The 144,179-nt window shown below is 46.7% G+C and overlaps 2 pseudogenes across 1 annotated transcript; both read right to left on the reverse strand.

Moving 5' to 3' along the window:
- Positions 1–564: 564 nt before the first annotated feature.
- Positions 565–66,563, reverse strand: LOC149326476 (carbohydrate sulfotransferase 10-like; annotated as a pseudogene). The gene is made up of 6 exons (XR_016286532.1): positions 66,522–66,563; positions 65,053–65,153; positions 64,284–64,307; positions 50,117–50,397; positions 37,338–37,990; positions 565–1,006 (listed from the first exon to the last, which is right to left on the reverse strand). The product of XR_016286532.1 is annotated as a carbohydrate sulfotransferase 10-like (transcript).
- Positions 66,564–128,517: 61,954 nt separating this feature from the next.
- LOC149326477 (uncharacterized) lies at positions 128,518–129,495 on the reverse strand (annotated as a pseudogene).
- Between the last annotated feature and the right edge of the window lie 14,684 nt (positions 129,496–144,179).

The following is a 144,179-nucleotide window of genomic DNA, read 5'->3' on the forward strand; positions in this document are numbered from 1 at the left end:
TGCAAGCCCTCCACCACGGTGTCACCACCTGCCACTCGGTAACTCACCTCCTGCGGTGCGTGGTCCTTCGGCGCTCAGGTCTCCACGAGGCTCACGCGTGCCGAGTTGCCCACGCGCTGGCCCTCAACAAAGTCTTGTACTTTGCACCCCACGCTTCTTTCACTCAGACTCAGCGCTCTCGAGACTGCCCTTGTGGGCCTCTACAAGGCAGCTCTCAACCTCCCTATCACTGCCTTTACCGCTAAGCTCTTTGCCACAGGCCTCTTCCATCCTCTCTGTTCTCTTCTCGCTCTCCACCGTGACTCACAAAGGCTATACATTTTATAAAATTTCGCGTTAGTTTGTCCCCAGTCGTACCGCTCGAGCGCTATATTGAAAGCTGCTCCCGTCCTTTCACCTCGAAGAAGCACACAGGTTCAGCATTTAAATTGTATTTGCATAGTACTACTTAAAAGAGCGCGAAATACAGGGACGCAGACCGAAGGGACAGACACAGCGCTGAGTAGCACGTACGTTTATTCTTGCATATTACATGTGTATATACAAATGGCGTGATTCGTGAGAGGTGGCAAACTGACACAATGCGCAAAAGGAAGTAAAAATGCTATTTACGTGTAGCGCGTTGCCAAGTATGCCGGGTGCTTTCCAGATAACGCGAGAGAATGGGTTTTAAGAAGCACAGACCCCCAAGCAGCCCGCATAACTACCCTTGTAAGTTAGAAAGTGCTTTTATAAACATTCCCATTTCTCCAAATTTCACCCGACTAAACTCGCGAATTCGCCCAATGTATATCCAAACAGCTCGAAGTCGTACATGTATATGGCGTACAACATAAGCACCTGTTGTCGCGAGAGCTCCGCGAAATAACGCATGGATGTCCCTCTCGAGTCATGCGTGCTGCTTTTGGCATTCATCCTCGGAAACGACCAGCCGGCCAGTCCAATTTTGGGCAGTAGGTGCTGCAGGTCAGCGTCTAATGTCTCCAGTTTTCCGATGATATTGTACCTGCAACATGAGTATTTTCCTTTGAATATAGACCATCTATTTTGTTTCCAGATTGTTAAAATACGAGCAGAAAAAAACAAACATACGCACTTTTATCTATACGCTCTTTTTGTTTGCTAGCTGAACCATTACATATATGTCATCAAATATGATTCTCATAATCGGGATGATTTTTCCTTCAATTTAAAATCTTACACTGCTTCCATGGCCTTTGCAATGCTGACGTGCTTGGATTTCATTTACAATAGAATTTGAACAATTGACTGATAAAGTACAGTACTGCAATGTACATACTATAATGACTTCCTTCTACAGGAAGAAAAATTACTGAAGCATAAAGGAGAAAAGGGTCGCAATGCTTTCGATAAAGACATCGTTCACCGAGCAGCACGCCCTTTGGGGTAACGCAAGAAACATGTCCGCTTACACATTGGAGAAATGAATAGATGTCCGCGCGCTGTGCGACCTCTGTGCACGTAAAGAACTGGTATCTATTAACCCGCAGCTATCCACTTCGGGGTATTCCATAGCGCCCTACAGCTTGCGGGCGCTAAACACACTTTCCATACCACACCGCGCCATACCTTCCGGTCGAGCTATACGTACCATAATATAGCGGGTGCTGAGAAGCAGTAAGTTTACGCTGTACTTAAAATTCAGCTCTACGTGCACTATAATTGGCCGTGCTGCGGCAAAAAAATGACCATAAATTTACGTCATTTTCTAAATTCGACTAATATGAAACCCGTCTCAAGGTGTAAATATTCAGGAATGTACATAAATTGGGGCGAATGATTTTTACTTGCCAATGATAAAGCATTATATGGCTCAGTGAAGGAAAACCCGTCACCGGAAGTTGTCCGCTGACGTTCGCCAGAAAATGTGTCCACAGGAAGTAACACCTCTCACGTGACCACATATGAAATAGAAATTAGCCCGCACTGGGTTCGAGCCGAGGCCCTCTGCTTGCCAGGTGGGCACGCAACGCACATGCCACAAAGGGGTTTTTCTTTCCTTTATTTCATGAAAATCAACCCCGCCGAACTATCGCATATTTTTCTTACACACACACTATGCCGAAATGCAGTAGGACATTCTTATGTCCTCATACACTGCACTCCACCGAGGTTTCAAAATTGGGGGAGACACACACATACGTCAAAAACGCGCAACCATTCAGGCGGCCAGTAAAATTCGCCATAAACACCCGCACCAAGGCGAACTGTTCACTGAAGAGGGACTTAAATGAACGAGTTGGGTCTGTGCTCGTTCGAGTGTGTAACAGTGGCACGAGGTGAACGCCTTGTGATGTGTATGACGGTAAAGCGTACTGGGGATTCGTAGTCATGTTAGACAACGATCACTTGCAGAAAAAGTGCCCTACGTTCCAATGCAACACACCGCAGTAAACTGTAATTTTTCTTCTTTTGTAGACGTTCTCCCATGTGGGCTAATGCAGGCTTCATAGGAGAGCACGGTGACATAACTGAGGAATTTCTGGCCTTGGACGGCGACGGGTGCCGGTTTTTTTGCTAATGGGACGTATAATGCTTCCGCACTGAAAGTTAGAATGTTCATTGCCAGCTAAGGGCGTTGCAACTTTGTATATAACCACTTGACTGGTGTCGTATTGTATTTGCACGCATTTGAAGGCATACAAAAAAAAAAGATTCTTCAGTGGTCAAGCGCCCGGCTCACGACTCATGGGACAGCGGTTCAAGCTCCGGTTCGAGCTTTTTTCTTTTCAGAACAATTCCTTTTTCTTTCAGAGGCAATAAGAATAGGTGATGGAGGGACGCCTCTAACGTGTAGACGAATGAGAAATTCTGCTGTGAAGTCAAATTGTTTTACTGTGTGACTGTTTTGGGTTGTTTTAATATTTTGCGCGAGGAGGTTGTGACGTCACAGCCCTTGCGGGCAATACTGATTTTCTCGACAAACCAACAACAAGTACGCCGGTTTTTGTACTGAAAGGGACTCTTAATGCTGTAGCATTAAATGCCACCTTCATGAAATACAACAGGGCAAAGTGCGCGCGTTCTCTGTATAAAAATTCTTCCTTTCTTTGTTTCGTTTAAAAAGGCTCAAACCTCGTGGCTATTTCTGAACGATGATTTGAGAAGATGCTGCTGTTACCCGTTAGTTACAAAAGTCTAAACTACAGAGATTAGGTAGATGTGTTTTGTGTACTGAAAACTTTCAGTGCTTTCTTTCTCTCTTGCTGTTCTTGTAGCCTGTAACAAATAACGTTCAACTGAAAACGTCCGGTAAACACAGTGCAGGGAGAAAAACTGTTCCGCTTTCACAACAGCATGCAGCATGCACCTTTTAGCGCAGGGAGAAGACAGAGGAAACCTGTAGATATTGCTGTAACAAGCGAAGAGCATCAAAACACTTTCAAATTTATTCATATGTGGTGAAATGCTGCGGGACCGGTTCACATGCAGAACATTAGCATTGAAAAAGATTTTTCTAGGCTGCTTATGAAAGTCCTCCTATAAACGGCACCATGGCTGCATTTTAATGAAATTTTAACGACACCAGCTGCGCCGACACTGGAGCTTAAATAAACTGGAGATATCTGTGCGGCCGTATACGTTCAAGCTCTTTCAAGTACAGTGCGCTATACATCATACTAGGTGATTCATCTCACGCTTTACACGATTGCTACAAGATCACTTTTTGGCATACCTTTTCAGTGGTATAATGCATCAGAATACAGTTACGACGTTCTAACTAGCAAGATAGCTAAGCAATATTGAATAGTTAACTGATGAAGACATGAGAATGAGTGTATGCATTGCCACCAAGGTGGGTCAGTAGTTATGGCGCCCGGTTATGGGGCTGCATTAGATTCGCAACGTGTTTTATGAGGCCGCTACTGTTAGGCTCCTTATTCTTGAGAGCCGTGAGCCCCCCGTAAGTAATATGCGTATCGGCTGCTGGAATTTGGAAAACACGGACACTTTCGGCGATGTGGCCCAGATAATTCTGGCTACATCATGCATAAATACGCGCGCTTTCGAGAAGCTTCAAGGCATAGCAACCTCTGCAGTGCACGTACCGCACCGAAATAACCAAAATTTATTGTTCCACCGCGGCGAGAGTAAGCACGTTTTGAAAACTCAAAAAACGGATATGAGCATTAAGCACGCTGGGCTGCACGCCTCTGAATAATTAAGAAGCCTAGTCGGAATAGTTGTAAGATTAATTATCTAGTATTAGTCAATATTAGCCTCCTAATTAGCAATTGTTAGTTGTATTCAAACGTGCTACATCACTGACAGTGGTATTCCTAATTAGCGCTCTTATAGCTGAAAAAGCGTCTTTTTTATAATTGTGTAAAATTTTCTATGCCACAGCACGTACATTAAACTATGTATATGAAACCTAGCAAATTGCCGCCGCGGTGGCTCAGCGGCTATGGTGCTCGGCTGCTGACCCAAAAGACGCGGGTTCGATCCCGGCCGCGGCGGCTAGAATTTCTTTGGAGGAGAAATTCTAGAGGCCCGTGTACTGTGCGATGTCAGTGCACGTTAAAGAACCCCAGGTGGTCGAAATTTCCGGAGCCCTTCACTACGGCGTCTCTCATAGCCTCAGTTGCTTTGGGACATTAAACCCCATATACCAAACCAAACCAGTTTTAGTTGGGTATCTCGTATCAGTATCGGCCATACAATTGTTAGGTTATCGATATCGAAGATACTCTTTTCAAGTATCGCGCGCAATCTCGAAAGGTGCACTGGCTGTTAATAGAGTAATGTCGTGACAGCACGGCAGTGTGCGCTGTTCCCAAGCGGCACGTACCGGTCACCGGGAGATTGCTCCCGATTGAAAATTTCCTTCAACGCGCGAATTTTGCTTGCTTTCTTTTAACGAGGCATCCGTAGTGGCTGAGTGGTTATGCCGCTCGGCTGGTGACTCGAAAGACACGGGTTCGATCCCGGCCGTAGCTGTCGAATTATTATAGAGGCGAAATTTTACAGGGCCGCGTATTGTGCGATGTCAGTGCACCCTAAAAGAACCCAGGTGGTGGAAAATTCCGTAGCCCTTCACTGCGGCATCCCCCATACCCTGAATCTCTTTGGGACGTTAAACCCGGATAAACCAAACCAAATAACTATTTCTTTTACTGCGCTGCGCGTGCGCTGACTTGGGTCTAAGATGTAGTCACTGGTCATTAGGGTATTTGCGTTCGCCGAATTTATTCAGGGAAGAGCCGCTCGACTTGAACTACATTGTCAACTCGTATTAATTTGAAAGTAAAATAGTTAGTCGAACAGACAGTCAACACGCAGCATTTTTGACTTCCACTCAATGGTGCCGCTGTTCCATTCTTCCCGTGGTACTGTCTCCGCAATAGAAGGATTATATTCACCGCAGGAGAGGGTGCGTACGCAACTCCGGAATCACTGCGGCGATTCAGGAAAGTTCATGACAAGGGCGTAAAATATGACATAAGCATTAACTCCATCAGTTCGTCGTTCCTAGCACTGCTTCAATTCTAAGAGTGTAATATTTAAACGGCACCTTCAATTTTAACTTAGTAGAGCGGCCCGGCGGACGGGGCTATGAAGACGAAAGGATAGTTTTTATATACTGCATGCAAAACTTTACCTGTGCATCAAGATTCTTCGCTTCTCAGCTCCGTTCTAGTTATACAATACAGGAGAAGAATTAACTTTATGTCAACATGCACAATTTCCTTGGAAACTGTTTCAACAAAAAATGTTTTTTTAGAAAAGTTATCCGAGGCAAGTTTGAATTTAGAATGTAAGCCATTGACACAGAACGAAAGAAAAATGCACTTTTAACAGGTACTTCCAGAGCGTTAAGCATCAGATTCCTAGAGAGGACATCTGCCGAACTCGAAAGTGTATAGTTTGCTACTCTATCGTCTTGCAGTTTTCGTGCGATGTGCACTAGAAGCATTTGCCTGAGGCCGCTTGCGAGGACGTGGTGTTGCAGTGCCTAGCTCTATCCTCGCGTTGATGCCAGCACCTCGACTGCTCCATTTCGACCGCTCTAAGGTACCGCATTGTGCAGAAAGCTTGTTTACTCAAAATTATATCTCCTCTGATGCTCAAATGTGCTGAGATTCACTAATGCTGTACATCAATTTCTAAAAATCGTAAATTGTGAATGCATTGCTTAAAATTTTAACTGAAATAGAAATGTTTGCGTGAGTGTCATTACCGCGACAATAAATTTTTTTTCGGAAATCAGCCTTATGGGCGGTCCCTTGACTGGGCGTCATACATAAATCAACAAAGAAAATTTCGCATCTTTTTAATTAAGTAAGAAAAGAGAACGATAGTAATTTAAAAGTGGTTAGAGTCGCTGTTAGTTTACAGTTAGTTTACAGTTTTGTGAGGCTTTGACTGTAATGCTATAAGTTAAGGTGTTTTAAACTTTTAGAATTGAATGGTGCCACAAAATTCGGCGCATTTTGGAAACAAAGAAAAATGGCTGAGGCTTAGCCAGAGGCTTAGCCAGCCTTGTCAGATGCGAAGCATATTGATGGCTAGGCTTGGTAATAAATGGCTTTCCTTGGTTGAATACTTGGTCGTTTTAATAGAACCACTAGAAGCCTTCGTCGTGGGGGAAGACAACGGCATGGCTACAGCGGAACGCCGACTAACCCCGAGACGCGCGTTGGGTGAGCGCCTGGATTGCCACGGAAGCCGCGTCTGCCTGCCCGGTGGAGCGAGCGTTTCACCTACACCGAGTGTGAACGAGCGTTCGAAATGCGCAGGAATGCCGCTCGAGGACATTCCGGCGTCTGTGGGATGGCATCGTTCTCCCTCTCCCAGCGCGTGACGGAATCTGTCGTGACGTCATCGTGTCACGTGGTTGGTCGCGTACAGTTCCGAGCATGGAGGAAGAAAAACTAGGAGGGACCATGACGTCACAATCCTGAAGCCTAGTCATAAAAAATATAATGGAAAGCATCATGGCAAATAGGCCCTCACGTGACAAGGCAGTGGTAGCTCTTAGCCGGATTTCGGTTTCGGTTTCGCTCTCTCGCTGTACGAGCAACTGCGCGACCATCTGCTGGGCTCCGTGGTGAGCGCTAACTGCTCGCTCGCCGCAGCGGCCACCGTCCCCGAGCGACTCGTGCGCGGACTGCGGCGCAGTGGAGACATCGGAGCACATGCTCCTTCGCTGTGCCGCTTCTGCATTGCCGCGTCGCGAGATTCTCGCGGCCTGCAGGGCGCTGGGAATCATCCCGGACAGTCTCGAAGCGCTCCTGTGGCCGTGCGGCACTGCGCGCACCCGTGATATTCTAGCCTCTGTACCCGTGACAGAACAGTGGTGAGCCTCTGTGCGTTCATCGAGCAGGCGGGCTTGACTTCCCGCTCGCTCTTAGCCAGGTAGTGCACGCGTGACACGAACGCTCCGTGGGCGCTACCTCGGACGGTATACGCGGCCGGGCGCCCTACCCCGGCCGCTAGTGCAGTGTGCCGCGCGCGCGATTAGTCCGAGGCAGGACGCTACGAGCGCGCGGCTATGTATACCTACAATTTACTTCTTTTTGTAAGTGATTGTGCGCAGTGGCCGGGAGACCCCACGCAGGGGCAGACGTAAAGCCGCCGGCACTCTCTCTCGACAGCAAGAGAGAGATAAATACTTCACTGCTGCATTTCACGTCGGAACCGCCTATGTGCGCGAGCGTATTCGGCACGACTTGTGCCTCGAGAATAGCGGAGAACGGCGGGCCCATGGGCGGGCCGAAGTCCGCCTGCCCGAGAAATAGAATCTTGCGCAGCGCGCCGGAGCGTTCGTTAAACACCTCCGTCCGCCGTGAGCGCTCTGGAAGGCGCTGCGCCCTTTTTTAGAGGCTCGTTTCTTCGCCTACTCTCGAGTTCTCCGCTTATAGCATGCGCTGAAATAAACGCTCCGTATGTGTGTATAACGACGAAAGGAATTCCTCTCCGTTCTCTTTATGAACCACAGTTGAACAGTGACGAGGTCGCGGCCGCGCCCTTTGATGAAAAGTTTACCTGCAGTTTTCTACAGTGCACCCAAAAACTCAAGCGTGTAATCAACGGAAGTGTTAAGACGCGGAGCCTTCAGACAACCTCGAGCTCGGTACGCATTCCGCCAAAGCTGCAACACAGGCGCTGCGCTTCTGCGCTACTTCGGAGCACGGACGTTCACTAAAAAGCACCGCTGGCTGGCAGTCTGGTAACTGTGGAGGAGGGCCTATTTCCCATGAGTCAGTGCGCAAAAGGGCCCTCGGCAGCGGCGTCAGAGGAGGATGGCTTGCAGAGGCTGGGCGCACTCCCTCCTAGTTTTTTTACCTCCATGGCTCCGAGCGACGGCGCGAGGTGGGGGACCTGTTTCACATCTGTCATGGCGTCATCGTGTCACGTGGTGTGACGTCATCCTGTCACGTGGGTGGTCGCGTACAGCTCCGAGCGACGGGGCGAGGTGGGGGACCTGTTTCTCATCTGTCATGACGTCATCGTGGCACGTAATGTGACGTCATCGTGTCACGTGGTTGGACGCGTACAGCCACGGTGACGGCGTGGGGCATAGCTCTAGCAATATGCTTCGCATAAAAACCGCTCCGCGCCGGCGCATCTCGCCAGCGCGGGTCGTAAAACGGGCGGAGAAGGCAACCACGAAGAGCTAGCCTTGTGTGTGTGGGTGCCCCCTCCACCACTGCTCACCGACAGGGCGCGCGGGGGGATTGCGTCAGCCTTGCTGTCGATTGTTCCAGAATGTCCGGGATGCTTCTACTGAAAGCAGTTCAAAGGGTGTAGCTTGGCGCGTGCTAAGACATGCCCTCCTCCACTTCACTCGCGCGTCGGCGGCGGCGCCACGACAGAAAGGTCCAGATGCTCTTCGAAGCCACTCCCGGCGTTTGACCAGACAGGGACGCGCGCCCGGCGCGAGAATGAAAACGAGACGGGGCCGGTCGATGCTGCGTGTATGTGCATGCCTACTTTCGCGTGTACAACAAACAGACGCGGACCAAGCTTATATAAGAAGGGCGTTGCCCGCTGGCAGTTTAGTCTGAGCTGACGTTTAAGCTGCAGCGAAGCGCGCCCGCTGGACTCCCGGGACTGCACCACTTGCCCAGCCGCGCTTCAACGAGGAAGCGTGCACCAGCCTGCGGGACAGCATCGCCGTGAACCTCTGGTCGTCGGAATGTCGCAGTGCCCGGTGAACAAACTGTGTTTGGTTTGTTTGCCTCTCTCTTGTTTTACAGCACTTTAGGTGCAATATCCCTTTTCTATTGTAGTCTCTCTCGAGTTTAACTTTGCACGAATTGGATTGTTTTAATCCTTTTTTATGTGCTTGTACAAGTGGTTGTGAAATCCTCTGGAGTCTTTTGCTGTATGTTTTGTTTGTTTTGTTTGTGAACCTTTGGTTCCGACCCATTCTCTGGCTTGCGACCGATAAAATCTGGACACCAAACGACCAAAAACATCTTGTCACTTGGTGGCTGGTCTCCGCTGAGCTTGCCACGCTGAGTCAGGGGCACCCACTTTGAGTCCGAGACCGCTACCCCCACACGCTCAAGGGTGTCTGGGAACGCAGGCTAAAGTGCACGAAGTTGTGTGACATTTATTTTGGCATCCACGCCAGGACGTTTTGTGTTTGTAAAGAGTCAAGGGAATTTAAAAAGAGGTCGTAAACGAGTGATAGCTGCAGAGCGACATTGTGAGGTGCTGCGTTGATGCGGTTAGTGAGTTTCCTTCGAGAGTTCGATCTCCAAATATGAGCTTAAAGGAGCTAAACGAGCTAGTACAGGCCGAGGCGGCATCCAGATGGGGATGACCGGAGCCGAACTGCGAAAATGGGTGGACCAGGAAAGAGAAAGGGCTCGAGAAGCAGCATAAAGAGAAGGGAAGAGGAGAGAGGAAGAGGCCGAAAGGGCTTTTCAAAGAGAGATGGCAATCATTAAAGGAAGCTTGCTGAAATTCGGTTTTTGAACGATGCCAGGAAGACAATGGAGCTTATCCTCGGAGGGGCCGCGAAGAAGACTAACGAGTGTGATTTGCAGCAACCACGGAAGATGCTGTAACAGCCTGTTCGTGCAGCTGAAACCACTGAGTGACGAACCGACCGGAGTGCAGCTTCCTCAGGAAATTGAAAGTGTAACCACTGCTGAGGCAGTACGCACTGAGGAGAAGGCCAATCTGACACTTCAGTCAGAATGCACCTTAACGACGTCACCTGAAGGCGACGAAAGCTGGAGCTCCAGCGACAAATTACATTGCTGTACACCTACGAGTTGCGGTAGTGGCTGTGAGAAAGAGCGGTCAAATTTCGAAGAGAACGAGAGCTCCGACGTAGTAATAGCTGAGGAGAGCGCACTCAGGGAAAACCCGGAAACCATTCCGTGTGAACCCTCGGGCAGAGAGGAGGGCTTTTCCTAAGAGGAAGGGGAGGAAATTTGAACCTATGACGAAGGCGAGTAAATATTTGCCTCTGAGGGAGAAGACTGTACAGTGGAAGGAAAGGAGCAGTCTGGATAAAGGTCTGTTTATTACTGCACTAAAACTAACCAACTGACGAAAGGAACTGAGGAAATATTACTGATATTACTGACCACTACTGAGAATTATTTTTCAATGAGTCCTGAGCTATGCTCCTAGCACTGTGCTCGAACAAGAGTCAGAAGAAAAAGAAGAAAACATCGGACCGAGGACAAAAATCGGGCCATGAAGAACACAAAAACGACTGAAACAGTGGCTTCTCAGCGGGAACACATCTCGAATGAGGCAACTGGGAATGAACCGGGTGTGCCCCGTTGAAGAGCATGAAAGAAAGCAATAAGAAAGAGATGCAAATGGAGCACTGCCAATTAATGGGAAAGCGAACCAGACACCGGAGAGAGGTCACGAGAAGAATGGAAAGAAACAGACCCAAGCTAAAGATAGCTGCGACGAATGAAAGTAAGCTTCCCGAACGTCACAGCAAAGTCAGAAAGAAGTTCAGAGGAACGAGCCCCGCGTTCAGCAAGGACTTAGTCTGGAGGCGCAAGAGAAAACAGAACAGCGCACACCGAAAAGAAAGAAAACACCAGAAGCGCAACCGTCACAAGCGAACTGGCGTTAAATTTTTTCGCAACAGACGCGCTGGCCACAGGAAAGGAAGAGAGGCTTGAAGTCTTGGCGCAAAACCAGCGACGAGTACGAGTAGGAAGCGGAGCCAAAACCGCGTAAAGAAGAAAAACCTCCGTAGAGGGAGGAAAAGGAGCCGAACCCGCAACAGGAAGAAAAGCCCCAGTCACTTGCGACAAACAACGAAAAGCGCGACAGAAAGCTTGAAGGAAACAACAATTTTCCGAGCCCGCAGTGTGGGCCAAACTTGGAAGTGTAGGCGAAAGTACGCCTTCTCCTTGTGCGCTCCATGTTCGTAATGTTGTGTTAATGTACTGTCGAAATGCGGTGTTTTTAAGTGCATTGTGAACATCGCATTGAGTTGTGTTTATGCAAACATCATTGTATTGATGCATGTGTTTTGGCATTCGCAATTGAGTATGTGAGCGTATGCATGTGTGCGCGAATTTCGTGTTTTGTGAACATTGTTACACAATATTGTTATAGCAAGGGGCAGTGTCACAAAATTCTGCGCATTTCTGAAACAAAGTATCGAAAATAGCGCCGGGTGAACTTGTCTCGCTAGCGCAGGTCGCAAAACGGGGAAGAAGGAAACTCCAGAGAGCAAGCCTTGTGAGTGTGGCTGCGCCTTCCACCACCGCTCGCCGACCGGGCGCGCGGGGGATTGCGTCAGCCATGCCGTCGATTATTCCGAAATGTCGGGGAAGCTTCGACTCGAAACCGGCGGAGAGGCCATAGCCTTGCGTGTGCTAAGACATGCCCTCCTCTTCTTCACTCACGCGTCGGCGGCGACGCCACGACAAAAAGTTCCATATGCTCCTCGAAGCCAATCCCTGCGTTTGACCAATCAGGGACGTGCGCACGGCGCGAGAAGGAGAAGGAGACTGCACAGCCAATACTGTCTGTTTGTGCGCGTCTACCACAGATAGACGCGGACCCTGCCTATATAAAAAGGGCGTTGACCACTGTCAGTTTAGTCCGAGCCGCCGTTCAAGCTTCAGTGAAGCGCGCCCGCTTGACTCCCGGGACAACACCACTCGCCCAGCCGCGTTTCAACGAGGCAGCGCGCACCAAACTGCGGGACGGCATCGTCGTGAACCTCTGGTCGTGGGACTGTCGCAGTGCCCGGTGAACAAATTGTGTTTTGTTTGTTTCCCTCTTTCTTTTGCGAGTTCACTTTAAGTTCAATATCTCTTTTCTATTGTAGTCTCTCTCGAGGTTAACTTCGCACGAGTTGCATTGTTTTGTTAATCACTTTGTATGTGTTTGTACTAGTTATTTTAAAACCCTCCGTATCGGCTCTTGGCTGTATAAAGTTTTTTTGCAAATATTTCGCTCCGAACAATTATCTGGCTTGCGACCGGCGAAAGCAGGGCACCAAACGACCAAAAACGCCTTGTCACTCGGTAGCTGGTCTCCGCTGAGCTTGCCACCCTCAGTCCAGGGCATCTCCTTTCAGTCCGAGACCGCTACCTCCCCCCCCCCCCCCCGCTCTAATGGTGTCTGGGAGCTTGACGCTAAATGTTGTGGGTTGTTGGGTTTATTGGCGCATATGCAGCTAAGGCTATCATGCGCCAAGAACAAGGTATGGAAAAATTGGCTTGAGCATAGTTTGAAAACAAAGTGGATAAAAACGGTGGTGTAAAGGGCCTAAAAGTTATTTTTACTACCTAGCTGATGAAAGACAAGAATTTTAAAAATGTCTGATAGCAGAAACTTTTAAAGGTTGGGTTACCTCCGCAGACATCCTTGGCTCAGCAAGGATTTAGAGGCTCCCAACAAATAAGATAAAGACCTCAGCCTCCTTCTCATGATTGAGAAAGTGGCTGAGGCGTATAATTGTATGTAGTGAAGCACGGGGTGAGTAGATTAAAGGTGATGAAAAATACTGGTTTCCCTTAAAAAGCTAAAAACACAGGGTATACTGACAAGTGCATCTTTGGCATAAAATTAATGCTGGATGAAAAGGAATGTGTTCTTTGTAAAAGGTAGTAAAATGTTTTTTCCTTAGTGATTCAAGTTCCGTACATGAAAATAATATGTGGTTTACTGTTAGTTCAACTCCGCACTTTTCACAAACAGGTTTCTCTTCTTTTGTAAGTAGGAAGTTGTGTGTGAGATGTGTGTGTCCAATACGGAGGCGGCATAAAATAACTTCAAGGGAACGTTCTTGGGGGGAGCATGACTTCCATTCTTCTATAAATGTTTCGTTGCGTTTATGGGGTTTAACGTCCCAAAGAGACTAAGGCTATGAGAGACGCCGTAGTGGAGGGCTCCGGAAATTTCGACCACCTGGGGTTCTTTAACGTGCACTGACATCGCACAGTACACGGGCCTCGAATTTCTCCTCCAAAGAAATTCAACTGCCGCGGCCGGGATCGAACTCGCGTCTTTCGGGCCAGCAGCCGAGCACCATAGCCACTGAGCCACCGCGGCGGCGTTTCTTCTATAAATGATTTTACTAAGTGGAGCTTATTATTACCTTAAATATTCCATTCTGACTGCCATTTATCTCTGAGCTTAAACTGTACTAACTTCATGCCATCTTTGTAGGGAATGTTAACTTTCTCTATTTGTTTGTTCCGAGCTTTCGCAGCGCATTCATCCGCTTTCTCGTTGCCAGTGATTCCAATGTGGCTGGGAACCCAGCAAAATTTTATGTCTTGTCCCAGTATTGTGGCGCTTGTTATGTTGTGCATAATATTACCAATCAGTGGTGTCACTGCATTTGCATGGTGAAGTGAGGTTAGTATGCTCAGAGAATCAGTATAAATGATACTGTTCTGAATGTTCTCATTTATTATTTTTTCTACAGCCACTAATACTGCGTAACACTCAGCGGTGAAAATGGATGTACACTCAGGTAGCCGTACTATTTTTTCCCAATTATTCTGAACTACAGCACTTCCCACGTAGTGCGCCGATTTTGATCCATCGGTATAAAATGCTTCGTATTCTTCGTATTTTTCGTTGAGTGCTAAATATTCTTGTAATATCTGTTCATGTGGCGTATGTTTTTTCCGAAATTGTGTTAATGTGAAGTCGCACACAGATGGTAGGCAGTACCAAGGCGGAGTGGATCAGGTTTGCGGGCAATATTAGGCAATATGTTCATTATGTCTAGTTCTTGGCATTTCTCTTCAAAGCGGAGAAGTGGTCTGATTGCTAGAGGTTTGTTGGTAAATAGTGTTCGAGATGGACACTTTGTAACGAGTGGTTAACATATGTGTTTAGGCTGGGAACGGATCTTTAAAATGTATGAGCATGTGAGCATTGTTCGTTCGTCTGTCGGCAAGTGGTGGTTCATTGGTTTCGACGTAAAGGCTTTTTATGGGTGATGTCATGTAAGCACCAGTTGAAAGACGCAAACCCATATTGTGCACAGGGTCCAGTCGCTTCAAGTACGACGGCCTTGCTGATCCATACACTATGCAGCCACAATCTAAAACGGAACGTACTACAGAGCGATAAATCTGTAGAAGGCACACTCGATCAGAACCCCAGTGTTTGCGTGAAAGGACTTTCAGTATGTTGAGTGACAGCGACGCTTTCTTTTTCAGTGCATTTATGTGAGGCAGGAAAGTAAGCTTTTTATCGAAGGTGATGCCTAGAAATTTGTGTTCCTTTTTTAAAGGTAGTTCGGTTTGGTTTAGGTGTAATGTGGGATCTGTGTGCAAGCCTCGTTTGAGTGAAAAAAGTAAGGCCGCTGTTTTCGGTGGTGAGAACTGGAAACCATTGTTGTCTGCCCATGTTGCCAGTTTGTTGATTGTAAGCTGTACTTTTCTTTCGCGTGTAGATATATTAAAAGATGTGCATGCTATCTGAAGATCGTCAACATAGACTGAATACATAATGGACCTTGGGATTATTTTCTTAATAGAATTCATTTTCACAACGAACAGAGTTGTGCTTAAAATACACCCTTGCGGCACTCCATTTTCCTGAATAAAATTCCTCGAAAGGGTTGAGCCTAGGCGGACATTGAATGAACGGTTAGACAAAAAGTCTTTAATGGAGTTCAGGATTCTGCCACGGATGCCGAGCTCAGCTAAGTCTTGAAGAATCCCGAACCTCCAGGTAGTATCGTAATGCTTTCTCTAAATCAAAAAAGACGCTAAGACAGTGTTGTTTGTGTATAAAAGCTTCTGTGACAGTATTTTCAAGGCGGACTAGGTGATCTGAAGTGGAACATCCCTTTTTAAATCCACACTGATGAATATCAAGAAGTTCACAGGATTGAAGGACAAAAGTTAATCTCATATTAAGGACACTTTCAAAGGATTTGGCGAGACAACTGGTTAAGGCTATGGGTCTATAACTGCTAGGAGAGGTTGGGGGTTTACTAGGTTTAAGAAACGGTACAATAATAGCTTTCTTCCAGGCTTCCGGTATTTTCCCAGATATCCAAACTGTGTTAAAGAATCTTAAAAGTGCGTCCACGGCTGGTTCGGAAAGATGGGCAAGCATTTCATAATGTATTTCGTCGGGTCCTGGAGCAGTTTTTTTGCCGGTAGATAGTACTTTATTGATTTCTTGGAGGGTAATTAGGCTATTGAATCTTTCAATTGTACCTCCACTTGTTGGGAGCCTCTGTCTTTCAGCTGTGTTTTTGTAGTTAAAAAACGACTGCGTATAGTGTGATGAACTTGAAATTGCAGCGAAATGTTCCCCCAATATGTCTGCCTGTTCCTCTATGCTTGTTTGTGTGCAAGGTGTTAAAAAAGGAATTGTGAATGTGAAAAGTTGCCATTTAATTTTAGAACCTGCTCCCACATTTTTTTAGATCGGATCCGATTGTTGGTAGATGAAACATAATTTTGCCATGAAGCTTTCTCGGCACTGCGACGGACGTACCGAGCTTTAGCTTTTGCCTTTTTAAAATTTAAGAGATTTTCGTGTGTCGGATACTTGCGGAATTTACCCCAAGCTCTATTTTGCTGTTTTTTTTTTGCTTCTTTACAGTCGTTTGTCCACCATACTTTATGGTTTTCTCGCGCCACTCCTGACGACTGAGGAATAGCTGTGAGTGCGGCAGTTATGATACAATTAGTGAACTTTTCATTTATTTGGTCGGTGGTGAGATTTTCTAAAACTATATTTTCTAAGGTTGCCTTTGCTCTAAAATGTGACCAGTCGGCGAGGTGAAGCTTCCAGCGCCGTGGCCTTGTGGGGATTATTTCCGGTGGGGATGTTAAAGTGATTAGTATAGGGAGGTGATCGCTGCCATGTGGGTTGTCAATGACGTCCCAGTTAAAATCGTTACAAACAGAAGGTGAACTAAAAGACAAATCTAAACAGGTCATTTTCCCTGAGGCAGGGGAGCAGTCTGTGGCTTTTTCTATATTTAAGAGGCATACACTATTTGTGAGGATAAAATCTTCGATTATTTGACCCCTAGAGTCACAGCGCTCACTTCTCCAAAAAGGGGAGTAAGCGTTAAAATCACCGACTGCTAGATATGGTTCTGGAAGTTCATCAATGAGGCCTTGTAGATTGTGGACCGTTAGTGTGAGATGTGGAGGAATATATACAGAGCAGATTGCAATTGTTTTGTAGCTGACAATGCTGACTGCAACTGCCTCAAGTTTTGTTTTGAGTCTGATCTCTTGAGCAGGGACGCCGCTTTGTACGACAATCGCGACGCCTCCCGAGAGTCTGTATGCCTGCTCACGATCGCGTCTAAAAGTTTTATAATGCTTCAGGAGGTTCATATGTTGTGGACCGAGATTGGTTTCCTGGAAACATAAGGCTACGAATGGCATTGACCCTAAAATGTTTTTTATGTCGTCGTAATTTCTCAATATTCCTCTACAGTTACACTGAACTAGAAAAGCCATGTTTATGTTTTGGGGTAGGAGCAACGAGAGGTTTACTTATGTTCTGGGGCCGTTATGGTGGCCCTGCCTTTTTTTCGCTCAAGAGAGCTGTTCCGCCGCTGTAAAGCAGGCGGGCTGGGAGTTTGGTCCATCACCTCAGAAAAGGTGCTGGACGACCGCGAAGAAGCCGCGGGTGTGTGGGTGTCAGGCATCCCCCGACGGGGGGAAGTCCTGCGGGATGCTGGCCCATGGGCCGGCATTCCCTGCTTTCGGGTTGGCAGAACAGCCTTCGCTCCCTCTGCCTGGGGCGTGGATGGCCCTGCCACAGGCGCGATGGAAGTGGCCGCGGCAGGTGCCGGAGTGCTGCGTGATGCTACGCCCCTGCGCACCACATCACGGAAGTTTGGTTTCACTGTGAAAGAGAAAGTGTTCGTGACTGCGAATCGCTTTCCTGCTTCTCGAAATGATATATTTTCCTTTGTTTTTATGGTGATTATTTCTTTCTCCTTCTTCCAGGATGGACATGCCCTGGAGTACGCAGCATGTTCTCCTTCAATGTTCGCGCAGCGTAGAGCTGCGTCACATTCCTCAGAATGGTGGTCTTGTGATGCACATTTCGCGCAAGTTTTGCGGCCGCGGCAACTCTGTGAGCCGTGGCCAAACCTCTGACAGTTAAAGCATCTTCGGGGGTTAGGGATATAGTATCTAACATTTACTTTGAGGTATCCAACGTCGATGGTTTCTGGCAATGTGCATGTGTTGAAAGTAAGGACCAGGTGTTTGGTATCTATTTCTTTGTTGTCCTTGCGGATTTTGATTCGGTACACATCAATGACGTTTTGATCGGAAAGGCCTTCTAGCATTTCTTTCTCTGTGAGATGTAGAAAATCATTTTCTGAGATGACGCCACGGACAGTGTTGAGGGATCGGTGTGCTGTGATGGAGACAGGTGTCTCCCCCATACACACTATGTTTGCGAGTTTGGAAGTTTGAACATTATCTCAGAGTTCCAGCAATAGTTCGCCGCTGGCCATTTTTGATACTTTGTAGCCGGGGCCCAAAGCCTCTGTTAAGCATTTCGATACGATGAAGGGGGATATAATTCTGGCTTGTTTATCTTGCACTTCACTGTGGACAATATGGAATTTGGCAAATGTTGGTTTCTTTTTGGAAAAAATTACTCTGCTTCGTTCCGCCCTCTCTTGAGAGAGCGATCAGGTTTCGAAAGGGGGAAAGCCATAAAAATTTAAGGTTTTTCGGTCATGGTGCCAGCCACCCACCATGGAGCCCAACAAGGGGACGCGAAAGAAATTGAAATGAAATCCTCCCCACGCCATCTGTACACCTTAACTATAACCTAATATGACTCAACTCAGGGTACTTGGTCACACACGGTTAACCCTCGCCGCCAGGAAAAAGAGGAAAAAACGAATAAGAGAGGAGGATACAGGAAAGTTGTAAGAAAAGCAATAGGAAAGTGAAAGGTAGAGGGGCGGACAGGAAAAGGCGACTGCCGATTTCCTCCGGTTGGGTCAGGCCGGAGGTGCCGTCTACAGGAAGCTGGGGCCAAAGTGGTGTGTTGCCTCCGCCGAGGGGCCTTAAAGGGACCATGAAAAGAATTAAAAGACGCTTGTAAATGTTAGAAGTTATGCTCAGAAGCACTGACACCAAGTATGAGTCTTCGGAACTGAGCCGGCAATTTATTATGGCTTTTTAAAAATCGCGTTTTTTAAAATTCGCGGGCCGATTGGTGTCTTCGTAGGGAGCGATTTTGAAACCAAAACCGGGAAAACAGACGTCACTAGTCCCATGACGTCGGTAGGCCACCACACGCTGTCATTCGCTCGAGCCGCGGCAGCTACGACGTCACGGGCACACTTCCGGTAGCGGTGAAAATCGTCTGCTCGAGGCGCCGCGCGACCCCCTCGGGCAAGCGCGGGCCAGGGCATTGCCTTCACGCATATGTTTCCAATTTACGTCTGCCGCCTCTTTCTGCCGGGAGTTCGGGAGCAAAGAAAGCGCCGAGACCGGAGAGACGCTGCCGACGCACGCTGCTCCTCGGGAGTGCGACAACCGGAAGCCATAAACCGAACGTCAGCGAATGACGTATTCATGGGCGGAGCCCAGTCCCGGAGCTGTTTTCTTTATTTTTTCTTGGTGCTCCGCGCGTATGAGTTGAGGGGGGAGAGGAGGAGCGTGATTTTTAATCGTCTATAACTTCGTTGTTATTCATGCTAGCTCGAAAATTCTTTCGCTGGGGTGACGAGTGATGGATTGCCTATCTTTACGTAATCTCAATTAATTTGTTTCATAGTCCCTTTAAGGGTCCAAACGCTCAGCATTGGCTCAACCACCAGGATCCCCTTTTCCCCGGACACGGCGATGCCACGCACGGCTAGGCGCGGATGCTCGGGTCCGTGGTGACGCATTGTTCACCATCATCCCCCTGCGGGGATGTCCCTGCGGATGCTCGGGTTAACCCCGTGGTGTCGCCACTCACCAAAGTCTGCATGCTGGAGACGCCCCCCTGCGGGGACTTGACGCTAAATGTGCGAGAAGTTGGGTAACAAATGTTTGGTAGCATATATTGCCTGGAAATACCTGAATATTGCCTGAATGTGGTATTAAACCCTGTGAAATTTAAATAAAACAGCCGACTCCATATTCAAAGCAATTCAATTCAATTCACCTTTACTTTCAACATTTCACAATGTTGGCGGTCTCCCAGGCAAAAAGCTGTAGTGACAGCTTGACGAGGCCTAGAAGCCGGCGGCAGGCAGCAGTGACAGCAGTACAAAAAAATATATATACAAGATATCAATTCGCTATCACATTTTATCATAGATTTACAAAAATAAGAGGTGAAGTAAATGAATAAAAAAAATATTGAGATGTTATACAAATGCCAGGGTTAACATGCACATAAAACTGCAATAAAAGCGATAATTGCACATATGAGAGGTTAAACTACCGTGTGTATGTTTTTATTGAACACGTTACCATCTCACGCCAGAAACAGCGAACACGTGGAACACGAATCACTCCAGAAACATTGAGCGCAAAATTTTACGCCTTATTCAAGCGTTATTAAAGCTAGATAGACTTATCTTATTTGGTAAGACTTTCACTGTATAGCTTAATGACTGGAGAAGGTAAGTAGTTCGGTGGTGTGGAATCAACAATTTTTCAGGGCCACGTGTCTTCTTTTCTGAATAAAGCGTACTAACTTTCTGACAATAATTTATTGCATTCAGCTCGTTACTTTGGCTTCCAAGGGTCCCTACTTAGATTCGCGTCGTCTATGTTTCCTGCAGTATACGCGCTCTGCAGGTGTATGTATGTCTCCTCTACTCAGTAGCTCGCATATCCAGGTACCATTGAACATCAAGAAGCTCCACCCACACTGCTTCTGCAGGTTGCACCTGTGATAGTGACAAGAGCAATATCTCATGGTTAGTGCATGTGCACCTTCCAGGTTACGCATGTCCAGCTTTCTCAGGGAAAAAGTTTGAAAATTGTTAATTTGTAAGGCATCAGTATGGAAGTACTGAAGGTAGTGATTCATTGTTTTCACGTGCAGACATCTTTTAAAGTGTTTCCACCGATCGCATCGAACCGTTAAGGCTGCCATAGAAACTTGATGAGGAATGCTTTTGACGATGCCAAAAATGTGAATGAAAAAAATTACAACATTGCGTCGGGTCATCTGCAAATATATTTTCACGCGCTGCCTATGGACCCTGAAAGAACGATGAAGTGCGCTCTGCGGAAAATAAGTTCTGGTATCTTGCCGCTGCCGCGTCAAGCTCGGGCCGACCAACCTATTTAATTATGCTTTGTAAATAAAATCTGCAGCAATATTGATTGTTGCAGCCAAATATCAGATTATATGAAAGAACTGCGTTAATAAACGGTTTCCGTGGGCGTGTGAACAGCATCGTGGCACGGTTGCTTGACAGCATGCGTTTGTTCATGCAGATAGCGGGATATCTTCAGATCTACGTGGCATCGACCGCTCCAACAGACACCGCATGGATTGCACCTGCACCTTATTGCTGTTATGCTAACCTGGCTTCATATGACCCGTCCTGGCAATCCTCTTGGACCGTGGCTCCTTCGCAGAAGTTCAGCTCATCACCTACGACATCACCATTTCCTCTGGATATAAACGAACACCAGCGGCCCGCGCCTTCCAGAGGGCGTGTGAACAGCATCGTGGCACGGTTGCTTGACAGCATGCGTTTGTTCATGCAGATAGCGGGATATCTTCAGATCTACGTGGCATCGACCGCTCCAACAGACACCGCATGGATTGCACCTGCACCTTATTGCTGTTATGCTAACCTGGCTTCATATGACCCGTCCTGGCAATCCTCTTGGACCGTGGCTCCTTCGCAGAAGTTCAGCTCATCACCTACGACATCACCATTTCCTCTGGATATAAACGAACGCCAGCGGCCCGCGCCTTCCAGAGGGCGTGTGAACAGCATCGTGGCACGGTTGCTTGACAGCATGCGTTTGTTCATGCAGGTTAGTAATGACGTTCCTATGTTTGCAAACAAATCTAGCAATGTTTGTCTTGTGCTGTTCCCACGCCCACAAGTGCTATTAGGTTTGCTTGTGCAGTCATTTGATGTGGGTGCTCAGCTGGTTCTGTAGTCGGGTGATGTCGAACTTAACCGTGGCCGTGGTACGCGTTCTAAGAACAGTGAAACGGATGACTCTGTACAGGAAAAGCTTAATGACGTGTTAACTTTATTACAGAACGTTAACTCACGCACTGCTAGAATGGAAACCGAACAGTTACGCTTAATTGCTTCCATATCTGAAATAAAAGAAAATCAGGAATCTATAAAAAAGAATATCTCCGATATCGATGCGAGGCTGTCGGCAGTTGAACTTCAAGCTTCTGCTTCTGACAAAGCTCTACAAGAGCTGCTGACCCTGCGCGAGCTCGCTGATAACCTGATTAGCGAGAATGCCAAATTGCGGCTTAGTCAGTCACAGCTTGAAGACAGGCAGGCAGACAGGAAACATGGGAAGGAACGGAAGACAAGCTTTTGAGCGTTATCTCTAACTGCTTCAGTCCGCCGCTTACGAAGGATGCGTTTGAACGTACCCATAGGATTGGTACATTTACGGATGATAAATGTCGCCCGGTTATCGTGAAGTTCTGCTCCCTTAAAACAAAGCAACAAATTATATCCCAGTCAGCAAAACTTAAAGATGAAGGTATCACCGTAAGTGAAGATTACTCGTTAGAAACGCGTCAGGCCAGGAAAATGCTGCTTCAATTCGCTAAGGGTCAGGACTCATTTTACAAGCTTGGGTAAAACAAACTGTACATTAAGAACAAATGCTACAGTTATAACCCTGCTCGCGACTGCGTTTTCATGGAGGCTAATCTTCGGGCATCAGCAACTTCTCTTGATAGTAACTCAAGTCACGGTATCGCTGCTTCGTCACATGCTGAGCAGACTGATCGATTATCTCCTTCGCCAGTCCACATTCAGCAGTCAAATCACGGTACCTCTGGCTCGACCTACGCGCCGTAGGGCTGCGCGAGGGGCAGTGCGCCGGTGTCCGATACTGGCAACTCGCTTTCTTTTCTTTTTTCCAACATACGAAGCATACTACCCAAGCGCAATGAACTTAGTCCTATCATTGATTCGTGTGATGCTGATGTCGTCTTACTAACCGAAACATGGCTTTCTTCCAAGATAGCGGACAATGAACTATTTGACTGCAAAAAACGCTATAACGTGTTTAGATCTGACAGAAGTGAGAGATCTGGAGGAGGTGTTTTAATAGCTATCACGGACAACTTTGTAGCATCGCCTATTAATATTCCAACTAGCCTGGAACTGGTTTGGGTGGAACTTAGTGTACGTTTTAAGAGAATGATTATTGGTTATATGTTACCGTCCCCCGTCCTCGAGCCCAACATTCGTTGATGAATTTCATGATTCCCTTAACATGATCACTGTACGATTTCCGAGTACACCTATTGTCTTAGCTGGTGACTTTAACTACCCTAGTATCGTGTGGACTAGTACATCACCTTATCTCAGCTCTTTTTCTACTGAGTGTAAAACGTTTTTGTCAACTTGTATGGATTTCAATCTTTCGCAGTTAGTCTCTAAACCTACTCGAACTACTTTATCCTCATCGAATGTTTTAGATCTTGTTCTAACTAACGTGCCTGATCATATCCCTTCGATTTTTTACCTACCTGGTCTCAGTGATCATTCTTTGCTGCATTTTGATGTACAAATTCCTGTGTGTATCCGAGTTAGTCAGACTAAACACATTAGAGATTATAAACGGGCTGATTTTAATGCTATTAACTGCGAACTAGCTCATTTTTTGGATGATTACTTACCAGGCTTTTCACAGCGTTATCTTTACGCTAACTGGGATTTGTTCAAGGATATCGTTGAACATCTCATTAACACTTTTGTACCATTAAGATCTTTGAAGTGCGATCGGGAATAACCTTGGTTTAATAATGTTTTAAAAATACTCTCCAATAAAAAGAAGCGCTTGTTCCGCTCTGCGAAGCTGTTGAATTCTAAACAACGATGGGAGGCCTACTTTTCCGCAGCTGCAGAGAACAAAGGTGCGCTAAAAAACGCAAAGGACACATTTTTTAACCACACACTGCCTGCTATGCTGGTCAATAATCCAAAACAATTTTGGAATGTAGTTAACAAGAAAGACCCTTCCACAATACTACTTACTTCTTCTGATGGTGTTGCCTTTCCTCCATACGAATGTGCTTCTGTTCTAAACAATATATTTGCTGCGGCATTTTCTACCAATGTTTCTCTTGTTCATCGCGTGTGCCCTGTTTTTGACGCTCTTCCTATGGATCCAGTTATATTCGACGCGTCAGGCATCCAGTGCATCAAAAAAATCTTAAGGTTTCCTCTTCCTGCGGTGTTTACAACATTAATTCGAAGTTTTTAATTAATATACAGTAGTATTGTTCCATAATTCTTACTAAATTGTTTGAACAGTCTCTTGCAACAGGTTGTATTCCCAATGATTGGAAAATTGGGAAGGTGATTCCACTGTAGTAGAATGGAAAGTTGGGCGAGTTGGTATACGTTCATTTTGGGTGGAAAAAACAGCGCGAAAGGGACGGAAGACAAAGATGAAGGCCCGTTTGGTTTCCTTCATCTTTGTCTTCCGTCCCTTTCGCCCTGTTTTTTCCACCCAAAATGAGTGATTCCACTGCATAAGTCCGGAAGTAAACATTCTCCTGATAACTTTAGACCTATATCGCTCACTAGTATTCCGTGCAAGATCATGAAACACGTCATATATTCTCATCTCATCTCTTTTTTAGAATCTAACTCCTTTTTCAGCATTGCCCAGCATGGTTTTCGTAAGTCTTTTTCATGCGAAACTCATCTAATACGTTTCACACATGACCTTCATTGCATCCTTGACCACGGGTCTCAGGCAGATTGCATATTTTTGGACTTCTCGAAAGCGTTTTACACTGTTTCACATGAGCTTCTGTTTCTTAAATTAAGCAATCTTAACATAGACCCTAATGTCCTTGCATGGCTACAATGCTTTCTTTCTAACCGTTCACAATTCGTAACAGCGAACAGTATAAACTCTCATTCTATCGGTATAGACGGCGGACGGCAGAGAATACAGAGAGCTGTTAAGCTGGTAAAGCGGCGGGTTGCAGCCTGTCATGGTAGGGCTTCATGCGCACCACGTGGACAGTCTCGGTCGGATGGCGCCGACGTGGTAAGGAGGTCGTGTCTCGCGGAACAACTTCGTATGTGACATCACTTATACGACGAATCACCTCGTACGGACCGAAGTAGCGTCGGAGGAGCTTTTCGGAGAGTCCGGGGCGGCGCACAGGTGTCCATACCGATACAAAGTCGCCGGGCTCGTACCGAACGCATCGGTGTCGGAGGTTGTAGCGACGAGCGTCGAGTTGTTGTTGATGTCGAATCCGGCACCTTGCGAGTTGGCGGGCTTCTTCAGCCCGCTGGACGAATGTGTCAACGTCAGCGTAGGGGCCGATGTCTCCGTCGTTGTGAGCAGCGGGTAGCATAGCATCCAGCATGGTAGTGACACACCGTCCGTAGACCAGCTGGAAAGGTGTAAGACGGGTAGTCTCCTGTTCTGCCGTATTGTAGGCGAAGGTTGCATAAGGAAGAACTTCGTCCCATGTACGATGCTCAACGTTGACATACGTAGCAAGCATATCTGCAAGCGTCCGGTTGAGGCGTTCAGTCAAGCCGTTTGTTTGGGGATGATAGGCTGTTGTCTTCCGGTGACTGGTGTGGGTGAGTTCGAAGAGAGATTGCATTAATGCCGCCGTAAAGGCGGTTCCACGGTCCGTGATGACGACTGATGGCGCACCGTGACGCAAGACGATTGATGTCATAAAAAACTGAGCCACTTCTGCAGCACTAGCGTGGGGGAGCGCCTGTGTCTCGGCGTACCGCGTTAAGTAGTCCGTCACCACAACAATCCATTTGTTCCCAGAGGAAGACAATGGGAATGGGCCCAGCAAGTCCATGCCCACTTGTTGGAAAGGTTTTGTAGGCGGAGGGATGGGCTGGAGAAGCCCACTGGAGAAGCCCAGGGTTTAACTGGTGGTGTCTTTCGTCGCTGGCAGTCCTCACATATTGCTGGACTGATGAGAGCAACTTTGGCCAGTAATACTTCGCACGAATGCGGGCATACGTCCGCGTAACACCCAAATGGCCAGCCGGTGGCTCGTCGTGGCAGGCGTGCAAGATTTCTGGACGGAGTTCGGATGGCACAACCAGAAGAAAGGTTTCCGTGTTATGGGCGAAGTTCCTCTTGTAAAGGACGCCATCTCGGAGACTGCAGGAACCCAAACCTCGAACGAAAAGCCGCGGAACAGCGACGTTAAGGCCCTCCAGATGCTCGATGAGCGGACGCAACTCTGAGTCAGCCCGTTGACGCCGGGCCATATCGGACGACGTGACGAGCGCAAAAAACGGGAAGTCGTCCTCTGTTTCGGCCGGAGCAACGTCGACAGGTGCACGTGACAAACAATCGGCGTCATTGTGCTTACGGCCGCACTTGTACACTACCGTGATGTCGTATTCCTGGAGGCGAAGGCTCCATCTCGCAAGCCGTCCCGAAGGGTCTTTGAAATTGGCTAGCCAGCATAACGAATGATGGTCACTGACAGCTCGAAACGGGCGACCATAGAGATATGGTCGGAACTTGCTAATCGCCCACACTACCGCAAGGCATTCCTTCTCTGTGGTAGAGTAGTTTGCCTCTGCTTTCGAGAGGGAGCGCCTGGCGTACGCTATGACTTTCTCGTTGCCATCCTGCCACTGAACGAAAATAGCGCCGAGACCAACATTGCTGGCGTCAGTATGAATTTCAGTTGAAGCTCGTTCATCAAAATGGGCGAGTATTGGGACAGTTTGTAGGCGGATCGTAGCTCGTTGAAGGCAGATTCCTGATCATCATGCCACACAAAAGATACATTGTCTCTAGTAAGCATTGTAAGGGGCTCGGCAATTGTGGAAAAGTTTTCAACGAAACGTCTGTAATAGGCACAGAGGCCCAGAAACCTACGAACGGACTTTTTGTCGGTGGGCGCGGGAACTGTGCCACAGCGGCAGTCTTCTCTGGGTCAGGACGGACTCCGTCAGCGCTTATCACGCGACCAAGAAAACTGAGCTCTTCGAAACCAAAGTGACACTTTTGTGGCTTTATCGTCAACTGTGCCGAATGGAGCGCCTGTAACACCATTCGCAGCCGGTTGAGGTGTTCCTCGAAGCCAGGAGCAAAAATGACAACATCATCAAGGTACACTAGGCATGTCTGCCATTTCTGCCCAGAAAGAACGGTGTCCATCATGCTTTGGAAGGTTGCTGGCGCAGAACAGAGTCCAAAGGGTAGCACTTTGAATTCATAAAGGCCGTCAGGTGTCACGAACGCTGTCTTCTCTCTGTCCCTTTCGTCCACTTCGATCTGCCAGTAGCCATTCTTAAGGTCGAGAAAAATATTTAGCGTCACGCAGTCAATCCAAGGCGTCGTCGATACGTGGAAGGGGGTAAACGTCACGTTTCGTGACACGATTCAACTTCCGATAATCGACGCAGAATCGCAAGGTGTTATCTTTTTTCTTCACCAATACCACAGGCGAAGCCCAGGGGCTCGTGGACGGCTGGATTACGTCGTCTGCAAGCATTTCTTGCACTTCGGATCGTATAGCCTCCCGTTCCATCGGCGACGCTCTGTACGGGTGTTGGGATATGGGGCTAGTCTCCTCGTTGACGATGATGCGGTGTTTGGCTACCGGGGTGCGCCCTACCTTTGATGTCGTGGCGAAGCACTCTGCGAAATCGTGAAGGAGCTCTAACAAGCGCTGCTTCTGACCCACCGACAAGCCGGGATTAATGTCCACGGTAGACAGAACGGCTGCTGCTTCGCGTCCGTCCGGCGACGGTAGCTCCAGAGCACATATTTCTGCGGGCTCAACGAAGTCGGTAACGTATGAGACGGCCGTTCCTTTCGCAATAGGCTGGAACTCTGTTCCGAAGTTGGTGATCAAGAGTGTCGCGGAACGGTCCCGTAAGCGAACAAGCCCTCTTGCAGCGCAAATTCCTTTCTCGAGTAGAAGGCTGACATTTCTCTCTGCCATAACGTCTCGCTGACGTTTCTCTCTGCCATAACGTCTCGATCACCGGGCGAGTCACTGTGCACGGGGACCATCATGCTGCACCGCGGAGGCACCGTCACGTCATCAGCAGCAACACGCAGGGCTGGTATCCTGGAGTCGTCTGGGTTGGCTATTTCAATTGCTTGCGTCGGCGAAAACGTCACGCGCGGCTCTTGTAAATTGATAACGGCGCCGTTAGCTTGTAAAAAGTCCAGGCCGAGAATGACATCGCGCGAACAGTGAGGTAGGACAACAAAGTCACAAACGTAAACAAATCCGTCGATTGTAACTCTCCCCGTACACCGGCCAACAGGGGTAATTAGGTGCCCTCCAGCTGTGCGAATCTGAGGCCCAGTCCACGCGGTTAATACTTTCCTCAGTTCTTTTGCTAGCTCGTTGCTCATAACCGAATAGTCCGCTCCCGTATCAACCAATGCCGTAACTGCTAAATCGTCGATATCGACCGGTAAGACCGAAGCTGCACATCCTTTGTGATCATCACGTGTCCTCGTTTGATAGCCGTCGTCTGGTCGGGAACGCGATGGAGGATGTTCGGCTGCTCGCTCGCCAGCGGCCTTACCTCCGCAGGCCGCTGGGTCTAGTTTCCCCGGCGAGGACATGGTGAGTGGCTGAAACGGCTTGTCGAAGGACGGGGACTCGGCGAACGATAGCGGGTAGAGGTTGGTGGGCGGTAGTCAGGGCGAGGGAAATCAGTGTGAGGGTGATCCCGGCGCGTTGACAGGTGCTCCTCAATTTCGTGGGGCCGTTCGCCATTGGGCGGACAGGGGACTCGCGGATGAAATCCGCGAATTCCAGCTCGACGATAAGGGCACCATCGCAAGATATGGCCAGCCTCAAAGCAGTGGTAGCAAAGGGGCCGCTGGTCAGGTGCCCGCCATACGTCCGTCTTCCGCAGCCTGGCTTCGGGCAACACAGGGACAGGCGGGGGCCGCGGCTGGAAAGCAGATGCAGATGGGCTTGTGCTCCAAGGGGCGAGGTCGCAGTTCTGTCGGAGTACCGACGCGTACGTCTGGCGCGGGGTGTCGATGTGAGGGCAGCAGGGGCAACAGGTTCAGGGACCACCTGCTGCACTTCCTCTCGGATAATTTGTGCTAACGACGGACACTGGGGCTGCGACTGGGCAGAGAGGCTCATTTTGTGCAGCTCTTCTTTGACGATAGATCGAACCAGCTCCCGAAGGGTGTCAGCGGAGTCGCTGGAGGCTGGCGCAAAGTCGGCAGTTGATACGGTGTTCACGGCGCGATTGTAATAGCCGGCGCGTTGTTGGAGGGTCTTTTCGACGGTATTGGGATCCGATAGAAACTCCGAAGTGGTGTTAGGCGGGTTTCGCACAAGCCCAGCAAACAGTTCTTCTTTTATCCCGCGCATCAGGTGGCGCACTTTCTTGTCGTCGGCCATGTTTGGATCCGCCCTTCGGAACAGTCGTGTCATGTCCTCATAATACATTGCGACGCTCTCGTTGGGTCGCTGGTTCCTTGACTGCAGCGCCGACTTAGCTCGTTCCCGACGGTCGGTGTTGACGTAGGTCGCCAGCAACTGGCTACGGAACCGTTCCCAAGAAGGAAACGTTGTCTCGTGGTTCTCGTACCACGTCCGCGCCGAGTCGTCAAGAGCGAAGTAAACATTGTGCAGCTTCCGCTCCGCATCCCAGCCGTTGTACCTGGCAACGCGCTCGAACTGGTCAAGCCAGTCCTCCGCGTCCTCAAACACTTCGCCATGGAAGGTCGGCGGCGTTCGCGGCTGGAGGTCCAGGAAATGAGCAGCTGAGTTCCCGTTGTCAGCCATAGCTGCCGCGTCTCCGTTGCTAGCCATAGGTGCCACGTCAGTCCTGCGCGTCGCGGCTGGAGCCCTGGTCCTAGGGGATAACGGACCGTACTCTGGTGACTGACCTTGGATGCGGCGGCTCGTACTGCGATTAATCGGAGTCAAATCCGTGTTCATAGAGAGCCTTCGGGGCACGTAGATGTTGGAAAGTACCCAGCACCTCCACCAAAAATGTAACGAAGACAGGACCGGTACAGATCACAGTTTCAGCGAAGTTCAGCGCACAGCAGAGAACTCACAAGATGGCTGTCCGAACCACACACACACTTCGTCTTTCTCCACCGGAACACGCACACTTCGTCTCCATCGTCGGCGCGCTCCCATGAGCACGCGCCAATATAGATAAGTGAATTATGAAAGCAGTACTAGACCATAAATGTCGTACCCCTCTGAAATCCACTCCACTAAAAATCTTTACAAAACCTACTTCTTCAGTTCTCTTTCCTAATGACTTCAAAACTATGCACTTTTAGTGAGCACTCAAAATTATTCGAGCACACCAAAATAGAGTGTCATTTGTCATATGCAGCCTTTTTCAAAGCTATGAATGTTTATTGTAAGGGATCGGTAGTGTACGCGGGGTTATCGGAACGCGGCTGGGGGCGCTCAAAGCGAAGCGTCTGCTTTCTTGGAACGCGGCTGCTCGCGAACGCGCCGGGAACTACGGGGGTCCCCCCGCCCCGTGTTACCGATTCGCGCACGTGCTGGCACGAATGTGTATTTGTGTTTGTTTTTACTTTTATTTTGCAATGGAAAGGGCGTTTTGCCCTACGGAAGCTGGAGGGCTCGCCATGCTCTCAGTAAACAATCATGTGAGCAGTGTAACATCATTGGAAGCTACCAAATGTGGGCCGGGCCTTTAGGGCTTTAAAACCGGGCCCTGGAGTCGGAAGCGAGGTTCTGAGCTAAGGTGAGATGCTATGCATCTTCGGCTATGTCGAGTAGGGGCCTCCCCTAGTGTTAGCCAGTTCCACCTATTTGTTGTTGTGTATCTCTTTGCTGTTTAACTTGTCTCTAGTGCCTTAACTTGTATATGCTGTAAATATTTGTATATAAAACTTCAAGTATTCTTTTTTTTATCCCTGCGTCTCAACTCATAGCGAGACCGTCTCTGACGGGGCACCCCTGGTGCGAAGATCAAGCTTCAGTCTTCAGTTCTACAAACGGTCTCTGGCGGGGCACCTCTGGTGCGAGGCAGAAAGATAGCGAACCTGTGAACTTTACTGGCGCAGTCGACAGGATCCTGCGGCTATCGGAAGACGGCGCAGGAGGAAGACTGAAGGCAGGGAGAAAGGCGACGACAAGGCAACACGTCAGCGTTCGAGAACGGACCTGCGGAGAGACGGCGGCAAGGATGCAAGGACCACGGCAGTAGTCCAGCGACGCGGGACTGCATCCGGTCAAGAAAAGCAGCGGGTCGAGAACTTGACGGTCACTGACGGGTCACAGCAAGTGACAACAACGTGCACAGGACCAGCGGCGTGCGACAGCTCATCGCAGCGTCCGGTGAAAGTGGCGGTGGACTCCGACACCAAAGAGGTGGCAATGCGGATCGACGCATCAAAACTGTGAGTTTCCTTCGTCGCATTGTTCGCGTTCATGTGTTCGAGCCGGTAGGACAGTTGAGGGGTACGGAAGGCGGTATGGAGAGTTATCCAAGCCGGCCCTCACTTGATGTGAGGTACCGAGTAGAACTGGCGAAGGCGCGTTTAGCTTATTTTCAAGCTGGACTTGCAAAAGTGAATGGAGGAAAGGCGCCGCTATGCGAGGAAAAACCTCCGGATTTACAGGCGTTAGAAGCAAGGCGCCAGCAACTAGAGCTCGAGCTGGCTAAGCTCAAAGAGTCGAGGAGATCTAGTCAACTACCCAGGCAGAACTGCTCCGATTCCCGAGCAGACAAGCCGCCAGTGCTGGAAGGCAAAGGCATATGCCTGTCAAGCACAGGTCAAGAAAACAGCCAGGAAGAAGTAAAAAGAGAGCCAGCTTTCCACGCCGCTGGAATCTCAGGTGAAGAAAGTATCGTGACGGAACGCAGCGTCGGGGTATTAGAGGCGGTGAACGCGCACTCCGACGATCAAGCTGCACAGGTTAGATCTGCCCCAAATGACACCAGGGACGCGGACGCGAGTTCAGGATTGTTGGTAGTCACTCTGACAATTACAAAATCGAGGTCTCAAGGAAGCCGCGGAAAAGGGCCGTTCGTTCAGCATGAAGCGGCCAGTGACTACAGATGTAAGATCGGTGAGCTTGTGACAGGAGAAAGTGCAACGTTACTGGAACGGCACACTGTGTCGGGCATAGGGCGTGAAGTGCCCCGTAGCCTTAGTGATGGCAGGGACCTTCCATCCGAGGCAGAGAGCGGAGGTGGGCCTGCTGGGCCGACCGGGCAGAGCGCAGCGCAATTGTCTAACGCACCCGATGGGCGTCCGACCAGGACCTTCGAGAAGAAGGAAATGAGAGATGACTTGACTCAAGGCAAATTCGGATCAAGAGACTACGAGGCACCTCATACAGCCTCAGATGATGCCGTGAAGCTGGTAAGCGCCTATAAAGTAGGGAGCGGCAATTTCAGTGTTTGCCCGAGCAGGAACGGGGCAAATGGCTCTAAGCGAGGCGAAGTGCCAGTTGGCAGGTGCGCGGCTTTCATGTTGTAAGTCGGTTCGTGGAACGTTACGTTCCGTGCTGCAGGTCGCCAAATCAAGTGTAGCGAGACCGGCTGCATTGGTATGGTTAGACGGGGTAAGGGCTATGCTCCTTACGCAGCACGCGGTTAAGTACCGGCGCGCCAGAGAGAGCGGGCCCTCAGGTGCGTCGTGTAGTCAGGTGTTTGGACCCATCAAGGACCGGGACATTTTTGATCCTGGAGGGCACAAGCTTTTGAGCTCTCGCCCCGCTGTGGCGCCAGCCTAATGAGCATAGCGACCATTAGGTGTTAATCGTGTCGATTGAGACACGTGGGGGCACGAACGCATACAGGGACGCTCGGTGCGACCAAGGACGCTCACGTGACCGCTAACGGACCCCATATCAGTGCTACTGAACGCTCCAGTTGCGTGTGTCTGTGTGTGTGTGCGCTCTTTCGCGAGCAGGACGAGGGTGTGTACTTGGAGGTGGTGAACTGGGTGCAACCCACCAACTTTGACGCCGTGTTATGGCGCACGACAGGCATGGCACTGTGTGTGAGTGCATTTTACTTATGTTTTCTTGGTGCCCTTAAGCATTTTGCGTAATGTTGTGTTGGTTCCCGTGTGCATTTTCCTTTTGGTTTTGTTGATGCCAGTGCTGGTGTAGCGGTGGGATGTGACCCACAGGGTGGTTTTGTGACCCGTGCCGATCCCTTCTTTGTTGTAATTCTAAAAGTGGCATTTGAGCCCTTGGTAGAATCTTGGGAAGGGCGTGTAAGGGATCGGTAGTGTACGCGGGGTCATCGGAACGCGGCTGGGGGCGCTCAAAGCGAAGCGTCTCCTTTCTTTGAACGCGGCTGCTCGCGAACGCGCCGGGAACTACGGGTGTCCCCCCGCCCCGCGTTACCGATTCGCGCACGTGCTGGCACGAATGTGTATTTGTGTTTGTTTTTACTTTTATTTTGCGATAGAAAGGGCGTTTTGCCCTACGGAAGACGGAGGGCTGGCCATGCTCTCAGTAAACCAATCATTTGAGCAGTGTAACATGATTGGAAGCTACCAAGTGTGGGCCGGGCCTTTAGGGCTTTAAAACCGGGCCCTGGAGCCGGAAGCGAGGTTCTGAGCTAAGGTGAGATGCTATGCATCTTCGCCTATGCCGAGTAGGGGCCTCCCCTAGTGTTAGTCAGTTCCACCTTTTTGTTGTTGTGTATCTCTTTGCTGTTTAATTTGTCTCTAGTGCCTTAACTTGTATATGCTGTAAATATTTGTATATAAAACTTCAAGTATTCCTTTTTTTTATCCCTGCGTCTGAACTCATTGCGAGACCATCTTTTGCGGGGCACCCCTGGTGCAATGATCAATCTTCAGTCTTCAGTTCTACAAACCGTCTCTGGCGGGTCACCTCTGGTGCGAGGAAGGAAGATAGAGAACTTGAAATTTACTTTTATGTTAATGTTTAGGGCGGTAAAATCTGTCTCGTTACGCATACACGATTTTTTAAGCCTGTGCGTGTAGTGAAAAAATCAATTAGGTAGTTACCCGCTACTATTGAAGATAATCAGCGCTAGTTGGCCACTACTGCTCTGAACGGGCGCTCCGCCTCGGCGCCATGCGCGTACCTTGCACAAAGCGACTGATGAACAGCGTCGCCGCTGGCGACTTTTTAAAACTGCTGCGGCTGGAACTGCGCTGGTCCGAAAGGTGTTGCTGCGCTACGCAGTGAAATGTTCATATTTCCGTAACTTCGCAGTCAAACAACATGGCGAACTTTGCCTAGGGTGTGGCGCACTAGCTATGTGCGCGTGGCCACGACGTAGTAGTGATTTTTTAGCAGTGATCTCCTGTCTACGTAGCAGTACTTAAGGTTAGTAGTGATCTTTTATCAGTTATCTCCTGTCTACGTAGGAGTACTTATGGTTCTTAGCATCTCGCCGATTCCGAATGGTCAATACTACAGCTACTGCTACGTGTATGCCACTTCGCGATAGGTTTCACAGTTAGCACCCTGAAATGTTTTGTTTCCTTCCTTCGAGCACATAAAATACTCACACATGCGGTACGTGTTCCGCCCCCCTCTCCCCCACTAATTCTTCATTTCTTTGCATACTTTCTGTGCCACAAATATCATTCCTATCTGGGGTGTGGTGCATCACTGCGCATTCAATCATGCACGATGTGTAGGCGAAATAGGAAGTGCCATGAGCACGAGGACGCTAGATCACCCATATTTAACTGTGAAAGATAAAACTGTCCACCGTTGCATTTTTCGACAATCTATACGTAGTAAGCATGTACTGAATGCAAAGTGAGGGAGAGCGACATCTGCGGTTTTCAGCATAAAATACACGATGGGTTCTTGCATTTTGCCTGGGCGCTATGGGTTTAAGTGCTGATGTTTGTTCACGGAAAATTATTTATCCTTGCAAGTACTTCTGTACGAATGAACAATCATGGAGTTCATGCCTTGTTGACATGCAGTGGAAGAAGAATCAGTTGAGACAGCAAACGACCATAATAGAAATACTATGGTCGCCCCATTTATCGGTCATATAGGATACGTACCGACCTCCTTTTGACGCGTTGGGTCATTGTGCACTGTAGAGATGTCAGAGTTCCAGAGAGCGCTTTAGAATTCCAATTTCTGGAGAATCAGTGACTTGTAGAGAATGAGAAAACAGTCTTCGGATTTAAATTGCTTAGTTAAGCGTCCGACGGTCCCCTAAAGTACGAACACTCGAGCGGGTTAAATAATTAACGTGGGCCTCAACGTTGACTTGAAAATCAATATATACTCCTAGGGCACGAACAATATTACCACGCTGTATTGTATCAGTATGAGCGGTGTAAATAAAGAGAATTGGTTGTTTTGGCGTGTTAAAGAGATTGACATATTCTGTTAGAAATTAGTGTTACAGGATTTCGCCTGCATCATTCTTTTACGCAGGTGATATTTTTTGTGGTGAACTTTGCAGTGAAGCAGTGAATTGGCAGTCTGAAATGTTTTAAATCACCAGGAAATTGTATTATTTTAGAATGCTTGATACAATCTTTAACATCGTTCACAAACATATCGAATAATAACGGGGACAGCTTTGACTCCTGCAGTACACCACAGCTCAAAGGATAACGTGATGATATGTGCGATAGCTCGTAGAATCGCTATTTTTCTAGCAGCAACGAATGGCTAACTATGAAAATTGCTTTCCTAAATCAAACTATAAGGCGTGGACCTCTTTCTTCATTGAAACTACTCAGGCAAGGTAATTTAGAAAATAAACCAGATTAGTATCTACAGGCCGGCCAAGTAAAAAGCCGTGTTGCTCATTGTTCGGCTTATTCTTCAAAAAGAAGCGTCAACAGGTATGAGAAACACGTTCGACAGAGATAACAACAGAGAAATTGGCCTATAGTTTAACACCCGTCGGTCAAGCTTCCTTTTTATGTATTGGCACAACTAGCGATAGCTTCCGGCAGAATGGAAATTCTCGACGGAGCAAGGATAAATTATAAACGTGGGCTAAAACAGGAGTAAGAACTCCGACGAAGCCTACTATACAAACATCGTAATATCGTAAGCACATCAAGATATTGTGTTTGGTAGGGCGCGTACAGCTGCTTCTACCTCTCTAAAATCAACCCTCTCAATACGAGGGAAAGAATCGTTTCGTTCAGGAAGGAGTAACTTCTGGGCCGAGTGGAGCTTCGGCATAAAGTTTAGCTAAATAATCGGCAAATTTATTACAGACGGCCTCACGGTTGCCAACATTTTCGGAAACGCATGACTATTTCTTGTTTAGGGTCTTTTTCCCCTATTACGCATCGAGGTAAAGGCGTTTTTCGCCCGATCGATCAGCACTGTATCTTGTATACCACTCAAGAAGTGATATCAGACGATACCATCGATGACAACGCAGTTTTTTGCGCATCTTTTCCTCAAATAGGCAGAGAACCATTGCGGATACCTTGATCCTTTTAGCACATTTTAGGAATGCATGAGCGCATTGCAGTTGCAATTCTGTGGGTGATCTTTTGAGCAGCTCTAGGGGCCCACATTTCTGAAAAAAAAACTGCCTTTTCCCAATCAGCATTTTCCAAGTATCTACGCCGTCCTAAGTAGTCCCCACTGACGTAGTTCCCATTGCCGTACTCCCCTTTAATTCTCCATTAACGTAGTCAGGTTAAGTACATTTGAAGATTCAACAACATCCTCACATGGGCGGTGCCAACATAGATCGGCGCCAGCACTGGTAGAGGTTCCGAGATAGTGGAATTGATGAAGTTTGTCAAAAACCAATCCAGCAGGCTTCTTTTTGAATGGGGAAGGCAATTTTTTTAGTTGGAGCTGCGCAAAGCAGGTGGTTACATTTTACCCGAACCTCACAGCTTATTGGAACGCGGACACTAGTCAACCAGGCTAACGCTGGGAATTTAAAGTCACCCATGGTATGTACAGTATATTTGGTAAAATCAACATAATCATAACGAAGGTTTAGACAGTTTCTAAAAGTAAAAAGAGGCGAGCAATAAAACAAATTTAAAGAACTTAAATTAAAATAAGACCAGTGAAAGAAAGAACTGGATGTATAAAACAGACCGTGCCTACTGTATTTCTTTACGCATACATCTGTGACCATTTCAGTGGAAGGAAATAAACACTGAAGACACTAAACAGTCGTGGTAATTAAGTATAATATAATTAATGCCAACAATAACTAGTTTCTGAGGAAAATAAATGGCGCAGCATGTCTCACACCTCTGCGGACAGCTGGGCCGCGCCGTAAAGGAAGCGATAAAAATCCTATGAAAGAACAACAGAAGAAAGTAGTACCGTAACGGAGGGCTTGGGAATAATTTCGACCACCTGGTGATCTCTAACTTCTCTGGCATCGCTCAGCACACCGGCGCCTTTTGTGTTTCACCTGCATCGAAACGCGGCTGCCGCGGTCGGGATCGCAACCGGGAACTCCGGCGTAGTAGCGGAAAGCGATGATCACTGGGGCACCACGGAAAGTAAAATTTGAAACCCGAATATAAGACAGGTTGATTATCCATGAACCTTTCAATTTCTCTGTCATCCTAGAAACCAATCTCCCTCATGCAAATAGACTTTATGTATTGTGCTTAAAGTAACCATAGTTCTAAAACCCGCTCCAGAATTTTACTTGAAAAGTGAAGATAAAAAGAAATATCTTTTCATTAGACGCTGGTTTCTAACAGTGCTAATTGCCATGTAAACGCTACGCTAGCATATTGTTCCAACGCAAGCAAGGAAGGAGTTACCTCGTGGTGCAGGGCTGGCATCGGGACGTGTAGGGTGTCCAGTGAGGGTCCCAGGAAGTCACGGGCTTGTTCAATATCTTCTCTACAAACTCTGCGAACGTGAATGTTCCGTTTGGTCCGCTGCCTACGAATCCTGCTTTGTACATCTGCATGGCTCCCCGCACGGAAGGATTGGTAGTCCTGACTTTATTCAAATATGCCGAGACCAGTCTTTCGAACGGATGCCGTACGATGATCACCTTGGTGTAATTGGACCCAAGCTTGTCTCTCCAGTAGGCCCCGGGAAGGACGGCGCGATGTTTTCTCCGGAATTCCATGAAAATGCTGTCCGCTGTTTGATTCCAACTCAAGCCCTTGTCGGCTTTCAAAACGAGTGACTTGAGACTGGATGTTGCTGCCTTCGGCACCGAACAAAACGCGAAATGATGTGGCTTCACCACATAGAGAGAACACGTTCTCCACGTGCAATTAGGTTCCTTTGAGACCTCTTGGCGGCCTCGAGTATGACGTAAACGGAGCGTTTCGATGTATTTTTTGCACGCTGAGTCCATTCTGGCGAGCCTTGACGCCAGATTGTCCACGGTCTTTTCCGAGAGCGCCTCCACACTTGGGATGGAGCGGTCGCTCGAAGCGCTGCAGTTGCATGCTGAATGCTGTAGCATGAAAACGAAATTATTTCTGCGTGTGAACGAAAATGCCTTCAATACTTCAATCAGCGCAGACGTGTTGTTTCCAAGGCATACCTGCATATGATATTCTAACCCTTCTCTGTTCATAACATGGAGAGAGTTTTACATACGAAAGAAACAATTTGAGAATTATTTCGAATCCTTGAAGCTTTTTTCTGAAGAAATGCGTTTCCGGGACACCTTACCAGAAATTAAACCTTTAGGCAATGCACTGTGCATAGACTCAATGTGAAGTGAAAATCTATTTGCGTTTATCGCGTCTCAAGAGCGGAGACGTTAACGTTTCACATGCGCGAAAACTATTGTGTGTTCCACTTTAGCAGCAGCAAGCCGCAGGCAATAAACACTAGCAAATAAGTGCGCTTTTGGGTAACATTGGTTACTTATTTTGTCTCTTTATTTTTTCTTCTACACTCCTTGTGAAACGCCGTCACGGGTGAAAATAACCAACGCACAAAGATCACCTGTCGTGCGCCTGTCCCAGCGACTCTTGTCACCGCTCGCCTCTTAGGCCACATTTTTAACAGTGCGGACACATGGCGGTTGAGCCTTCAGCACATGCACGAGAAAATACACGACTATTCCTTCGATATACGACATAACACTAACCGTGACGACCTCAATAGCGGTCAGCATTATTCAGTAACGTTTAGCAGATTGACACAGCACTTCCCAGATAAAGATAAATTAGATGACATTCTTCGTTGAAACTTGTCGAGCTCCAGTCATGATGATTTGGTACCCTTCGTGTAAAAACTATGTAAGTGTAACCAGCCACAGCAGGGCCCCGACTGAAATCGAGACGCTTTACTATGAACCGAAAAACCGTGAACTGGTGGCCAAAAATACATTTCCGCTTTAAACTGTAGTGTGTGCTTGATTCCAGTACTTAGCTACAAAGGAATAGAGAGCAGTTCATGAATCGCAGGCCACAATTTTATCGAATAAATAAATTGCCTTAATCTCTCTCTTAAACAGGGAGCCACGATGGTCTCAGGCGGGACAGATACCCATCTCAAGGAAGAAATAGAAATCAGTAATAAGTGTGGAAGTAAACGCGTAGCTTCTCAGAGGAAAATCTTAAAATTCGCATTTACCAGTCGCGCTTACTGTTCTCACGTTTGTGCTCAACATTTCATAAAAGGTTTCCATTGCGTCGTCCAGTAACTTGCTCTTGTTCACTCACATGTCGCTTCTTTTCTGGGGCAGTTCACACAAATTTTGCACGGAAACAATTTCGTAAATGCCATGGCAGAGCTTTTCTAAGTGCCATTCAACCCTTCCACTCATGGCTCAGCAGCCTTTTCTGGAAGTAGCACCTTCACTGTACGAGTAACTTCCTTGCTATTCTCACCGAACAAATTCTATCGACGGCAGTTCAGTTATTCCGATTCATAACATAGCGGGAGCAGATATTGCTACAGTAAACGAATATTATTTCATGGCAGGCCGCTACTGAAAGTGAAGGGGTAACCACTGGGTATCTGAGTCACTGGCATGATGTGCATGGCGGCGTCGATGGCATTCTCTCCCAATCACAGCCGAGTTTCAAGAAGCGTTCAAATGTTGTCGCAGCTCCGAAATATATTTTTTGCGTCCGAGATGATCAGCGAGCATGAGGGACATGCGAACAGATAAAGTAGAAGTACTTGTATTTGGGCGTGTTGGTTCATAACTTTTCAGGAGGACACAGGGGCGCAGTAAAAGACACGGACATAGAAGTAGACAGGGACGAGCGCTTACTATCAACAGGCTACGTCAAATAAAGCCTGTTGATAGTAAGCGCTCGTCCCTGTCTACTTCTATGTCCGTGTCTTTTATTGCGCCCCTGTGTCCTCCTGAAAAGCTAAAGAAGACCTGCGGCTCCTTATGCATAAGTGAGAGGCTGAAGGCACAAAAGGACTATGTCGTCTAAATGCGCTCTGAGCATACATGGAAGCTGGCTCAGAAATACCCATACTCCCTTGATCAAATGGCTTGCGATCCCCCTCCGCCTACAGTTTCAGAAAAATCGCTGTTGTAATGAGAAGGTAATGTTTAATGCAGCCTAATTTGTGAGCGTTCTGCATTGCAAAGAAATTTGTCATAAGTGTCAATACGGCTCCTGTAGCATTACTGCAGAATAAATGGATGGTATGGAAGGAAAGAGTTTAATAGTTGAATAATATTTATCTCAAGAAGTGTAGCCTTGTCAATTCTCATTTATCTTATATTTTTTATTCGTTTCCCTTTATTGCTCGTTTGTCTCCTTTTGCATTTCTGGTGCCGCAGTAAGCGTTTTAGTAGCACTCAATGCGTGATTATGCGCCCTTTCGTCGGTGCTCTCTCCTAGCAGGGCTACGGCATGACGCAAGTGGCACGCCTTAGCCATTAGTTGCGCCACTCTACTTACGGTGGCAGCGCAACGCAGGCAGTAATAAAACACAGCTCAAGCTTGGCTTAGTACAGGGGTTCTCAAACTTTTTTGCTTGGAGGAACCCCAAAAGCCTTCAATAAGTTCCAGGGACCCCCCCCCCCCCCCGCTTTCACTTACCAGCAATGTTGTCGAGTGCATTTTCGCAAAGGGAAAGTTGCAGAGGTTAAATGTTTATTGCACAGATTAATACACATACTAATGTGATGTGTGATGGGTGCACTGCTTCCCTTTTAAGAGCAAGTCAAAGCGTGGCTCAGTAGCACTCAGAGCCAGTCTCATATCAGCCGCCGGGTCAGGGCCGGTGAGGGTTCTCGCGGAACACAAGAAGACAGCCCGCGGAACCCCTGTGTTCCTCGGAACCCAGTTTGAGAACCCCTGGTTTAGTAGAATTATAGCTTTCCAGGGATACTGAAGCACAGCGCACACTTACTACTTCCTCGCAAGTTAGTTTGAAAGGAGCCACAAGTGGCTGGAAGGAAAAAAGTGCAAACAAGTGCCCTGTGCGCGTGACCTATAGCTACTCCCGCCCTTTTGAAGAGCCAGCGGAGAGAGCTGTGAGACTAGCGACATGGTAAGCTGCACTAAATTTCCCGCTGAGCTTGAGCCGCTGGCAAACATTTCAGAAAGCCCCAGGTGAAGATGAGCACAATGTCGCACGAGTAATATGCTGGTATGTTGTGCCACAACTCTGGCTACAAAGGAATACAAGTGTTGTCTAAATTTCCCCGACTATTTACACGTATTTATCTCACTTTGCCGAATATCTTTAGGGACACCGTTTGAAAGGGTTGGCGAACGTGAGGCGAAAAATAGTTGTGATGTGAAGCAGATACTGCAAAGCGCACAAGAATTCTATCTCGTGCTATTTTCTATATTGTTCTTCTTTCTGGGATTCTTTTTCTCGGAGTTGTTAAAGTGACTAGAGTGCAGCTGCGCATAATCGGTGTACGGAGGTGCAATCGCTGCCCTCCTGATGCCCTCCTTCAATTTATCATCTCCACTCTCTCCAGTGTAAGGAGGCTTGTTCTATATCCCGTCAGCTGACCATGTCTTCTGCCAGCCACGCGCAACTTATCCCTTCAAGCTTCTTAATTTCAACTTCCCACCAGACTGTCTACAATCTATTGCTGCGCTGGCCTTCTCTGGAAATCATGTGCGTTGCTCCTGACGACCATCGGTTACCTTGCCTTCGCGTACCAGGCCCACCTAAAGGCCATTCAATCTCCTCGCTGGCTAGGATTTTGTTAGTCCACTTTTGTTCCCATACCCACCCTGCACTCTTCCTTTCTCTAAACGCTACAAACTGTAACGGAAACATGTCACCTTTGTATGTTGACTATCGAGATTGATGTCTGTCTTCTTAAAGTGTGTAATGTATGCAGAATCTTTTTTTTTCTGCTGCTTCCTCGCCACCGCACAGCTGTTAATGAGAAGCGGGATGTATTCTAATGTCCGAAACATTGCAGTTAGAGAGACAGGCGCACAGAGACAGGTAGCCACTAGCTGGAAAGCACTAGCCCATTACAACCAATATGCTCTGCTATTTCGTAGTCTTCGTCCCAGCTCCCGGAGTCGTCCCGTCTGTAACACTTTCTGCCTCCGCAGGCGAATCCCTCTGGGTGAGTCAGGCACAGTGACAAAAATGCAGGGCTTAAGCCGGGCAACGCGCGTGGCTTAAGTTGTTGTGGAACGGCGACCAACGCCTGTAAGATGCGCAGTGCAGTAATTCAGGTCACTGAGTTGTCCCACGATGAGATAAGGAGCAGTGTAGTGTGCCAGCACTCTCTGGTAAAATCAGCGTTTTCTTATCGCTCGCCAAGGCAGTCGAATTCACTAGGCAGGTAGGTAAAATGGCGATGGTGGCCGTCGTAGCGAGCTTTTGGGCGGTCTTGGGATGCTAGATTCCTCAGGCGAACCACCAACGAGCCTTTTTAGACAAACAGAGTCTGCGCTATGATAGGACGTCATCGGTGAAGAAAGAGAGGATGGTGTTGAAAGTCTGGCGAGGGGAACGCGCATAAAGGAGAAAGATTGGACTGCTGTCTGTTCTTTTATGTATGGCAGTGCTGAAAGCATATGTGAAGGAAGGTAACACAGAGTCCCTGTTCTTGCGATGTGAAGCAACGTACATTGAAAGCATATTGGTGAGTGTTCTGTTGGTGCGCTTCGGTAACTAGTTTGTTTGAGGATGTTAAGCGGCCCAATGGCAGAAGCAAGGTGCTCATAAACGGAGGAGTACCTCGACGACGTCGGGAGTGAACTGGCGGCCTCAGTAAGTTACACCACTCTTGGAGGTCCCGGTAGCAATATGATAGAATTCTTCACGAAAATTGTGGGGGTCTAAGAGTAAAGAGTGAGCTAATCCACGCAGACAATGAAGCAGTGGTTCCCATCGCGGAATTGGGAGAAGGTCCCAACAGGTCGATTCCGACTTTCTCACAAGGTGTTTTTGTCGGCGCGACAGGGTGAAGTATACCAGGAGCAGCTCCAGTGGGAGGTTTGTGACTCTGGCACTGGACATAATTGGCTGCATCTTCATCATTGCGCTCATCCACGTTCAATAGAGGCGCTCCTGTCTACTATGGAGTGTCCACGAATATCCCATATGTCCAGCAGTTGGGTCATCTTGCATAATGCGCAAAATGGAAGAGCGGAGAATCTCTGGGAGAACAAGAAGAAAGCACACACTGGTGGCCGAGTATAGGGCTTCTTGTATAGCAGACCATCACGTAGACAATAAGTCCTGGCACGCTAGAGTCCTGCGCAGCCTCAGTGTATTGCTCGTTGCAACGGTCCTTGTGCTACTCGGAAGATGCGAGAGTCGGAAACTCTGGGGATATGCAAAAGTTGTAATGATCGAAATCAACAGCATCACATTGGGTCATAGCAAGCGGCAACCGGAAGTGGCAGTCGACGTCGGCGTGTCGTCGAGCAGACTTATACGGGGTGGCGTAGTCGTATTCTCGTTTGCCGGGAGGCACAGCGAGCAAGGCGACTCGACGATCACGAAGACTGAGCAGCGAACGTATGTCATCGTGGTAAGACTAAAACAGCGCAAGGCCAGAGGCTAAAGAAAAGAGCGGAAGAAAAAAGGAAACTGACAACACAGCACTGAACTAACAACTGACATTGCACGCTGCGCGTATAAATACATTTAGACACCAAAATAGAAAACAACGCATAGAGCTCGTTCATGCACCCGGATCCCTGCAAGCCAACACAAGCTGAGATGTGCAATTCAGGGAGCGAAGTTCTTTCTGTGATAAAGGTATTAATGCAGCACTTACACATGTATCACCATACTTCTTGATATTCGAAGCATCGAATATTTCACGGCACAGCTGGTCTCTATTCCTAGCAACAACTCGGCAAAAATTAAACTGTGGGCAGCAATCGCACTCACGGCAGTGCATGCTAAGGTCACGAGACTCTTTACGCTTTATGCTAAGGTTACTAGGAATCCGGGTGCATGAACGAGCTCTATGCGTTGTTTTCTATTTTGGTGCCCAAATGCATTTATACGCGCAGCGTGCCAAATACACGTCAGTTGTTAGTACAGCGCTGTGTTGTCCGTTTCCTTCTTTCTTCCGTTCTCTTCTTTGGCCTTCGGCCTTGCGCTGTTTCAATCTCACCATGCAAAACCAACTTGCCCATCAGTTCGTGTTTCATAGTCATCGTGGTCCGTTATGCCTTTGAATGGCCGTCCGTATAGGTAACAGCGAAACTGTGCTGCAGGGCAAAAATTTACTGAATGGCATTCTTGCTCGGTATTGGTGTAGTTTTGTTCTGCCTTCCTTAAAGACCAACTAGCGTAAGCCACATGTTCTCCCTCTTAGGAGCGCTGGGCCAGCACCGCACTGATGGCAACACCAGTTGCGTCAGTATGCAGAAGAACTGAGGATTGGGCGAGTTGGTGGTGATCCATTGTAGAAAAAACCAGCGCTTACGAACACGGACAGCGGACAAGGGAAACAGACTGACGGCGCTGAACTTACAACTGAATTTTATTCATACGTGCGCAGTCAATTTATACATTTACACAGACATGCGCAAAGACACCTTGTCAAAACCCGGATACACTGTTGCCACTCACAAGCGTAAAAATATGGACCTCGTCAGTATGGACCTCGGTTGGAGCAGACGGGTTGAAGCGGCGGAGAATGCGGTGCAACGTTAGCAGGCAATTTAGTCGGCGTAATGGCGAGATCCGACACTGATCTCCAGTCATAGGCAGCGCCTTTCGGCGGTAGGCACGTGAGCGGGTGGACGACGACAGAAGAGCGAGGGACAAAGCGACGGAAATATGAGCACAGCCGCAAGAAACGGCGAACGTCCTTTTAAATTCCGGGGTTCTGGAAACAAGTGAAAAATTTTTGGAACAAGAACGTGGAACAAGGTAACGAGTTAAAATTCGTTGCAACAAGAAGATTTATGCACGTGAGGAGTAGAACCTGGAGATAAGATATAGAACGAAGGAAATCTGGGTAATAGGATATAAGTAACATTCACTAAATGCTGAAGGGACAAAAATACTGCTGGAACTGGTTAAGGTTAGGGCTGGTAAATTGCTCATTTTCATTGAGTATTAAGGGAGGGTTACGTTTCAGAGACTCCAGTTTGTAATCAATGCGAAATCACGTATTGAGCCACCGATCACTGCTGTGTATACAGGCAACATGGAGGTTATATTTTGCATTGTGGGTTTTTTTGCGCAAAAGACACGACACAAAGGACCCACAATGCTTAGGCACCAACTAGCCTGCAAAAACATACTCGCGAGGTTATATTGTGACGATGCGATCGGCAGAATAAACTGTTTGAAAGCGGGTGACAATAAATGAATTGAGCACAACATAAAAAGTCGTACGTGTTTTCTATCAGGACTATGTTGTACTGAGAAAATTGTTCTGTATAAGAAAAGTAGTCAATATTAGGTATAATGCGCACAATCTATTTTTTTTTTGCAAAAAGCGATTCTTCTTAATGTTGCCATAGGTTATTGTTAGCCACCCAAAATTGCAATAGCTAATATTTGAGAAGAACAGTACCTGGTATACTCGGGTATGCACTCGAAGGATTGAGCGGCAGCGCTATAAGGCCCAGGTTATTTTACATAGGCAGACGCTGGTGGTTTGTGCATACAGTGTTAATGTATCGGAAAACGTTTCCACTAGAATCATATGTTCTATTACAACTGAAGTTTCTTCGCCATCGCAGTGAAGAGCGGTCGTCATGTTTAAATGTTTATTTCTCGGCCGAAAAATAATTACTTTCCTTTTTTTTTTTCCTTTCGGTTTAATCTTCAATCTGTTGCTTCTTGAGCAGAATACCACTCAATTAAGCACGTCATTACACAGTGTTGCAAGACTATTTTCATCTGGCCCAGATAAGAGAATGCTGCTGAGATCGGAATAAAAAGCGAACTTAGCCCCAATCACGTATCACGATATCATTAAAAATGTATAATAAAAAAATGGCCGTAAATTACTGGTTTGTGGCACTCCGGTAAAAATGGGTAGAATAGAAGACTGTCATCATTGTGTACGAGCTGGCTTCTATCGCTTACATATGATCGTATGAGATTTGAAGGACTTCTTCGAATTGTATGGAGCAATAGCTTACGTGAAAGAATATCATGACTGAGTTAATCAAAAGCTTGAGAACGATCGATAAACATAGCCAGAGTAAGCAGCTCATTTTCAATTTTTCTAAGAGCTTTTCTTTAAGACTCAGCGAAGCATTCTCTGTCGAGCGTCCCTTTTTAAACCCAAATAGCGCATCGGAACAAGCCTCACCTCGTCAAAAAATGTAATTCATCTCATGACAGTATTTCTTTCCACACACTTTGAGAATATTGCTGTAACGGATATTGGCCTGTAATTATAAGCTTAATTTCTCACGCCACCTTTGTGTATAAAAGCTGCTTTTGATTTTTTCACAGGATTAGCAAATTTGCCATACTCGATGACCAAGTTAAAAAGCTGCTGAAAACAAGAACAACGGACTGTAAAACTACAGTCTTTACTTGCAAATTGTCGATATCAAGGGCTTTGTTATGTTTCAGTTGCATGAATGTTCTTGACATTTCTTCCTCGCTTACAGGGTGACAAAATAAACTGTTTATAGGCCTATCCCTTGCAGGTGGTGTAAAAGGCAGGCAGTGATCTGCGGTGATGCTGTCGACAAATACTTTATTGAAATGATCAGTTCGGCACATATTCGTAAAAACGACGCCGCGTAGAAGGAACCTCGTCAGCGCGCACCGTTAGAAGGGGGAGAAAGAAACCCCGCGGAGCGCCTAGCCTTGTGTGTGTTGCTTCCCCCTCCACCTCACTCGCCCGTGCGCCGTGAAGTGAATGACGTCAGCGCGCCGTTTGATCGAGAGCACAAATAATTTCTACTTAGTTATGACGAAAAGTGCATAGCATTGAGCGTGCAAAGTGATGCCCCCTTCCATTCTCGCGCAACTCAGGAATGATCAAGGCAGTCTCTGTACGTGAACAACGGGGACGCGCGGCCGGCGAAGAGGGAGAAGGAAATTGCACAGCTGATACCGTGTGTAGGTGTGCGCCTGCCTTGGCGCGAAGAACGAATAGACGAAGAGCGCTGCTATAAATGAAGGACGTTGACCGCTGTCTGTGTGCCCCATCTGCCGTTCAAGCTTCAGAGATGCGTCCCCGCTCTAATCCCGGGTAAGCACCACTCGCCCAGCCACGAACCAACTAGGCAATGCGCGTGAACCTGTAGGACAGCTCCATTCTGAACCTCTGGTCTTGGGACTGTGGCAGTCACCGCTGATAAAATTGCGCTTTGTTTGTTTATCTCTCCCTTGCGTTAGTGCACTCTAGGTGCTATAATTCATTTGTATTGTAATCTCTCTCGAATGTTACTTTGCACGCGTTCCATTGTACTGTCACTCAATTCGTATGTGCTCGCAAGAGTTATTGTGAAATCCCCTGTATGGTCTCTTTAATGTATAAACTTTTTTTTTGTTTGTGAGCCTCAGCCTCCGACCAGTTCGGTGGCTTGCGGCCCGAGAATGCTGGGAACAAAACAACCAACCCTTTTGTCACTGTGCAGCTGGTCTCTGGCTGAGCTTGCCACGCTGAGTCGAGGGCGGCTCCTTTGTGTCCGAGACCGCTACCCCCACACACTCTGAGGGTGTCTGGGAACGCACGCGTAAGTGCGCGAGGTGGTAACAATGGGCGAGAGCTTCACCGGTAAGCTCACGGTTCTTGAGCAATATCTTCTCAGAGGCAGCATTTTTAGCCCGAAGATCGGGACTGTATTTATGGATATTTTTGCCTTTTGAAGCCCGGTAGTAACGCATCCATCAATCTTTCAAACATTACGGGCACATTACACAGACCGAATGGCATAGTGTTGATTTGAAACAAACCATCCGCTGTCATGAAGGCTGTCTTTTCCTTGTCCACAGGGTGCATCGGTATCTGCCTGTAGCTCAACCCAAGACCGTGAGATGAAAAGAACGAGGCGGAGATAAAGCGGTCGATGGCGTCATCGATGCAGGGAAGGGGATGGACGTTTTTCTAAGGGGCTGCATTGAGGCGGCGGAAATACACGCCTAATCACATGTCCCATCTCTCTTTTTTGCTAGAATCACAGCAGCCACCCATGGACTGGAGGGGTCCTGAATAACTCTTTTCGTAATATTTAATGGGCTTGCTCATTTATGACCTTTGCAATCCGCTGATGACATTGCCTTGCTAAGTCACTGAGGACATGAACTTCAAAACATGATCAATGAGTAATACAGGCAGTGTAGAATTGTGGGGCGAAATTTAACATGCAGAAAACGAAATTCATGTTCTACAGTCTACCAAGGGAACAGCATTTCGCAGTTGGTAGAGAGGTGCTAGCAGTAGTAAGAGAATACAAGTACCCGGGCCTGGTAGTGAAGGCTGATCCGAATCATGAGAGGGAAATAACTAGAAGAATAAGAATGGGGTGGAGCGCATATGGCAGGTTCTCTCAGATCATGAATGGCAGTTCGGACGTAATCGTGCGAACAAGCTGATGATGACACGAATCCGCAGACATAGCCATACAATGTTTACGCATTAATGAACCAGCACCGCCAGCGTCGTAAAAAACCGTTTCGGCTGCATTGTGCCTACAGCTACCCGGCTGAAAAGAGTTCTATGATGTAGTAAACTTATACAGTTTGCCATACAAATATCATAGAATTGTCAAACGAATAGAAATTTATGATAAAAATGTTATACATTTCTGCAAAATCATACAGTCATTATTGAGATGTCATAGACTGTCATAGAAATTATGCGATATATCATACAAACTGTTTGATATTCTGTGATAAAGCCTCTATTAGGTAATTGCGTCATAGAACTGTTTTTGAGCAGGGTATGTATCCGCTGTGCCTTCACTCCTGCCAGCCAGCTAGTTTTATCGCAAATGCCTTTTTTATTGACCATTAATTAGCCGGTCGCTACCTGCCACATCAATCAGGATAAGAAATTTCCGCAGTCGCTTTTCACTACCAGACTTCGCCATATCCAGAGGAGTTTTTTTTTTCCTTTTCGATCATCCCATATCTAATATTCAAATCGCAAGCGTCCTCCGAAAGCACTTCTAAGTGGCACCAAGAATATCACGAAGCCCGAACTCAACTTCGCTCTTTAATTCATACAACTCTGTTGGGTTTCAAATGTTGAGGCGATAATCTTACTTTTCATTCGTACATTTCCATAGACACTTTATTTGAATTAGGTTTCATTGAAGCTCTGTGGACAACAGATTGTACGCTTCTCATGAAATTTGCTTTAAGCTAGCCTAAGCAGGCTACCTCCGAGGCTATGCCGGCACTGTGCGATATCCGTAGGTTCTGTGTAATTGCTGTTTACAGAGAGGCATGCAGCAGATCTAATCATCTGTGTTCAACAGCTTGTGGCCAAAAATCCTCTCTTTTAAGTTTACTAGTGAGAAACCTCACATATTTAGTGTTGAAGTCGAAAATTATTAAAGATTTACTAGTTTTCAACAGCGCCGGGCGTTTTCAACAGCGCCGGGCGTTTCTGGCGTAAACCTCTAGCATCTGCCTTTACAATAAACCACAGCGCTAACTATGCAGCCCTCCTTATACAGCTAAAAGGCAACTTCAAAAGCCCAAATCAAATGACTGTCTGAGCAGATCTGACGAATCGGAATTTGCTACATTAAGAACGTGCGATTTGACTTGTCATTCTTCACAGCATCGCGACTTAGTTGCGTGGCTTTCCGGATAATTCGGTTCCGAAAGAACTATCATAATGCCAGCAACACCCCATAGCAACCGAGAACCCTTGTGGTCTTGTCAAACCTATAACGTTCATTATTCAGAAACAAGTACAGCGTTTAAGGAAAACAGGCGGAAGCTTCTATCAAATAAAATAAGACATCGAATGGACTGCGGGGCATTGAGCCTAAATTTTATTGTGCCAGAGCGGCTCCGGTGCTTCCATTCTGCTCTAAAATGACACCAGCTGGCAATACTTCAAGCGATCTCTTTTCAGAGCTCAGACATTACGTAACCTTGCTGTTTCATATTACTTAGGATCGTAAAACCCACCGGTCTGTGCGTTGTGGCATATAAATCATGAATGCACTCAAATGAAATACTGTCAACTGTAGCTCTTGTATACACATTTACGCACCTGTGGGTAGAAGCGAGAGTGGCTAAGAATGCCGATGTGGGCGAAGGCAGCAGCAGCCACAACCAATCCGAGAACGAGGGCCTTTGTGGACGCTCTTCCCATTGCCGCAACACAGGTTCGCCGGGAAATGTCTGCGGCCCCAGCAAGCCCGGCGCAAGCCAGCGAAGACCGCGGCCGCCGTGTTTCTTGCGTCGTCCTGTGTGTTCGATGAAATAGGCACGCTTCGTGCTTCTTTTCTGAGCCGTCGTTCTTGTTCACGCTCCGCTCGCGCAAGCAGGCACCTGTATACGGCACGCCGCGTGTCAGATGAAAAGATGCTGTATTTTATTCACTTGGAGGCATTTTTTATCGAATGCAGAAGAGCGCACGGCAACAAAAGTATCCACGTAAAAAAATATGACCCGAATGAATTTGAGATGGAAAGGTGAAAATATCAATTAACCAGAGTGTGGCTTTGCAAGCACAGCATGTATGGATGTACCAACCAGAGTTGCTTTTTGTGCTAACAACTAACCACACCTGAAGGACGAAACAGATGAAATAAATGTACGCAGGGGAAGGTAAAGGCACTCCGAAAGTAAACAGAATGGTCTAATAGGTATCGACGCAAGGTCTTGCCTTTTTGCACTGGATATTGCCCTCGTATTATTCGTTCATCAAGCAGGGAGCTTTTGCTATGAGAGGACTTATTACCCGGTTTGGACGAATATAATGGCACCACATTTTTATAGTACCTCTTTTACTATTTTACTACTAGTTTATTTTTGTTCCCCGTAGTTTATGATAGCCACGCGTAATGATACAGAGTCTAGTAGTAATATATTCAAGAAAACTTTGCGCAGAATAACACCAGACGAAGGGAGAAACACGTACACACACAAGTTGCAACTGTATTTTCGGAAACGATACGTTGCCTTGAGAAGCAGAAAGAGCGCAAGCGTACGATAGCCAGTGCAACATGTGTGGGAGTAGTGCAACGTGTGTAAAACGTGGCATTGCATCTTCTTGTCTGATATCAGCCCTTTCCAAGTCGTGCAGGCACAGGGTCGAATCCAGTTTTGACCACCAGGTTGAACGTTTGGAGTGAGCTGGATTCCCGAGTTGAGTATTAGTTTCTGTAGCGTAGCCATTGCTTAGACAATTTAGAAGGCTTAAGAGGGCCGTCGATGTTCCTCACCTCACGCTGGCAAGAGAAAAAAGGCCGTTTCAAGTCCTCCCATATGTGCACAAACTATTGCACAATGTCAAAAGGATGGCCAACAAGTTCGGAGTTGATGTTGTTTTTACAGCTCCTTTTAAATTGTCCCGCCTCAGGGTAAGAGAGCAATGAAGAACAAATGTGTCACGAAACACCAAACCTAGTTTGTGCCCTGCACTGTTGGAGTGGTGTATAAGGTTCCACTCGGGTGTGGGTGTGTACATAGGCCAGCCCGGCGCTGTCAAAATAACAGGCTCAGAGAGCGTGCCAAATCCTTGGGCTCAAACGGAGGCTCGAACCTGCCATTGCATTGCCTTAAATGCAAACACTACATAGACAGGAATAAGAAGATAAAACAGCAGTGTTGCCCTCTCCTCCATTCTACGTTGGTTATCGAGCGAGCTTCCGAAAGGGTGCACCGGGAAATTGTCGAGGCCCTCGAGATATCTACTACGGAAGGCTGCGTGAGTAAGACATCGGTAGCCCTTCTCAAAAAAGAACTTGATTTTCTTCGCCGGCGATAACCCGCTTTCTTCTTCCTGCTTTCTGGGCATTTTCGTTGAGTTTTATTTGCCTTGTTCCTATCACTGCTGTATATATTTGCTGTATCAATGTGCCACCCGCGGTACTTTAGTGGAGCGGGCGAGGTTACTTTTAACCTCAATCTACTTTCTGTATCAATGTGCTACCACAGGTGTTGCACTGGCTATTGTACGCTTGCGCCCTTTCTGCTTCTTAAGGCGATGCATCGTTTCAGAAAATACAGTTGCAAGTTTGCGCTCGTGTGTGTGAACGCGTTTCTCCCTACGTCTTGTGTTATTCTGCGCAAAGTTTTCTTGAATGTGTCGCTACACCAACTGGCCCAACGTTCTGCTCTTGTAGTTGTAAGCTCGCCAAATCATGTCAGCTTTCATCACTCCATCAGGACATTGAGTTAGATGAGCTAGCGACGATTCATACAGCAAAAAGACGGCAAAAAGTTGCGGACCCAAAGAAAAAATTCAAAGGACAAGCGAAAATTTCTTTTCGTTGGTAAACCGTCTGGTAATCCGCGGCACTCTGTGAAGTAATGATCTTGCCGATCTAGGACACGGCCCAACCATTGGCTGTGCTTTTCAGAGGGATGAAAAACCCGAAGGCTACCAGGATTTTCGGACAAATTTGTATTCGCGTAGCTCATCGCCCTTTGTGTCTGCCAAGCCAGATATGTGACAATGAATTCTACACTACGGCAATCCTGGCGACATTGGGGTTTCTCGATCTATGTTTTAGTTAATTAAATTCTTTTTTTTTTGCTTTTTGGTACAAATGGCTTGCCTGCGACACCGCAAAACTGCCCACAGGCTTCCTGTTAAGAAGTATGTAGTGCCTCTGGAGCAACTGTGAGTTTTAGTGAACACTTAATGATAACAAAGTCAATGAGTACAAAACAGACCAATAACAGAATATTATACAATTTTAGGAAGCCACTCATATGTACAAAAAAACTAGTGTTCGAATAAGCGTTAGTAGCAAGTGCAGCGTGAAGCATTGTTCAACGGAATATTGTCATCCAGATCATTTATTTAATATGAGCAGTGTATTGAAAAATGACACTGAAGTAAACAGTATCATGTGATTATTTCAGTTAAAAGTCGAGAACAAATTTTGTATATTTGTCTTTTTGAGATAACGTAGAGCAAATATGCTCATGCCTATGGTTTTCTTGCGTGGTGAATAGGTAAGCAAACCTAATCTCCCTTTCATTACAGTTTATAACGACAATGTGTTAAGGCCACAAAGCAGGGTCACTGAAATTGATGAAAGCGAAGGATAATGTGACTTTATGAATGGGAAAACTGCTGTGTAAACTTTTATAACTTACAATTGATAAAGAAAGACGAAAAAAAATGAACTGCCGCCGATCAGATCCGAAGCCAGTATCTCCGCATGTCGCGTGCACGGCTCTGCCAGAAGCTAGAACGGAAGCTCTGCACCACTTTCTATGGAATTTCTGTTGAATGTAACCTAACCATGGGTTGTTGGATGTATGGAAGACAGGAGCGTCCCCTTTGAAACGAGGTGTAGCTAGTTTTCGCCAGGCTTTGCTTTCTTTCTTTATTTTTGTTTATGTCTTTTAGAGCAATTTTCTTTTAATGCGTTTTCAGTCCTATACTTGAACATTATGTCACCTCTCAGCTTTTGAGCCACCAATCTTCCAATTGCCTTTTCCTAGCTTCCACGCAACATTCATGATTACGCGTATCTGTAAACCCGAAGGCCTCAGGAAGAGTGACTATGCGCGAACCGACGTGCAGATGGATGCCATCACATTCGAGCATGAGGTGCTGAATTGTTTATACACATTCACCACATACATCCCATGTGATCCCTGCTTCGTTAAATTTATATTTGTAGCAGAGCGTTCTAAGACACCCTGACCTGGCTTCAACGAGTAGGGCATTGGCTCTGGAGTTATCATAGTACGATTTCTTCCTGATGTGACTTTTCTGGTATCGATATAGTTCTACACAATCATTCTTTTGCGTTGAATTGATCCCGCTCTTACATCCCCCGTTTTTTACCTGTTCGTTAATGCTCTTTCTTTCTCCGTCCCCGTGCGGATACTTACTGGTTACTTTCCAAGATCTTTTGCAAAATTCGTATCACCGCTCTTTATGCATTAGTATTTAGATGCCACAGCTGCCCACATGTTATTGTCCAGTTTCCTCAGGCGTTCTTCGTGTAATATTGACGCTAGCGCTACTGAAGACGACGACGTGAGGACTGTAAAAGAGAGGACAACGAAGTTCTCGATCGATGTCTGCCGCCGACGTTCTCGGAAGTCTTCCCAACCGCCTAGTGCGTTAGCGCGCGTTTACACCGACGTGACATCTGTTGGAGGAGTGGGGTAGATCTTTCATGTACCGGACGCCCCCATCAAGCCGCGATTCAACCAGAGGTCGACCACCCGAGGTAGACACGCGTGTTCACCAGGGCAGCCGCCGACTACAAGGCCTATGTCCTGAGTTCGGGCTGATCCCCAACCTCAAGTCAACAAGGAGTGCCGGCGCTGCTACAACGAATCCTCCAGCATCAACGGCGCCAGTTCTTCTCCACCAACAACGCGATCCGCCGCGTTTCCACGGCCTACCTCACGAGGACGCCGAAGACTGGCTGGAGCAGTTCGACAGGGTGGCCACATTATATTCTTGCGACGGGTACTTAAAGCTACGACATGTCTATTTTTCTCTCGAAGTCTCTGCTAGGACATAGTACGTAACCCGTGAATCTGGCCTCCGAACATGGGAGACGTTCAAAACATAATTTCTCCAGGCGTTCACCTGTACGTTTCGCAAGGAGAAAGCCGACCTTCTTCTACAGAATCAGATCCAACTTCCAAACGGGAGTGTGATGGCGTACGTGGAAGATATGACACGCCTCTTCCGTCGCACAGACCCAAGCATGTAGGAGGAAATGAAGGTGCGGTTGCTGATGAAGGGTGCAAAGGAGCAGCTTTTTGTAGGCCTGGTTTCAAGTTCACCCGCAACAGTAAATGACTTCATCAAGGAAGCAACTGTTAGTAGTGTTATGGCCACTCATGAGATGGCGCCGTGTATTCGTTGGTGCACCGTCGCAGTTTCACCTTTTCTTTGCTCTGTGTTAATACAAAAATGGCAGCTTGACAGTTGTGTGTCGTTTCCTTGGCTTCGTAACAAATCCGCTCACTCCGCGACTCCCAAAGATCTGGCCGCCCTGCGTATTCAACAAAACCAACAGGTTGTGGGCTCAGGACTATGCATCGACCGCATTTTTGGAAGAATTGAGACGGATTGCCTTGATTCAGTGATGAAAAGGTGCGACCACGTTGAAGCAGAAAACGTCAAGCTACACCGCCTTCACTCCGTCGTGCCGATGTCCTCGGAAGTTTAGTCAGGAGTGAGAATTGTGAAACTGTCGGGGACAAGTGACTGACAATTGCTGTGTGCCCGTGACGATATATGAGAAGTGCGTTTATTTTGTAAAGACGGACCGTCACGCGACACCGGCGTTGCTGCAGGCTCCACGTTGGAAGTGTAAAGAAGACGCTTCGACTCGTCCGGCGTGAGTACGGCAAAATTGTCAAGAAGAAGTGACTGACAAAATCTTTTCAGTGGATGTTAGTTGCGAAATTTCTCGAGAAGTGACCGACAAAACGTTTTGGCGTGCGCTGAGAAACAGCTCCTAAGAAGTCCATTGTCCCTCTTGCTTTCGAGGATCAGCGAACACGTGGGCATTAGACGAGTTTAGACTGCCAAAGTTGTCATCAGATAACTATCACACATGGTCGATACGGGCAAGAGCTGCTCTCATACAGAACGGATGCTGGGAAGCGATCGACCCTGGATCCTCTAATAGAGAAATTAACTAGCGAGAGAAGCAGACTGCCAACAAGGCCTTGACATTTCTGTTCCTTATCATCGACGACACCTACCTGGATGACATAGGGACTTGCAGAACTGCAAAAAAAGCCTGGAAGACGCTGCAGGAAATGCACGCAAATACTGCAGCTGATGCGCAATTTTGTCATTGTAAAAATGAACAGAGACGAGTCAATGCAAGATTACGTAGGAAGGTTGATGGTGCTGCATAGGAAGTTGTCAAGTGCACGCTACCCATTTACAGACAGAGAGGTTGCATTAGTGATGCTAATGGGCCTTCCTGACACTTATGAACAGCTCATTCTGAATTTGGAGCAAAGTGATGAAACCCTCTCGACCAAAGCATTGAAAGACAAGGATGCTGATCGAAGAAAAGCGAAAGCTGCGTCGTGATGAAGATTGGTCATGCGACGAAGAGAATCAGTCGAGGGCCCTGGTCACTAAAGCTCGATTAAAGACTGATAACAAGCAAACAAATGTGAAGGTGAATCATTAACTCACTGTCAAGAAGTACGGGAAGGTTCGTCAATGCACCTCAAGTATGCAAAAGAAGAAGGCGCGATGTTTTGCTTGTAATAAAATTGATTATATAGCCAAAGATTGTCACCAATTTCGAGACGAAGGGGATGAACTGACACAGGCACTGACTCATCACAGGCAAAGATTGCAAAACAGGTGGCTGTATGTGCCAGAAATGCTATAACAGCGCCTCCTCATGTCTTGCATCTTGATACAGATCACATGACATCTCACAAGGGAAAGGTCACTGCCTTGAAGCCATGAGAGTCAGGAGTGTAAACTGCAAACAAAGAATCCATGAGTGTCATGGGCATGGGGAAAGGGAGAGTTCAAATTCAACAAACTGAAGAGTGTGGTGGGTCATTCATCACGCTAGAAGATGGCCGTTTATGTGCCCGAGTTGAACAGCAACCTACTATCAGTCGGAAGAATTGAACAGCGAGGTTTGCACGTGACGTTCGCCGGGGGAAAGCCGAAGTTACAAATGACACCGGTGAGCTGATTCTTACTGCAACTCGAGGAGGAGGACTGTACTGTGTTAAAGAAGAAATAATGTCGACGAAGATGGCAAACACAAAAGTCATAGCGTTGTGGCACAGACGACTAGGCCATCTTCATCAGGATGCTGTTCGACGCATCTGCGGGGCTAGGGAAGACCCTATGAAGGACAAATGTGACACATGTTGTCTGGGAAAGCTAAGGCGAAGAAGGTTCCCAAAGGGCGAGGCAACACGGGCTGAGGTTCCACTGGAGCTGGTGCATTCATATGTGGTTGGAAAAATCACACCAATGGCTGAAAGGGGCTCCAGTTACGTTGTTACCTTCACAAACGACTACTCACGATATACTGTTTTGTACCCCATGAAGACGAAAAGCGAAGTAAGTGCTTGAGAAGTTTGACCAGTACAGACGAATGGCGGAAAATCTGCACAACAGGAAGATGAAGACCTTGCACCATGACAATGAAGGAGAGTACGCAGGTTGTATCCGTTGGTGCGCCGACGCTGTTTCACCTTTTTTTCGCTCTGTGGTAATAAAAGTGGCAGCTTGACTGTTTTGTGTCGTTTCGTTGGCTTTGCGCCATATCCACTCAATCTCCGGCTCCCAAAGATCTGGTCACCCTGCATACTCAACAAAACCAACAGGAACATCCATTGAGAAATCACACGACAGGCGGGCACGTCATTACGAGCGCACCAGCGTATCGATGATCTGCGCCCCTACTGAGGGAACCTCCATAGCCTCAGTAGAGCCTCTTTTGTGTGCCATTGCATTTTTAGTTACTATTTTGCCCTAATTATTACTCACTTGTTTGAACGTGTTGAATTTTGCGGTTTCAATGTGTTGTACTGCACTTAACCAAATGTTACCCAAACTCTGCCTTCTGTATATTTACCATCATTTGTTATGAGTTGATTTGTTATGTGTGCTTTCTTTTAATCATTCCCCCCCTATGTAATGCCCTCTTCTGGGTCCTTAGGATAAATAAATAAATAAATAAATAAATAAATAAATAAATAAATAAATAAATAAATAAATAAATAAATAAATAAATAAATAAATAAATAAACCACTGCGTGAGGTCATTCGAGCCATTGTGACGGAAGAGCTGGCGAAGGCTTTATGGATGTTATTTACAGACGTCATTCGCGAGGAGGTCGAACAAGCATTCGCTACGTCGCAGCTTCCGGCAGCCACTCCACCGCCGCCACAAGCATTGAGTTATGCTGCCGCCGCAAGCCGTTTCATTACGGCCTCGACCCCACGATACAAACCACCTACGCCACCCGCTCCTCAGCTTCCATCTTCCCAGTCGAACATTGTCCACCGACGTAGGCCTCGCAGAACTGACGTCTGGAGAACCCCGGACAAGCGGCCCTTGTGCTACCATTGCGGGAAACCAGGGCACATCTGGCTCCGCTGGCCATACAATGAGATGTGTCTTCGAGGTTTCCCTTCGGTGCTTCCCGTCCGCTGCCTGGCGAGCGAGCACGGGAGATCGCAGGTTGCATCTCCCACGCGTACTCCGGCCAGCGTCGCATCTCCCGATCATCTCCGCGCCGCTACAGTTTGCTGGGACCCAGCGACCAGGTCCAGTCTAGAACGGGAAACTAGACGCGGCAGCCTTTGGAAGTGCGGTTGCTCGACGAGAAGTCTAAGACCCTGCAACGCCACCAGACACACCACCAATGCCGAGCAACACACCGATCCCGATGACCCATGAACGACAGCATGTTAAGACAAGCCGACAACCCGCGCTTCGTAATCACGACGGTGCTCTTCGACGCCGCATCCCTTCGACGCACCAAAGCCACGATCGGCCTCCTCGACTGTGCCGCAAGACGCCACTGCCGGCCGATTTAGACGTTTCAATAGATGGCACCACCATAACTGTTTTAGTTGACACTGGTGCCGATTATTCTGTACTCAGTGGACAATTCGCCGCTGTGCTTAGAAAGGTTATGACAGCTTGGGACGGCCCGCAGTTGCGTACCGCTAGAGGATATTTGATTACGCCGATAGGAACTTGCACGGCGAGGGTCACGGTACAAGGGCAAACCTTCCTAGTGTAACGACGAAGAAGTTCCTAATTAGGCGAGGACGACGACGAAGTTTCCGCAAAAATACCTACTTTCGTAGATTATTCGAAACTTTGCATCGATTGCTGCCCCTTTAACACAACTCCTATCCAGCAGCTCCGACTTTTCACAGTGGTCACCCGCATGCGACCATGCGTTTTATACCTTACGCCGCATCCTCACCGCACCACCTCTCCTGCGCCATTTCGACCCGACGGCCCCTACCGAGGTTCACACCGACGCCAGTAGTGTTGGTCTCGGAGCTGTACTCGCGCAGCGCAAACCTGGCTTTGTTGAGTACGTTGTCGCCTAGGCAAACCGCACCCTGACCAAGGCAGAGTCCAGTTACTCAGTAACGGAAAAAGAGTGTTTGGCTATCGTTTGGACTCTTACCAAATTTCGCCCTTATCTCTATGGTCGTCCCTTTGACGTCGTGACGGACCACCACGGGCTTTGCTGCTATCCTCCCTGAAAGACCCCTCCGGCCGCCTTGCAAGATGGGCTCTTCGTATGCAGGAATACGACGCCCGCGTAGTTTATCGCACCGCACTCAAGCACAAAGATGCCGACGCCCTTTCTCGCTGCCCCCTTCCGGTTGATCTCGCCGGCCTTTCAACACTCGAAGACTCGCCTCCGTTGCTTCACATGAACGACATGCCTTCAGCGCAGCGCATGGACGCTTGGATTGGGTCTCTGCTTGATTTCCTCTCTAAACCTTCGGCGGCTTCTTCATCACGCGCTCTCCGTCGCCAAGCTCCTCACTTCGCCATTCGTGGCAATGTTCTTTACCGCCACAACCACAGCGCAGATGGTCGCAAGTTGTTATTAGTTGTTCCTCGCCACCTTCGTTCGCAAGTCTGCGATTATTTCCACGCTGACCCACAATGCAGACACGCAGGAGTCCTCAAAACATACAGTCGGATCCGGCTGGGTTACTACTGGCGCGCCATGTATAACTTCATACTCAAGTACATCCGCTCATGTCTGCCCTGCCAACATCGCAAACCCCTGCTCTCCATTCTGCAGGCGAGTTGCAGACGCTACCTTGCCCACCGCGCCCCTTCGACCACGTAGGCATTGATTTTTATGGACCTCTTCCCTACACTGCAGCTGGTAACCGTTGGGCTATCGTCGCAGTTGACCACTTGACGAGGTATGCAGAAACCGCTGCCCTTCCGTCCGCCTCAGCGTCTGACGTAGACTCCTTCATTTTGCGACGGTTCATTCTTCGCCACGGTGCACCGCGCGAACTGCTGAGTGAGAGAGGACGCGTTTTCGTATCGGAAGTTGTGAAAGCCCTGCTCCGGAAGTGCAACATTATTCACTGAACAAGCTCCGCCTATCATCCACAAACAAACGGCCTTACAGAAAGATTTAACCGTACACTCGGCGACATGCTCTCTATATACGTCTCATCAGACCATTCCAATTGGGAGCTCGTCCTTCCGTATGTGACGTACACCTACAACACCGCAACGCAGTCTACTACCGGCTTCTCCTCGTTCTATCTTCTTTACGGCCGCCATCTTTCTGCTCCGCTCGATACCATTCTCCCATACCAGCCTAACGCATCTGAGTGTACTCCTATTTCGCAAGCTGCACGACACGCAGAAGAGTGTCGCCAAATCGCCCGTTCCCTCACAACTGAGGCCCAATACCGTCAAAAATCCCGCCACGACTGCCATCACACGTCCCCGAACTTTTCCTCTGGTAGCCTCGTGTGGCTCTGGATTGCATCCAGTACTCCGGGCCTCTCCTCGAAACTTCTCGCAAAGTTTCACGACCCCTACCGAGTTGCGGAACGCACCTCGCCTGTTAATTACGTGGTGGAACCGCTGATGCCGTCTCCTGATCTTCGCCGGCAAGGACGCGAGGCTGTTCACGTCCAGCGCCTTAAGCCGCATTATGATCCGGCCCTCTCACCTACGCCGTAAGTCGCCAGGATGGCTCCTGCCCTCCCCCGGGGGGGGGGGGGGGGGAGGGGGGGGGGGCAGTTGTAACGACGAAGAAGTACCTATTCATGTGAAGACGACGACGAACTTCTGACTGTTGTGTTCAGCGGCATTGCCATCGCTTTGGGTGTGTGCTCTCGGCGCTCGACCTCCGTGTCTACGGGCCACCGGCGCTCAGTGCCTCTAACCATCCCAGTAGCCATCTTACACCAGAAAAGTTTGTTGTCCTAGCTGCTTGCTATCGTGATATTCTGCTGGGTATGGACTTCCTAACGGATAACGGCGCCACCATCCACCTGCAGTCAGACTCCATCCAGTTTTCGACAGAGAATGCCATTGAAACCACAGATTCCCTCCCGTCGGTGCTTGAAGAGCAAGTGACCTTCCTCTCCGCTCCAGTATACTGGTGACTGTCGGTTGACATACAATTCGAGACACTGAAGGTATAGTCGAGAGTAAACAGCTTTTCCTTCTCAACCGCGGTATTGCAGTACCTCGGGCGGTAGCGTTTCTGGAAGACGGCAAAGTGGATGTACTCCTGATTAATTTCAGCAGTGAGCACCGGCACCTGAAGAAAGGGACGATTGTCGCTTACATAGATGCCGTCCCTGATACTCAGTGCGCATAAAGCCTTACTCGTGCTTCGCGATGGGAACCAGAGGACATAGTCGATGTTAAGTACGACATTAATGAGACATTGCCGCAACAGCAACAAGGCATGCTGCGCGACCTGTTCAATCGCTACAGACACACATTTGCATAATCTCCGCGCGTCGGCAGTATGCACCTTGCTACACATCGCATTATTACCAAAGACACGGCACAACCACTGCGAGAGTCACCCTACCGTGTTCTCTTTAGAGAACGCGCCGCTATAAGCACGCAAGTTAAGGAAATGCTTGATAACGACGTCATTCTAGCGTCTCGGAGCCCCTGGGCCGCACCTGTCGTGCTCGTATAGAAATAAAGACGGAAAATTGCGGTTCTGCGTTGATTACCAGCGACTGTGTAACATCACTAAAAAGGACGTTTACCCTTTGCGCAGAAGTGACGACGCTTTGTATCGTTTATGCAACCCCAAGTATTTATCCACCATGGATTTGAAGTCTGGGTACTAGGAAATAGCGGTAGACAAGATGAACCACGAGAAGACGGCATTCATCACTTCAGACGTGTTGTAGGAGTTTCAGGTCATGTCATTTGGGCTTACTTCGCCCCAGGAAATTTCAGAGGCTTATGGACACAGTCCTCGCGGACCTGAAATGGCACACTTGCCTCGTATAGTTGGACGATGTGATCGTTTTCGTCCTACATTTTGACAAACACCTTCGTCGTCTCGAGGCGGTGCTGAAGGCCATATCATCTGTGGAATAAGTCTAAAAGCCGAGAAGTGTTACTTTGGTTCGGAGGAGTTGAAGTTTTTTGTGCCACCTCCTGAACCACGAAGGGGTCTTTCCGGATCCTGAGGAAACCGTCGCCATCCCGAATTTCTCGCCGCCGCAGAATTAGAAGTTCAGCGTTTCATTGGACTATGTGCGGATTACCGCCGCTTTGTGAAAAACTTCTCTAAACGTTCCAGTGGGAAGCGCTGCAACAAGCGTACCTAGAGCGCTGCAATAGAATTTGGTGCATGGCGCTCTTACTGTCCGTTTCTTTCTGTCTCTTTCTGTGTGCGTGCCCTTTTTTTGCGCTGTTAAAAATATTGTAACATGTACCAACAAGCGAATGGCACTTTTACTGTCCGTTTATTTTGTCTTTTCCCTTTTTGGCGCTGTTAAGAATATTGTAACATGTTCCTAGAGCTTCAACACCGCCTACAGTCACTACCCATTCTGGCGCACTTTGATGGATGTGCTGACAACGAGGCACACACCGACGTCAGCAATGTTGGTTTCGGTGCAGTCCAACTTCAGGTCCAGACATCGTGTAATTGCCTACGCAAGTCGTGCACTGTCTAAGGCCGATGCAAACCACTCTTCCACCGAAAAAGACTGCTTCGCCATCGTGCGGGCAATTTCCAAGTTTCGACCATACCTTTACAGTCGACCTTTCAAAGTAGTGACAGATCATCACGCACTTTGTTGGTGGTCAACATAGAGGATCATTCAGAGCGCCATGCACGATGGAGTCTCCAACAGCGGGAATACATTTCTCTAACCTAAATATCCGGCCACAAGCATTTGGACGCTGACTGCGTTTCCCATGCCCCTGCACAACCAGCTCCTGACGACGCTGGGGACGACGACGCCTTTGTGACCACCCTAAATTCTACCGACTTTGCTCCACAACAACGCGCCAAACCAGACCTTCGAGACATCATTGAGTATCTTGAATGTTCCAGTGGCAGAATACCTGCCGCCTTCCAGTGCGCTTTATCCTCCTCCTGCCTGCGTGATGGCGTGCTCTTCAAAAAGAAATAATCTTCTAACAGCCGCGAGTACTTGCTCGCGTGCCCGAGAACCTACGCTCTGAAATTTTGAATGCCTGCCAAGACGAACCTGCTTCCTGCCACCGTGGCATTACTAGAACGCAAGCCAAGATTAGCGAAAAATACTACTGGCCTCGCCTTGGAGATGACTTTACGTATTACGTTCGCCCTTGTCGTGACTGTCAGCGCCTCAAGGTTCCTCCTGCCAAGCCCGCCGGCTTCCTCAAGCCCACTGACCCGCCGTCCCGAACATTCCAACAAATCGGGATGGATTTGCTCGTCCCGTTCCCCATATGAAACTCCAGAAAGCGGTTGATAATAGTCGCCACAGACTATCTCGCGCGTTACACGGAGAAGGCCGCTCCTTCTAGTGGAACCGCTGTCGATGTGGCCAAATTTTTTGTGCTTCAAATCGTACTTGCCACGGGTTCTCATTACAGCCAGAGGAGCTGCCTTTAATGATGAGCTTATGCAGCATATTCTTGACTTCAGCTGCACGAGCCACCGCAGAACGACCTCCTACCATCACCAGACGAACGGCCTGACCGAACGTCTGAACAACACTCTCTCGGACATGCTTTCGATGTACGTGGACGGGGAGCACAAAACGCGGGATGAAGTCCTTCCTTACGTCACGTTCGCCTATAATACCGCCGTCCAGGAAACAACCAACATGACTGCGGTTAGACTCGTTTAAACAATGTTTCTCGTGACAATGTCTCGCGAAAATATTAGCTTGAGCAGAAGGCAGTTTGACTGAAAAAAAGTTTTAAGAGGTGGCATTTGTTCTACTTTTTTTTATCTGCATGAATTGCTTGTGATAATTGTCGGCGCTATAAAATGCAGGAAAGCTGCAAAAGCCGTGCCTATCACCTCAAAGAGCAGTACACAAAGCTAAACGTATTGTTAGCTTTACAATGTTCACTCAATCATCAGACATATTATTGCTTTCTCAAAGATAAGCGGACGTAAAACCAGGCTGATTTCCGCCCCCTATGTGAAAACAACTTGCTTTCCTGAGGTCCATAAAAGTGAAGTGCATAAGAATGGCTTTTGGAATACCGTCCATGGAATAGCAGTCGAAATTTCACCTGTGGTGAGGCAAACTCTTCTCTCTGCAAAAAAAAAAAAAAAACGGTTTATAGAAAACTACACAACACAATATTTTAGTTTCAACTTGCCTCACCTTACGTCTGCAATTCTGAGAATCTCAGTGTATTGATATTCTTGGTTGTATTACGTATGTACTAGATGTTATGTAATTAACTCTGACTGAAGCTGCATACCAGAACCCAAGCGACACTTTTCGAAGTTATACAGAAAGACTAGAGTTAAACAGGTCTAGATTTCAAGAAATTGTGCGCTGAAATGTTATCCCAGGGCTTCTGTCATACAATCGCAGCAAACAGCATGCAACATTAAGAAATCCTGAGCAGCAAAATGGCTCAGGGCAGCTTTGTCAGCACCCACCATGTGGCAAACTTCTGTCTAGAGAGCAGTACGCTGGGAAAACATTCACCTATCTCTGCTTAGGCCGTGTACAGCGAACAGCGTCATATATACGAGAAAGATTGGCTTCCAATTCGAACAGAGGCTCTGAGATAACAAGGAAATAACACAGTCCGTTTGACGATCGCCGTCACGGTTCGTAAGTGCTAGGAAAAGAGACATATAGGCGAAGTAACGATAGGCACCTGGAAAAAGTCATCTGAACGAGTTCTCTAAGGCGGGGGCTGCACACAATGTTCAGAAAGGAGACGAACTTCATCCTCCTTCTTAAGACATTCCAAGAAGACTGCTCTAACACACGTACTGACGGCCACACTCTCCAACAAATAATTAGCTGCCTGCAGCCCTCACCTTTTTTTTCCTCCGTTGAAACGTCGGGGATGACGTTGTAACCCCACAGATTCTCCTGTCTGCCGTAGCGGTTGCGGTCTGTTTTCACGATATTTGCAACGCTACCTTCGATGAAAACTGGCACGCGCAATAAAGTGGTCTCAATACGAGAGCGTCGCAAACTGGAAGTCTGGCCTACACCGCTTCCGCTGAGCGGGTGGAGTGTCCTTAAAGCACTTTGTGGTGCAGCCGCACAACTGAATATAACAACAGGAAAGAGGCACCCAGTTGTGCGGCTTCCTTCTTGCTGTATGTGCGCTGAAAACTATACTTTGTTTTTTTACCCATCTATTGCCAACTGCGCGGAAACAACGAGAGTGCAGCTGGAAAAAAAAAAAAAAGAGTTCCCATATTTCATGCTACCACCGACGCCGGTGTGCACGCCTGATGAGAATTGTTTGCAAGCACTTTAACAGGCCTTGAAACCAAGCCCCAACGATTGCGTTTCGATAGAGGCGAACGCAAAAGGCACCCGTGTGCTGTGCGACATATGTGCACGTTGCTGATACCCAGGTGCCTGAAATGATCCCGCAGCCCTCCTGTACGGCACCCCTTTTCTCTTTCTTTTTTCTCTCTCATATTCCTCCATTGCACCCCTGTGTGGTTGGGGTGTACAACGAGAAGTGGCACTTGCTGTGCCTTTTATTTCCTCAACGCCATTTTTAGGAGGCAAAAATACCTGCACACTGAATTTGCGTTTGCTGCGTACAGTGTGAAGGCGCTTACGTAATGGTTAAAGCCGACCGCTTTGGAACTTCTAGGCTTAACGATATGAGCAACATTCCGCTGCGCGTCTAGCGGCGCTGTTTTAAAGAGGAAAGAAAATAGTTTAAATGCCTTAATAAGCGTGAAAACATATTGGGGAGTGGCCCACAATGTACGCATGATATGCCATCGCAAAGAAGGCTCGTAAAAGCTGAAATTCATTACTTGCTAAATTGGCTGTCTAGGATAGGGCGAGGTAAAATGATATCCTTGAATCTAAATACCTCTCTGCGCATCCGTGCAACGCCAGTGCACAACATCTGTCAAAGAACACTGAAAGTTACAGGAGCGAAAATCTGTACTGAGGTTCTGGCACCCTTAATATTGTTGCGTGACGGCAAGCCGAAGAACCAGACGTGTTGACAGATGGCAAAGGTAAGAGTTTTTAATGGCGGTAGGAATAGCGCGAGCGCTCCGTGCCGCGCCACTGCCAACTTTGTCGTCTGCTAGTCCGTAACACTACCCGGGGCTACTGAGCGATCGTCCAGATCCTGCGAACTTAGAGAACAGTGAAGATGAAAGAAAATACGTGACGATGGGCTTGACACCTGACAGGGGGGATGAACAAAGAAGAGTAGAAGATGTAAGGCTTGCCGGCAGAATGAAAGAGATGAGCAGGCGATCGGATGAACGCTGGTCCAGAGAGATTCTGGCACACGGTTCACCTTCAACTCACGGCTGAAGTCCAAGGGCGCACCAAACCGCATCGGCAGGGGGGCTGTGTGCTCACGTGTGTCGGATCGGTCGGGTCGCTTAACATCTGGTCCGCAGGATCGTCGTGTCTTGCAGTCGGGGCGTGGCACGAGGCTGGGGCGAAAGGCGAGGTCGGTTCTGGTCAGGCGGGTTGGGGCAGAGCCGTGCGGCGCGGATTAGGAACGCAAGGCCAACGACCATGGCAGACGCTGCCCGCCGAACCTCCAGGACCAGGATGGCGATGATCAGCCCGCACCTCCGCCAAATGTTACGTGACGCCAAGCCGAAGAACCAGACGTTTTGGCAGATGGCGATGATAAGATTTTTTAATTGCGGTGGACGTAGCGCGAGAGCTCGGTGCCGTACCACTGCCCACTTTGCCGTCTTGTTGTTTGTAGCAATATGACTGACGTGGCAGCATGTAAGGCTGATCTCACAGATGCATTTCTTCTGCTGCAGCGGAATCTCTGTCCATTCAAATGTCACCAAATCTGCCTTTGCTGTGTATTTTATAGCGTGCAGTGGAGCTCAGTATCCCGAAGTGAGTACTCGAGAAGGTTCAGGTGGGCCTCTTTACGAAATGTTTAGTCATCGAGCATAAATCCCGGTAGGGAATCCTAGATGCAAAGAATAAAATCATCTGTTCACGCAAACTGGTAACACAGTATACTATTGGTCTGTTTGAGGAGCTCAACCCCGCACAACCTCAGCTCGCCTTACGAAAATTTTCTTCACGCAGTACGTAATTTGCCACTTTACTGCGGATTATACTGTAATATCTACTTTACTGTTATTGCTTTGTATTGCTTACGAAGTACACAGAGCTGCAACTTCCTTTGAGAAGACAAGCCGAGGGAAGTTTTTGTTAAACCTCCAGTTATATGAGAGTATTCAACTGGCTATTTCATTTATGTGAAATTAATGTGTCATTTCTGAGGTGTGAGCACGTCTCAAAATGCTCTGCAACTTAACGAAAAATATGCATTTTGACAGCATTTTTCGCGCTGAGCGGATCATCAGTAGCAAGAGACGCAGCAACTCAGCTACTTTTGAGGCCTGAATGGGCGCTGCATTCCGTGGCAGATACCCGAGTGCAGTTGTCATTTCCCTGCGAGTCACAGGCTAGACGATTTTAGAGATTATTATTGTTCTGATGATCACGCTGCTAATGCAAGGCTGATCTCGCCTACATTTCAACGTGAATACATTCTGGTTTGTACAACTCTGCAGGTTGCGCAGAGAAGAAGGCGGAAATACATTTTGCTCACTTTGTTGGCATTAATTGAGTCTTAAGATTCTTTAGTTTCAGTTGACTTCTTGAGCAGAACATGTGAGATAACGATAAAGCGATCAAAGGCTTGGACACCTACTCACCCCCTAACCTATCTGTCAACTCTGCCTGGATAATCTCCCGCGATAGTTTGAATCTGCTTCTCGCGACAATGGTGCTTTCGTAAAATGCCACAAAGCTCAAGTTCGCACAGGGATCTGCTCTTTTCCCGGAACTCGGTACATCACTGGTGTCGTCACTGTGATAATCAATGGCTTCCCGCTTCCTATAGTGGGCTTCAACGAACTCTCCGCACTTTTCCCTCACATTACAACAATGTTCATGGAGACACTGATTAATACCCCTACCAGATTGTGCAAGATATATTTTTCGACATGAAATCGGTGGGCTGTACATAATGGATTCCGCACATTTCTCGAACCTCTCGTTGCCGCAACTTGCACGCAAGATTATTACAGGCGCCGGGATTAGCAATTCTGCACGATTTTTGGAGCTTATCCGGTCGTAAAAAACACTTGGACATTGGCCCTTTGCCAAATCTTTCTTTAGCAGATGAGACAGCCTGAATGTACGGTGTAAGGGATCGGTAGTGTACGCGGGGTCATCGGGACCGGTATTTCTCCCTCACGACCCCGCCAGCTACCGTCTTCAATGGACGCCAGCGGCGTGAGGGGGGCGGCCGCGGCGATCAAAGCAAAGCGTCTCCTTTCTCGGAATGCGGCCGCTCGCGAATGCGCCGGGAAGTGCGGGTGTCCGCCCCGCGGTACCGATTCACGCACGTGCTGGCACGAATGTGCATTTGTGTTTGTTTTTATTTTCTGGTGGAGAGGGTGATTTACCCTACGGTAGTTGGAGGGTTGGCCATGCTCTCGATTAGCCAATCATATGAAGAGTGTAGAACGATTGGGTGCTACCAAATGTGGGCCGGGCCTTGAGGTCTTTAAAACCGGGCTCCGGCGCCCGAAATAGGGGATCAGCGCTACGGTGAAATGCTATACTTCTTCGGCTATGCCGAGTAGGGGCCTCCTCTAGTGTTAGCCAGCTCCGCCATTTTGTTGTTTGTCCTTTGCTGCTTAATGTCTCGAGTGCCTAAACTTGTATATGCTGTAAATATCTGTGTATAAATCGTCAGGTATTCCCTTTATAATTGCGTCTCAACTCATCGTGAGACCGTCTCTGACGGGGCACCTCTGGCGCGAAGATCAAGCTTCATTCTTCGAGTTAAACCAGCCGTCTCTGGCGGGGCACCTCTGGTGCGAGGAAGGAAGATAGAAGAACCTGAACTTTAGCGGCGCAGTCGACGAGGATCCTGCGGCCATCTGAAGACGGCGCAGGAAGAAGACTGAACGCAGGGAAAAAGGCGACGACAAGGCAGCGTTCGAGAACGGACCTGCAGGGAGAGATAGCGGCAAGGACTACGACAGTAGTCCAGCGACGCGAGACTGCGTCCGGTGAAAGAAAGCAGCGCGTCGAGAACTCGACGGTCACCAGCGGTTCGCCGCAAGTGACGACAACGTGCACAGGACCAGCGGCATCCGACAGCTCATCGCAGCTTCCGGTGAAAGTGGCGGTGGACTCCGACGCCAAGGAGCTGGCAATGCGGATCGACGCATCGAAACTGTGAGTTTTCTTCGTCGCATTGTTCACGTCCCTGTGTATGTGTTCGAGCCGGTAGGACAGCTGAGGGGTACAGACGCGGTATGGAGAGTTATCCATGCCTGCCCTAACTCGATGCGAGGTACCAGGTTGAGTTAGCGAAGGCGCGCTTAGCGGACCTTCAGGCTCAACTTGCGAAAGTAAATGGCGGAAAGGCGCTGCTTCGCGAGGAAGAACCTAAGGATGTTAAGTATGTCTTGAAGGTAATAGAAGCAAGACGCCAGCAGGTAGAGCTCGAGATCTCTAAGATCAAGGAGAGTAAAAGAGCCAGTGAATCAGCCAGGGAGAACTGCTCCATGTCCCGAGAGGTGAGGCCGCCTGTGCTGGAAGACAAAGGATTATGCTTGTCATGCACAGATCAGGGAAACAGCAGTGAGGACGCTGAAAGCAATCAGCCGGTATGCGGGAACGCATCTTTGTTAGGAAAGGCCACAAAAGTTCAGGAAGTGAAAACAGGATTCCTGAAGGACGCGGAAATATCACAGCTTTTCCGCCACCGCGGGCGGCTAGCAAAGAACAGGAGCAGCCCAATTCTCATGAACTAGGACCAATCGAGACCAAGATGTCCAATAACAAAGAGGACAGCGGTGGAATCCCTGCAGGCTCTATGACTAAGATTGCGACCTCCTACACGGAGCTAGTAACAGGTGAAAATCTGGCGTTGCTGCAAACATACACTGTGTCGGCCATAGAGCATGAAGTGACCCGTAGCGTTACTGGTGGCAAGAGCACTTCATCCGAGGCAGAGAGCGGAGGTGGGCCTGCTGGGCCAACCGGGCAGAGCGCCGTGCAATTGTCGAACGCACCCGGTGTGTGTCCGGCCAGGTCATTTGAGGACCCGGAAATGAGTGGCATCTTGCCGCAAGGCAAGCTCGGGTCACGTGACTGCGATGGAGCTCATGGAGCCTCGGAGTTAGACGATGCCACGAAGCCGGCAAATGCCTATCAAGCAGGGAACGGCAACGTCAGTGTTTGCCCGCGCAGGAACGGGCAAATGGCTCTTTGCGAGGTGAAGTGCCAGGAGGCAGGTGCGTGGCTTTCATGTTGAAAGTCGTTACGTGGAACGTTACGTTCCGTGCTGCAGGTCACCAAATCAAGCGCAGCGAGACCGGCCGCATTGGAATGGTTAGACGGGGCAAGCGCTATGCTCCTTACGCAGCACGCGGTTCGTACCGGCGCGCCAGGGAGAGCGGGCCCTCAGGTGCGTCGTGTGGTCAGGTATTTGGACCCATCGAGGGCCGGGACGTGTTTGATCCTGGAGGACACCAGCTGTTGAGTTCTTGCCCCGCTGTAGCACTAGCCTAATGAGCATAGTAGCCATTAGGCGTTCATCGTGTTGAGACGCGTGGTGGCTAGAACGCGCACAGGGACGCTCGGTGCGACCAAGGAGGCTCACGTGGCCGCTTTCAGACCCCATATCAGTGCTACTGAACACTCCAGTTGCGAGTGTCGGTGTGTGTGTGTGTGTTGAGGATTTGCGGGGTCGCAGCGGAGCACCAGACAGAGACGACCAGCGTGGCAGGCTTCTAGTTCCAGACTGCGCGTGCCGGGCGTGCGCCACGAGCACGCGCTGTCCATCTTTATTTTCCTCTAGCGCGCGCTGTAACGCCGATCTCAGCGCCGGCGCTTTATAGCGTCGCCGGGCGCTACAGGGCCCCCCGCCTAGACGGAACGGCGAAATATACGCGCCGACGGGGCAGAGATGGAGTAGCCACGGCAGGCAAGCAGGCAGCTGGAGGAACAGTGTCCCCATGGGGTCGCTACAAGGTCCGGTAAGTTCATGTCGGGGGCCGGGAAGAGCTGTCGGGTGGAGTGCACGGGCTCAGGTGGACGAGCCTGGCTGCTTCGCAACGGGCGAGGGATGCAGAAAGGGGATGGTGATGACAGCGGCAGCCGACATGAAAAGTCACCCAGGAAACGTCGACGGGATGGCCGGAAACAAGTATTGACGGCAACTGGTAGGGCTGACAGTGCGCTCGAGGATAGCCTGAAGATACACCGGCGGCCAGTCTTGCGAGCGTTTGCAGTGCGTTTCCCCAGAGGGTGTGGCAGATGGTGCTCGAGGCGGCGAAGCAACTTCAAGGCAGGCGTAGGCGGAGTGAGCAACGGGCGGCTGCCATCTGGCGGGAAAACCATGGCCGACTCGATACTGGTAGCACTAGTTGGAGAAGTAGGGCAGAAGTCCGGCACATGAGCATCGAAAGGAACGGGATGCGCTGGTGCTCCGACCACAGGCAGTGCTTGATGGGGCCCGCCCAAACGCGTCCATGCCGCAAGCAGGCCACCACCTTCGGTGGCTGTGTCGTCTGTCGCGGAGGCAGAGTCACTTGCGAAGCTGGCAGATGCCCAGAGAGCCATGGGAAGCGGTGCGGGTTGCGCATTGTGAGCGACAGGGCTCTGATGGGGCTTGCAGGCGCGTCTCGCGATAGGAAGGACAGATGGGCTCACCGGGAATGGGCATGAGGTGGCGGCCCAGCTAGCGGTGTCAAGCTGCTTTGAAGATGCAAACACCGGCGGGGAGCAAGAAGGGCCCACATCAGTGGACTGGTCGGGCTTGAGAGAAACCGCTGACACCGGGTCAGGAATATTTTCAGGCAAAGTGGGGCTGGTGGCAACCGCCATGCCTGTTACTGCTGTCACCGGGTTGGCCTTCTCACCCTGCTCCTGATGACGATTAGTGCTCTGCGGACCTTCTGAGGGGCTGGGAGTGTGACAAGCAGGTTTGGTCGTTGTCGAGAGCTCTTTAGCATCAGCGGGCGACGGCTTCAACCTCACAGAAGAGGCCTGCAGAGCTGTTGGCGGTAGTGACGAGGTAGATGGAGATGCCGGAAGCCTCGGCACGGCTGCTGCCGCAGAGTCGTCTTTGGCTGCAGGAGGCTCTGGCGACAACGCCACTGAAGCGCAAAGACGCAGAGCCAGAGACGCGGGTCGGATAGTAGTGGAGGCAGGACGCGAAGAGGAGCTCGTGAGGATCCCACCTGGTGTGGCGTCGAGAGAGACAGCCGGGCTGGAGACGCTGGACGGGAGTGGCGGCGAGGCGGCGAGGGGCTGCTGAGGCGGGCCGGGTTCTGATGAAGGCTGCGTGGGCGCGAGCGAGGCCGGTGCAGGGCCAGAGGCTGGCGGCGGCGAAAACGGGTCCGCTGCGTCGTAGAGCGGCGGCGGAACGTAGTAGGCGCCGAAGTACGCCAAGACGGCCGCACGCAGCTCATCGTATGGCCGGCCGCCGAAAGCAGAGTAGGTGAGCCGACGCAGGAGGTCGGCCGGGAGGATGTCACAAAGGACTTCGTGTTTGAACGGCTGGATGGTGATGCCGTTCAGGTACATCGCAGCCTCCAGTTGGGCGAACCACCCGCCGACGCCTGCAGGCCGGAACGCCGGCAGCGGCGGGTCGAAACTTGGGTGCTGCCAGTACGCCATGCTGGAACGCCGCTGCGATAGAAGGCACGGTTCGCCAGGTCGCCACTGTAGAGGATTTGCGGGGTCGCAGCGGAGCACCAGAGAGAGACGACCAGCGTGGCAGGCTTCTAGTTCCAGACTGCGCGTGCCGGGCGTGCGCCACGAGCACGCGCTGTCCGTCTTTATTTTCCTCTAGCGCGCGCTGTAACGCCGATCTCAGCGCCGGCGCTTTATAGCGTCGCCGGGCGCTACATGTGCTTATTCGCGAGCAGGACGCGGGTGTGCATGCAAGTGAACTGGGTACATGGACGCCGTGTTACGGCGCACGGCAGGCATGCCACTGTATGTATTTGAGTATGCAATTTGCTTACGTTGTGTTGGTTCCCGTGTGCATTTTGCTTTTCGTTTTGTTGGTGCCAGTGCTGGTGTAGCTGCGGTATGTAACCCACAGGGTGGTTTTGTGACCCGTACCGATCCCGTTTTTGTTGTAATTCTAAAAGTGGCATTTGAGCCCTGTGTAGAATCTTGAGAAGGGCGTGTAAGGGATCGGTAGTGTACGCGGGGTCATCGGGACCGGTAATTCTCCCTCACGACCCCGCCAGCTACCGTCTTCAATAGACACCACCGGCGTGAGGTGGGGCGGCCGCGGCGCTCAAAGCGAAGCGTCGCCTTTCTCGGAACGCGGCCGCTCGCGAATGCGCCGGGAAGTACGGGTGCACGCCCCGCGGTACCGATTCGCGCACGTGCTGGCACGAATGTGTATTTGTGTTTGTTTTTATTTGTAATTTGAGGTCTAGAGGGTGATTTACCCTACGGTAGATGGAGGGTTGGCCATGCGCTCAATTAGCCAATCATATGAAGAGTGTAGAATGATTGGGTGCTACCAAACGTGGGCCGGGCCTTGAGGTCTTTAAAACCGGGCTCCGGCGCCAGAAATAGGTGTTCTGCGCTACAGTGAGATGCTATGCATCTTCGGCTATGCAGAGTAGGGGCCTCCCCAAGTGTTAGCCAGTTCCACCTTTTTGTTGTTTTGTCTCTTTTTGCCGTTTAAATTGTCTCGAGTGCCTTAACTTGTATCTAATGTAAATATCTGTGCATAAAACGTCAAGTATTCCCTTTATCCCTGCGTCTCAACTCATCGTGAGACCGTCTCTGACGGGGCACCTCTGGTGCGAAGATCAAGCTTCATTCTTCGAGTTAAACCAACCGTCACTCGCGGGGCACCGCTGGTGCGAGGAAGGAAAATAGAAGAACCTGAACTTTACTTACGGAATAACCGCTTCGAAGCGGAAACCTGGGAGGCGTCAGGTGGATCTCATGTGGACATATGTTCGACAGAGTGGTAGTTGTGTTAACGACCACCTCCGTGAGCATTGTAGAAATATGAGGGAAATGTGTGGCCGGTTCCATGATGGCCGCAGTCGGAACCGAGTTTCGGCCAAAGTGCAGATCCATGTGCGAACTTGAGTTGTGTGCCATTTTACAAAGAATGCACCATTGTCCCGAGAAGGAGATTCAAACTAACTTGCGAGATTTGCGCGGCAGATTTTATAGATAGGTTAGGGGATGGCTGTGGGTCCCAGTCGTCGACTGCTTTATCATCAAAGAAACGGCAACGCTTGCGTCGTCGCTGATGGTACACCGTCTGCGCCTGTCCCGCAACGACTGGCTTCTATTTCGCTGCGCGTTTCACAATAAATTTACTGCAAGTTAGCGCTCGTGTGCGTCGCGTCGACTTTCTTCGTTCTCGTTTGTTTGTGCGCTTCATGTTTTGGGAATATCTCAACAACATGGCCAAACAACCACTTAATGAGATCACGGTTTCCGATTGACCTAATTTGTTCCGATTAAGTTCAAACTAAAATCGTTATTTAGTATATTTTACCTGTGAAATTCGGCTAAAGATTTTTGGCGTCGCTGTTATAACTGCAAATGGTACATAGAGCGTGGTTTATTTTGTTGTTGTACCCTTAGAGAACGGCACATACCCAGTAGGGGGATGGTCGCACATGTGATTGTCAAAAATAGATTATAGAGTGCGTCACGTAAGCAAAAATTAAAGAATATAATAAAGAGGGGCAAGAAAACTATACTGATATAAAAAAGCACGATCTTCACTTCATCTCATTCTCACTCATGTATCTTCTACCTCATTTGTGAAACTAAAGTGCACCGCTTTGTTATCTGGCTGAAAAGTGCGCTAAGGTTCTCCTAGTAATATTCCTAGTTGTATTAAACTTTTTTTTCATTCGCCGCGGTGATTCAGTGGTTATGGCTCTCGGCTGCTGACCCGAAAGGCGCGGGCTTGATCCCGGCCAGATTTTGATGGAGGCGAAATTCGAGAGTACCCTGTGCTGCGCGATGTCAATGCACGCGGAAGAACCCCAGGTGGTTGAAATTTTCGGAGCCCTTCACTACAGCGCACTTCAGAAACCATTTGCTTTTTCCAACAATTCTGATTAAAACTGAGTTACTATTGTCAAAAGGGCTGCCGAGTAATAGAGCGCGTCTCTGTTATTTGTTCAAATTGCGAAATGGTAAGAACCAGTTATCTCAAGGTACATTACTCTTCAGAGAACTCCTCTGCGGAGCATTGGAGGTTGGCGTGTTTACATTGCGGCGTACCTGACTATTACGCTTCAGATAACGGTTTGAGCCACCAGAACGCCATATTTTGAAAAATGACTGCTGCGCTCAAAACGAGTGGACTTTTTGTGCATTCGCTGGCGGCCTGGCTCTTATATTGGGTGGGAAAATTTTAACAAAGTTGAACATGCGCTGTTAACCCTGATTAGACCTAAATGCGATAGCCTGCGTAAACCCCTCTGCGTTAAACTCAATAACCGTTAGGCTTTTTGTGCACTCCAAGCTGGACAACAAACGACTGCAATTGGTTCGCACAAGATATTTAAGAAAAAGAGTTGCACGCATACAGATCGGTCTCTCTGGCAGGCGCGCAGTATGCGCTGTGCCAGACGGGAGAAAACCGCATTACATCATCATATCTTGGAGTATCCGGTTCTTTGCCAACCCCATTGTCTCAACTTATCTCTATCGAACGGATAGAGATAGCCCGCTCAAGTCGTGACACAGGAAACGGAAGTCCTGTTCCAGGAAGGAGACTGAAGATCTGATTAAGAAACGCCAAAGAATGAGTACGTCCAACTCCACAGACAGGATAGAACTAGCAGAGCTATCGAAGTTAATAAATAAGCGCAAGGTAGCCGACATAAGAAAGCTTAACATGGAGAAAATCAAGCATGCTCTAAGGAACGGAGATAGCCTAAAATCAGTGAGGAGAAAACTAGGCGTAGTTAAAAACCAGATGTATGCGCTAAAAGACAAACAGGGCAATGTCATAAGGAATATGGATAAGATAGTTGATTTAGCCGAATAGTGCTACACAAATCTATACAGTAGCGAATGTAATCATCAAGTTACTGAGGGAGGCAGTCGAGCACAGCAATGGGACATCCTGCAGTAAGGAAGGAGGAAGTAAAGAAAGCCTGGGGAGCAATGCAAAGAGAGAAAGCAGCTGGTGAGGATCAGGTAACAGCAGATTTGTTGAACGACGGAGGAGAGATTGTGCTACAAAAACTAGCCACCCTGTATACGCAATGCCTTGTGACCTCGAGAGTACCAGAAGCTGGGAAGAACGCTAACATTACCTTAATTCATGAGAAAGGAGACGTCAAGAAGTTGAAGAATTACAGACCAATCATCTTATTGTCCGTTGCCTACAGGGTATTTACTAAGGTAATCGCTAATAGAGTCAGGACAACCTTGGACTTTAGTCAACTAAATGATCAAGCAGGCTTTCGTAAAAGATACTCGACTATAGACCACATTCACACTATCAGTCAGGTGATAGAGAAGTGCGCAGAATATAACCAACCCCTATATATAGCCTTCATTGATTACGAGAAAGCATTTGACTCAGTGGAAACCTCAGCTGTCATGCAGCCATTGCGGAATCAGGGTGTAGAAGAGTGTTATGTGAAAATATTGGAAGATATTTATAACGATTGCACAGCTACTATAGTTCTCCATAAAGTCAGCAATAAATTTCCAATACGGAAAGGTGTCAGGCAGGGAGACACGATCTCGCCAATGCTCTTCACTGCTTACAGAAGGTATTCCGAGGACTGGAATGGGAACAGTTGAGGATAAGAGTTAATGGAGAATGCCTGAGTAATTTACGATTCGCTGATGACATTGCCTTGCTAAGCCACTCAGGACAAGAAGTGCAAAGCATGATCAATCAGTTAGACAAGCTGAGCAGAACGGTGGGGCTAAGAATTAACATACAGAAAACCAAAGTAATGTTTAACTGCCTAGCAAAGGAACAGCAGTTCGCAATTGGTAGCGAGGGGCTGGAAGTAGTAAGAGAATATGTCTACTTAGGGCAGGTAGTGACCGCAGATCCGGATCATAAGAGGGAAATAACTAGAAGAATAAGAATGGGGTGCAGCGCATATGGCAGGTTCTCTCAGATCATGAAGGTAGCTTACCAATATCCCTGAAGAGAAGAGTATACAACAGCTGTATCCTACCGGTGCCCACCTATGGGGCAGAAACGTGGAGGCTAACAAAGAGGGTTCGGCTTTAGTTAAGAACAACGCGGCGAGCTATGGAAAGGAAAATGATAGGTGTAACGTTAGGAGATCGGAAGAGGGCGGAGTGGGTGAGGGACCAAACGCGGGTTAATGACATCTTACTTGAAATCAAGAGAAAGAAATGGGCTTGGGCAGGGCATGTAATGCAAAGGCAAGATAACTGCTCGTCCTTAAGGGTAACGGAGTGGATTCCAATAGAAAGGAAACGTAGCAGGGGACGGCAGAAAGTAAGGTGGGCGGATGAGATTAAGAAGTTTGCGGGGATACAGTGGCGGCAACTGACAAAGGACAGGGTTAATTGGAGAGACATGGGAGAGGCCTTTGCCCTGCAGTGGGTGTAGTCATGCTGCTGCTGATGATGATGATGTTGTCTCACCGTTGGGTAGAGATAGCCCGCTCAAGTCGTCACACAGGAGACGGAAGTCCAGTTCTTACCACTCACTAATTAACCAATTGGCTTTATCATGTAATAAAAAATTTTATTCCCTTGAATGTCCCTTTGAACTAGTATTGCGGCATCAACACACAAACCATCATACAATCTCTGACGTAAACGCCAAACATAATTCCCTACGAGGGATTTGAGATCACACTTCTTTTGACTTATTGGCAGAATTTTTCCACATACACTGGGGATTGCATAGAACGTTGTCTACTATCCCTTTTGCGAGAACTACTGATATAATGGCGGTAACGTTACGCCAATTGCTGTATATACCGAGCACAGTCGCCTATAGTGCAGTCAACAGTGATTTCAAGACTACCGAAATGTGATGGATGCTCATTTGGTGTACTTTCGTTCTATTATGCTTTCTTGCTCTGCTCACGCCAAGTTATGCGCGCTGTAATCCTACCATCGACTGCGGGAGCGAATGTCGCGTTGCTACGTGCGCAAGTTCATTGTTTTATGCAGAACATTGTCACTCAGCTGGCGGCACGCCTTCGTCTTTCTGCAAGGAGTAGATGGATTTGAATATTGCGTTTCGCCTCTTGCGTTTCGCCTCTTGCGCTTCGCCTCTTCGCGACCTATGTATGGTCCTCTGAGTCACAAAGCAGAAAAGAAATCACGGAAAACGAAGTTCCACGAACCACAGTCGAACCCAGGAATTACTCGTCGGAAGAAGCGATACGAAGGCTGCGTAGTACTTTATTGGGCGACAGCTGGGATGCTTTCTCCGGCGGCGCTCACGAAGGTGCTCGCTTTTTTAGAGCCACTGCTGACGTCACTTGGCGCATCATCACGCGTCGCACTCGGCCCACACGAAACGCCAGCACGCGTCTCACTCGGCTCACCCAGAACGCCGGGACGCGTCTCACTCGGAAAACCAGAACGCCGCACGCGTCTCACGTGGCTCACACAGAACACCGGCACGCGTTTCACTCGGCTCACCCAGAACGCCGGCACGCGCCCCACTTGGGTCACCCAGAACGCCGGCACGCGTTTCACTTGCCTCACCCAGAACACCGGCACGCGTCTCACTCGGCTCACCCAGAACGCCGGCCCGTGTCTCACTCGGCTCACAAAGAACGCCGGCACGCGTCTCACTCGGCTCATCCAGAACGCCGCACGAGTCTCACTCAGCACACCCAGAACACCGGCACGCGTCTCACTTGGCTTACCCAGAACACCGGCACGCGTCTCACTTGGCTCACCCAGAACGCCGGCACGCGTCTCACTTGGCTCACCCAGAACACCGGCACGAGTCTCACTGGGCTCACCCAGAACACCGGCACGTGTCTCACTCGGCTCACCCGGAACGCCGGCACGCGTCTCACTCGGCTCACCCAGAACGCCGGCACACGTCAATGGCTTCCTAAGAATGTCAACACCCTGGCTGATACATCGGTCAGCCTCTTCTTTGTGGGCTCTTGCAACGCGTTTTTTCACTAGAGATAGCAACTCGATATAATCGAAATGAGGATCAACGCAGAACTTTGGTTCTGAGTTGAGAGCTTTTTTAGCGTCCGTAGGCACTTTAGTAATTTTGAAAATATCAATGTTTGAATGCCGGATGGGATGTAGGCTTCCTTAGGAAGAAACGGTCACCTGAGCCAGTAGATTACAGGAATGGGTCTAAGAGAAAGTGCTTGTTTCCCTCCGTGGTGCCCTAGATCTTTTCCTAATCCTGGCACCCAGCTGGATGGTTGCACCTCACGGGGCGGAACGCTCACTTCTTCATCAGGCACAGTACGGGCAATGTGATGCTCCGGCGTTGTCTTCATAGGTAGGGCTGCTTCTATTAAAAGCGTGATGTACTTTGATTGAAGGTGGATGACCGATCGATACTCAGTTAAAAAGTGCGTACCTAAGTTCATATGTCAGGAATATTGATGTAGGACTACGAAGGCCGCAGGGTAGGTGTATTCTTGTTAAATTGAATTCAGAGCAAAAACACAGACAAGGGACAAAGAGAGACACACTGAGACAACACTAGCGCTAACTACCAACTGTTTATTCATGCTGAAGTACAGGGGATATATAGGAAGGGAATGAAGAGCATGCGCGTAGCGAGGTACAAATAATGCACATCCGTCAAGCAAACGAGTTAATCAAAAAACGAATCTAAAAAAGCACATTCAGATGAGTATATGTGTACCGACGTGTCACTGACACAACGTTCGGACAGCTTTCTGATATAATAAGCTTCTAAAACGAGCCTTGCCTTATCACTACCGCTCTTGCCAAGAATCGTGGTCTTCTCTAGTCCCGCCCTACATTGACACGAAGCAAGGTGCCGCACAAGATTCACATTCGTGTCGTTATTTTCTATGTTTTTGGCATGCTCCCGTAGCCGGTCATTAATACAGCGGCCAGTTTGGCCAACGGATGCAGTACACCACACCTATTGCACATTTGGCGTAGGCGATCCCATGTTTTTTGTTGCAGCCCCTGCCTTGTGCGGCACCTTGCTTCCTGTAAATGTAGGGCGGGATTAGAGAAGACCACGATTCTTGGCAAGAGCGGTAATGATAAGGCAAGGCTCGTTTTAGAAGCTTATTATATCAGAACGCTGTCCGAACGTTGTGTCAATGACACGTCGGTACACATATACTCATCTGAATGTGCTTTTTTAGATTCGTTTTTGATTAACTCGTTTGCTTGACGGATGTGCATTATCTGTACCTCGCTACGCGCATGCTCTTCATTCCCTTCCTATATATCCCCTGTACTTCAGCATGAATAAACAGTTGGTAGTTAGCGCTCGTGTTGTCTCAGTGTGTCTCTCTTTGTCCCTTGTCGGTTTTTTTGCGCTGAATTAAATTTAACATGCTTCACCAACTAGCCCGGCAGCTTGCTCTCCTGAACTAGGTGTATTCGCTGACCTTTTCTTGTGCGATGCACTGTCTTCGCGGCGAAACTTGCTGGCCTCCTGCTGAGTGGGGTTTTGGGCTGGCCCAAGTGGCCAGCACTTTTTTGATCTTAGCCGCAAACGCTCCACTCACGACAAAGTAGTCCGCTCTTGTGCCCACTAACGCAATTTCCATTCGACTAGTCGACGGCTACTTCAAGACGGCTACTTCAAGAGCCGAGTTCATGTTCTCGCACTACAGGTTGGCCTTACAGTTCGGACTTGGCTTCTTCGGGTGCTGTGATTGTGGCTGGGTCACGCCACTGTGATTCCTCTGAACAGCGGCGTCATCCTGCACGCGGACAGCATCGTGTTATCTATGTAAGCGGCATCTTCATGCGGTGTAGTGAGTAAAAGACGTTGGACATTTCCTTCGTGAGAACCTCATCAGTTTCTTCTACGGAACCTTGGAAACCTGCCTCGCACAGCGACTGTGCAGCTGCAGCATGGCGACACAAAGCGTGTGGTGAACCGCGATGAGCAGCGGGACAGATGGCTTGACAACAGGTACCCTCCAGCGTGAAGTCGTCAGTTTTCTGAGGTCGTTCGTCAAGTTGTAGTCGTGGGAGGTTATTAGCGAAACCGAGCCGACCAAAGCGCCTGTACGGTGAATGACGAAGGATGCGGCCAGCGTAGCCACGATGGAACACCTGAAGGCGGTCGCTGGGAGTCCTCCGCTGATCTCAATTCCTAGAGCCGGCGCGTCGCTTGTAAGAGGGGGTTTCTTTGGGGATTTGTCGTAGAGCGGTGGCTGCTTACTTTAGTATATGCGGACGATATTGTATCATTAGCTTATAGCCAGGAACATTCGTAGACTATGGTTGATTCCTGTGCAGACGAAAGACACACTCCAGGACGCACTCCAGAAAATGCACGCCCAAAGACAACACTTTAGGTGAGTACTTGTATTGTTCTCTTCAAGCGGAAATGGATGTGCACTTTATGATACCGCCTAAACCAGCCGAGATGTGCTGCATCGGAAGAACACGTGAACATTCAAGTGGTGTGTTGGTGTGGTACAGTGCCTGCAAACCGTTTAAATGGTTGCATTTTCTGCGCATGATTAGGGGTGGGAGGTTGAGCGATATTTTCAGGGCTTCTACACTTTGATGTGAAGAGTACAGTGAAAAAATTAACCGGGCAGCTTTGCTTTGAACCAATTCCAACATGTTAAAAAAACAAGTGTGATGAGGATTGCCAATGCATGAAACATTCAATCGAAATCCCGTCAGGACAAGCCGTTATTGAGAGAAGCAAGTGATCTGCTCCTAGTCCAACCTCCTGATGTGTGAAATAGCCGATAAAACGGAACAGTCCTGTTCTCATGAAGGCGTCGCCAGAAATGTGAAACACGTGATGACGCCCTAATTTTGTGTATCCGGAGTGCCACTAAACAACGCTATCTATTAATCCATGAATATGGACATTAATCGGTAGCACCTGTCTGTAGAGTCCCATTGGAAATAATTTCTGGAATATGGTTTGCAATCGCGTGATAGTGCTCATGAAAGAAAACCTTGTCGTGTGGTCGTGTCGGGCGTTCGCAATGCCAAGCACGCTTCGTACGAGATATGAGAAGGGCACCCTGGTATCGTTCCGCATCATGCCTTTTTAAATCCTTTTTAAAGCAATTTCATCCGTAAAAACCAGGCACTTCACATTACAACTCGTACAGGATGCATAATGTTTGCATGGTTACCTGCTCCTGATGCATTTTGTAGAATGAGTTAACAGAGCCGCTTTGAATAGCTATCGCACGTACTTCCTGCTTGAAGATTTCCCATTCCCCCATGCGGCAAACAAGGATAGGCTGCCAGAAAAACTGCAATGGAGCTGTGAGCGCTCAAGAATAATACATACTTCGTCCTTCACAAGCGATGAGTGTAACTCCCAAAGAGCTCACTGCGACCTAAATTTTGAACGGTCCTTGCATTGTGACCCGAACAACCATAATGCTATGGTGAGAAAACGAACCCGGGGTCACAAAATTCTGCGCGCATAGGGAAAGCCGGCGCAGCATGGAAGCAATCTCGCCAGTGCGTGCCGTAGAGAATTCTAGAACAGTGGAAGAAATCACTCCGTAGAGCGCCAAGTCTTGTGTGCTTTGCTGCCTTCTCCATTTCGGTCGCCGGTGCGCCGCCGGCGAAGAATCAAGAAAGTAGGGGCAAATTCTACTCACTACCAACGCAAACGCCGTAGCCTTAAGCATGTTGCGTGAAGCCCTCTTCACTTCGCTCGCACACCGGATTGCAAGAAATAACTCGAATCTGCTGGAAACCGGTCTCCACGCCTAACCAATCAGGACTTGCGCCCGGTTCGAGAATGATAAGGAAATTGTACTTCTAATCCTGCTTGTATACATGCGCATGCCTTGGCACAAAGAATAGACGCGGAGCGCGGCTCTTTAAGTAGCGCGTCGGCCGCTGTCAGTTTGAGTACCGTTTAAGCTGCAGTGAAGCGCGCTCACTCGACTCCCGAGTCAACTGCACTCGACCAGTCACGGACCAGCGAGGCCGCATGCGCCAGGCTGCGGGACGGCTCCGTCGAAGTCCTCTGGCCGTCAAACTGTCGAAGTGCCCGGTGAACAAACTGTTTTTTGTTTCTTTGTTTCTCTGTTACATTAGTGAAAGTTCTTTATGCAATATTTCGTTTAAATTGCAGTCTCGCTGGAGTGCTACTATGCGCGAGTTGCATTATTTTGCAGATCACTTTGAATGTGCTCGTACGAGTGACTGTCAATTCTTGAGTATCGTCTGTTTGCTGTATAAACTTTGATTTGTTTTTGAACCTTTGGCGCTGACCGAGTTTTGGCTTGAGACCGGCGAAAGCTGGTGGCCAAGTGTTCACTTCCCCTGTCACTTGGTACCTAGTTTCCGGCTGGGCTTGCGACGCTCAGTCGAGGGTATCGCTGTTGAGATCGAGACCGCTTTCACCACACACTCGAAGAGTGTCGCGGAACGCAAGACCAAGTGCAGAAAACAGTGACATTTTCTAGCGTAGGCGACAGGAAGTTTGGTTGTTTCCAAGCTCCCAGAAAGCAGGAACAGTCGGAAGGAGTTTACAAAGTAAACGTAAAGAGTATGAAGCACGGCAAAGAGCATGAGGCAGTGTCTGAGTGTTAATGTGCAATTCATCTGATGGCCGAAGCCCCCGTTTTGTGTTAAAAAAAATAAGAGTAAAGTCGCACAAATCGCTAACATTACCCAGCACTGGTTGGTTTGTACAGTGGCGAGGAAACTGGTGACAATCACTATAAAAGGGCGATTTCGCAAGATTGGCAAAAATGACCCCACCTAAAAACAAGTGGCGAGGTGGATAAGCAACCTGTGGCGAATTATTCAAGCTCTGCTCTTCTATTGTGCTCAATGAACCCAGTATCCCAAAGCTCTCTGGGATAACGAACCTACCAGCGCACGTAGCTGGCTGAGTGCGAAAGTCACTTCTAGAAGATCACCTTGTCAAAGGAACACTTTTTCTTGAGAAGCGGTGTGACGCCCTTGTTTAGTCGACTGAACAACGAAGCCATGTTTTATGCAGGCTAAACACTTAGACTGACGCCTTTTACATTATTTTTACTGTCGAGTGCTAGTAGATCAGGAGGTTCCCTTTGCGTATTCCTGCTGCGTGGTTTCGGAAACCAAAGCATCATCCAGAGGCATACCCCAAAAGAGAGATTGTCATAGCAAACATGTCTCCAGCGAAAGAAAAACGTGAAGCTGTAATTAGAGGTCTCTTTTTTTCACGCCCCATTAGGGCGCAAAACAGTGTTTACTCGGCGTCAAGCTTTGTCAACACTTGCGGAGACTGCCAAAAGCACTTATCCACCAAGAATCAGGCACGTGGGCAATGCTATGCCTCCAGTTTGAATGGTGGGACCAATGCTCTGTCACAAGACTGGGTCTGCTTTACGGCAGTATTTACTGTGTAAGTGGAGGGGGGGGGGGATGTATATACAACGGGGAAGTGATGCCGATGGAGCATCTTTGAAAACCTAAATACTTAAAGGAGCCATAACAGGCTATTTTTGCGCATACCCTGCTTACTGCACATAATTCCCAACACGTTAAACTACCACTCCCCGAAGTTTCAGTTGATTCTGTGCGGTGGATATTTTTAAAACAATTTTTTTTTCGTTTCTCTTGAGAGCTACCTGCTGGTCTGGCAACCTCTGATCGCTGACGTCACAAGGGCATACCCGCCCCGCGTCGTCTGCTGCGCGCTGTTCGCTGCGTTGAGGTGCTTGCTCGCACACCGTGGACGGCGGTTGCTCGAAAAGTTTTTTCTTTTAGCTTAGCGAAATAAAATGCATTTTCTGTGTTTTCTTTTCGGAAGCCTTCACCTTAGCACGCGAGCTTAATGATCCTTGTGAAAGCGAACTTGCTCGTGGCGCCTGTTTTCTGACTATTGAGGAAACAGGAATCGGGGAACCCCTGCTTTATTATCTACATTTAGAAGCACTGAAGTGCTCCCGTACGCGAGAAACGGCACGTGCCATGCATGCCTTCGCCGATGTGCGCCGTGACGACGTGGCGATCTGTCGCTGGCCCTTTCTTCTTGCCAACACGACTCGTTTGTTTCACTGCCCACACCGACGAATAGTCGCCGCCACCTAAATGAGTGCTTCATTTAGCATTTACTTTGACTCGTTTACACACTACGATAACATTGCTATAAGAGCCGATGCTGCTATCGCCTGCTTGAGAAACACATCGCGTACGTACGGCGCTCCTTGCTAATTGTATCTGGTTCTTCGGATGTCAACAATATTTAATTTTAAATTGCATTGCCTGAAAATGCGTTTGGACACCACTTCTATTATTTAAATAACAAATTTGTTGCCCACAGTCGACGCAGACGACTGCTGCCAACTGCCGACCCTGAACACACATGCTCTGCACACCGGGTCACATCGACACTTTTCTCTTACTGTAAGGGCGTCGTGCGGCGTGGCAGTCGTCGTTTTATAGTTACTGTAGCCAAAACTACGCTCGAAGGCTATTTGCATGCGCTAAGAGCTCTTAATTCACTCTCCCCAATCGCAGACACGAATCCTGCGGAATCGCTACGCCTCGTCACAAAAGGGGCAAGGGGCCGGCGGCGTTCTGCCGTCCACCGAAATTTCTAAGAATCTGGCAAAAGTTCACCGAAGCTCACTCTTTACACTGCTACGATACGCGGTCGTTGGTCGTGCTGGCGTCGTTGTCGGTTCTAGCGTGACATACCGGTACGCCAGCTGCGGCATCTACATACCGACCCGCCGACCGACCGTCGATCGACGTCGCATCGGCCTAGTGTGATAGCTCCCTACCGGAAAACTACCTTACTGTTATCGCTTTTACGGCACTAGTCACTCATATATGAGGGACGGCTGCTACTGCGATCGCCCGCGAGAGTACAGAAGACAAGAGACCTCGCTGCCCGCATTGCACCAATGATAGGAGACGACGTTGCTCCGTGTGTGTCCTACTGACGTCACGAGAGCATTCAATATGGCGGTCGCTGCCGGTGGGAGGAGTTTCCTGGTCTCAATTTCAATCGCATTTTTTCGAATAACAGTACGCCCTAAGCACCCACATTTTACAAATTGAATCAGAGGCTCTTGTCTTATATGCTGAAGTAAAAAACTGCAATGGGAACAACGACCCTGTCGTGGCCCCTTTAAGTACGCAGCCTGTTTTCTGTAACGATATATCGGAAGAATTCTGAAACAAAAATTTAAACCGCCTAATACAGACTGTTGCATTGAATACTGATCTTTTGTTTTATTTATTTATTTATTTATTTATTTATTTATTTATTTATTTATTTATTTATTTATTTATTTATTTATTTATTTATTTATTTATTTCATATCCTTTTGTCTGTCTTAAACCAACTCATTTTTCGCAACATTAGGCAGCATAATTTCCCAGGGAATGGTGCTAATTCATATAAAGTGCCATAACAAACTCATTGCGCAAGCACCCAGCTTGGACTCGTCGTCTTACAAAGCGCTATTTACCAATGATGCTGTCAATAACAGCACGAGTTGAATTACTGATTTTTCTCATTTTTATGCTAACACATAATGAATTGCATTCAAGCGAATTCTTTTTATTTCTCGGAGACTCTTCATATCCTGTTACTGGCCAGTAAAACTGAGGAACACGTGATGGTGTGCTTAAGTTGCGCACACTGCCTGTCATTCCTAGTAACACTAATAATTGAACTGCACTTCAGCGCATACGTCTTAGCTGACACATCTATTATGGTTATGTGCAGTCTGTGTGACGTACTAGCTGCTCGGTAGTTCTGAATCAATGCATGCTCAAGAGCTGCAAGCCTCTCAGCGGCAATGTATAGTTGAAAGTTAATACACATGAATCTTAGCGTTTTATTCACAATAAACAGTAATGCTTGCTAGTTGCTAATGCTTGCAAGTTGCCGTTGGAGTTTAGCGATCGCATGTTTACAAGAACAATACAAGGCAGCAATACAACAAGAACAATACAAGCATCTTTGGTGACACTTTCCCTCAAATGTGCCGCTAGGTAAGTTTGCTATGAGGTGCGTTCTAAGGCAAATGGTCTTCGGACAGTTCAAACGAGGGGAGGTACAATACCTAATCTGAAAATGCGAAGTGTCCAGTCTGGTTTTTAGGGGTTCGCTTTTCTAGTGCACTATTCTGCTTACGAAGCAACTAGAGAGGAGAAAAAGTAAGAAGACAGAAAGTGCTAAATTTAAACAGATTTCAGTTTCCTGGGAATTCATTTATCTCAGCTGTTAAAACATAATATAAGGCGAAATGGAACGATGCCAAACAAGGAAAAAGTTATGGCGCCAGGTGCTTAATACCGTCGTCACATCTCTGAATGCGTGCAGGGCCCAGTCGTATCACCTTCTTAAGAACGCTACCTCTACCCCTGCGAAAGTGATTAACTGGTAGCGTCTACACGCGTCGTCAATTACCAACCAAATGCAGAGTGATTCACACAGCTGTTGTTCGACGCATGACTGCGCTCTTAATAACACTGGCTGGACTTCTTACACCGAGCGCAGTGTGGAGGTGTTTTTATAGCGCAGCTAACTGCATGACTTGCGAAACACTCGGAACCTTTCATTCTAGCAATGTCAATGTCCTGTCTGGGGCACTTTTGCCGCGTCAGGAGCGGCGGCAGCACGCGAGGGTTAAGGGATGCAAAAAAGTTTGCACGTTGCTTTTCTGTTGCGGTGTGGCCAACATGTGGTGTGGCCAACCGTAAGCCGTCAGAACGGGACGTTGTGTTAATGATAGGCTCCGGGAACATCACAAGTCATGCTGCATGTTCACCGCAGTCACCCGTTAGCGAAATCATAGCCAACAAAGCTTAACCGTGTGAGTTACAAAAAAGCACAACACACCATCAGATGAATCCGAGCAAAGCTTTGCGTTACAAAGAGCATTGAGAAGCGGATTTCGCGAAGCGATTTACAACAGCTGCATTGCCTTCTCAGTTTATAAGTATCAATCCGCCATCCCTTTTGAACTCCTCTGACATTTTCTACGCGGACCGCTGGATTTTGTCTCTTCTCTACCTGAATAAAAAATAATTTTTTGTGTGTGATTTGTACAGCTTAAGCACTATTGAGCATCCCACTCTGTATATTCTGATATACCTATGCGTCAGTTGCGCCGCAATGTCCGCAGTATACTGCGGCGTGGATACTAAGGAGCGAGTTGCAAAAAGCGATGATCGAAAGAAAAAAAAAACCTACGGTGCCGCCATGCATATACCAAGACAGTAGAAAATAAGCAGCACCTGAGGAATTGGCTGATGTTGTCATGGTCATCAACGGTCCACACATAAACTTTGTCCTCGTAGTTCTGGGTCGATGTGTTTGCAGTGCGCTGTTCAATCACAGAGCTTGTCCGTCATGACGGATAGGACTTGATCATGCAGCTGGTTACACCGTCACCCTGCCATCGATGCCCGCCAATGCCCAGTTCTTTGTACATATCTGCAATGCTCTCAAGAGTGTGGTCGCCACTAACGTCAAAACCTGCAAGTGCATAACATCTAAGTCTTTCTTCTTCCAGTGTGCACTGTAGATAATGGTGCAGTGCAATTTTAAAGTAAGCTCGATTACCAAACATAACCGTGATCAGACGACCATCGCTTTTAGAGGCGCCTAGTCGTAATCATGTGTGTCAGTACATTCAGGACGATTCCGCTGAACAGCAAAGAGCCTCTGCGGTGGCTCAGTGGTTATGGCACCGAGCCACCCGAAAGGCGCGGGTTCATTCCCAGCCGCAGCGGTCGAATTTCGATGGAAACGAAATTCCAGAGGAGAGGCCCGTGTACTGTTCGATGTTAGTCCACGTTAATGAGCCCCAGGTGGTCGATCATTCCGGAGCTCTTCACTGCGACGTCCCACATAGCCTGAGTGTCTTTGGGACGTTAAACCCCCATGAACCATAAAGAGCAAAAATTACCTTTTTTTAAACAGGAGACGCTTTTCACCGATATCACCTTTTCTTGTCGATGGCTGTTCTCTGTAGGACATCTATCAGATTGCAACGCTGCAGAAGAAAAGTGAATGATTGAAATGCTCGCGGTGTAAAGCGTACATTTACAGTGCTTGTTTAGTAAACCTAGTACATGTTCATTGAAGGAGAAGGTAATACTTGAGCCTAATGGTAACCATCCCGTTTCTTCCAAGATTGCTGCGGCTTGCTTATGTTTTGCAGCAAAAAATATTCCCTACGTAATTTACTCAGCAGCGGGAAGTCTTGGACAAAATTATGCATGGCACATGTCCCCAGACAAATATTAATTTCTGAATTTTCAAGCTCGTCAGTTCAAATGACATACTTCCAACAGATAGACCACGCATTTCCAATAATTCCACATCCGATACAGATTTCGTCCACGACAGCACATTATACGGCGTTCACAGAGAATTTTGTGTCATGAGTACCTTGCTGCACAGCATAAATTTCTTTGAATTTTAGGAACCTTGAATAAACATATCCAGCAACAATATGCGGTGAATATCGAGCAGGTACAACAAAATGAATGTCCATATTTATACTTTCTTATTGCTTGACGTGCTGCTTTGTGCGACGCGCTTTCAGGCATATGATGGTTTTATATATAATTTTTTTAATGAACCAATGGGCTCCAAACAGCATTACGGTCGAAATCTTTGGCTCGTATTCGTATATATGGTCGCCTTTGAGCTTATGCACAAGAAGACCACCAGGCTTTCCGAGTGTACAAAAGCAACCGCATCGAATCAGCCAACCACACTACAACGATGGGAAGATGAGACCTATCGTCAAGCACCTGAAGACAGTAGATGACGCTTACCTGCACAATATACATTGGACTACTACTGCACTGGGTGTCATAACTACTCAGTCAAAATGATGGCTTACCAACATGGTCCAGATAGTACGACGCGTTTTGAGCCTCTGACAGTGTCTTCAGTGCTCCTCGGAGTAGATCCTTGTATTTGACGACGATGACCGAGGCGATCACGTTCAGCATGCGCTCGTAGGGAACTGTGGAAGAAAGCGTAGGGCCGAAGTATAATCTCAGTGGAAAAAATCGGGGGTTTCCTTCGTTCTTGACGGGAAGCTTGGTGTGGAGCAAGAAAAAAATCGTCACAGGTGCCTTTTTCTGCCAATGAAACGCCCACGTGAAGAATTGTCTGTGCAGCGGAAGTGCGTCATAGACTAATCACAATACTGCACAGTACTTTAGCTGCTAATGCAATGAATTCTAAACTTCTGCTGCCACCACACTAGTATGACGCGTTTTTGAAAGTACGGTGGAGTTCTCAATCTTTCTAGGGCTCATGATTGAGTTTGAGTTTCTTTATTCGACCGCAGTGCGAATTCTTACAGGCTATAAGCATGACGGGAAAAAAATGGAGTTCAAAATGCCTATAATTGATGTGTGGGCTTTAGCAACAACAAAATTTCCTTTACTGATAGCTGTATTTTAGCATGTCGCTAGAAAACGAGAAATTGTTCAACTGCTGCCAATTTCTGACCAGGTATAAACTCTGCTCACTGGCATACCAGAGCATATTTCCACTCAAAGCGGTAAAAATGGTTGACAGTCTCGAGAGGAAGAGAATTACGGTATTCTCGAACACTACCGAAGAATGAGCGCTTTTGTACGATATTGCAAGCAGCACTTCCTTTGAACAGTGTTCAGTAAGGAGCAGTGTTCAAGGAAATGCTCTTAGTACTGAAACGAATTGCGAAGTGCCCGTTGTGATGTTTATATCTGATGATTAAACTATAATGCTCGGTTTTACATATTGTATGAATTGCCGCAACTGTGTCTATAAATGTCAAAGAGGAGAAAAAGTTAGTTTAGTTTCCATTGTGTGTCATATTGTGTATTGTGTTTTATATTTTTGAACATTCTCAACTCCTTTCTTGGCATAAACTGACAGTATGAATAAATAAATAAAAAATGCTTTGTGCAGAAAAAAATTAGCCTCATGATTGGAAGTTTACACAGGAATAAGATACATCGTGTTATGCGTGATTCCTCAGGCTTGCAAGGTCTCAGCCTTGCAAATTGTATGGCGTGGGCCTCTGTAACCTCAAACGAATTGCATCCTTTCGTTCCGTTGCAAATAGTGGGCACATGCAAACACAGGCCATGATTTTTTTCGGCCTGCTGTGCTTTGTTTTCTGCAGACGATGTGAACGTCGGGGCTGGTAGCGGCAGAGGGCATTCGCGAAAGCTTCGAGATTGATTAAAAACCCTCCTTTCCTAACAACATTGTACATTCAGTAAGTTTAGTTTCCAAAGTTGTCAAACAATATGCAGCGAATTACGTCCAGAGAAGACTGCCGGTTCCGTCCATTTCTTTCAGAATCTTTACAAATAAGGACAAGCGATTTACTCGTTTAATAACGTGAATGAACTGGAACTGTACCAAGGATATGGTTGGTCAAAGTCGAGCTTCTTCGTATATCCTTGATCATGTCTTAAGCATCTGTAGCTTCGTGCCACTGAACCGCGGTGAAGCAGAAGGGATGCATCAAATAAATTTTATAAACATCAAAAGCGATACTAATTGTATTCTCCAGAACAAAAATGGCGTTTAAACTTCGAACCTAGCTCGCACTTCCCTGCTGCGCCAATTTTTGGCTGTGCTTGCGGCCAGGATACGGGAGGAGACGAGAATATTTCTTCGTAGGCTGTGTGTTTTTGTTGATTTCAGTACGTGAGAAAGGCACCAAATAGCTGTCGCAGCAACAGCGCTGGTATTGGCCCCTTTTCTGCTTCCGACAGCGTATTTCTGCAAGCGTTATCCTATTAAGGTGGAAGCCTTTAATGCCTCATCGTTGTAAGAAGAAGTTTGTCACGCTTTTCAATGTCACGCTTTTCAATTGGTCGAAATGGTAGTGACGTCACATTGCGCGATTTTCAAACGGGGCCAATTGTACTTTGCCTAGTAACCGTGCAACCAATCAAATGGATGGTATAGTGGTGCTTCAAGTAAGTGCGACTGAGTTTAGTTAATTGCTTACTTAACCAATTGGCCTAATTACCCTTTCTAGCGAAACCACATAAATAAATAAAACCGAGTAGGAAATTGGTCGGGTTGGGTTCGGCAGCGGCAGTGGCGAGCTACGGACGGCCGTTTTTGACAAGTCCCTGTGCTTTTACCCAGGTTTGTGTGGTTCGAGTCCTGCTGCCACAAGCTTTGAAAGTCCCTGGCTATGCTGTTTTGATGCTACATCGGGGGCCGGAACCTAACGACAGTGACCTGCTTGTCTTGGACGCCCAGGAATCGGCGGCTTTCGGATCGTGCATCACAAACACTCCGCAGCGTTATCTTCGTCGACTGGCTACGCCCCACTTTAACAGCAGTTCGGCAGCGGCAGTGGCGAGCTACGGACGGGCGTTTTTGGCAAGTCCCTCTGCTCTTTCACAGGTTTGTGGTACTTTTTCCACACTTTTCTTCACTGCGTATGCTCAAACCACTGCTGCTGCCAAGCTTGCTAGATTGTTTTTGTTTTCTTTTTTTGCTGTTGTTTCCTACGGAGTGTGCTACATTATAGCTTGCCATGAGTGACTCAGAAAATGAAATTTTTTTGGCCTGAAATCTTGATATTGAACCTGCTCATAATATTCCTAAATGTAAGCAGTGCGCGTACCCATACCACGCAGAAAATTTTTCTGGGTTAACAGATGCGTCTGCGAAGACCAGAAGTGGGAACTGCTGCAGAAAATTTGTTTGTCCGACATGCAAAAAAGCGGCTTCCCGTAGTGGCGCGGCGAATACAAAAGACGCGTCTCAGGACTTCAATGTAGCTGCCGCGTTCGCTGAATTGAGTCGCAAGCTCGACGCCCTCTTGCCACTTAAGGAATAGGTCGACAACATCGAACACTCATTTCAAACTATGTCTGATCACTTTGATGATATCCTAAATCGTCTTGACAACCTGGATAAAGAGATTGTACAGATTAAGAAAAGGCTCGAACATGTAGAAAACGCCAATAATGCTGAAGAAATACGCCAGCTGCATGCTGATATAAATGACCTTGAGTTTAAGAGCAGAAAAACGAATCTGGAGACACACGGCGTGCCGGTAACTGACCAGGAATACATCCTCCAGAAAGTCAATGAGGTGGCTAAACTAGTTGATTTAGCAGAGGTCGAAGAGAGCAATGTTGAGGCTTGTCATAGGCTCCCATCTGAGCCAAGTAAAGTGCCTGCTATTTTAGTGCGGTTTGAAAGGCAAACACTCAAAGATGAGTGGATGAAAAAGCGAGCTTTGCTCCGAGAGCAGGACAGCAATCTGTACATCTGTGACAACCTGACACGCCGAGCAAAGCTTCTTCTCTCAACAACTAAAGAATGGGCCAAAAGCAATAGCTACCGATTTGTTTGGTATTCAAACGGCAAAGTCCTCATCCGCAAGAAGGAACGCGACTCCGTGCAGGTGGTCACCGATGCACGCGATCAAGCTAACTTTGTCAACTGATAATTTCCTGTTCAGTGCAATGCCATACCACAACTTCTATCATGGCTGCAAGCATACGTTATCTGTTACCCAGTGCTATAAGCCACACGTTGCTTGCACAGTGGCTGTGTTCGTCTGTATTGAAATGCTTCCATCTCAATGTGCGATCCTTAAACAACAAACTAGATGAGTGTGAAATTTTACTCCAGAATTTTGGCTTTTCGTTTGATTTTGTTATGATTTCAGAATCATGGCTGAATACGAATAACTTCTATTTGCCGTCATTTTCAACGTTTTCTATGAACCGTGATTGTCGTCGAGGTGGAGGAGAGTGTATTCTTGCTAACAACCGAATTGAGTGTGACATGGTAGAAGACCTATGTTATATGTCTTCAGATGTGGAAGTTGTTTCTGTAATAACCAATAATACTGTGTTTTCTGTGTTTTATAGACCACTGAGCGGTGACATTTCTTTGTTCTTTGAATACATCGAGTCCTTTCTTACTTTTATAAGCGAACATAAATATGAGTTAGTCATAAGCGGTGATTTTAACATAGACATGTTATCCAATGCAGCAAATAGTGTTAACTTCGGTATAATTCTGCGCAGCTTCGGTTTGGCGATTACTACCAAAGAGCCGACCCGTATAATCTGATATTGATATTGATATTGTTAACCTCCAGTTCCGAAACACTTCTTGATCTATTTATCACCAATATCAATCCTTCATCCATAATATCCGGGGTAGCTTGTTGTGATTTGAGTGACCACATGAGAATCTATTTATTCTGTCAGACCGTGAAACCCAAATTCAGAAAGCAGAATGCATCTTTAATCCAAGCCATAACGCAGCATCCCTCGACGCTTTTCGCGCGGAGATGTGCGTTGTAAACTGGAACGATGTATGTAACAAAACCAACGCGAATGACGCTTATCAAGCCTTTGCAGAAAAGTTTAACTCTATATATGGCAAGCATTTCCCTCTTAAAAACAAACGAAAAGGTAGGAACGTACGGAAACCATGGATATCACTAGAGCTACTTGCGCGTATAAAACAGAACAACAAACTGTACAGTTCTTTTGTTGCATCAAAAAACAATTCTATTCTTGAGCAATTCAAAAATACAGAAATAAGTTAAACAATGACATCATCCGCAATGCAAGGAGACATTATTACGAGAATTACTTTGGCTCAGTCGACCGTCCTGACATACTTTGGAAAAAGCTGCGATCCCTTGATGCCAAGTATGTCAACGCTGCCATTGATAAGGTGACTCATGACGGAAAAGATTATGCAGGAGAAAACTTAGCCGAAGCATTTAACACTCATTTCACACAATATGTTCAACCTGCATCTGAAGAGCACCACAGACGTATCTCTAGGTGCCCTGCACTCTCTTCCTTGCACCTATTGATGAAAGGGAAATTATACGAACATTCCATGAATTATCAAACTCCACTTCTTGTGACGTCAACAACATCCAGATTCGCCCTGTGAAATACATGTATATCATTGAATACATCTCTACTCATCTTGCTTATATATACAACTTATATCTACAAACCGCAACCTTCCCCTCAGATACGCAAATAGCAACGGTGACTGTCCTGTATAAAAAGGGTATTAAGAATGACTTTGGTAATTACAGACCAATTAGTGTTCTTCCAGTATTTTCTAAAGGTCTAGAAAAAATCGTGCTAATACGAGTGGAAAAATTTCTGCAATCTCATTACATAATTACTAGTTCACAGTATGGATTCAGACAGAATAATTCAACAGAAAACAAAATGTTAGTACTAGGCATATTTGTGGATTTCACGAAGACGTTCGACAGGATTAGTCACAGTATTCTTTTGGAAAAGCCTGAACTAAACGGGATACGAGGACAAGCTTTGCATCTCTTAAAATCTTATTTATCATCTCGAAAACAATATGTTCAGATTAGAAACTTCAAATCATCACAACGCTCAGTTAATACCGGTGTCCCTCAGGGCAGCATCCTTGGCCCTCTGCTGTTCAATCTCTACATTAATGACATTGTAACTAATGACACTTCAACCCGCTTTATCATTTATGCCGGTGACACTACTATCCTTATACCTGGTGATACTTGCGACGATCTAAACATGCATGCTAATCGCATATTAAAGAATCTAGAGCAATGGTCAGGCTCAAATTTTCTTTCAATAAATGTGTCAAAATCGAAAGCTGTATTTTCCGTCCGAAGAATAAAACTTGTAGTGCAGAACTAGCTCTCTCTTATAAATCACGAGAAATTGAAATAGTAAAATCGTTCAAATCACTTGGTGTTTATTTTCACGAAAATATGCTGTGGTATGGCCATGTCAGTCATGTCATGTTGAAGACATCTAAGGTTATAGTTTTCCTATCACGCCACAGACATATTTTACCACAGACAGTCAAACTTGTCTTAAATAATTCCCTATTCTGTTCACACCTAAACTACTGCACATTAGTGTGGGCAACTACAACACATACTAACTTACACAAGATATCAGTACTTCAGAAAAAAGTCCTTCTATAGTTAATGACTTGCCCGTTAGACACACAACTCAGGAGTTGATAACTAACGTCAACATTATTACCATATTAAACCTCTATGCTCACAGACTGCTGCGCGTGTATACAGTTGAGCAAAAGCGCCACGTTGACACCATTTCCTCTATTCACCATATCCGCATAGCGACAAACCACAATGGGTTTTACCATTCACAAGAACTAGCTACGGTCGTCAAAGAATTAATTACCAACTACCGTATTTACAAAACCAGTTAATTGAAGCAGGCGTAAACCTCCGTGAAATCTTCTCCTCTCTGCGTAGTATGATTGTTCATTTGGTTAAGTGCTAATACATCAACTCCTGTTTTATGAACTGCTCTCCACCCTTTTTGTTATTTGATGACTGGTCGTCAACTGTGCTGATACCCCTTTTTGATTTCTGCGTTTTCTGTTTGGTTACAGACATTGCTTATATTGATGTTTTTATTCATGTATGACTCGATGTTCAATTTAGTTCTTCGTTTTATGTTGTTAATTACTTGATGACTTGATGTTCAATTTAGTTCCTCGTTTTTTGTCACTGCCGTCTGAACAGGAGAGGAGAACTCCGTCAAGCGGATAGCCGCTTTCTTTCTACCCTCCTCCATCAAATGTATTCGATTTGGTGGAAATAAAGTATTATTATTATTATTATTATTATTATTATTATTATTATTATTATTATTATTATTATTATTATTATTATTATTATTTAACCAGGGTCTCTGGAGTGCGAGACGAGCACGCTAACCACTCCGCCATGCCAGCTCGCTGGTTCGGAATGAACAAAGGCGCGTCTAGTCAATAAGGTGTCTTCCTTCCCTCCCATCTTCCTCCCTCTCTTTACGGCGAGGTTCAGGTGTCCACCGAGATAGGCCAGACAGATGCATTTCCTTTCCTCAGAAGCTATTTTACCGACGAGCAAGGCGTAGAGCCGAACGTGCGATGGCGTTCTGTGGACTCCCTGGCAGCATTGTAAGACGCTGCCGCGTTCCGCACGAAGCTCTTCTCGGGCACTCTAATTTCCGAGCACAGGGTTGTCGCACCATTTTGTGAGTCTAGTTACGCGCATATAAAAAATGTAACAGCGCAAAAAAGTCGTAATATATTAGTTTAAAACCACACCACAAAAAACGCGCCAGTGTCCTAGATTGAGATTGATGAATGAATACACGAGACAATTTTAAAATTCGCACCCGCAGAAAACGAGCTACCAGCCTGTCGCGCACAAAGGGCATAAATAGAGCTGCACTTTGCCAGTGAAATTAGGCCTGCTTTTCCGAACGCATGATCGATAGACAATTGCGTCGATACAAAGAAAAGTTATGCTAAAAAAAATAAACGCCCCGTGGCAGAAACAAATGGGAGGGCATTAGAGATGGAGGAAAAATGCGAATAGTCAGCTTGCTGTCATAGGAAACGTTCAAGCAGGCACTTTATAAAGGAAGTTACCCAGCAACGTTTGCATAAAACAACTGATCTCATTAATGCCTGCTCCATGCGTAGCATACAAAAAGAAATTACATCTGACCTTGGGAGATTTTGCGAAGGGACCAGATCATGGCTTGTGACATAAAGCATTGGGTTTTCTGAACTATTATAATAACATTTAAACAATTAAGTGTGCCCAAAAATACTTTTCATTCGTTGCTATTATTACTAAGTAACAAGTAAGTAGTGCTGATGTTCGTATTTGCGCTACGTCGTGTTTGCAAGAAATAGGGATAGGATTCCTTTACTCCAAGCGTTTTGTCAGCACGAACAGAAATAGTACTTATGCATTGTTTCACTCATTGCAGTCAACAAAAAGCACAATCATTCAGTACCATCGCAAGTGCCACGACATATAAAAGAATTCCGTACGGAACGGCCGCTTTCCTACAAATACAAAGCAACCAACCGGAAGTCACATGTGCCACCTCCCAGAGAGACGTTATAAGACAGGTATTTGGCGGCATAGGCATTCCGTGACAACAGCATACCACAGTTGCAAGGAGACAGTAACAACACACCATTCCAATTTAACGCCAGTGGAGCTGTTCTCACTCAGACTATTTTCTACGGAGCGCACTTCTTCGCGTGCAGCGCGTTCTTCGTCTCTAACCATATATCGTGTCTCCAGAGGCAGAAGCGCATGGCTCTTACGACTCTAAATGCGGCTCGTATGACAAAAAAAATGCAGCTCACTAGAACATAGCGTGCGCAAATAAAGAAAGCACTTCAATATAACGCTACTAAAAGGCGTGTAGCCACATGCAAAGAAGTAACGATATTTGTGTGTTGTGTTGTGTTTAATGGCGCATAATCGACTAAGGCTATCATGAGCCAAGCTCAGGGTATAGAAAATTGTTTTATATAGGATGTTATGCAAAAGACTAAATGTACGGCGGTGTAAAGGGCCTAAAAAGTTAATTCATCGATCCTAGAAAAATATAAGACAAAATTTTAGAACTGACTGATGGTAAAAGCTTTAAAGAGTGTCGGTAACCTCAGCAGCCATCCTTGGCTGTGCAAGGATCTCGAGGTCCCCAACCGATAGAATAGGGACCTCAGCCGTCTTCTCAGGGGTGAGAAAGTGGCTGAGGTGCATTAGAATTAAAACAGACCAGTGGGTACAACACATTTAGAGACGCTTAAGAAATCTTGATTCTTTAAGAAAGCTAAAAACATGTGATATATCAACAATTGCATTATCGCCTAAAAGCAGTGTAGGATAAAAAGGGATGCATTCTTTATAAAATTGAGTGAAGTACTTTCTCCTTACTTTCTCTAATTATGTACAAGAGAATAAAATGTGGTTAATCGTAACTTCAACTCCGCATTCCTGGCAAATATGTTGATCTCTTTTTGTCAGTAGGAAATTGTGTGTCAGGTGCGTGTGTCTTAATAATGACTTCTTTGAAGCGTTCTTGGTGAGTGCACAATTTCCATTCTCCTAAAACTGGTTTTACGAAGTCTAGTTTGTTGTTGGCTTCATTGTCCCACGCAGACTGCCATTTTTTCTTTATTTCACAAAGTACCAAGTTAAGGCAACCTTTAAATGGAATTTACTTTCGTTATTTGCTTGCCACGAGCCTGCGCAGCGCAGAGGTCTGCTCTCTTGTGGCCTTTAATTCCGACGTGACTCGGCACCCAACAAAGCTTTATGTTGTGTATGATGTCACCGAGCATCGGGGTAAATGCATTTCTAGGGTGGAGAGCTGTAACTAAACTGAGGTAGTCTGCGTAAATTATACTGTTTTTGAAGTTTTCATTTAATATTTTTTTTTTACGGCTAAGCTTAAAGCATAAAATTCGGCTGTGAAAATTGATGCACACCGTGGAAGTCTGGTTATTTCTTTCTCACGCCCTCGTACTACTGCACTTCCTACGTAGGCATCTATTTTTGAACCGTCAGTATAAAAGTCCGTAAAACCATTGTATTTTTCCTCTAGTGCAAGAAATTCTTGTACTATATGTTGTTGTGGGATTTGCTTTTTGTGAAACTGTGTAAGAGTGAAGTCGCATATTGCAGGAAAGTTCTACCATGTAGGTAGTGGCTCTCCTCGGAGCGCAATGTTAGGTAATGTGTTCAGTACGCCAAGACTCTGGCACATCTATTCAAAACGCAAGAGGAGTGGCCTGGTAGCTAGTGCTTTGTTATTAAAGAGTGTTCTGGATGGACACTTTGTAACTATTTTGTCACAGATATGTTTCGGTAGGGAACGGATTTTTAGAATGTATGAGCATGTGAGCATGATATCTCTGTCTGTAAGTGATGGTTCATTACTTTCAACATAAAGACTGGTTATAGGCGACGTCCTCTAAGCACCAGTTGAAAGACGTAAACCTAAATTGTGCACTGGGACAAGTTGCCTCAAGTACGATGGCCTTGCTGAACCATACACTATACTACCATAGTCTAATGAGGATCGTACCACAGAGCGATAAATTTTTAGAAGGCTTGCCCTTTCAGAACTCCAGTGTTTGTGCGAAAGGAGTTTGAGTATGTTCAGTGATCGCGAAGTTTTCTTTTTTAACGCGTTAATATGAAGCAGGATAGTGAGTTTTCTGTCAAATGTTATGCCTAAAAATTTATGTTCATTTTTTACGGGTAAATCTATTTCGTTCAGGTGTAGGGTGGGGTCTGCCTGTGAGCCTCGTTTCAGTGAAAAGGGAATGGCCACTGTTTTCTGTGGAGAAAACTGGAAGCCATTTCTGTCTGCTCATGTTGTCAGTTTATTTATTGTCAGCTGTATTTGTCTTTCACATGTTGATATGTTGGAGGTTGTGTAAACTATCTAGAGGTCGTCTACATAAAGTGAATAGATAACGGACTTTGGTATTATTTCGTTAAGAGAATTCATTTTTACAATAAAAAGAGTTGTGCTTGAAATACATCCTTGAGGCACTCCATTTTCCTGAATAAAATCTCTCGAAAGGGTTCAGCCTAGACGGACATTAAATGAATGGTTAGATACAAAGTCTTTAATGCAGTTCAGCATTCTGCCACGGATGCCAAGTTCAGCTAAGTCCTGAAGAATCCTGAACCTCCAGGTTGTATCATATGCTTTTTCTAAATCGAAAAAGACCGCAAGACAGTGTTGTTTGTGTATACGAGCTTCTCTGATAGCATTTTCGAGACGGACTAGGTGATCTGTAGAGGAGCATCCCTTTTTAAAACCACACTGGTGGATATCAAGAAGTTTACAGGATTCAAGAACAAAGGTTAGTCGTATATTTAGAATACTTTCGAAGGATTAGGCGAGTCTATGGGAATGTAACTGCTAGGAGAAGTTGGGGGTTTACTAGCTTTAAAAAACAGTACAAAAACAGCTTTTTTCCAGGCGATAGGTATTTTTCCTGATATCCAAACTGTGTTAAAGAATCTTAAAAATGCTTCTACGGCAGGTTGAGAGAGATGGGCCAGCATTTCGTAGTGGAATTTGTCGTGTCCTGGAGCAGTTTTGTTTACCAGCAGACAGTACTGTATTTATTTCTTGGAGGGACACTGTTATATTTTTGGTTTGCCCCTCCACTAGTTGGAAGTCTTTGTTTTTCGGCTGTGTTTTTGTATTTAAAAAAAAAGACTGCGTATAGTGTGATGAACTTGAAACTGCAGCGAAATGTTCCCCCAATATGTCTGCCTGTTCCCCTATGCTTGTTTGTGTGCCAGGTGTTGTTAAAAAAGGAATTGTGAATGGTGAAAAGTTGCCATTTAATTTCCGAACCTGCTCCCACATTTTTTTATATGTCATCTCACTGGTAATGGATGGAACATAACTCTGCCATGATGCTTTCTCGGCACTCCGACAGACGTACCGACCTTTGGCTCTTGCCTTCTTAAAACTAACGAGATTTTCATGTGTCGCATACCGGATCAATTTACCCCAAGCTCTATTTTGTTGTTTTTTTGTCTCCTTGCAGTCTTTTGTCCACCATGCTTTATGGTTTTGTCGCACCACTCCTGACGACTGAGGGATAGCTGTGAGTGCGGCAGTTATGATACAATTAGCAAACTCTTCATCTATCTGGGTCGATGGTGAGATTTTCTAAAACTATATCCTCTAAAGTTGCCTTTGCTCTAAAAAGTGACCAGTCGGCGAGGTGAAGTTTCCAGCGTCGTGGTTTTATTGGGGTTCTTTCTGGTGGGGATGTTAAAGTAATTACTATAGGGAGGTGATCGCTGCCATATGGGTTGTCAATACATCCCATTTAAAATCTTTAAAAACGGAAGGTGAACTAAACGACAAATCAAAACAGGTCATTTTACCCGAGGTAGGGGAGCAGTATGTGGCTTTTTCTGTATTTAGAAGACATACACTATTTGTGAGGATAAAATCTTCGATTATTTGACCCTTAGTATCACAGCGCTAAGTTCACCAAAAAGGGGAGTGAGCGTTAAAATCCCCGAGTACTAAACATGGTTCTGGAAGTTCATTGATGAGTTCCTCTAGATCGTGGACTGTTAGCGTAAAATGTGGAGGAATAAATACAGAACAGATTGAAAGCGCTCTTTACCTTCTTCTCCTTCTTCTTCCTGTGTGGTGTTCGCGCTGCTGATACATATTGAAATTGTTTTATAGCTCACGACCCTGACCCGCAACGGCTTCAAGTTTTGTTCTGAGATTGATTTCTCGAGCAGGGACGCCGCTTCGTACGACAATCGCGACGCCTCCCGAGAGTCTATTTGCTTGCTCACGGTCGCGTCTAAAAGTTTTATAATGTTTCAGGATATTCATATGTTGTAGACCTAGATTCGTTTCCTGAAGACATAAAGCTACGGGCGGCACTGACCCTAAAATATTTTTTATGTCATCGTAATTTCTCAATATTCCTCTACGGTTAAACTGAACTAGAAAAGCCATGTTTATGTTTTGGGGTAGGAACGACAAGGGGTTTACTTATTTCAAACATGGCTGTTGCGCGAAACACACACACACACAAGACAGGGTACGGGACGAGCGCAAACTTACAACTGATTTTATTCAAAAAGCAAAGCACATATTTACAGGAAGAAAATAGAATGCCTTTGAGCATGCGCATGGGTTTACTTATGTTCTGTGGCCGTTATGACGGCCCTGTCTTTTTTCCGCTCAAGAGAGCTGTTCCGCCGCTGTAAAGCAGGCGGGTTGGGGGTTATGTCCATCACCTCGCAAGAGGTGCTGGACGACCGCGTAGAAGCCGCTGGTGTGTGGGTGTCAGGCCACCCCCGACGGGGGGAAGTCCTGCGGGATGCTGGCCCATGGGCCGGCATTCCCTGGCTTGGAGTTGGCAGAGCAGCCTTCGCTGTCGCTTCCTGGGGCGTGGATGGCCCTGCCACAGGCGCGGTGGAATTGGCCTCGGCAGGTGCCGGAATGCTGTGTGGTGCTACGGCCCTGCGCACCACATCAGCGAAGTTAGGTTTTGCTGTCAAGGAGAATGAATTGGTAAGCGCAAAACGCCTCCTCACTTCTTTGAATGAAATGTTTACTTTGGTCTTTATGGCAATAATTTCTTTCTCCTTTTTCCGGGACGGACACGCCCTGGAGTACGCAGCGTGGTCTCCTTCGCAGTTTGCACACCGTAGTGCTGCGTCACCTTCCTCAGACTGGTGGTCCTTTGAAGCACATTTCACGCAGGTTTTGCGGCCGCTGCAGCTCTGTGAGCCATGGCCAAACCACTGACAATTGAAGCAGCGGCAGGGATTGGGTATGTAGTGTATAACGTTGTCTTTCAAGTATCCGACTTCGATCGTTTCGGGCAAGCTGCTGGTGTTAAATGTAAGGACCATGTGTTTAGTACCTATTTCCTTGTTATCCTTGCGGATTTTGACCCTATGAACGTCGATTACATTTTGGTAGGACAGTCCTTGAAGCATTTCGGCTTCTGTTAGGTAGATAAAGTCAGCTTCTGAAATAACGCCTCTGACTGTGTTGATAGATCAATGGGGAGTCACGGAGACAGAGATGTCCCCTATAGAAGCAATGTTTGCGAGTTTCGAGCATTGGATGCTCTTGCGCAGTTCAAGGAGAAGGTCGCCACTGGCCATTTTTGATACCTTGTAGCCAGGCCCTAAGGTATCTGTTAAGCATTTGGTAACAAGGAATGGGGATTTGATTCAGGCTTGCTTTTCGTTACAGTTGCTGTGTATTACATGAAATTTTGTGAAAGTTAGCTTCTTTTTCGCGGAAAAGTCTGCAGCTTCGTTCCGCCCTCTTTTGAGAGAGCGATCAGGTTTGAAATTGGGGGAGACATAAAAAATTTAGTTTCTTCGGTGATGGCGCCAGCCACCCACCATGGAGTCCAACAAGGGGACGCGACAGGAACTTGAAAGCAAGTTCTGCCTACGCCAGCTGTACACCTTAAGTATCACCAAATATGACGCACCTCAGGGTAGTTGGCCACACAACGTTAACCCTCGCCGCCAGGACAAAAAAGAAAAAACCGAGAAGGGAGGAGGATACAGGAATGTTGTAAGAAAGGAGATAGGAAAGTGAAAGATGGTGAGGAGAGCAGGAAAAGGCAACTGCCGATTTCCCCTGGTCGGATCAGGCCGGAGGTGCCGTCTACCGGAAGCTGGGGCCAAGGTGATGTGTTGCCTCCGCCGAGGGGCCTTAAAGGTCCAAACGCTCGGCATTGGCTCAACCACCAGGATCACCTTTTCTCCGGACACGGCGATGGCACGCACGGCTAAGCGCGGATGCTCGGGCCCGTGGTGACGCATTGCTCACCATCATCCCCCTGCGGGGATGTCCCTGCGGATGCTCGGGATACCCCGTGGTGTCACCACTCACCAACGTCTGCACGCTACAGACGCCCCCCTGCGGGGAAGAAGTAACGATATGACGAGATACTGTGCCAGCAAGCGATAACGACGGCAGCAAGCGGGAAGCAAGCCACAGAATAACACTATAGCAGACTAGTCAATGTGGATAGCCTGAGAGGTTCTGACCGTTGCTTCGAGGGAAGGTGAAAAGAAATATTTTCTTTTATAGAAAGCGTTGTACTTTCTAAAGAAATGACGCAACAAAAACGCTTTTAAAACGAGTCACTGAAATAGTGTTTTAAATGGCTATAAATCACAGGTAGGTAACCATTTATATGTTCTCAGCTTAGTTTGTCCCCTGATTTTGTTATGGCGCTTCAGTTGCACAGACCTAACTTTCCTTGCTGGTACTTGGACCTAAACTATATTAAGGATCAGCTTTCGCGATTTTTGTAAATTCATCTCGGTCACGTGTCAAGCGTTGATGGCGTAGTGAGCTCGCCATGTGCGCTGGTACTGCGTCCAGTCAGCATGCACACGGCAAAAAATTGCACTTTGCACTGTTTGAGTTGAGTTGAGCTTGTTGACGGCCGCAGTTGGAAAGAGTTAGATCAAGATGTAGGGGCGATCTAGTGTATTGCTGCGAAATAGTGACACAGTTGTTCTTTCACTCAATAATCGATTCCGGTTCCCATGCTTCTGTAAGAATGCTTGCTTTAAATGTGAAAAAGGGGGGGGGGGGGGGGTATTTTAAAGTCGAGGCCGCCTTCAAAACTGATGTGAAGTTTGGAGAGGGTGATGCGTAACTAGTGCGTTCAACGCTAGAACTTTATCCAGTTAGGCTAGTCAGCAGTACTGTTAGAGGAACTAGCGAGCAATAAATGGGATATCATAGGGCTTAGTGATGTTAGGAAGACAAAGAACACTTACATAGTGGATTATGGTATCGTATATTAGCGGAGAGGTGAGAACTAGGTTTAGGGACTCCTTATCAATCCGGATACAGCTGGCAAGATATAGGAATCCTATAGTATAAGCGATACGGTGCCAGCTGTGTTAATTAGATAGATCTTTATTTCAGACAAGGTCTCGGATACAGGGGCAAAAGGCAGATGCACTCTGCCTGACGGGGCCCAAGCACCCGACACAATGCTCAGGACAAGCGGCAAAAGAAGCAAGAACTTCATACATTCTCCTTACAAAAAACAACACATAATTATACAAGGTAAAAGTAGGAGGAAGGTGCATACTTTTGCAATGACATAACTAAAGTAAATATTTACAAGGCACATCACAACAAGAAAAACACGAGAATTCACAGAGTTGACGGAAAAACAGGGACATCAAGAATTTCTGTGTGAACAACCCTTTAATCATTCGGGCGAGAAAGGAGGCTTAATAAGAGGTATAAACTGAAGGTGGAACAGGCCTAAGCATCTACATTTAGCTATGGTGACCAGATCGTGGAAAGCTGCTATGAGGACCTTAATCGGCAATGAGCAAAGTAAAAACATAGTGCACAGTACTCATGGGAGACTTCAATCCCAATGTAGGGAAGAAGCAGGTTGGAGGTCAGGCAGTAAGTGACTATGGAATACTCTCGAGGAATAGCAGGGAGGAGTTTTACAAGAGTTTGCAGAGAGAAATTATTTACGAATCGTGGCTGCCTCCTTCCCCAAACGAGAAACAGCAAATGGACGTGCAAGAGCCCCAGTGGTGAAACTCAAGTTGAAACAGACTTCGTATTATACGCCCACCCTGGCATCGTGCAGGATATGGAAGTCTTACAAAAGGAACCACATTTCTTTAGGGATTCAATCAGGCTAGACTTCAAGAGGGTGCTCAAAAGAACAGGAGAAGCGGAAGCCCATGATCGAGTAAGTGGTTAGAGCGGAGGAGATGATTTTCATGAAATAGAAAACGGCCACTATAATGTGCAAGAAATGAACGTTAATCTCACAGTCATTATTACTACAGAATCTGCGCTAGGAGTAGGTAGTATGGAGGTTCGACACGGCAGCAGCAAGCTATCTCAGGAGAGGAACGATCTGAACGATATATGAAGCGTGAAGCGTCTAACCCCGCAGACAGAATAGAAGCGGCAGAGCTAGCAAAGTCACTGAGCGCAAGGAAGCCGACATAAGGAAGTTATGATAGAACAATGGAGCGCGCTCTAAAGAACGGAGGTTGTCTAAAAGCGATATAGAGGAAATTAGGCACAGGAAAACTCTGACTTATTCTTTAAGAGCCAAATAAGGAATGTCATTAGCAATGTAATCAGACAGTTAAAGTATCCGAAGAGTTCTACAGAAACCTATAGATTGGAAAATCTAATAACGGCGTTAATCATCGAGGCAGTAGGGCAGAGAACTGGGATATCCTGCCAGTAAACAAAGAGAAGTAAAGAAAGCCTGAGGAGCAATGGAAAAGGGCAAAGCAGCCGGTGAGGATCAGGTAACAGCCGACCTCTTGAAGGACGGACGGTAGCTTGTGCTGGAAAAACTGTGCGCCCTGTATACATAATGCCTTAGAACCTCGATCGTACCCGAAGCTTGGGGGAACACTGTAATAATCTTAATCTATAAGAAAGGAGACGGCAAATACGTGTAAAATTAGAGACCGGTCTTCTTACTGTCTGTTGCGTGTAAGGTACTAATTACTAAAGTAAGCATTAATAGAGTAAGGATTATTTTAGGCTTCAGTAGAGAAAATTATCACGTAGGCTTCTGTAAAGGGTTCTCGGAGATACACCAAATTCGCTCTGTCAGCTGGGTTATTGCGAAAGGCTCAGAGTATAACCAACCCCTATGTATATCATCATTCGATGACTACGAGAAGGCGTTTGACTCTGTCGAAACTTCAGTAGTGATGCAGGCATTGCGGAATTGGAGCGTGCAGGAGCGTTATAAAAAGTTATGGAAGATATATACAGCGACTGAACAGCTACCACACTCCTTCATAATGTCAGAAAATAAATTCTAACAAAAGAGGGCTTCAGACACGGAGATACGATCTCGCACTGCTATTCACGGCCTGTATAAAAGAGGTGTTCAGGCCTTTATTTGGAAGAGCTGGGGATAGCATATAATGGAAAATGTCAGCAATTCGCTGATGACATTGCCTTGCTATGTCACTCTGGAGATGACGAACTGGAAAACACGATCGATGAGTTAGAGGTCCAGAGCAGTGCTGAGGGTCTTAAAGTTAACATGTAGCAAATCAAAGTGATCATCAACAATCTGGGCAGCACTTTACAAATTGTAGCGAGGTGTTGGAAGCGGTGAGGGAATAAGTCTACTTAAGACAGGTAATTGCCGCATATACCGATTGATACAGTGAAATAAATAGAAGAATAACAATGAGGCTGCGTGCATTAGGCTGGTTCTCTCAGATTGTGAATGACACTAACAATAATGCGGAAGAGAAAAGTGTGCAATACCTGTGTCTTGCCGGTAGAAACCTATGGGGCTCAAACGTGGAGACCAAAGAAAAGGGTTCAGTTTAAGTTCAGGACAACGCACCGAGCTATGGAAAGCCAAGATACAGGTGGACCGTTAAGAGACAGGAAAAGTGGGTCAGACATCAATCATGGATTAATGACATCATAGTCTATAACAAGAGAAAAAAAATTGGCCGTAGGCAGCTCATGTAATGCAAGGCAAGATTACAGATGGTCTTCAGGGGTAACAGGCTGGATGCCACGGGAAGAAAAGCGTGGCAGGGGGCGGCAGAAAGTTAGGTGGGCGGATGAGTTTGGGAACGTGCGAGGATATGATGGACGCAGCTAGTGCAGGACATGGTTACATGGAGAAATTCGGGAGAGGCCTTTGCCTTGGAGTGGTCACAGCCAGGCTGACGATGATAATTAAGAACTGCCAGGTATAACAGCTTGTCAGGTAACATACGCCGGTGAAGTATAAGTACATTTTATTGGCCTGCCTAAAATGGCAGTTTACCGCGTCGCTTCCCTGCGCCGTGAGCTAGTTGTAGGGTAGGGTATAAGTGAGACGTCGGAAAACAAAAGCCTGCACGTGGCGTGTAAGGTCTGCCTCTCGCACAGCACCCGGGCTTTCTTGCGATAAGTCGAATCAGTGCCACCGTTTGGGGTGCAGAGCCTGTGATGAGGGTGAGAGCTGTGGTGTTCTAGCGGTTTCTAGGGTTTAGCATACCGAGAACCCTGGTGGTGGGACCTCAGAGATGGCGACGCCCTAGGCGAAGATCCCAATAGGGTGATTACCGTCAAAGCCTATGGCGCCCCTAAAGAGGAGCGATTCAGACTTTGCGGCAGGACGTGAGGCCAGATGCTGCTGCGTGGTTCTTCACCGCCTGCTTTCCCGAGAGAGTAATATAATCCGCTCAGATGTAGCGGGTGTAAGTTTGGGATGTAGGCAAATTAATGCCACAGGAATGAGGGTGATATATAACCGCAGCCACCTTAGCTGCAATTAAAAAAGACATAATGAGCATAAAGACGCGGGTTAAAAACATTGAACAGAACATCGGAAGGGTCCCCGAAATTGGGAACAATGTCGAGGCGGTGAAGTTGGGCATCGCAAAAACAAGTGAAGAGCTGGCAGATGTAGTAGACGACATGAATAACCGCATGAGACGAAACAATCTGCTCATCAAAGGCCTCCCCGAAGAAGAACAGGAGGGTTTTGCCGAATCTGAACGTATTGTGAAGAATTTCTTCTCCACCCACCTCGGTTTAAACATCACTAACATCGAACGTGCTCATCGTATAGGACAGCGCCACTAAGGAATTAATAGGCCATTAATTGTGAAATTTATCAAATATAAAACAAAAACAGAGGCTTTGCGCTACGCTCACAAACTGAAGGACTTGGAATCAATGACAGTATGGCTGGAGGAGGATTTCTCTCCCAAGATTCAGCTAGCGCGCAAGAAGTTGCGAGACTTCGTCAAGAAAAATCGGGACGAAAAGGAACGTTTCCGCATACGCTTCAACAAATTGGATTTTAGGGGGAGCACCTTTATGTATGATGCAGCTACAAGCAGTGTCGTAGAAATACGCCAAAATAGGCTGAGCACAGAACGAGACGAACAAGCTTCGGCCGAATCCAGCCAAACCAACTCTCAGCCAAGCGAAGAACAACCAAACAAAATTTCAGACTGACCTCCCCCGCCCGGCCGCGTGTTTATTTTTCAGCGCAAGCCCAGCAAGGCCACTGCTCATTGGCTCGCTGTACTGTACACGTCACTTCCGCTCTGATTAGTACGCAAGCATTAAAAGTAAATGGCTGTTCTACAAAACTGTCTATACAAACGTTTCATATGCATACAAAATATAATAAATCTTTGAGAAACTAGATCTCAACGTTTAGTTTGGTCACGTGACTAGGCGCACACGAGCAGGCGACGCCCAAGCATGCGCCCAAGAGTGCAATCACGTGACATGACGTCACTTCTGTCAACAGTCAAAATGGCCGTTTTAAATGTCGTCGCGGCAGTCTCGGTGTTTTCGGGCAGTTGTTAGCAAGGGGTTCCAAGACCAGTGCAAGCCGCCTAGTTAAATCCAGGATACTTGCCTCTGAATGGTTAAAGTGCGTCGATTCCAAAGTGCTATGCAAGCCGCGCGGTTAGATGCTAGATATGCGTATTGCATTGGTCTTCAAACCGACGTAGGACCTACGCAGTAGCGGTGTCACAAAGCATTTGTGGCCGTGTTGCAAGCGTTTCTAATTCCTGTGAGGATCCCCACGGACAGCGACGAGTAACAGCTGCTCACCTTGGAGAAAGGAGGCTGCTCATGGTGAATTTCCTGTGCGTGCATAAGCTACACAGCACAGTGACAGTGTCCGAGAAGCGAAAGTGATTGCGGTCGGAGCTAGTGCTTCTCCGCCGAGGCAGGGAAGTACGCACGTGCGAAAGCTCAATACGCACGCAGTGTTTTCCGACTGCTGAAATGAACTTGGCGTCGTGCAGCTAGTCGTACTGGTGGCAGTGATTGCGGCCGAAGCGAGCGTTGTTATACGACGTTGTTTCTGTTACGTATCCATCACCGATTTTGATCGCGCTTCGTGCAGGTACTGTGCTTCGAAACTGCTCTGTGTGCGACGTGACGCGATCTTGGCTGCGCGGCCGTCGAGCTGTTTTCTTCCGCGACAACAACAGCGTCGCCATTCTTCGGCGTGTTGCTGCTTCATACAGTACATTTTGTGATTATGGATGCTCGGGTTACGACGTGCGAAATTATCGCTGTGTAGTGCAGTGGTCTCTTGTGGAGCGTCGTTTTTTTTATTTCCTGCCTGCTATGTGGGCCTATGTCTGCAAAAATATTTGCGTGAAGAATTGGTGACAACACAAACTTCTCTGCATGATGGTGGGCTGAGCCAGAGGAGTAGTTCTCGGTTTAGGTTGTGACATGGTGCACTCCGTTTAAAAAGTTCTATAGTATTGTGGGCTGCGGAGAGGCATCTGTGAGTCTATAATGTAAGCTTGCGACTCTGTTCTTTATTGTTAAGCAGCTTAATTTATTTTGTGCAATGAGTAATCTGAGCCAGGATGTGAGTCCCCGAGCACTGACAATGCTTTTGACACCAGAAAAAGAAGTGCTTTGGCATCCAGAAAGTGTGTGAGCAGGAGGAGTCGATGGGCCTGGCAGTTCATGGGTTAACACAAAACTCTCTGCGCACAGTGCGACAAGCAGTATGATGGCAATTACAGTGTGTAAAAAAAGCATATGATTCAGGCTGTGCTTGACTTATCTACTCCAATTCAAGAAGTCTTAACAGTCTTTGCACTCTGCACAATTATGCGACAAAGAGCTGTATTTATTTTCACTCTGTCCACTGTGTTATGAGCGAGTTTCCATGTTATCGAGGTGTGAGTGCATTGAAAAAGTTTTGCCCCCAGAAATAATGTCCATAATTTGAATCCATAATGGAGTCTGTATTAACGAGGCATGAACGTATAAATGAAATTATAGTTATTTTTAGTCCTGATGATGACACATGTAATTCAGCTGTGTTCTTTGCCTAGACGACTTATGAAGTAAATTTGCCATTGCAAATTATGAAAGCTGATTAAAAGAATGTTGTATGGCACAGCAGTTTCGTGGTTGTAGAATAACAATTGGCTTTACCTGACACCACTTTGAAACAGCGGATAGGAAAACAAGGCCTGTGGAGCTAGTGAAACTACAAGGAACAAAGACGACAGAAAAGAACATCACCACCACCGCACCCAGTAGCCATTCTTGTTCTGTCATTCTCATCCTTAGTACATCGTCGACATGCTATCTTTCCAGCAGTTCGCCCGACAGCACAGTTAAGCCCTGTGAAACTTGGAGAATGCAACAGCTGGACAGGACACAGTGTGTACAATATCTTGTGCATGCCATGAAGATAGCCTCCTGTCTCATCATAGCTTGTCCCCCGTATGTGTCTTGCGAATCATCACCCAGCACCTATGACCCTATTTGTGTCGTTGGCATGTGCGCCCAATTGTAAGCATAATTTATACTCTTGTGGTGCTATAATGTTATGGCCAATTAAGTTGTTTCATCCAAATTGGAAAGGCTTTAGAAAGCATTCCTGCGATAGCCAACTTGCTCTCATTCTCCCTCAACGGCAACATCCCCCTTAATGCTTTTTTTTCTGGGCTTTGAAAGAGCGTGTGATAAAATCCCTCATTTATATAAATTAGGCGTAATTTCTTATGCTATAACTTGAATCCAGTTGCTATAAACTGATTCCAAACTTTAACAGCCAGCCGTCGACAGAATGCCCATACTAATTCTTGCGCGTCCTGCTTTTTTCCTGTAATCTCGGGCGTCCCCAAGGCATTGCCCTTGGGCCCGAGGTTTTATGAAATACAATATGAGCTTCCTTTCAGTGTTTTCTAACATGCCTTCATTAACGACTATGGAGTCTGCCCTCTGCAATCAATAACAGTATTTCAGTTCTCAGAACAATATTTCGGATGCTCTCGACTAGCCTGTTTGCTAATGTTATTAAGAATGCACTAACGTTTTTTACTTTCAGGATAACTACATCTTGCCTACTTAAGGACTTACTGAGAAAGGCATATTCACTGCATACTGAAAAAAAATTAGTTTTTGAGGAAAGGAAATGACGTAAAAACTGGTAGCAACTGTCACATATCTCGGTGGATACCCGAAATGACTGACAATGTAACATGGTCTCACCTAACAATCCTTCATCATCATTATTTATTGGCCCTTAAAGACCCCTGGAGGGGTATTACATAAGGGGGGGGACATCGAAACAAGTAATGACATTATAGGTAAAAAAAAAAAAGATATACAGTGAAAAAAAGTATACAGTGAAAAAAAGTGTACAATGAAACAATCGTTGCTTGGGGAAGAGAAAAAAACAAATACACGTTTATAAATCAGGCAGACAGGTGCAGTAGTAGATCAAACAATCATAACATAAAAATAAAACGCAAAGGCAACAGCTACCCACATTGGTATTTCAAGTGAAATGACAGCATTTGACGGAATTTAAGAGCATCGCGTTCAGTGACAATACATTCGGTTAGTGAATTCCATTCTTCAATGTCAAGAGGCAGAAATGACTTGTTAAATGCATTTGAGGAGCCATGGAGTCTTAGGATGCTCATGAAGTCGAAAATACGGCCTGATGTTTGGAGGGGAGGGAGCAGAAGGGAGTCTCGAAGTGAGGGAAAACAATAGTACAATTTGTGTAATAATGATAAACGGGCAATTTTACGCCTATGTGCGAGAGGCTCGATGTCGGCAGATAATTTTATTTTGGTAATGCTAGAGCGGGTGTCATAGTTGGAGGAAATAAAGCGGGCTGCACGGTTTTGGACGGCTTCTAGGCTGGCTATTAAGTAGGCTTGATGTGGGTACCATATTGGGGATGCAAATTCAAGTTTGCTACGGATGAAAGTTTTGTAGGCTAGGCTGCGAATGGAAGAAGGGGAGAAACTGAGGTTGCGTCTGATAAAGCCGAGTGTTTTCGATGCATCAGCAGCAATCTTCGTGATGTGCTCGGACCAAGTGAGGTTGCTCGTGATATGGATTCCAAGATACCAGTATGATTCGGCTTTAGTGAGGATGGTTGAACTGAGTGAATACTTGTAGTCGATATTAGTGCGCTTGCGTGATACCTGCATGTATTTGCATTTTGTTACACTGAGCGTCATTAGCCATGTAGAACACCGGCTTTCAATCCTCTTTAGGTCGCTTTGCAGCAATTCCTGATACAACTACCTTATACAACTACCCACAGCCCAGGATATTTACACCATAGCATGTCCTTACCCTGCTGAAAAAAGTTCTATGATGCAATAAACTCATACAGTTTATCATACAAATGTCATACACTTATACAAATCATAGAAAATTATCATTAAAATGTCATACATTTCTGTAAAATCATACAGTCATCATAGAGATGTCATAGGATATCATACTAATTGTATGATATATCATACAGATTGTATGATATTCTTTGATGAATGATCTATGAGGTTATTGCATCATAGAACTTTTTTTCAGCTGGGTAGTGTCACCGTCTTCCATGTTGCTTGCATTCAAAACTCCTGTGCGGCATCAGCAGAATATTTTTATGCCACATTTTTATTTATTTATTTGAAATACTGCGGACCATGCATGGTCCTAGCAGGAGGGGCACATTCAAACATTTTTCAATACAAAAAATGACAACCATATGCATAGAGAAAAAAAGAAATAAGTCAGACAATCAATCAGAATTGAATATATAGACAATGCCAATGAGTAATGACTGCCTTATTAGAAATAATTTCAACCTTGAGGGATTCGTCTAAGATATTGGACCAACACCGCTCCCATTTCGAGCTCGCCCCATCATATGCTAGCCATCCCGGTTCGCGCACATGGTATGGCAACTGCCCCGGTGAGGCAGTAGTCCCGGGTTCGAACCCCAGACTAGGGTAACTTTTCCTCTAACTACACAGTTTCTGTGGAACCTTAGTAGCTTTCTCTTGTAGCCGTATGGCTACGCTTGGGTGGGTGCTAATGAATTACTCCCTTATTACAAACGTTCTCCACACTGGGGGATTCCTCAAAAATATTGGACTTGCATTGTCATTAACTGCATGGATTTCTACAGTGACCAGTTCGAAGGACAAGAGTTTAGTAAGCATAGCCTTGCGAGATGGAAGACCATTCTAGCCTTTCGTGAAAAATCTAATTTTCATGGCACAAATCTAATTTTTCTCAGATCCTGGGATCAATTCAGAACTGAGCTGCTTGTTTTATTTTCTCAGACAATTGTAGAAGCTCCAGCGTCACAGCACTAAAGATGAATCTTCAATTTCTTCGTCTCATGTAGAAACTGCAGGTTTTTTTTTGCTCTTTACTGTCACATAACCAACTAATCTTTTCCTGCTCATGGTTCCTTCTGCACAAGCACTGTCCCTCCCTTAGCTTATGCCATTGAATTTCAAGATTCAATTTTGTTTTCTCCACGAAAGGCTAGAATGGTCTTCCATCTCGCAAGGCTATGCTTACTAACCTCTTGTCCTTCGAACTGGTCACTGTAGAAATCCATGCAGTTAATGACAATGCAAGTCCAATCTTTTTGAGGAATCCCCCAGTGTGGAGAACGTTTGTAATAAGGGAGTAATTCTTTAGCACCCACCCAAGCGTAGCCATACGGCTACAAGAGAAAGCTACTAAGGTTCCACAGAAACTGTGTAGTTAGAGGAAAAGTTACCCTAGTCTGGGGTTCGAACCCGGGACTACTGCCTCACCGGGGCAGTTGCCATACCAAGTGCGCGAACCGGGATGGCTAGCATATGATGGGGCGAGCTCGAAATGGCAGCGGTGTTGGTCCAATATTTTAGACGAATCCCTCAAGGTTGAAATTATTTCTAATAAGGCAGTCATTACTCATTCGCATCCACCCAAGCACGGCCATACGGCTACAAAAAGAGCTACAAAGCTTTTCTTTGCAGCTGTATGGCTGCACTTGGATGCTAATGAGTAACTATTCCCATATTAGTACGTTGCGAACTCATCAAGCTCCTACTTGCCTCACCATGTCAAAGTTCACCGTTAAGGTATTGCCACTAAGGACCGTTGAGGTGTAATAAATATTAAAATAAATTGATCTAATAAAGTGGCTACTGACTCGTTCACTCGGGCAAACCAATAAAATGCTCTATTATGCATAATGTGGTCATCGAGAACTTTCCTCTATTTCAAGTAATATCACGGCATATAAATATGTCCTTTGCACAGCCGCTTTTAGAAATGTTATCCTTTACTATGATACATGTAATGCCCCTCTGCTAAAGTTTTAACCAGAGGCTGGCAGTGTTCCAAATAAATAAATATATGCGCACAGCAGTTGCATTCAGGCTAACTTGCACACTGCACACGAATCCTCTATCGGGTCGAACACACTGAGTGGAACAAGCCAGGCTGCAGTACAAGCTGCTAACAACCGTCATAGTTACAAAATCACATTTTTCAAATAGCTGAGGTTATATATTTTAAATTATTAGTGAGTTATTCAAAATAGCACACAGGAGTGGTTCTACATTTGTGATAGAAAAAAATTATTGGACAAGGGAAGGCGCAAAAAAGAACGATCACGAGAGAAGAGACAGGATGCGACGAGCGTTTCCCTAGCAGTTCACAGTAGTTGTCACTGTAATATGTAAACAGGCTTCCTCCCTGCTGACAGTTATTGCAAAAGAGATATGCGTATAACAACGCTCGCTTCGGTCGCCATCACAGCAACCAGTACGACTAGCTGCACAACGCCAAGTTCATTTCAGCATTCGGAACACACTGCATGCGCAGTGAGCCTTCGCACGTGCGCACTTCTCTGCCTCGGCGGAGAAGCACTTGCTCCGACCGCAACCACTTTCACTTCTCGGACACTGTCACTGTGCTGTGTAGCTTATGCACGCACAGGAAATTCACCATGAGCAGCCTCCTTTCTCCAAGGTGAGCAGCTGTTACTCGTCGCTGTCCGTGGTGATCCTCACAGGAATTATAAACGCTTGCAACACGGCCACAAACGCTTCGTGACATCGCCACCGCGTAGGTCCTACGTGGTTTGAAGACCAATGCAATACGCATATCTAGCATCCAACCGCGCGGCTTGCATAGGACCTTGGAATCGGCGCACTTTAACCATTCAGAGGCAAGTATCCTGGATCCAGCTAGGCGGCTTGCACTGGTCTTGGAACCACTTGCGTACAAGTGGTGTTCACGGTGTTTTCGTACCCGAAAACACCGTGATACAGTGCTCTAGAACCTGTAACCGCGACACTCTACCGTGACTTGCCGAGACGACCTTTAAAGCGGCCATTTTGACTGTTGACAAAAGTGACGTCATGTCACGTGATTGCAATCTAGAAACGTGACCAAACTAAACGTTCAAATCTAGTTTCTCAAAGATTCATTATATTTTGTATGCATATGAAACGTTTGTGTAGATAGTTCTTTAGAACAGCCATTTACTTTTAATGCTTGCGTACTAATTGCAGCGGAAGTGACGTAAACAGTAGAGCGAGCAAATGAGCAGTGGCCTGGCTTGGCTTGCGCTGAAAAATAAACACGCCGCCCGGCCATAGCAAACACATGGACACCAATAACGTTTCGCTTCTCTTGGCAAACTTCCGCAGTATACTACCGAAACTTCATGTTCTCAATTCATTCATCTAGACATGTTCCGCGGATGTCATTGTCGGCACTGAAACCTGGCTTTCGGACGACATCCCCGACTCTGAACTGTCATTTCCGCCTTCGTTTCAAATTTTTCGTAAAGCTAGGATCGGTTCTCGAGGGGGAGGAGTAATCATAACAATAAAAAAGGAATTTCGCCCGACCGTTGTACCTATTGACACAGGACTGGAAATGATTTGGGTCTCGACACATGTTGGAACTAGAAAAATTATCTTAGGAGTTCTTTACAGACCTCCTGACTCTGCATATGATTTTACTGATTCCCTGAATGAAGCCTTATAGCAGATAACACTTAAACATCCCAAATCAATTCTTGTCCTGTGCGGAGATTTCAACTATCCTTCTATCAACTGGTTGGATTATTCTGTCAGCCATCATAATAACCGAGCCGAATGTATTTGCTTTCTCAATCTGTTGCAACTTTATCAACTAACTCAGCTGGTTCGTGAACCCACACGCAGCGATAATACCTTAGATCTAGTTTTTAACAACCATCCTGACCATGCGTCTGCTTATGTGCTGGAGGAAATCAGCGACCACAAGATTATTCATTGCCGCTTCAGCTTGCCTCGCCCTGATAACCCAAGGATCAGCAAAGAGATACTGGATTACGCACGTGCAGATATACCTAAAATGAATAGCATTCTACCAAGCTTTGCAGCTGATTTCCGCCACGGCTTCACTAAACGTACTACGAATGAAAACTGGCGCTTATTTCGTGATAAATTAAAAGAACTTGATAAGATATGCGTTCCCAAATTCGCAATCTCAAACCGAATAAATGATCCCTGGTTCACTAACGAATGCAAAAGGTACTTAAACAGAATAAAGAGGGTATGCAGAAGAGCTTCAAGAACTAATGCACCACTCGACAGGATGAAATATAAGGAAATTGCTGCGCTTAATGAAAGAAAACTCGAAGAAGAGAAACAAAAATACTATATATATAGCCGCCGCGGTGGCTCAGCCGTTATGGTGCTCGGCTGCTGACCCAAAAGACGCGTGTTCGATCCCGGCCGCGGCGGCTAGAATTTCTTTAGAGGAGAAATTCTAGAGGCCCGTGTACTGTGCGATGTCAGTGCACGTTAAAGAACCCCAGGTGGTCGAAATTTCTGGAGCCCTCCACTACGGCGTCTCTCATAGCCTTAGTCGCTTTGGGACGTTAAACCCTATAAACCAAACCAAACCAAAAATACTATAACGAGACACACTTCCAAAACTATTAAAAAGTGATAACAACTGTTGCATAACGATTATAACATCAATGTGTCAAAATATATTTGCCCGTCCCAGACTCGATCGACACGACACAAGCATGCACTCTCTCTAACTGATTATTCCTATCGCACAGATGCACTTAAACATTCATTTTTTCCTGTAGCCATCCGAGAATGGAACAAACTGGATGCCTCGATTACTCATGCGCCGACCTTAACAACGTTCGCTACAAGGCTCGAGGCCAGTACTGCAGCAGAGTAACGCTCTCAGTGATGCACATGAGCCTCTGGGTATTGATAATCCGTTTCACTTCCGTTCCTTCTTGTCGTCTTAATCAGTGCATCACCCCTTGCGTAGTCATAGTTTGTCTTCCTGGGTTCGATTGTCCCTATCCTTCAGTATTATTATTGTTTCCATCATATACGTATCTTTTCTTTAGCGCCAAGGTTTTTTCTTTCATTTTTGTTTTCGCTTCTACTTGCATGTTGTTCACTGTTAGCCGTGTTTGATCACTTCATATGGTAACCTTGTCTGGAGCTGATTGTACATAGCTTGTCCTCAGGTAGACAAATGAACCACTGTTCTACCAGATTTATCTTTGCATGTGTTCTTGCCGCATTTTGAAATTTCCTTGTGTTGTGCGATGTAGTTCTTGCCTCAGCGTAACTGTTGTGTATGCCGACCTGCTAGGGCCACGTAAAGGGGCCTGCATTATTGAAAATAAATAACTAACTAAATAAATAAATCATGCGCTTTCGCACGTCTAACCTGTTTAACTGTTAAACCACTACATTTTTTTACAGTTGGAATTACCCTTGCCGTAAATATTTCGACAATTGCCCCACAAGAGTACCTCATTAATAAAACATGGGAGACACTTAACTTCCCATTGGGACTATAACGCAATAGTCCCAGCGCACATTCTTTCGCAGACACCCACCCACTTGCTGCCTTCCCATACTGCTTTATAAACGTTATCTTCTATAATAATTGGCAAAGCTCATTAGTGAGCCTAAATAACTGAGTGTTCCTCTAATGCGATGTGTGAGGTGCTACTATTTATCCCACAGACCGAAGGTCGTCAATGGTGTGGAGAGGGCGTGCCCAACTCCCAATTTAAAGGACAGCGCTTGGACTCCACTCGACCGCCTTTTTTTCATCGAAACTGCTTTGCTTCTTCACTCACCTCCAGAACAGTCAAGGTTTTCCCATAAACTATTAAACGAGCTATGAATAATTCATCTACAGCACCACCTCCGCTTCAAACTACTCACACAAATAGAATAAGTTTGTATAGACGACTCGGCGAGTAACAGTCACTCAAATTTGTCACCAGATAGTTCCAAAGCCAAAACCTATTAGTGCAAAAGAGGGGAGGGCATATAGTATCTTCTTATTCAACTTTTTCTGATCAACCTTCAAATCGTCCCTCTAGAGCCGAAAAAGACGGAAACAATGCTTAAGATTCCAAAACACCAGTCTGCCTCCATCCGTATGAAAGTCTGTCATCTACCCGCCAGGTGCGAACTTACATATGCCCGGGCGTCCGGTATCATGCTTATTACATCTATTAATTTTTATTACGTAAGGTATCCGGCGTGAAAAGCATTTACCTTCCTCATACAAGTATCCTATTTAACAACAGAAAAATGGCTGTCTTCCAGAGTACCGCTTTTTAAATTCTTTTCTTCCTTGTGCTGTTTTAGCCTATCAAAAATGCTTTCTATTAGTTGTTTTTGCACTTCTAATTACATTAAGTCTGTTATAACTAGTTGCACGTTCTGGGACACTATTTTTAATTTCTTCTGTTCTTTTTTTTACCATATAAGAAGCCGCGGTGAAGACGACGCCAGATTTTCAGCTGAAGGGTGACCTTAACGCTATCTTCTCAATTCTAGAACAGAGGAATTTGAGGCACTGTGTGTCTGAGTTTTAAACATTATTCGCTGATGTGCGCGGCGCTATTTCCGTCGTTAAATGTGTCAAGGAAATAAAACTGACGCTGTCGAAAATCCCCTGGACCAAATGCACCTCCAATTGACAAAAAAAAAACGATAATTCACAGCTGGCCGTACCTAATGCCTGAGGTACCTTTGTTCGGGTAAATGATGACACCGACAACGCACAGCTGCAAAGTGACGAAACCTTGAACCGAATTACGAGTCCTTAGTGACTACCAGGAATCAGATGAAGGCAACGACCAGGAGCCCCGTGGCATACAACGGCTATTGGTAAAGACGCGTCCCTTGAAAACACTTTTAGTAGCAACAACACTCGGTTAGGGGCCGGAGCACTTATGACCGAAGTGTTCAGCTTCTCGCCAGGATAAGGTCCGACTTGCACAATCAGACAAGCATAATTTATTTTTTTAAGGATATAAATTGCACTTTTGTCTCAGGTTTCATTCTTGGTTGGAATGGGTGAAGCCCAATCAGTGCAAACACCGGATACAGCAAAAGCGATCCTCGTGACCGTTAGATACGTTGTAAACAGGCTGCACTGTACATATTTAAAAGTAGAACGGCCTGTGAATGCGGACGATACGCTATCATTGCCATAATTATCATCAGCTTTACTACGCCCACTGCAGGGCAAAGGCCTCATTCATGTCTCTCCAATTACCATTGTCATTTGCCAGTTGCGGCCACCGTATCCCCGCACACTTCTTAAACTCATCCGCCCACCCAACTTTATGCCACCCATTGCTAGTTTTGCCTTCTCTTATAATCCACTCAGTTACCCTTAAGAACCACCGGTTATCTTGCTGCTTATTACAGGCCCTGCCCGAGCACATTTTCTCCTCTTGATTTCGACTAGGATGTCGTTAACGCGCGTTTGTTCTCTCACCCACTCTGTCCGCTTCCGATCTCTTAACGTTACACCTATCATTTGTCTTTCCATGGCTCGCTGCGTTGTCCTTAAGCTGAACCCTCTTTGTTAGCCTCCACGTTTCTGCCCCATAGGTGAGTACCGGTAAGATACATCTGTTGTATACTTTTCTCTTGAAGAATATTGGCAAACTGCCATTCATCATCTGAGAGAACCTGCCTGATGCGCTCCACCCAATTCTCATTGTTCTAGTTATTTCCCTCTCATGATTCACCAGGCGCGGTGGCTCAGTGGTTACGGGCCTCGGCTGCTGCGCACTAGACTCGGGTTCGATCCCGGCCGCGCCGGCCCAATTTCGGTGAAGACGAAATTCCATAGGCCCGTGTACTGTGCGATGTCAACGCACGTTAAAGAACCCCATTTGGTCTAAATTTCCGGAGCCCTTCTCAACGGCGTCCCTCATAGCCTGAGTCTTCGGGACGTTAAACCCCAATAAACCAATAAACCCAAACCCTCTCCTGATTCGGATCAGCGGTCAATACCTGGCCTAAGTAGACATATTCTCTTGCTACTTCCAGCACCTCGCTACAAACTGCTAACTGCTGTTCCCTTGCTATAGACTGTTGAATATTTCTTTGGTTTTCTGCGTGTTAATTTTTAGCCCCACCGTTCTACCCTGCCTGCTTAACTCATTGATCATGCTTTGCAGTTCATGTCCTGGGTGACTTAGCAAGGCAATGTCATCAGTGAATCGAAAATTACTTAGGTATTCTCCATTAACTCTTAACCCCAGCTGTTCCCATTTCGGGCCCGGGAATACTTCCTGCAAACAAATGGTGAGTAGCATTGGCGAGATCGTGTCTCCCTGCCTGAGGCCTTTCCTTATTGGAATTTTAGTGCTGCCTTTATGGAAAACTATAATAGCTGTGCAATCGTTACAAATATCTTCGAATATTTTCACATAACACTTTTCTACACCCTGATTCCGCAATTCCTGCGTGACAGCCGAGGTTTCCACTGAGTCAAATGCTTTCGTTTAATGAATGAAGGCTATATGTAGGGGTTAGTTATGTTCTCTGCATTTGTCTATCACCTGATGGGTAGCGTGACTATTCTATACACTGTACTTTTCTTTTAATACCGCCCAATATAACAAGAGGTGCCTAATGCCAACGCAATTCTATCCCGTTGTTTTCTAGCCGTTGCGCAGCGCATCCTTTCCCAACACGTGGCTACCCGGTTGCTGGCGAGGTTGCATGCAAATTCCTACCTTTGTTTCAAAAACTATGACCCTACGCTGAGGTTTCCAAGAGGTGGTGTATTCTTGGAAAGAGATGTGTTGTATTATAAAGTTATGGCAAACGGTTTCGCTGAAGGAGGCTTGAGGACGCGGGCATTGAGTGGAGGGAGTAACAGAAAAGATGTTCAAAATAATGAGGACTGTTTGTTGGACGCAGCAAGTAACACGTGTTATGCTGACACAGCACTAATCATACAAAGCAGTTCGGGCACAAAATTTTTTGTACTATTTTGCATGCCTTCAACCTGCGGTCACTGCACTCTATGTGGACAATGTAGGGCAAAAATTTGTTATCCTGGCTTTGCGCGGGATATTAACTGCATGCCTCAAAATATAGCGATAACTTTCGTCACAGAAGCCTTCTCATGTATAACAAGGCCTACATATAATAACGGTTCCTTCTGCGATTCGTTATTTCTCTCGGTGCGTATTGTACCAACCACTTTTGAGATTAGCGCCGATCATTTGCTTGCTGAGTCACTCGCCCCCTGTTCTATCAACTAAGCGCAGATTATTTCCTTTCCATCTTTGAACAAGCTTCTGCAATATCTTAAAGTTCAGAATTCTGGCTTGCATAGCCCAAAGGCCCTGAGGTGCAAACCTTAGCAGCGGGCTGCCAGCAGAACAACTGTCGCCACTCTGGAGTGAAGACAATTTTGCGCAGGCTGCTTCAACAGCATACACATCAAAACCGTTATCGATATAGATTCTTTATTTTCCCTAAGTAGGCATTTTGAATTATAACGAAAAAAGCTGTCTCAAATTGTCGATTTTCGAAACATTGCTGCTTAGTGATTTATATCGTAATTTTATTATACACAACTGTTTAAACTGCGCAAAGGTGAAAAGAAATGCAATAAACCCAGAATGTAGCCTCTGACTCAAAGTGAACTTATAAACTGAGTTACTGTGTTTTTAATAAAAATCCTATTCCCTGCCATGGCTGTGCAACTCCAGGGAGTTAATGTTCGGAAACTGCTATAGCGCCAAATTTATTTCCGTTTAGGCCTCCCAATGATTGTTATGTTTTGCGAATGATTATATGTTTCTCCAGGGCTACAGGCGGTTGCCCGTTTGCCTGCACGGTGCGTTGGTAAGCAAGGTTCCACTCGTTGCATCGCTCTTGGTCGCTGCTACGCACGTGGCGGCCACAGAAGCGTGTGCAGAGGTTCCGGCCTGCTTGTACAATACGGGAACCAGCTGCCGTTCTGTTTCCTGGTAGCGTATTTATAACGCATACAACAGTCACATGCAATGAATTCAGCATGATTTGCGACGCACGGCAAGCAGCCATCTAGAAGATATGTTTGATGCCTTTCATGTCTGTACTTCCAAGTGGTACCTCATTTTAAAAAATGAGTATACCCAAGAAAATAGTAAAATAATATGTCGAAGTCGACGCAACCGCAGCCCGCGTTTCGTCTGCGCAGCAGCCTTTGAATCCTGTAGTCATGGCTGCAAGCAGGAGGAAAACACAAGGTAGATAGCAGGCATTCATACGTCACCGGTGTCTCAAAGCTATACGCGTTGACGGAAATTAGATCGGAATGTAATGCAGTTACGGCAGACATGCAGCTGTGTTTTTTGCTAGTTTCATAAATTTTTCGTAAACGATGTTCGAGAAAAGAAATGAGCAGAATTACATTTCGTACAGCAAATACTGCAGTCACCGCAAAAGCTTTCAGAAATCGTGCTCGCTGCGTCCTATTAAGTGAGTAGTGTATTTCTGTTTTTACCTTTCCAGCCAATGTGTTCTCGACCAAACCGAGAGGGAGGCTATCTGTAATCTTATTTTGCAAATAAGGCACAAAGTGCAACAAAAGGTTCGCAACCTTTTGGAAGCAGCCGTAGCACACACGGCGCATCTATTCATTGTCGTCTGTCTACGCAGATTCTTCACCGGCCGCTGTCTTCCTGGCTGTAGCCTACGTGGCGCCCATCTACCGGCTATCGTGCTGCATCGCGCCGTGTGTCACCTGCACGTGGTGATTGCTCGACTGCGCTGCTATCTCCAGCTGAGGAAACGAACGATTTTCACCGCTGGGTGCCACTACCATCACCAGTCTTCGCTATAAGGTCGTCGACTCGGACGATAGCAACCTTTTGGAAGCAGCGGTAGCGCACACGGCACATCTCTTCATTGTCGCCTGCCTACGCAGGTTAGTCCATGCCCTGTAAAATTTGTTCTCGTTCTTAGTATGTTTTCTATTCTTCCGCTGCTGCCACGTAAAATTGAATTTTTGGTTCTCTGTGCTGCATTTTCTGCTTCTATGCCAGCGCACGATGTCCTGCGTGTAACGAGCCTATTAGCTCGGATGAACTGTCTCTGTCATGTGGCGAATGTAGCCACTTTTTCCGTGTTGTAGCATGTGCGGGAATATCGGAAAAACAGTGCAAAAAGAAATCTGAATCCGCCAAATAAAAGTGGACTTGATCTATCTGGAAAGATGATGGAAAAAATGCTGAAAGCACGGAAGGGAGACCGACAGCTGAAGAACTTACTGATATCAGGTCTATTCTAGCTGGTACAAGCCAAAAGTTGGACGAGTCGTTGCCGCTCAAAGAAACTGCCAAGCATCGAACGGTCGGTGCAACTCATTTCGAACAAGTACGACGAAATGTAGACGCGACTAGCCGCACAGGAAAAAGAATCGAAAGAAATACGGAAAAGGCTAGAACACCTTGAACAGAACACTCGCGCTTGTGACGATGCAACCAGAATACTTGAGGCAGATTTGAACGACAGAGTGGAGAAACCGGAAGCTAAATCTACAAATTCAGGGTGTTGGTGTTTCTGAGAATGAAAATTTGCATCTAAAAGCAAACTATGTTGCCAGTTTGATTGAGGTTCCTGCACTTGCTGAAGCAGACGTCGCCGCTATTCACCGCCTCACATGCAAACCTGGAAAAATATCAGATATAATCGTTCGGTATATCAGGCAATCTATCAGAGACCAATGGCTGAATAACCAATCTAAACTAAAAGAAGAGAAATCTAACCTGTTCATCCAAGAAAACATGACCAGTCAAAGCCGGAAACTGCTTCGAGAGGCTAAGGATAGTGCCAAACAACACGAGCGCAAGTACGTGTGGCATAGGAACGGGAAAATCTTGCTGCACAAAGCAGACGGTGACTTTGTGGTAGTAGTGCGTCACAGGTCAGACCTTCCAACCTAAGCCTGCTCACTACAGACCGTGTCAAGATTAATGTTTCTTAAAAATGGCTAGTCACAGTCATATTCTCCCACACGAGTTAAACACCTTTGTCTCAAGTCACCATGCTGTTTCACTGAAATGCCTTCACCTAAACGTTCGCTCGCTGTACAGCAAAGAAACCAACATAAATGACTTCAGCACTGGTTTTAATTTTTCGTTTGATGCAGTCATGCTTAGTGAAACTTGGTGCGTGAGCTGCCCAATTTTCCGTCTTACCAGTCATATTGTGTGAATCGAAAAATCGTTGGGGCGGTGGTGTAATGTTGTAGTTAAGAGAACATTTGAACTGCGAGTTGCTTTCGGACTTTTGTATCTGCTGTGATGATTTCGAAATTACAACAGCTTGCGTGAATGACTATACGTTTTCTGTTTGCTACAGACCACCACATGACAACCTTTCTAGCTTCTTTTCTTTTTATGAACAGCTGTTGTCATTTACCTCGGAAACTGTTAATTACTTGGTGTCTGCCGGGGATTTCAATATTGACATGTTGACCATCTTTGCACCAAAAAAGGTCATGCTAACCATTTCAACCTCTAACGGATTTGAAAATATCATCCGTGCGCCAACTAGGATCACAACTGAAAGGGAAAGACAGCTTGATCTGTTTATCACAAATGCCGATTCTACAAGCACTGCTAGTGGTGTAATATCATAGCACCTAAGTGACCACCTTCCAATATTGTTTGTGTTAAGAAAACATAATCTTATAGCAAACAAATTGCATCAGTACCTTTCACTCCAGACCATTACACAGACTAGTTTAGATAGTTTCAGAGCTGAGTTACAGCGTTGTGATATTAAAGAAATTCTGGAAACAGACTATGTAGAAATCGCGCACAGCATGCTTATTGATGATATCTCTCGAATATATAAGCGCAATTTCCCAGAACAGTAGTTTAGACTGGGTAAAAAAATAAGAAAGCCATGGGTAACTCCCGAATTGTTCAAACAAATAAATTGTAAAAATGCACTCTACCACAAGGTTATTAAGACCAAGGATCCAAGCGTATTAAATGAATATAAATCATTTATAAACAAACCGAACAGAAAATTAAAAGCGTATAGGAAATTCTATTTTCATGCCGAATTTGACAGCTGCTCGAATAAACCTGATACTTTATGGCAGAAGCTAAATGCCCTCTTGAATCGTCGCAGGTCATCTCCGTGTGTAGAAAAGCTACTTCTTGTTGGCAAAGAAATATCGGGGAGTGCTCTAGCAAATACGTTTAGCGATTATTTTGTGGGCGACGCCAATAGTTGTGCACCGACTGATATTTCGACATTACTGCCGGATAGAAATCAATTTTCACTTTTTTTTCGCCCTTTTACGGAACTTGAGGTACAGTCAGTTTTCCTTTCACTCAAAAACAGCTCTAGTTGCGACGTTGAAGGCATGCAGGTCCAGCCAATCAAATATGGGCTCGACATTCTTTCTCCATATCTCACTTGAGCCGCCGCGGTGGCTCAGTGGCTATGGTGCTCGGCTGCTGACCCAAAAGACGCGGGTTCGATCCCGGCCGCGGCGGCTAGAATTTGTTTGGAGGAGAAATTCTAGAGGCCCGTGTGCTGTGCGATGTCAGTGCACGTTAAAGAACCCCAGGTGGTCGAAATTTCCGGAGCCCTTCACTACGGCGTCTCTCATAGCCTTAGTCGCTTTGGGACGTTAAACCCCATAAACCATAAACCAACCATATCTCACTTGTATTTTTAACATGTCTTTGGCGAGCGCTATCTTTCCGAGGAGGATGCAGATTACAAGAGTTTCGGTCCTGTTTAAGAAAGGTGACGTAAACGATATAAAAAATTACAGGCCTATTTCCGTTTTACTGGTTCTATCTAAGGGGTTAGAGATCTAAGGGGTTAGACTTAAGCAAATGTCTAATTTTTTCGATGTGCATAATCTTATTTCCTCTGCCCTGTTTGGATTTAGAAAACGCCGATCGACGGAACTAGCACTACTTGAGCAAAAAGAGTTTATTCTGTCGCAGTTTGACAACAAGAATTTTGTGCTCGGCTTTTACATAGATTTCAATAAAGCATTTGATTGCATCCATCATTCCATATTATTTAAAAAGCTTCAGACTTACGGCGTTCGCGGACAAAGTCAAAATCTCATAAAATGGTACCTAGGTCATCGCCATCAATATGTACAAATAGAGAACTGCCGTTCAGATTTGAAACAAATCAACAGAGGTGTTCCTCAAGGCAGTATTCTTGGCCCATTCCTTTTTGTAGTCTATATAAGTGACTTAGTTCATATCTACAGAGATGCAAAATACATTTTATACGCTGATGACGCTAGTATATTTTTTCATCACCTGAACCTAGTAACCTTCAGAATAAAACCAACTCTGCTCTAAGATCTCTTCATAAATGGTCCGCAGAAAACAGTGTACCAATTTTTTTTTTATTCACATACCCTAAAGGCCCTTTACAGGCATTACATAGGGGGGTTGAAAAACCCATAGTCAATGTAGTAAGCACATAATAAAGTGAAATTTTAAACCTGAAAATGTGAAAAGCATAAACAAACGCGCTCCAATAAAGAGTGAACATATCTGGGTCAATGAAAGGCTTAATAACGCACACACACATAGACCACAATGAAGGAGACAAAACTCAATTCTAGCAACAGTGTAATAAGAATAACTAAGCACTGAGTAAGCCCTTCAGTTTGCTAACAAATGCGTCGTAATTTCTTTCTGAAACGATTTCTGCAGGCAGCTTGTTCCAATGGTAAATGGCAAGGAACAATGGCGAATGGCGCATACGTTTGGTGTGAGCGATGCTGGGTTGCAGTTTAAAGCAGTGGTCTAATCAGGGAAAAATGCGATGTGCTGGTTTGATATGAGATTGTGTGAAGGGCGAAGGACTGTGATAAAGCCACTGAAAGTGACTTATCAGGGTGACAAGTCTTGGCTTTTCAAGTGCGCTTAAATTTAGGGATGATTTAATATCGGTGATGCTTGAGTAACGAGTGTATTTCCTTGTGATAAACCTAGCTGCCTTATTTTGAAGTGATTCCAGTTTCTCGGCAAGATATGCTTGATACGGGTTCCAGATGATACCGGCATATTCTAACTGCGATCTTACTAAAGTTGTGTATGCCAAGAGTTTAGTGTCCTGATTTGCAAAGTACAAAGGACGCCTAATGAAACCGAGTGTTTTGGATGCTTTAGAGGTTATGTAATCAATGTGTTTGTGCCATGTCAAGTCCGAAGAAATGTGAACACCCAGGTATTTGACTGCAGGAACTTTTTGGATGGCCACGTTACCAATAGAATAAAAGATGGGCTCAGTGATTCTAGCTGTCGTAAATGTTACAAGATTTGTTTTCGAAACATTTATTTCCATATGCCATTGTTTGCACCACTGAGCGATTTTGTCAAGATCCGATTGCAAAACATTAGTATCGAGAGGGTCAGAAGATTAATACAACGATGACAAAAGCCGTAATTTTCAGGTCGAAATCTAAGCAAATAAACAAGTCTCATCAGCCTTCTTTACGAGAACAAAAAAATCGGAATAGAGAGTAGTGTTAAAATACTTGGAGTTTTCTTCACACAGAATATGCTTTGGGATGCGCACATTGAATGTGTTTCAGGGAAGCTATCTCGAGTTGTTGGTATGACGGCTTAACACAGAGCTATATTATTTTTCAATATAAAGCTTCTTATTTACAATACTATCTTCTTTTTCTTCTTTGTATTATTGTGTATTGGTGTGGGGTACTACGACACGTACAAATCTTGAAAGAATACATATACTGCAAAAAAAATTGTTCCTGCTCTTTTTAGTGTACCGTATAATTCCCTTACTTCAGAGCTATTTTCGAAAGCAAACATAATACACGCGTTTAATCTTTAAAACCATAATTTAAGTCTGGGGTTCAAACGGGAGGTGAATAAAAATCTCAAGTTTTTTGATGAATTACCAGATCTCGATAAAAACACGCATTCTTACACAATCTGTTACACAGAACCATAGAAGGTGTTCAGTGAGCGGGCAAATTTTTCTAGGCAAAAAGTGTCATACTCACTGCCAACCCTTTTAAATTCATTCCACAAATGAGGTATATATCTACATACGATTTCTGTACGAACCCTACGCAAACATTTCATTAACAATCCTTGCTTACAATAACAACTAAAAGTGTTATCTAGCCTTTTTGTTATGTTTACCTCTTGTGGCAATCAAGTGTGCGTGCATTAATTTTGAATGTTGTGCTTTCTGCGAGGTGTTTTTTGTTGTTGTTCTATCGCTGCCTGCTGCATTGCAGGGAGGCTGCGGGCATCAGCCAAGTCGCGTGTTGTCAGGCGGCTTTTATCCGCAGATTCCCCCATCATGGATGGAAATAAACGTTATATTATTATTATTATTATTATTGTTATTATTATTATTATTATTATTATTATTATTATTATTATTATTATTATTATTATTATTATTATTATTATTATTATTATTATTATTATTATTATTATTATTATTATTATTATTATTATTAAAATCTGCTTACCTCGTTCTTCTGTTGTTTTGAACTTAAGTCCTCATTGTTCAGCAAAGGGCAGTGTAACAAGGCAGAGCGGTTAAATAGGCCAAAACAGACGTTTGGGCGAGTTGGTAATCCATGATTGTAGACATCGCGCAAAAGATGGGGACGTGGGAAGAACACAAAGACGAGCGCCTCAAGGAGCAGCACAACAATTTAGTCGAAGCGGTCAAAGGGCATCGGGGCATTCACTGCGGGGATTCTATGATTTCACGCCACCCTTTTCCCAAACAACAGTGACGAGTAGACATAGCAATCAGCTCACACGCGAAATTTAGGAAGCCGCAGAAATCGCGAAGACTGAAGACGGATGTGTAAGTAGCGCTTCGTTGGCTTTAACTGCGAAGGAAATGAAGTTTTTGGACGCATGATGACGCCGCTGTTGCTACCTCCGACAGTTGTAGCTTTTATCCGTTGATGTGATCACCGCTCGTTTTTGTGTTCTTCCCACGTCCTCATCTCTTTCGCGCTTTCTACAATCATGGTTAAATAGGCTCATACCAGCATTAACTTTGCACGGATATGCGCACTATCGTCCGTTTCGCAGCCTTACTTCGCCACAAGAGGCTGTACGGTGGTTTAATCGACAGCTGTGCGGCTCTGTTAAATAACTGGACGGGTATACGAAGTGGTACGCGAAAGTTCAGGGAATTGGATCTTTGGCAGCAGTGATGCGGCGCTGAAGGCAACACCTTATTCGTGTACGCTGCATCTTGAAGGCTAATCCATAGCACTTGCAATTACTTAGCTATTTTCCTTAGTTTTGTGCCCCGCTGTCACAGCGGCCTCTAGTTCTTTCATGCATGTTTGCTAAAAGTGAAGAGTGTGCTTCTGAAACAGGACTAAAGAAGTGGAAAGGTTACTTCAAAAAAGGAATCACACTGCAATGAAAAGGTCTAAAACGCGCTGGAGTGAAACATTAGACAGCAGGAAAGGTGACTACGTACAGAACTAGAGGAAATAAAATTGAGCATGAATGAAATAAGTTATACTCTAATAATGCTAGCCTTTTTGGGAGCCATGCCACCATTGTGGGGACATGCACAAAGAATGTGCAAGATTGTGAAAAGTGAGTACTGGAGACGAGGTAATATTACCATGATTGGCTTAAAAAAATTCATAGGCATAGTTGGCGGATTACACAGGAAATACTTCATTCAAAGCGCCGCATAAAACGCCTTTCCCACAATATGTCGAAAGTCGGACACAGTACTCTGGCATCACTTTGCAGAGATTTAAGAAACAAAATAAAGATATGAAAATTTCAATCTTGTGATGTTAAACTGCCAAAATTTCCCGCTAATGACCCGCGAAAATGCTGGGCTAATCTAACAAAAAGGATGCAGTAAACAAACTCCCAATAAATTATGTGCACGTTGGGCGCATCTAATAGAAAGAAAAGATGCAGTAAACAAAGTGGCAATAAATGATGTGGTCGTTAGTGACAACCAGAAACTAGCGAAAACATTTATTAACTATTTCTCTTTTATGATTGTGATGGGTAATGGCCGAAAAACCGATTTCATAACAAGCAATCTTCTTGTACCCGATCTTACTATAAGTGTAGCAGGCATTTTCTCCGCTCGTCTTCACCTGAATATAAACAAATCGTCTGTGCCAGATAATATTCCGATTACGTTTCTTTACAGATACGCGGAATGGTGCGCGAAATGCCTGTTCATTATTTTCAATGCTAGTCTGCGTAAAGGTGAGGCCCCTAGTGATTGGGAACTGGCTAAAGTTGTCCCAGTCCATAAATCCGGTAATAGGCTCCGCGTCAAAAATTACAGGCCAATAAGCGTGCTGTGCCCTTCATTCATAGAACGCTTCATTTCTAAGCACATATCACAACGTTCTTGAAGGAAAACAACCTTCTATCATGAGTACCAACGAGGTTTTCGCCATGGGTTATCGACTACGCCAGTTATTACACACTACCAACGATTTCCTCTCAGCACTCAATACAGCCGGACAAAATGATGCCATTTTTCTGGATTTCGAAAAAGCGTTCGACCAAGTACTGCACTGTAAACTTTTACTTAAATTGAAGCACATCTATAACATCTATAAATAAACAAATGCTGCAATGGCTTCATTCATATTTTATCACACCGGCAGCAGTACGTGCAGATCTCTGCTTCAAGTTCGTCGATCACTCCAGTGCTTTCAGGAATTCCGCAGGGTTCTGTCCTCGGGCCACATCTTTGTCTTATATATTTAAGTGACCTCAAGTTCGATTCTCCCGTGCAGGCTCGTTTTCTTGCAGACGGCTGTGTAATTTGTCACGCAATTCACTCGGAAAGCGACCACCTAATTATAGATAAGTATTTAGGCGTTGTTAGTAATCTTCACAACAATTGGAAAATGTCGTTAATGGTTAGTAAGTGCAAACAAATGACATAACCAGGAAAAAAGTTCCATTGTTGTACTCTTACAAAAGTAACAGCGTCTCTTTTGAACGAATGGATGATTTTAGGTACCTTGGCTTAACGGTGAGTCCGTATCTAAGTTGGAGCCCGCACATTAAAAACATAACCTCAATGGCATCTAAAAGACTTTGGCTAATAAAATATCACCTAAAACAAGCTTCCACTAAAACAAATCTTGTGGCGTATACTTCCCTAGCCCGTTCACTACTTGAATATTCTGACGTAGTATGGGACCCGAATGCGAAAACGGATGCCAAAACTATAGATCGTGTCCAAAAAAGAGGACTACGTTTCATTTTCAACATCTACGGGAGACAGGTATCGATATCTGATCTTCTTAGTCGTTCCGGTTTGCCCACCTTGGATTATCCCCACAAAATGCATCGCTTGAAATTGTTATTCGACATCGTCAATAATCATACTAGAATAGACTTTGTGTTTGTGCCGAGAATAAAGTCGGCGGAAACACAATAAAACAACTGAAGTGCCCACATGAAGAACCACTGCATACAAGCTGCCGCTCTTCCCAAGAATGATAGCCGATCAGAATGCGTTACCTCGCTCGCAAAGTGATCACCTTACCGTCAGCCGAAACATTTTTATCTGCAATCATCCCCAGCCGGTCAAGTTAGGATATTCGGTTCGAAGCTGGAGTGTTGCACTTGTCGCGTTCTGTTTTGGATTTTTATGTACAGGGTTTGTCACTCGTCTATTATTTTAGTTGTTCCGCAGAAATTTTGCTGCCTTCCCGCAGGCCTTCTTTTTTGTTGTTGTTTGCTAATGACAAAGCACTATGCAACTTCATCCCCACTCCTGCTTTGGCCACCAACAGGCGGCTGGCAGTATTGAATAAATAAATAAATGAAATAAATAAATGTAAGCGATGGTTAGCAAATAAAGTAATATACGAGTGCACCTTTGGGATACTCTGTCTCTCCCATGAAGTTTTTCGCACTTTCTTTGTTATGCCTGATTACGTCCCACCCACCGGGTAGATGCATGCTGGAAACGACATCGCTCAATTCCTAGTCATTTTTATAGTTCTGATTGCCGTCGCGAATGGGTCAACTTTCGTTTTAAAAACCATGCTCTCAAAACTGCGGAGTTGGCAAATACGCGAATCGCACCCAAGGCGAGGCACAAACCCACCCAGAGTTAGAGGAAAGGAAGGCAGAATATGCCAAAAACAGTACTGCGCAAAACCTAGATGTTCCGGACACTTTCGGGCCTTCGATACTTACGGCACTTGCTGAAACCATTGCTACACAGAACCTTCACGCACCTCTTCCTTTAGTTGAGGACCGCGCGAAAGATTCTCATATAACAGCTACAAAAACATAGAGGCGAAACCCTATGACACCATCAGAGCGTGGATCGTGCATTAAGATGCATCGCCGTAACAACTAAACTCATTTCACTCAATAATTCAGTCATGCAGTCAGTTGTGCTGCCCAAATGTGGTCAACGATTTTCGCCCCAGTAAAGTTCCAGGTTCTCCTCCTTCCTTGCACCAGGGGTGCCCCGCCAGAGACGGTTTATTCAATTGGAAGACTGAAGAGTTATCTTCGCACCAGGGGTGCCCCGTCACAGACGGTCTTGCGATGAGTTACGATGCAGAGATAAAGGGGATACTTGAAGTTTATGTACAGAAATTTACATTACATACAAGATTAGGCACTAGAGACATACCAAGCAGCAGAAAGACAAAACAACGAAAACGTGGAACTGGCTAACACTAGGGGAGGCCCCTAGTCGGCGTAGCCGAAGATGCATAGCAACGTACCTTAGCCCAGAACCCTTTTTCCGGCTGCGGAGCCCGGTTTTAAAGACCTAAAGGCCCGGCCCACATTTGGTAGCATAAAATCGTGTTACTCTCTTAACATTAGTGGTTTATCACAGGCATGGCCGGCCCTCCAGCTTCCGTAAGGTCAATCACCCTCGCCATCTCAAAAGTAAAAGCAAAAACAAACGCACTCGCACAGTCGTGCCAGCACGTGCGAGGTAAAACATTCTCTCCCTATCAAAATAAAAGTAAAAACAAACACAAACACACACTCGTGTGAGCCCGTACCATCGGTTTCCCCGTTGACCCTCGACCTTGGTGTCGTCCCGGAATTAGGGATTATTAGGCTAAATGGGCAGTTACCGCTGCAACTGCAGCTGCGAGCTCGGAGACTTAGCATTCAAAAGGCTTACTAGCTATCCAGCGCCTCACCGACACCCGGTCAGTCGCGTCACCCGAATCAGGCCTTCGCTGTTCTCGGTTAGCCGCGCTGTCCTTGGCTATTCCTCATCTTCATTGCCCCCCCCCCCCCCCCCCGGGTCAACGGCGCCCTGACACCGTTGCGTGCGGCAGTGCCTAACCTTCAGGAGGTCCGCCGACCTTTCGAACCAGACTTTCGTCGCGAGTTTGTGCCTCTTCTGGTTTCCGTTAAGACGAGGGTTTTAAGGTGAGGGGGGGGGGGGGGAGGGGTGTCGTCGTGTGGCGGCTCCTCAGCCCCATAGCTGTCACCGCTCTTCTGCCTAGCCGGCGCGAATCGGCCCCGCGGCGCGAATCGGCCCCGCGGGGCGAGGGACACCCTTAAGTCCCGTCGCCTTCGCGCGCGGCCGCGTTCCGAGAAAGGCGACACAAAGGTCGAGCGCACCCAGCCGCCCCCCCTCACGGGGGAAGGGGGGGGGGGGGGAGTCATTGAAGATGGCAGTGGCGGGGTGCTGAGAAAGAATTAACGGTACTAATGACCCCGCACGCACTACCGATCCCTTACAGTCCCCATCTAGGTGTGTCGTATTCTCACACGCGGACCAGTAAAAAAGGTTAGCTATAGGCCAGCGTCCATTAAATCTTCTCTTATCCATCGTTCACCACGCCTCATTCTTCGGCTCGCCGCCACGTTACAATATGAAGAACTATAATTATTAAATAGTGCTCTTCTTTTTTGGCATGTGTCAAACAGCGCCATAAAAAAATTAATTTTTATTATATGTCTAAAACGCGTTTACGTGCCTTAGAATGGTTACACAATTTAGAATGGTTCTTCTTATTTCATGTCGGGATTTCACTTGTTTCACATAGAGGCTGACTATGGGAGACGTCTTGTATACACCGCATGAGAGGCGGAGGCTTGAGTTATGCACTGTATCTTAATCTTTTCAGCTGCGACGGTCTTGCTGAGCCGGGCACAATGCTCAGGAGCTTAAAGAACATTTTCGGTTTATTTTGTGAGCACGGTAAAGGTCACTCACTCTTCCACACGCGGCTCCATGGGATTGTAGCGCGCCGCGACGCTGTAAAGCGGAGGCGCTAAGATCGGCGCTCCCAGCCGGCAAAAGAAAGTAAAGTTGAACGGCGCGTGCTCGGTGCGCAAGCAAGGCACGGGCTATTCGGTTGGAGAAGCCTGCCATGCTGGACCTCATGTTCTGGTGCTCCGCTGCGGCCCCATAAATTCTTAAAGGTGCAGTGAAGAGGAATCTGCACTCGTCTTTTTGCCGCGGGAACTTAATCTACATGTTTCAAGCATTCTTAGAAACTTCAATTTATTTCCCTGTGTAGTCGGTTTCCCTTATCAAATGGAATTAACGTCCGCCTCCCGCCTTTCTTTTTAATTCTTCCCGTACGGTGGGCGGAGTCGACCAACGCGTGGAGTGCCTTTCACTCAGTCCCGTGGCGGCCTGCCGCTCTGCCATCCGCGGAGTAATACGTAGTAATCCGTAGTAGCAAATAGTCCACGCGCCTTTCTATTTGTGCGGGTTTATTTTACGTCTATATTATCTGCGAATTGAACTACTTATTCACGGAAACCTAAAAAAACAAAATAAAGCGAAAGCAAAGCCTCCACGGAGCTGGCTGAAATGCACTCCACGTGTTAGTCGACTCCGCCCACCGTACGGGGAGAATTCAAAAAATAAAGGCGGGAGCAGGACGTTAATTCGATTTAATTACGGAAATCGGCCACACGTACAGGGCAATACGTCGCAGTTTCTAAGTATGCTCGGAACGTGTAGATCGACTTGCCGCGGCAAAAAGAGGAGTTCAGATTCCTCTTCACTGCTCCTTTAACAGGGTTGACCCGGACGTAATGAGGTGACCGACGCCTCCAACCTACCGCCCTCAGGCGCCCTTCCGCCTGAAGCTAACTTGCGCCCACAGGGCGTCGCAGCTATCCAGATCCACCTGTCGACATTGAAATGGCTGCGGAGAGGAAGACGAGGACTAAAGAGGATAGTAAAAAAACAAAAGTGCCCAGGCAATCGCGAGATTGACGTCATTCCACGTGCAGTACAACAGACTCTGCAACAGTCAGAAAAGAAAAGAGCCGCCACTTCCCCACCGTTCATGCACTGCAAGTGCGTTCTGGCCCCCAAACCAGAGCAGACTTCCTCGTCCAAGTTCCCAGAAAAAGCCAGCACGAGCCTGGCATCATCACAGCGCTCCTACGCAAAGCAAGGCCCCGGCAGGCCTCCAGACATCACGCCCACTAGCACCCGTCTAGGCCTCGCTCTTCCGGCGCCCGTCAGAGGATTCCTCACCTCGCTGATAGTGGTGAAGCTGCGACGGGGAGCTGCTTCAATGCGATCGGTACCGCATCCCATTTTAATGCTTTTGAGTGCTACTCCGTCCGAACCAGCTGGAGGAAGACCTGCGAACGTTGCCCGGTACACCATGCACCGGACACGACGTACCTCACCGAAACCGACGAATTGCAAGCTCAGCCCTTACACCGTCAATCGAGGAAAACTCAGGAAGCTACATTTTTCCTGGGATCTTGCGTGACATCCGCTTGCCAGTCTCCAAGGATTAGACCTGACATCTACGGTTAGACCGAAAGTACAGCCGTTGTCAAAAGTAACCAAGCTGCACGTTTTTCTTAAGAGACGTATATTCAAGCTATTATGCCAGCCCTTAACCTCTATATCTCTCTATGGTAAGAAGAGCCCCTCTTCTCACCTTCAAGGATCTTTTTGATCTTTAGGGAGTCGTGAGGGTTCTGTTATACGCATGAGAAGCAAAACATGGAGCCTGGTTACTTTTGACAAAGACTGTACCTATCGGTGCGGTCGCCAGCGGAGCCGTGCTCGCTGCTCGACCACGTGGCGCAGTCCGCTCGCAAGGTGTTGCCATCGAGATGCTTGTTCCGTCTGAAGTTCTGTGTACGACGCGTGGCCTCGGTGACCGCCATCTCCTTGTCGTGCCTAAAGGGGTACCCAGCCATCAGGAGACCCAACCAGGGCGCTCGTGACGGGAGATCCAAGTCGATGCCATAGAAAATTCAAGCACAAAGACGAAGAATGCGCTTATTCTGAGTTTTTCCACGCTTCCGTACGACATGACTGCAGTCGTTGCACCTGGAGCAGTATGCCTGGAACAGTATGCCGAAAGCGACCGGCTGGTCGACAGTGGCGCTTCCTGAAGGCATCTGCTGGGACGTGCTGGCGCGTGCATCGCCCGAAGCGGACTTGCGTCCTGCATATAGTGCACAAACAACAGGATATGTTGAATCCACGCCCATGCCTTCCCCGAGGTTATGTTGGTAGCACGCCCATATCTCCCTGGCAAATGTGACGGTAGGTCTTTGGCGATAGGTAGTATAGGGCTCACACTTCTTCTCAAAGTTCGGTGACCAAGAAGGATGCTGCCTTGAAGCGTTTGCCAGCTGCTCAACTATAGTCTTCCAGGCAAAACTTTGCTGTGTCCACTTTTTGCAAGCATTTGCTCAACGCAGATTGCACTGTATTGGTCGTAAAATCACTGAGTTTTTTTTTAAGCTTTCAACTATTGAAGTAGCTGGGCGATGATTTTCAAATTCCTGATGATTAGCCTGAAGAACGCAAATCAGTATTTGGCTGTTTACAGCAGGTAAGAGCAGATGGCTGCTTTCTTCATGGCCCTCGGTTGTTTTCGAATTTTTCTCTCTAATGCAGTTCATTCGACTGACAGCATCATTTTTTTGAGGAACTGCGCAAGATGGTTGCTTCCGCCCCACGCCCCAACTTTCGCCGTTTTTTTGCTATCTGCGGCTGCATATAGCTTGGGTATAAAGGAAAAATACTGGGACAGCCGTCCGCTTAAGACGCCCGATTTTTACAGATTCAGAACGGTAGTCATTGCTCGAGAAGTGCAACGAGCAGACGACACTACTCGCGGACATATCAGCCGGAGAAAATCTTTCCTCGCTATAGCTTTCAGCCATCGTGCCGGCGAGTTTCATCAAATGGCATTTCGTGGAAGCTTAAGCCAAGCATTTTTTTGTACTGAATTTGCAGCATGGCACGCAGCAATCTGCCATCTGCCTGAAAATACAAGAACTTATTCATGACTCCAAAGTCCCTGATTATCAAAATAATGTTTTGTCTGAATCGAAGTGATTTGAACAACGCGATAATACATAACACATGAGTGAAAGTAGCAGAGCCCTTCAGAAACGGCACTTGAGGACTGGGAAGCCTAGTCTCAACACCACTCATGTTCGCTTGCAGGTACGAAATATAAAAAAAGAAAAGCCATGCGTGGAAGGGCCTCGAGTATATAATTTGTCCAGTACGAGGCTAGACAAAATGCACCTCAAAAGAAAGACCCAGAAGACGGTCAGGGGCCACGTTTAAAGGTGGGCTCTGAAACAGTATTTTTTTTTTCAAGGGAAAAGAGAGATAAAAAAAAGGAAAGCGAGCTAGGGGCAACGTTTAGGCACAGCGGCAGTGCACTCGCCAGAAAAGATATTTCAAGACACGTGCAATGCGGCACATGAAGTCACCGGCTGCGGTGGCTCAGTCGTAAGGCGCTCGTCTACCGAGCCGGAGTACCCGGGTTCTAACCCGACCGCGGCGGCCGCGTTTCGATGGAGGCGGAACGCAAAAGGCGCCCGTGTGCTGTGCCATGTCAGTGCACGTTAAAGATCCCCAGGTGGTCGAAATTATTCCGAAGCCCTCCACTACGGCACCTCTTTCTCTTTCACTCCCACCTTCCTCCCTTCCGTTACGGCGCGGTTCAGGTGTCCGCCGAGATATGTGAGACAGATACTGCGCCATTTCCTTTCCTCAAAAACCAATTTCCCAAATGTAGTCATGCATCAACGAAGCCTTAGCTGCGTCTCGATCGTATTATGATACAAAAAACAACGTGAACTCCGTAAACCTGATTTAAGGATGTACAGCGACGAACCTTGTTTTTCTAGCGGTTTCCTCTGGCTGCAAACACATTTTAGAGCGAAGCTGACGTCTGATTGTACACGTGCACCTTCCGATGTATGCCCTTCTCCAAGCCATGCCGCCAAGCCGTCGGCAGGAGTGGGAACTTTTCCCATTACGCCTTCAGAATGGGGTGCGCGCTAGATGGGACGGCCGGATGTCATAATATATAGTTCAACATTCTCGTTAAATTATGCCGATACTTAGCACCCGCTCGTGCTGTCGCCACCGTCATTAGTGCTCCATCGGAGAGGAAAATGTTTGGTTAATATCAAGCACTAGGTGCACCTCTAGCATGCAGTTCCAGTTGCAATGCGCACTTAATCCTTCCTGCCCGCCACAAAGCACCCACAAAAAAAGGCTTTGTTGTCACCTGCATGGTGGTCCGCCATTTGCGTCAACAAATTATTGTTGTGAGTTGAACGGAGTCGCAGGGCCAATAGGAAACAAACTTCGCGATCTGGCGCATATTTACGCGCATTTTAGTCTATCTGGTGGATAAAAACATATTTCCGCTTAATTTATCAATGCTTGAATAAATACTAGCACAGAAGGAAGCTTTCACGAATTTTGTGGCCCGTAGTCGCGTCTATTTTATCGGAAGCTCTCGGCGCGTGTGACATTGTCGCGTAGCCCATTGGCCAAGTGCCATAGAATGTAATACAACCATGTATATCTTGCTGTGATTCAGGCAGCTACCAACAGCAGAAAGGTACCACTGTCAGCCCTTTACCCCACGATCTTTTTGACATGCGTGTGCAAAATAACAACTTAAATTGGCAGCGGTCATGCTTACATTCCTGTGCACAGAATGTGTTGAATGGGAACAAAAGCAAGCGCACGCATGGATGGTGAAGACGTGCTGCTCATCGAGGACACGCGCCTCAAACCTGCAGGACCTTCAGTCTGCAGCTGGTCGAACCGCTTGCACATCGCTGCACCATCTAGTTAAACCAATAAATATACCTTCTTATTCCAAAATTATTGCAGATGCTAGCGCACGTTAAAGTCGGCAACAAACGACACCCCAGCACAGAAATCTGCTAAGTACCGTTTCCAGTCGGCACCCTAACCTGGTTGACTACTGTCGTATATAACCTTAGCGGGCAACAATTCGCGTCAGATAACCGCAGTACAGTTTGGTAGAGGGAAAATGACTGTAGTGATGCACAGCACACACCTACATACGTTAGGTGATGGAGCGCTTCAATGACGGAAGCAAAGGACTCGTAAAGACGTCTCCTACACCAGGCGCTGGCGTGACCTGCAGTCCACCGCGCCGCTCTTGTCGGCAGATGGCGACTGGTCTCGAGAGTTGAAGCGCGCTCGCGGCCTTCGTGCGAGGGTAAAAGAATCTTGTCCTAATCTTTTATCCTCGCACACAGACTGCAGCCGCGCTGCTACTCTCGACACCAGGCACCATCTCTCGGCGTAGGCTGCGGAGCTGCCATCCAGGGGACTGTGAGTGTTAATTTCTGCGTGCCGTTTGACCGGGTCGTTAATGAGTGGTTCGTGTGAGTAGCAACGATGTACAACAACAAATGGCCGGGGAAGCACTGCGCCGTCGTTGGCTGAGAGAACAACCGACGTAAACGCAAGCATCTGATGCATGAAAACTGCGCCGCGCATCATTGCAAGAGATGTGCGTGTATGTGCAGCGTGTACTTGTTGCAAAGATTTCCGGCTGTGCCTGAGAAGTCTGGGGAATGGAAATCGCCCTTAACTGCCCTTAACTGCAAGAACATCATGACCAAGAAACTTTGCATGTATAAGTGTGCTCTCACTTGTGGCAGGGGACACTTCCTCATAGACACCATGCCGCTGATGCCGTTGCGCGTTTATTTCGTTAATTACAGGTCACGTTTGGTTGAAGCGATATGACATGTGCATTTGTAAATATGTGTTACAACATTTTCGAATATGCATTCAATAAATCTCCTTTCTCCTTACCCTCTGATGCAGGTTCTAAGGCGTCCTTCGGAGAAGGGACTGCAGCTCGTTCTTTCGGAGAGTAAGCTCTCTCACCTACACTCAGTGCAGATATCTCAGAGGCCTATGCAGGTGGTAATGGGCCCAAGTTTCCTCGGCAGCCAGCTGCCGCACTTTCACTGGGTGCACACTGTGAAGAGCTCGATAGAGGCAGGACAGTTTGGGAATCCTCCATTAAGCCTCCGCCCTTAACAAGAGTTTTTGAGACGGGAGAATTTCGAAGCAATCTTCGGAGTCTACTTACTCTTTCGTCTTCGCTCAGTGAAACCAGTGAAACTGTTGACAAGGAAATGGAAACATCTAGTTTATGCTCAGAATTAATGACCTTGCCGTCGGTGAGCAGTGACATGGACGAGCGTGACGGAGGAATTGGAGCTGTTGAGCCGTATTTGGAGACCATTACTTCCCGTTCTAATTCACACGGTGAGGTAGCGCCCGAGCTGGCATCACAGATCTGCTCACAGAACCTTCACTGTGGCCAAGCACTGTTAAATGTATTTCACCTCTGTTCTGCGCTTAGCTGTTGTACTGTTTGCCCGACAATGAAGGAGTCAGCGGCCCCGGATCTGAGCGGTGTGAGTTGAAATTCGGTGTATGCATAAGAAGCTGCGTTTCAAGAAATAATACAATTGGCTCTTTATCCTCACTAGCTGCAGCAGGCACAGCAGCTTGTACATCAGCACCCTCACGCAGGTGAGGTAACGTACGCGCGTCTGCAGTACGCGGCCGTGGATGCATTGGATGCTGTTTTCTGAGACTTGATTTCTCCGGTTCAGGTCCATCAGGTCTTAAAGGTGCTCTAGTACCTGTACGTTCGTGGCGTCGGACGTATTGACGATTCTTCTTCTCGAGCACATGCCGTGGAATCATGTGAATCAGCTGCTGCAGTCGATTTAGCATCTTGTAAATAAACATCTTGGAATTCGTAACCTACTTCACATGCGTCTACAGTTGGTGCCAACTAGAAGTCTTGGAGAATAATCGCTGCTGTCGTCCCGCAAAGGTCGTCTTTAAAACGAGAGCTTACATTACCATCGCCCTTGATTTCGTCCACTGCAGCATCTAGCTGTTCAGCTTCCCTAACAATTTCACAAGCATTATCACGTTTCTGTGCAAAGATCTCAGATTCCAATTTATTGAAAATGTTCTCATCAGAGACTTCAAGTAGCGCACACAGGTCTGGAGTAGAAGGTGTTGGAGATCCCGATGGGTTTGCTCCATGAGTATATGTATTGCACTCATTTTCGTCAACAGCCTCTCTGGCTTCTAACGTGTCAGTGACGTGGAAGACTTCGCACAGGTCTCCTGTGTCGGCAGTAGGGGCCGATATTGAAACTGGAATAACTCGCCTTGCTCCTTGCAGATGTCATGCACGACAGAGGAGCTCAAGGTTGCAGCGCGCTTAATTTTTTTCTGAGCAGAAACTGAAAGTTGTGCTATTCTCGCAGCCTGATACATATTTAACGCGGCTGACCAAAAGCTCCTAATCCATTTAATCTGAAAAAATATTCCATATTTAAAGACCTCAGTAAGCGCAATTGCACCTGTACTCGGGGGCGACAGATGTCTAGGAGATCTTGCTTCACGCAGAAATGTCTCGTGTTGTGCGTCATGAGCTGCCGCCTCCGGTGTAGCATTTTGCGCGTGAGAATCCTGAGAGATGTCAATAACCGCACGCGCATTTGTGCTAAGCGACTACTTGGACTCAGAGGTGACTGTTGTCTTCGGGTAAATGTCATCCTGGGCCACGGAGGTCAAGAGTGAAATCATGCTGGTGTTCGTTTTCTGTAGAAAGTAGAGGTTCAGCAACCTTGTGAAAGCCACAAATATTTTAAGGCTGGTTAATAAAAGCGCCAATCCTGTTTCAGCAAACTTATTGTTATAGCTGTTGGTATCTAGCAAAGATACTGATTGGTTTGTTGTCTCCCAGGTGACTGTTTTCTTCCAACTGGTTAGCGTGGCACGTCGCGCATTTCCGATTGATGTTAAAGGCTACCTTCGTTACGGTTGAGCGAACGGCTGCGAGAATGCCTTCCACAGGCGCACGCACTTTTGCACCTGTACCGTAAGTGCCGAGGTAGGACATCCCCAAGCTACGGATTTTGACGAACAGACCATGTGGTGGCACCTGATAGCAGCATCGCTGTGTTTTGAGCGAG

Source organism: Amblyomma mixtum, chromosome 10 (genome assembly GCF_055824585.1).
Source record: "Amblyomma mixtum isolate Tamu chromosome 10, ASM5582458v1, whole genome shotgun sequence".
NCBI classification, from domain to species: domain Eukaryota; kingdom Metazoa; phylum Arthropoda; class Arachnida; order Ixodida; family Ixodidae; genus Amblyomma; species Amblyomma mixtum.